Genomic DNA, 144,179 nt, shown 5'->3' with positions numbered 1-144,179 from the left:
ATCCCTTCAAGTTATCCTGTTTTGGCGAACTCAAGCACTTTTTGGGGATTCACGTGACGAGAAACGGTGACCATTACACTCTCGATCAAACAAGTTACATCGAAAAAATGATTCGACGATTCGGATACGATGAAGCCAAGCCGTCGAAAGTGCCGATTGACCCCGGCAAAACCTCAAGCAAAAGGAGGAGTGTGCATTGCCCACAAAAACGTCATTCCGCAGTCTGGTAGGCTGTTTGCTTTACGTTTCGGTCAACACCCGACCAGACATTTGCGTATCCGTCTCACTGCTGGGCAGAAAAGTTTCAAACCCAACAAACCGTGACCGGACCGAAGCCGAGAGAGTCCTTCGATATCTGAAGACTACAAAGAACCATCGTCTGCACCTGGGATCCGGATGCGGCGAGATGGAGTGCTTCGTGGACGCTGATTCAGACGTGACGAAGGAGACAGAAAATCGCATTCCGGATTTCTGCTGAAGTTCGGCGGCGGTCTTGTCGACTGGGGAACACGGAAGCAAACATGTGTCGCTCTTTCCTCGACGGAGGCCGAATTCGTAGCGTTGGCGGACGGATGTCAGCAGCTAATGTGGTTCCGAAAACTACTGAACGACTTACAGCAAGTTTAAGCGGAACCTATCATTGTATGGGAAGATAACCAGTCGTGCATAAAGATCGTCGAATCCCAACGTCTCGGGAGACGTTCCAAACACATACATACAAAGTATGCTTTCACAAAGGATCTACACCAGCAGCAAATCATTGATCTGCGTTACATGCCAACCGAGCGCATGGAGGCCGACATCATGACGAAGCCGCTGGACCGCGAGAAGCTAAACAGACACCGAACGGCCATCGGAGTCAAAGATCCAACCGAGACATCGAACCAGCATCGTTGAGGAGGAGTGTCGGGTTACACAACCGTGTGGTACCGATGCAAATTCGACCCTGACAATTTATCCCATTTCTACACATTTTTTCCTGCGATAATTTTGACTTTCGACACTCGAATCATTAAGACAAGCTTATTCAATCCTCCGTACATCCGAAATATTTTTTCTGTGATATAAAAAAAACATCACGGAAACACGTCGTTAACTGCCCAAAGGGCCTGGCCGGGTAAGGAAGTAAAAAGTGCCCCCAAACCAAATCACTAGCCGTATGGCAAATATTGTAAAGGATATTAAATAAGAAATTTTGGCGGTTTATTTGAACCCCTATGTGGTTTGACGTAGGATCTATAGTGACAAACGTACTTTTTCGTGCATTTCACGCCATCCTCAAAAGATCCGAGATAAAAATTTGAAAAAAATACTGAATGTGCATCTTACTACGATGTATCAAAAAAAATTATCAAAAAAAAATTTCATCAAAAATTTTAGTACTAAAAAAAATAATGAAATCTTGAAAATTTTTTTTTTGGGATTTAGAGATTCAGTACTACTCTAATTCATATTTTAATGTGTTTCTACGGCTTTTCTAGATATGTGTGATTTTTTTCAGATTTTTTTCAGTGTTGCGCGGTATCAAAAAATTTTTTTTTTATGTTTCCAAAGAGTGGTTAGGTAAGGGAGTAAAAAGTGCCCCCAAACCAAATCACTAGCTGTATGGCAAATATTGTAAAGGATGTTAAATAAGAAATTTTGGTGGTTTATTTGAACCCCTATGTGGTTTGACGTAGGATCTATAGTGAAAAACGTACTTTTTCGTTTATTTCACGCCATCCTCAATAGATCTGAGATAAAAATTTGAAAAAAATACTGAATGTACATCCTACCATGGTGTATCAAGAAAAATTATCAAAAAAAATTTCATCAAAAATTTTTGTACTAAAAAAATATTAAAATTTTGAAAATTTTTTTTTTGGATTTAGAGATTCAGTACTACTCTAATTCATATTCAAATGTACTCTTACGGCTTTTCTAGATTTATAAATATCTTCAAACTGTTTTTTTTTTCAAATATCTAATACTAAAAATAAAATGAAAAAAAATACACAGTACAAAAAAATGTTATAGATTTTCTGGCATTTCGAAATTTTGAAAAAAAAAATATAACTTTGAGACCCACTCCTGCTCAAATTTTTATTTAAATGCGTTCGTATGTGTCTTTTTTCTACATGTGGCGTAATTTTTCCTGAATTTTTAAGAGCATTGTGTGACACAAAATAATTTTCTTCATCGTCTGCATTATTATTTTTATTTTTTTGAAATCGATTATTTTATTGTATTCGTGGTTTTCAATTGAAAGATTAAAATAAAAAAACAAATCGAATTTGTGGTCTCAAAGTTATATTTTTTTTCAAAATTTCGAAATGCCAGAAAATCTATAACATTTTTTTGTACTGTGTATTTTTCTTTTTTATTATTTTATTTTTATTATTAGATATTTAAAAAAAAACAGCTTGACGATATTTATCAATCTAGAAAAGCCGTAAGAGCACATTTAAATATGAATTAGAGTAGTATTGAATCTCTAAATCCCAAAAAAAAATTTTCAAATTTTCATAATTTTTTTTTAATACTAAAATTTTTGATGAATTATTTTTTTGATAATTTTTCTTGATACACCGTGGTAAGATGCACATTCAGTATTTTTTTCAAATTTTTATCTCGGATCTATTGAGGATGGCGTGAAATGCACGAAAAAGTACGTTTGTCACTATAGATCCTACGTCAAACCACATAGGGGTTCAAATAAACCGCCAAAATTTCTTATTTAATATCCTTTACAATATTTGCCATACAGCTAGTGATTTGGTTTGGGGGCACTTTTTACTCCCTTACCTAACCACTCTTTGGAAACATAAAAAAAAAATTTTTTGATACCGCGCAACACTGAAAAAAATCTGAAAAAAATCACACATATCTAGAAAAGCCGTAGAAACACATTAAAATATGAATTAGAGTAGTACTGAATCTCTAAATCCCAAAAAAAAAATTTTCAAGATTTCATTATTTTTTTTAGTACTAAAATTTTTGATGAAATTTTTTTTTGATAATTTTTTTTGATACATCGTAGTAAGATGCACATTCAGTATTTTTTTCAAATTTTTATCTCGGATCTTTTGAGGATGGCGTGAAATTAACGAAAAGTACGTTTTTCACTATAGATCCTACGTCAAACCACATAGGGGTTCAAATAAACCACCAAAATTTCTTATTTAATATCCTTTACTATATTTGCCATACAGCTAGTGATTTGGTTTGGGGGCACTTTTTACTCCCTTACCCGGCCAGGCCCTTTGTGCGAAATCATAGTTTACCCCTTGGGTGCATTCACAAACAAACGATTTTGCATGTCCGTTCAAAACGGCAGAAAAAAGATACGGACAGAGGTAGGCCAGCCGCCGCATTATGCATCATGTATCAACTGCTGACCAATGCACAATGGTCCAGGAAGTGCATTTAAGGGGGACCCCTGTCTAGAAGGTCGGAAAATAATGAATTTTCGTGATTTTTTTTCGGATGTTAGGAATAAAGTGAAGTGTTCGGGTATTTTGGTTATTCTTCAAGGTATATTTGAAGATGTATTTTCCATTTTTTGAGTGCACGAATAATGATTATTACGCTATTGACAGCTAGATCCGTAGATGTTGTCTGAAATCAGTACCTTGCTGGTGATATCGGTTCTGAAGCAACGGGGTGTCTTAGAACGAATTCCAATAGATATTCTGAAATTTTAGGACAATATCTAAAGCTTTACCTAGGGGTTTTTGAAAATTCAAAAAAATGCCAAAATGACGGCCATAGATATCAAAAAACGGCTATATTACGCTTAAGATTATTCATTTTTACATGCTGATAAATAAATCAGTCAAATCGGTCGAGTAGATCCTGAGATATCGATACCACCAGTTGAAGAAACATGGTGACCTCATTCTTAAGGCTGTAACTTTTCAACGAAATCAAATATCGAAAAAATCCTTTTAGTAAATATGGTTCGACAATGTTTTAGCCCCAGTTATTTTAAGTAAATTTGTAGAACAAAGTTTTTTTCTATCTCTTTCTAGGTTGCGTTAGGGTCACCATGAAAAAAACGGTTTTTACTCAGTACAGAAATGAAGGATGTAGTATGAGAAATAATAAACATAATAAAACACGTAAGATTCTATAACATGGACTTTTCCATAGTGACTTGTTTTGTTAGATGATACAATAAGTGATAACCGGTTATCTTCATTCAAAATCATGTTTTTTTTTTCAATATAATATACTTGTCATAGTCATGAGTGTCACCCCTCTAAGGGTAACGCCCGGGACGGACCGTCCTACGTCCCCTGGATCCAATCACAGCAAGCAATAGCATGACTAATTTCGTCAAAATTTGCTATTTGAAAATCAAATCCCATATAATTGATAGAACCAGGGGGTACTCAACTTTTTTGTCATAGGGGTCACAATTACGTTTTGTGCATGATGTCGCGGATCGCAAAAAAAACTAATAATAAAGAAGGGTGATGTCCAACATACAACCGCATTGTTCACATAGAACTACAAAATTATTGCCGACGAGAACAAACATTAAAGAAATTCAATAATAAAACTCTGATATAAATATTATATAGTGATACCAAGGGCCGATAAATGAATGCTTTCACTGAGTGAGGAGTTGTCTTTGACATTGTCAAATTAATGCTAAGCATTAACATGTACTGTTGATTGCTCACTGCACTGAAACTGAAATACTGATCTTCTTTAATATCCAATCCAACTAGTTTTTCAGTATCTCTTAGCAAAATTACATCTCCAACGCAGAACGAAACATCTCAAAAGACGCAGAACGGTAACAGGAATCCGAACCGAAACTATTATGTGGTGGCGGCGGAAGCAAAGGTAATAGCATCGAAACAAATTTTCATCATCAGTTTTTCACCGAAGAACACAACTCTCAACCCGGAAACAATAATTAAAATCTCGAAAATTGAATGGACGATTGAGAAAAATCACAAATAAGTCATTAACGATTTATCAGTCATCCAACTAGCGACCGGACGGCAGCAAAGCTTTCCAAATGGTATTTCTCAGGGCGCTGTTTAGTTAACCCTTTCCCGTACAACATCGAGTCTCGCTTGTGGTGAACTTGTATAACATAGGGCGCTAGAACGCTCAGCAGAGTAGTAAAATCACTTGTTGTGTGACGTTTAATTAAATAAAAGGGGTTAAGTTTTTCAAATTGTTTTTTTTTTTTTCAATTCTAGAAGCGAAATAATTGAGAAAGCTTAAAGCCTTCATAATCCAAAACAACATCATTACACCAATAAAAATCCAAACATACTGCTGAATTCACAGAAGCTCCCTTCAGCTTCAAACAAATATACAATCTACTTTGCCCAAATGAAAAGCTCACGTTTTAGAAATTTTAAACTATCACCCCAGTAAAAATACAATTATGATGTGATGCAAAAATACAGAGGCAGTCTCCTCCAGACGGCACGCAAATCGACGCGGCGCCCCCCACCGAACAAAATTGCCCCACACTGTGCGATATTTATCTTTCATTCTTCCTTAGAATCGGGAAAACCCAATTTGTGTGACATTAAAGGGTGTGTCACATCAAATTGCATCACGGAAAAAACGCTGTAGAAATTCGCCCAGTAGACCGATCCTTTTGAAAATTTTAGACAGTAAAATAAAAACTATTAAACAACTTTTGGCATTTTCTTTTTATTCATACTTCGAGCCCAAGCCCGTATGCTCGCACCTTCCTCTTTACCCCGTCCATAAGGTTCTGTACAACGTCAGGTTGTAGTTTTTTTTTGAACAGAAATCCATTTTCTCTTGAAGTCCGCCTCCGATTTGACAACTTTTGGGTTCTTCCGGAGGGCCTGCTTCATAATCGCCCAATATTTCTCTATTGGGCGAAGCTCCGGCGCGTTGGGCGGGTTCATTTCCTATGACACGAAGGTGACCCCGTTGGCTACGTACCACTCCAACACGTCCTTTGAATAGTGGCACGAAGCGAGATCCGGCCAGAAGATGGTCGGGCCCTCGTGCTGCTTCAATAGTGGTAGTAAGCGCTTCTGTAGGCACTCCTTAAGGTAAACCTGCCCGTTTACCGTGCCGGTCATCACGAAGGGGGCGCTCCGCTTTCCGCAAGAGCAGATCGCTTGCCACACCATGTACTTTTTGGCAAACTTGGATAGTTTCTGCTTGCGAATCTCCTCCGGAACGCAGAATTTGTCCTCTGCGGAGAAGAACAACAGGCCCGGCAGCTGACGAAAGTCCGCTTTGACGTAGGTTTCGTCGTCCATTACCAGGCAATGCGGCTTCGTCAGCATTTCGGTGTACAGCTTCCGGTCTCGCGTCTTGCCCACCATGTTTTGCCTTTCGTCGTGGTTAGGAGCCTTCTGAACCTTGTATGTACGCAGGCCCTCCCGCTGCTTGGTCCGCTGGACGAATGAACTTGACAAATTCAGCTTATTGGCGACATCCCGGACCGAACTTCTCGGATCACGTCTAAACTGCTTAACTACGCGCTTGTGATCTTTTTCACTGACGGAGCATCCATTTTTGCCGTTCACCTTCCGGTCGATGGTTAGGTTCTCGAAGTATCGTTTTAGTACTCTGCTGACCGTGGATTGGACGATTCCCAGCATCTTACCGATGTCCCGATGTGACAACTCCGGATTCTCGAAATGAGTGCACAGGATTAATTCACGACGCTCTTTTTCGTTCGACGACATTTTTCCAAATTTACGAAAAATTGACAGTGAAGCATGGCCAACGTGATCTATACACTCTTATCTGATTATAAGCGAAAGCTGAAGATATAATTCCTAAAAATTAAATTTCTACAGCGTTTTTTCCGTGATGCAATTTGATGTGACACGCCCTTTAGCATTAAGAAAAACTGCTGTCTGATAATTGAAGCAAGAAGACTTGACGACCCTGGTGGGCCGCATGTTTAGTATAGCTGGGTTGAACCATCGTAAGGTTCCGAGAAATATTTCAGTTTCAATGAGAGGTTCAGAAGCCTTTAACATGGTGCCTCTGCGTTAATCATTAGTTTTTTGTGTTATTGAGTCTTAGAGCCACTTCGTTTGCTTCTAGCCTTGAAAAAGCTAATCAGAAGCTCAATCAATGAATGGTTCTGGGAACGATCAAGATCATTCGTTTAGTAGGCAGATGCGTAACAATTTAGCATGCAAAATCCCCCAGCAATTTGTTGTGAATTATCATTTACGTCTTAAAACATAGACCCTTTCATCTGCCATGGCGGTGTTTATGAAATGGAATTTCTCTAAGAATAAAGAATGACAACGACAAAAGCTCATAACGGACAGATAAAACTTAATGTCATTAAAATAATAACACGGAAGAGTTTATCATGCTTACACTGGTATTGTTACGATGTCCACAATCTATGAACGCCAGCTCGAGAATGACGAGCCACCGAACTGAGGCGGTTTTTGGGTCGGTTGTTGAGCCAAATTACCGAACGAAACACCAGACGATGATGATCCTAGTTGCTCGAACAAATTATTGGACTGCGTGGAAGGGCTAATCGGTGCCTGGCCAAAACCACTCGGAGTCCCAAATGTTGGTTTACTTCCGAAAGTTGGCGGACTGCCAAAGGATGGCGCACCTCCGAAAGTTGGTGTCCCACCGAAAGTGGGTGCTCCGGCGAATGCAGGAGCTCCTCCAAACGCGGGTTTATCAAATGCAGACGACGTTGGGGAGCCAAATCCTGACTGTGATACGCTGCCACCTGCGGGTTGACTGAATGATCCTCCGACAGGCGCAGGTGAACCAAAACTGCAAGGCAACGAATATGAATTCATATGTTTGCTATTTCTCTAGAAAATATACCTCGTGTTTCCAAATCCAGTTGTATTTGCTGAACCCCCAAATATTGACTGGGCCGACTGTGGCGAACTAGGTTGTCCAAATGCCGGTGCTCCAAATCCTCCCACGCTGGCACTCGTTGTAGCCCCAGCAAATATGTTGCTCGTGTTTCCAAACGATGAGGTACCACCAAATATAGACCCTCCTGCAGCTGCTGGCGGTGTCGAGCCAATTGTTCCAAAAAGTGATCCACCAGTGTTGCTGGCAAATACACTCGAAGCAGCCGTTGTCGGCGTTCCAGATCCAATTCCACCGAAATAACTGGCGCCATTGTTTGCTGACCCTCCACCTCCAAATATCGAACCTGTACTGACTCCTGATGGAGCAGTTGACACCTCAACAGATCCAAAAACATTGGTAGAGGGAGCTGTGTTTGCCATTGCGAAAGGCGAGCTGGCTGACGTCTTACCAAAACTAGAACCTCCAGCATCGCTAGTTACCGATCCAAAAAGACCAGTCCCAGGTGTACTAGCACTGGTAGCTACCGGTGTGGTTGAAAAAACTGTAGTTGTCTGGGTTGTATCAGTGACAAATGAAGGAGTTGCGGTGGCATTACCACCGAAAATAGAGGCCACAGTAGCTTTGGGCACCGAGAAGGAAGTGCTACCGAAAATGTTAGAAGTGGTGGATGTGGCTGAAGTTGAATGTGGACTGCAGATGGTGAATGATCCGAATAGGTTGGCTGTGGAATCTGTGGTCGATGCTACATTAGATGCGGTTGGTACAGTGGTTTGTGTCGAAGATGTTGGAGCAGTTGAACTGACGGTTGCAGCAAACCCAAATGAGATGCTGGATGTCGTAGGTAGAGCCGCTGTTGTGGCTGCAGCTGCAGTAACGGCGGTAGTTGTGGCGGTAGAAGATCCTGTCGATGTTGTTGAGATGCTAAACGTTGGAGTAGTAACTCCGAAAACAACACTTGTTTGAGTTTTTTGAGTATCTGCCTTAATAGACAAATCAGTGGGTTTGGTGTGAGTTTCCGAAGATCCAAATGAAACTCCAATATTTGCAGTGGGTGCAGCAGGTGGCTGGATGGATCCAAACATATTGGATGAAGTTTTAGCTACCGGAGCAGCGGACATAGTGCTAACCATCGTTGCTGGCGAAGACTGTACGGAAGCGTTCGCTGTTGATGTAACCGCCCCAAAGGACAAACTACTAAATAAGCCAACGGGCGGCGCAGACGTCGCGGAACTCGGAATCGTCGTTCCTGTTGTAGTATTTTTACCAAACACTGGCGTAGTGCTGGTCAGATTCGTAGCAGTTGATGAAGCCTGTGCGGGAACAGTGGTAGGTTTTGCTACAGATACAAACATACTTGGAGTTCTTGGTGGCTCAGTTTTATTCCGGTCATCCTTTTGCAGCAAGCTTGTAATTCCAGGAAACGAAGCTTTTACTGCCTCATCATTTTTGCTAGTTGACATTGGAATTTCTTGACTGATAAAATTCTTGGGTTTATCATTATTCTTCGCTTCAGATTGGTTCTCTTTCGCGACATCAGCGATGGAAACAGGTGTTTGGTCGACAGGTGTTGGTGGTTGCGAGGGTCCAAATGATAATGGACCCGTATTGGTTAGTCCAAAACTGAATACAGAAGATTGCTTACTAGTATTATTATTAGAGCCAAAGTTCATAGCAGGCTTGGCAAAGTCAGGAGCCGAACTAAAAATTTCCGGTTTGGTAATATTTTGAACCGATGAACTAGTAAACCCGAATGAAATTGTGGGCTTTGATGGAAGCTCTTGGGGTTCTTTTTCCTTCGGACCCATTGTTAAAGTTGGATTAGCAGGAACTGGTTTAATAGTGGTGTTTCCGAAAATTGTTGTCTCTCTTGAACCTGATTGCTCCTTCGGTTTAAAGGGTTGATCTGATGGCTGTAAATTTTGAATGATTAGATAAATTTGAGTATGATACTTGAGACACTCCACCGATCAACACGAATTTTCAAAGAATTTTTTAACTTTGCCATCTTTATCGGCACTATGAACGGTGCCATTTTACTGTATTAGTTTTTTTAAAATACGATCATGACTAATTTTTGAAAAGGGGTTATGCAAAAATACGCTGTCTTATAGATTTCTAGCTGTCCCGGCAAACGTCGTTCGGCGATATCAATTATTTTTAGTGTTTTTAGTTGCTAAATAAAAAATAACTAATATATTGTGAGTATGTTCGAGTGTTTCAACGACGCATAAAATTAATCGAATAGGAGCGATGAAAGATAGATTCCACATGAATATTGAGCAGATACGTCAAAATGTGACTGTGGGAAAATGGTTTCCATTTTTTGATGAAGATCGAACGGATATGTGGGGATGGGATCTATGATATACAAAAAAATGGAACGCTATAGATGATTAGTTAAACAAAACGCACACATTTTTTTAATTCAATTTATTTTGTTTACACAACTGACATCTTTGATCTCTCGAATGTTAAATGTAGAGTGAGAAAAGTAAGAAATTTTTGTCGTAAAATAGAAAAATTAAATAAAGAAAACGATATTTATTTCGTCAAATTTGTATCCCGTTGGTCAAAAATACGCGCCATATTTATTGATTCAAAAGCGTGTTCAGCTCACCCGGAAATTCATTGTCATATTCACATCACAGAAATGGAACACGCAGCTCAATGTCGGATTGCGGTTGCCACATTTGCACAACTCGATTGGACTTGGGTCCAACGAATTTCGTAATGCAGTAGGCGTGGTGCTTATAATACGTAACGCTAAAAATCCAGGTTTTGGATCTCCTCATCTCACCTTGCGTAACGCAATTCTTATAATACGCAGAAAGTAACGCAACCTCAACCAACCTCCCCTCCCCCCTTTCTCACGTTACGCAATTTGTGCATGCCATATTGCGATCCGTTCGGGTATTTCTGACTCAATGGGATTTCAGAACACTGGTGTGTAGTTGATAAAGTAGATGGATCTGGAATTTACGAGGAAGTCACACTATCCTTATACACTTTTGTGCGTATAAGGTAATTTCACTTTTGACATTCAATTCAATTCGCTTTTGGACAGAATACGTGCAGTGTTGTAATAGAGCTCATTGAAGATTTCTTTTTTTGTTTGAACACACGTGCTGTAATGTCATGAGCAATGCCCTCAAAAATATGTGCATTGGTCCTACACCAGCCCCGTTCTGGGCAGTCATGTTTTTGAAGCCAACATCTCGGGAACAAAACAGCTGAAATGTATGTGGTTTTGACCCCATTTTGAACTCTACTGACAGTTGTATCAGCTAAGATGCAGACACTTTTACCCTTAGAAAAATCCTCGGTCGAAAACTACTAAATACATTTGGTAATGAAAAATTAGTAGAATGTACAAATTTTTTGTACATATTGTCAACAAACCCGCATCCCTACCAGATATTAGTATATTTTACTCGATAACATTAGTAAGCTTGGATATTGTCATATCTGAAAATTGGTGAGAAAAGCGCGTATTAACAATTTTCATTGTTCCTATAAGGCAATACGGAGGTATAATAAGGATATAATTCTGATACGTGCATTTTCGGCGAGAAAATGTAGCCGATATTGGGCTTCCGAATCATTGTTCTGCTTGACATATGTGTTTATTAGTACGGTCGAAAATGACTATAGATTGGTAGTATTTACCAAAAAATTCGTTATATTTACTAATTATTTCTCTCAGTGTATAGTTTTGAACCTTGAGATGTTAGGCGGCTCGCACACCGGAGCAATAAGCAACTGTCAACATGCAATAAGCAATATTATCGCCAATGGATTTTTCCATTTAATCTTTGTTGATCTCGCACACCGACGCAATACGATATTGCTGTCGTCTTTACAGAGCAACACATGTCGCTAGCAACACGGCCTGTCGGTTGAAGAGCAACTTATCGCCCATATTTTGACAAGTTTTGTACATTAAGCCGATTGTTTGCATAATGTCAGGGGTTTTTATTGCTCTGGTATGCGAAGAACAACAAAATATGTTGCCTGTTGCATATTGCGTATTGCAGTTTGCTAGTTGGTTATTGCTCCGGTGTGCGAGCCGCCTTAGGGTGAGACAGGCGATATCGAAATCCTAGCGGTATGATATATAATTTAAGACCTATCATCATGGCTACCAAGTTTTTTGGGTATAATTTCGAAAAAATCGATCGAGAAATCGAGTGGCACGTGATTTATTTACAGCCATTTCATCCAAATCGATATAATGGTTCTCAGATTTTCATGAAAAGTGGTAGATTTGTTTTTTATCGCAAAATATTAGATCCGTTTTTTTTCAATAGGGTGCCCGTTTCTATTTTAGGGTGGTACGAAAAATAAATTTTTTCGCCGTATTTCTAAAAATATATTTTTGCGAAAATTCATGATTTTGAACGGTGTTATTAGCGTGGAAAGAGAAGAGGATCTTTTTCAAGGGAAATTTATTTCTACCGCAAAGGGTTAAAATTCTATGAAAAATTAATTCCTCAACTGCCCAGGATTAATTTTTCTCCAGGTATTGAAGACAATATGGACTTTATTGGGTTAAGATTTAGTTTTTTAGGAAAGTTATTGGGATTTTCAGAAAAATATTGAAAATTTTAACTTCATTTTTAATTTTTTTAAATTATTATTATTTAATTATTTTAATATATGTACAGTAGGGTGGCAGCAAAAATTATCATGTCAAATTTCTAAAACCGACCATGTGCATTTTGTTTATTGGTACAAAAAAAAATGACCTGCGCAAAGTTTCAGCTCAATCGGACATGATTAGGAGGTGCCTCAAAACAATCAAACTTTTGATTTTTCAACCCTCGAAAATCTTCGGTTCTTTAAATTCGATGATTATTTTTTTCCATACATTAAACCACTTGGGCTAAGTCGCAAAAGGTCAATTTTCGGCCAAAAATTTTTCTTGAGATTTTCGAGATAACCAGATCTCGACGTTTTATACATTTTGAAGTCATTTGGCATCGAAAACAAAATCCCAATAACTTTCCTAGAAATCTGAATCTAGACCCAATAAAGTCCATATTGTCTCCAATAACTGGAGAAAAATTGATCCTGGACAAATAAGGAATAAAATTTTCATAGAATTTTAAAATTTGCACGTTTTGCAGGTGGAATTTACAAGCCGCTGGCGAATTTCTTCCAAATTATGAAATTTCATCCCCCCCTTGGGAGATTTTCGAGGGTCAAAAGCGAAAATGTGCGTTTCGATGCACTTCTAAATCAAACTTTTCTATCTTTTTTTAAATTATTATTTATATTTATATTTTTCAAAAAATATTATTAGGGTGGCAGCAAAAATGGTCATGTCAAGTTTCAAAAATCGACCATGTGAATTTTTTTTCAAAATTTCAGCTCAATCGGATATGATTTAGGGGTGCCTGAAAGCTCTCAAAGTTTTAATTATTTGATCCTCGAAAATCTTCCAAGGGGGAAATTTAAAAAATCGATTTTCTTTTCCGATGCCAAATGACTTAAAAATGCGTAAAACGTCGATATCTGGTAATATCTCGAAAAAAAACTTTTGGCCGAAAATCGACTAAATCATGTCCGATTGATGTGAAACTTTGCACAGATCATTTTTTTGGGCCAATGAACAAAATGTACATGGTCGGTTTTTGAAATTTGATGATGGAAATTTTTCTATACATCCATTGTCACTCTAATGTATTTAGTATTAGAGATCTTTCAAAATAAAGTAAAAATACAAATACAGGTCGTACTCGATTATATACTGACTTGATTATATATGATTCGATTATACACTATTTTGGACTCGATTATATACAGTTTGAATTTTTTTACTAGCTGAACCGGCAATATAATTTATTTCTAGAGTATATTTTGGTTGGTAAAAATAACGAACATATTTCAAGAAAGTTTGTATGTTATTGTTCAGATCTGTAAAATTGATCTGAATGATATTTTTTATTGCGAAACATACATATTCGTATGTCTTTTTTTGGAATTTTCCCTTTTTATTTAAAATATCCTTGTTTTATAGATATGCATAGTAATTTTTTTAGAAATTTTCTATTTATCTCAAATGAGGATATCTCCTATCATTCTAATTTAGGTGATCATTCTAATTTAGGCTATCATTCTAATTTAGGTGAAGTGAAGAGAAACTCACAAAATAAATGGACGGCGCAGATCTGATCAACCGTTATCCTGTGATGATGAGTTATACGTACGTGGGAAAAACCTTGTTCTATATATAACATACGGCTTATTAGAAAACGTAATATTTCAACGTTACGAACTATTATCAGTACAATGGACTAAAAATAATGATTTTGAAAATGTTGATTGAATTTTCACCAAGAATTGTTTATAACAATATTACAGCGAAATTAAAAATTCCTATACCTATTATCCGACACTGTGCTCATGCGGATCCCCGGACACAACGGCATCGCAGGGAATGAAGCGGGCGACCGATTTCCCGGAATCGATCACATTGGACCGTTTTCCACTCGGGAGGTGCCACTGGACGACATGAAGTTGTGAATCACCAACTCTTTTCGCACCTTTTAGACCGAAAGGTGCCTAGCAGAGAGAAGGCAGTTTCTCAGAAAAATCAAGGGCTCGACTGTCAGGTTCAACGACGAGAAAAGAATGAGAGAACGACGAATTCTGTCCGAACTGAGGACCGGTCACTACTCGGTCTCACATGGATTCACAGAGGACCTTTCCAACTACTCTGCGACCACTGCCAAGATCACAACTCCGTCGAAACATGATGATCTGTGAAATCTCCATGGAATCAGCGGGAGTATACGAGATGTCTTGAGCGGCTATTCAGCGAGAGTAGCAGCGCTTTTCTGCTACTTAAAAGATACAAATCTATTTTTCAAGATTTAGTGTCTGAACGATGGGTCAGTCAAGAAGATCTTTGTTCCTTCCCCTCCACGATGAAGGGGAATAAGAACGTATAGGTATTTTTAACGGCACGGCTTTCTCTCCACTGGCCTTGAGCCATGGTTCGAAGATATTCTTCCCATCTGGTCCAGCGAGCAAACAGCAATTTTTTTGTTAAATTATGTTTTGAAAATGGTTTTATATGTAACGAATTTCATGCCAACTCGACTGGTCGTTGGTAGCACCATCTCAGATAGCAGTAAAACGTTGTGAGTGTCAACACATGGGTCTTTTAAGCAACTTTGCATATTTGAAATATTCAAAAAAGAATTAGACTACTTTTTGAAAAGCACCAAAACATTTTTTCTCGATTCTTTCAAAAAATTATAACTCAAAAACCATAATACCTACAAAATTGTCATCAAACGATGAAGTGTAGGAAATTTGAATTTTTATAAAAAAATAAAAAAAATTTTTTGAAAAAAAATGGCTGTAACATACTAAAAAATATTGAATTGCTAAAATGGTGCGATTAATCAATGAGCATAATTCAGCAAAAATGTTTAGAATTGCGTTACGATTTAAGAAACATATAAACTGTTACAAAAAAATGGTTTTGGTCTACCAGTTGTTTGACAATATGTGCATTACAAATATAGTTTTTGAGATATTCCATTTTTAAACTTTATTTTTAACTTTTTTTGGATTATTTTTCTTATTTATACTTTTTTAGAACCGCAAAATTACAATCTGTAGATGCGGTGGACCGATAAGGGCGGATACGGAAACCGAATAAAAATGGCAACTTTTAGCTTTTCAAAAATTAGTCGTGATCGTATTTAAAAAAAAAACAATATAAATAAAAAATGTAAAATTTAAATGGTTTTGTGTTGATTGGTGGAATGCCTCTACTATGAAAATTCTTCTTACCTGAGAAATTGGCCCAAAACTATATGCAGCAGGGTTGTTAATGTTTGCATTCGCAGTCATTGTAGCACCGAATGCTGTCGGATTCTTTATATTGGAATTTACTGGTGTTGGCGTAAAATTAAACGACGCAGTGGTTGTCATAGTTTGGGCTGCGACTATAGGCTGTATTGCTGCGGAAACATTGGTATCTGGAATAGGCTTGGGTGCAAATGAAGGAACGGCCGATGCTTTGGGTAATTCGAAGCTTTTGGTAGGCTCTATAGGTGCAGCTTTAACTGGGGTCGCTTCTTTCCGAGGCTTAAATTTTTCTTCCATTGTTTTCGAAACAGCAGGAGCACAAGTGATTGGACTAGCGGCCTCCGTCATCACTTTCTCTTTCTCCAGATGTAATCGTCTCACTTCATTACGACGTTCCCGCACCACTTCGGAGTTGAGCCCTACACGATCTGGTCTGCCGGGTTTGATGATGGTAATTTTTCTATTTCTCAGCATGTTTCGCAGAGAGCTCATTTTGGTTTCATTCATTCGACAAGCATCTTCACGTACCTTGTCAGCGATGGTCATGGATATAATCGAATCGGTCAACGAATCGATAGCCGTCTCATTGGGGGGTTCCTTCATTTTTCCTTTCTCCAAACCACGGATGTTCTCACGCATTCCAAGGTCTCTCTTGATAAGGCCTAGCTTTTCACGATGCCGATTGAGAATTTCCTGTTGTTTTTTGAGCGTTTGGTAAAGAACCTCTAAGCTGGGCACATGCATTCTTCGTTTGGAATTCAAGTCATTAGCTTGTTGTATTGAGGACCATTGAGCGTCAATTTGCTTGTTTATAATCTGCAATTGATTCTCGTTCACAGCGAACATATTTTGGAGGCTGGCGAGTTGGCGTCGACTAGACTGGGACATAGCATGCGTTTCCTGGAACTGATTTGGGCTGGGATGTTTGTAGATAGAATTTTTACTATTTGCCTCAGCTACCATCGCAAATGCTTCGTTGAGACCTAAACGCAAAGCTTGTACATCGGAAATGAGGGATTCCGTGCTTTCGGCCGCCTGCACGCTCAGATCTTGGAGTTCTTTGAGGTTTTTTATAATTTTTGCGGAATCTTCTTTCGAACCAACATCAATACTCAGAGATTTACAGCGATTCTGCAAATCTAAGAGTTCCTTGTGTATTTTGTTGATCTCCTCTGTTATCATTGAGCGGATCACTAAGTTAGTATCATCGGAAGACTCAGGCTTTCTCTGAGCGGGCCTTTGCTGTGTTTGCTGAGAAACGCTCCCCACGGAAGCAGAACGAATCACTTCAGTGGCAGGTGTGGGTGTGTACGTTGAGGGCACTGTCACCAATGGTTTTGATGGCTCCGGTGCCTTCACTGCTTGAGATGAAAATGTTTTTAGCTGTGATTGCGGAGTTTGCGGTGGCGTGGGAACCTGATTTGCGGCACTACTTCCGAATGCAACTGGCTTAGGCGCGTCTATGGCTGCTGCTGGAGGAGCACCTCCGAACGTTATTTGTTTCCCAAAAGATGGAGTTATTGTCGTAGCATTCGTACCAGCAACTGATGTCGCAGTATTTCCCCCAAAAAGATTCATAGGAGACTTATTTTCACTAGGGCTGAAGAACGATTTCGTTTTAGCTATTGCTGGAGTTGAGGTAGCTCCAACGGGAACGGCAAACGAAATTTCAGCGGATGAAGCTGGCGCTGCAACAGGCTTTACACGATTATTGAAGTCGATTTTCTCGAATTTACCCGACATGTCAGATATCGGTTTCGGGGGTGAACACAGGCTTGGCGCATTCGGCGTCAAGTTCAGCACATTGAACGATACCAGTAGACCATATGTGGATAGTAGATGTATCATTGGCATAACAGGAAATGTCTGCTCTCCTATGGTCACTTGGTGGGTACAGCCGGTTTCCAGTACTAATCCTACTGGGAATGATTCTTGTTTATCAGACGTCAATGGAAGCTCCGCCCTTGCTTCGTCTGTTGTGGTCCACTGACACCAGGTGGGCGTCTCACCGGATTCGGTTGTTCCCAGAATACCCACTTCCATACTATTTACCGATGCCATGAGTAAGAGATTCCAGGGCACAATATGCAACAAAAATACTTGACCTCTTCTCGGACCACTTTGGCTGTAGCAAATATCGTCATAATTGATAAAAACCGGATTTCCAGATTTGGGTGCGTTTATTATAAACAGCGCAGGAACACTATCTTCCGCATGAGGCAGAAACACAGCGGCAAATTGGTAGGTGGATAACCATTGCAATGCAATCACGTCGAAATTTCCTTCCAGTACCCCACTTGGGCACATTATTGTTCTCGCTGGTTTCAAATCGGGTTTATATTGAACAAGTTTTCCGTTCGCAAATCCAACCACCAGTTGCTTTCCCTTTGGGCTCCAACAGGCACAAATGGCCTTTTCATTTTTATCCAGAGAATGAAACTCCAATCCTGATTGCTCCTTCAATGTGTAAACCGACAATGCCCCATTTTCGGCACGCAGCGAGAATATATTGTGTATAACCGGATTCCATAGTATCTGAGTGCCTCTCACATTGGCTTCAGGTGAAGTACGAATTTCCTGCAGCTTGACAATCGAAGCTGTGAGAAACGAAGCAACAGCATAGATGTAGATAAATGAAACTCCATTTACACTGACGTCAACAGCTAGAAGCGAATGATCGCTACTAACAGCAAGTTGGAACGGTTCACTTGGTAGTGCGATTGTACGGAGTGGAACAATCTCGTCTATAACACGCTCTTGGGTGATATCTTTGAGCTGTAACACTGAAAGACCGAAACTTTAAATGGGGTTTTTAATGGGGTTTCAGCTACTCTTTTTAAATACCTCTCAGATTACGATCGGTTGCTCCGGCGAAAATCAGACCATGTACACTGGCCGCTGCCAGTAGATTGCAGCCATTTTGCACATTACCGTTCCCCTTGAATATCGGTACTTTGCTCTGGAGTTTGAATTTAAGATTCTACGCAAAAAAAAGAAAATCCGAAAGCATAATCTTGTTTGATTTCAAAGCAAAAACATCGCTCTTACCGTTACATCCAGTCCTTCAGGTGCTGTGGTAGCCATTTGCGTGGAATAATCAGTGATATTTCGTCAAATTCCGTAATATTTCTCAAAGACTCACAACAGTTACACTTTTTGACCGAGAAGTACGACAGAGAATAAAAACAAACGCGGCTGTTCATGTTTATGGGGTAAGCGCCCTTCGTCTGTTCAAACACTGTTGCCAGATAATAACAGTGTCGTCACAAAAAAGCGGCACTACAGCCAACATCCGCTTTATGCCGGATTTACAATCATCCACAATGAGCGCGATTTTTTTCCTTCAATCGCGATTTTTACTCGTCAACCAATCAGAGCAAAGCGCGAAATCACCCATGATGCTTCCTTTACAATGCAGGCTTTTAATCGCATGCGAAATACTCACTCGCGATATTTTTCAATACAGCTCTTTACAATGCTTAGCGATATCGCGCGATAATTTGTCATAATCTGTCTGTCAAACCTGCATCCCTCTAATCATACTGTCATTATTTGTTATGGACAAGATCGTACTAGATTGGTGGAACGAAATCATATCGCTAGAAATGTGAATGGAAGTATAAAACTCCAAATAATTAATAATTGAAAAACTAACGAATTCAATCAAATATTAACAAAAATGTGTACAAATAATTATGATTATGCAGCAATACGCTTGCAATAAGTGATCGATTCAGCTCTCACTTTATTAAGCGTTTCATATGTACAGAGCTGAACATTTCTTTCGATATCGTTCCACCCATCAAGCATATTTTGTTCCACCTGTCTGATGTATATAGTGTCTCCTATCAAAACAACGCGATTTTCGCAGCCAAAGCTTGGAGAGCTCTATCTTTTTTCGCACTGTAGTGCACCCGTGGCCGAGTGGTTAGCGTCTCACATTATCATGCCGGGTGTTCGGGTTCGATTCCCGTTCTGGCCGGGGGATTTTTTCGTCAAAGAAATTTCCTTCGACTTGCACTGTGATCACGCGTATTCTAGAGCTTGCCCCTCGGAATACATTCAAGGCGTGTTATTTGGCTTAGAAAATCTCAACTAAGTATTAATAAATGACGCTAGTTAATGCATACGTTGAGACGGCAAAAGTTCCACAGGGAACGTAAACGCCATTCAAGAAGAAGAAGAAATTTGACAGACAGATTATGACAAATTATCGCGCGATATCGCTAAGCATTGTAAAGAGCTGCATTGAAAAATATCGCGAGTGAGTATTTCGCATGCGATAAAAAGCCTGCATTGTAAAGGAAGCATTACGCGTTTTAATTTGCGCTTTAAATTCTCGCGTAACTTTTGAAAAGGTCCTATGTAACAAATGTAAACAAATCGAGTTAATGGATGCACGCTATTAGTTTTCAATCATTGAATGTATTACAAAAACAATCGTTCACGTATCTATCTTCTTCATCTTTTTGTCGCCGATACAAAAAATATCCAATGTACAGATTCGAATTTTAAGCACCCGACTGTTACTTCGGACGCCACTTTCCGCCGACGGCCGAAACGTCCGAAGTAACAAAGCAGTCAAAACAACTCGCAAGCGTACTCCGGTCGTTTTGGAATTTGTTTCTTACAGGTGTTGTTATCGATTTCAGTGCAATTCAACGAGTAATCAATAATAATCAGTTTTGAGAACGAAATTCTGATATTTGGATGGTTGTTTATTAGTTAGTTTCAATTTTTTATAGTGCAACGTAATATGTCCAATGTGCAAACGCGGGCAGTCAAAACGTCCAATGTAACATTTTTCGCTCCGAGGCTTCAACCTTAATCTCAAATCACGGAACAATAGTTACGATTGGTTTTACGGAGTTATTCTTGACAGCTAGTGGTGAAAACAGTGATAAAAATTGATAGCTTTTAAGACAATTCGCGAAATAATGTTCGGGTCTTCAACTACGTTTTTCTCGAGTTGGCGAAAATGTTACATTGGACCTTTTCAAAAGTTACGCGAGAATTCATCGTTATCTTTAAGAGTACATTTTAAAAAAGCTCTTTGATACTATTTTCCACTAATATCAGAAAATTGGAGAAGGTGGATTTTATTTCTAAAACAACACACTTACACAACGCGATACATTAAAATTAAAAATGTGGTAACAGCTTTTGAATAGATGAGAAATACTCTGAATTTACAATGAAACTACATCCCATGAAAAGATTTCTCTAACTCCGGGGCGCGCAGATTTTTGCAAACGCGCCCTTAGGCCAGGCGCAAATTGAGAAGCGTATAGCGCGAGTAATTTGGCGCGATATAGTGCCTGTTTTTGTGGCTAATGAAAACAGATAGAACGGCGCAAATTGGCGAGGAAACCCGAGATGGCGCAGCGCTCGTGAGAGACGACTCGCGTGACGTTGTGGCTGAACCACAGTTTTTCGTGCTTGTCGTGCCGACTGTGATGGTTGTGGTGGTGAACAATCATATAGCGCCGTGAGTCTGGCACTGTATGGTTGTGCCGGTCGGGTAGTTGTGTTAGTAAACAAATATATCGCGCAACTCTGTGTGAATCAAAAATTGTATGCGAGTGGCACGTAATCCACAGCAAACTGCGACTCAATATGCTACGTTTGTGGTACACATGAGTCATGTTGGTCGTCTTGTGCTAGCTCACAAGCGCTATACGCTCCTCAATTTGCGCTTTGCCTTACAGTAGCCGTTCAGTATTACATTGATATCTCTAGGCCATGTTTGCGAAATCACCTTTTGGGGGAAGTCAAGATGGTTTTCAATCAAATCCGCGTCGTTCACTCGATCGGGGGAATAAATAGAGAGTTGCGTCAGTCGTGAGTATCGTAATCCATATTTGATCCACCGTCGAGCTTACAGAAGAAATAAGCGGACGGGATTTTAAACCCGAGTGAACATCGAGCAGAACACCGCCTCCAATGCTTTTGGTGCTGTTCGAAGTCGACCTGTATTGTCGATAAAATGAGCATTTGTTGTCAAAAATCTGCATCGTCGAAGTATTATCGTTGAGCCAAGTTCCAGAAAGAGCGTAAATATCATAGCACTCGTCACTGAATGCTGATTGGCACTCGGCGAAAGGGCTGTTGAACCCACTAACGTTTTGGTAGTACATCAGGGCTTTCGAGGAGAGAGGTATGATGTTACTATCTCGCGAATTGAAGTCGGAATAGGAATCGAGGATATGTCAGGACAGGAATACTTGCATTGGCGGACAATTTGGAAGACCTCATCTTCAGCACTAAATTCAGGGTTAGTGACGACTTAGATGACAAGAATGGGAAAAAGAGCGACCGATGTTCGAACACAGCTGATGGCACGACTGAACTAGGCGGATGGAAGTCCCAGATATTAATTGTATTTGGCGTCCCGGTTCGGATGAAGGAGAATGTGGTTCTTCTTTTTCTTAGTGCCATACGTTTCTAGAGGAACTTCCCCGTCTCAACGTAGTATTACTTGCGTCATTTTTATTAGTACTTAGTTGAGTTCTCTATAGCAAATTACATGCCTTGAATGCATTCTGAGTGACAAGCTCTAGAATACGCGTGACCATAGTGCAAGACGGGGAAAATTTCTCTGACGAAAAATTCCACCGACCAGAACGGGAATCGAACCCGAACTCCCGGCATGTTGTATATGACGCTAACCACTCGGCCACGGGAGCACCAAAAAGGTGAGTGTAAGAGCCCCCGCAGACTGCAGACTGATTTGTCGGCTGATAGTTTGGTCGGCTTTTTAATCAGTACGGAGAGGTATGCATGTGCGTACATTACACCGATTCAGTTGGGTTGGTTTTTACACCATAAGGCCGACCCGATCAAACTGTTGATTGACAGAAAGTCTGTAGTATGCGGGGGCTCTAATACCCTTCAATAATGATGCGTGCATCCTGGTATCAGTGATATTATTGAAAATGCAAATGACAATGCAGTTCAAGAACATCCAGAGAACATTGAAGCTAAATCTGGGGTGGCATTGCGCATTTCGAAATGAGTAACTCGTTTCGAGAAAATTCTAACTCAAATCGAAATGGTTTTAGTATTATGTATATTTTTCAAGTTCATATTTTCGGTGTACTAGATTTAGAGCAAAATTTGTCTCGTAATCTTTTGGGTTCGTAAACAATGCTAATCAAAGGCATGTCAAAATGGTCGAAACGAACAAAAATCACTCGTTTCGAAATGCGCAATGTCACCCCTGCTTTAATGGTTTTGCTCAAGACGGGTCTATGGTAACAGTACGGAAGAAAGCAGAAGGGGAATTATTTCCTTGAAGCGTGAAAGAGACAGACTGATCACGAGCGAGCTTGGACACAAGCGTATTGTGTATTGTTTGCAAACAAAACACAGTAAACTTCCAAGATGGCTGAAGAGTGGTTTTAGCAAGTTGGCCCACCTTAGGATATACTTCTACGCGCCTTGGTTTTGCTTATGCGGCGTGATAAGTAAATGAGTTTGAAGTTCTCATGTTGATGAAAGCAAGATGTATAGAAGTATTACTAAGGTGAGGCCGTATCTTCAGTAAGTTAGTGAGGGGAGTGGTAAGTAGTGAGGAATGTGAGAGGGGATTATTTACAAAAAAAAGGCGGCAGAGAGACTGCCGAGTGATTGTGTCACAAGTGTGTTAGATTCTGCTTGAGGAACAAATTTTCTTCGAGTCTTATCAATGGTTAATGATGATTTATTTGCAGCATGAAACGACGACCGCAAAGTCTGTGATGGAATTTGGTTGGAGTTTACATTGACCAGGAACAATCGCAGCTGAAATTCTTGCTGGATCGTGTCATTTTTTATTTGCATCAGTCTAAGGTATTTGTTCTCATTCTGGTTCAATCGCCATTTCTCCAGGCGTAAATCGATAGCATATCGACGATGTCGTTTGAAAAGAGTAGTGAGAACTACATAATGTTTTTTTCTTTATTTTCACTGTGGATCATGATGTCGCCTAGGAATGCATGGAGTCCATCCGAACCTGTTATCATCCTTGCCATCTGTTTCTGGAATGCGCCAAGAGCTTAACCGTTACTTCGGTACAGGTAACGATGGGTGTTGATTATCATAAGTTTCTTTGACACATGGACTTCTACTCGCAGGTACACGTCGGTAAGATGAATAATACTGGGGACACGTTTGCCGACTAGTTTGAGGCGAATATCTCCGGGCGTTGGGAGAGTGTGGTTTGCTCCAAGCGCTGCCTCGAGTCCGGTGGAATAATCGGCGCAGATACGCATGTATGCCAATGATAAGGAGCTGCCCGATCGGAGAATTTGATGAGCGTGATAATATCCATACGTTGGAGCAGTTCCGATTCTTCTTCTACTTTTTAAGCGGCACAGAAAGGAACCGCTCGCTTGTATCAAAAAATTGACTGCCCATCGTGTTTTAGGTTCAGACGAACTTTAGTTTTAGTGCAGTGACTCAGATGTTATTAAAAAAAACTTCGAAGCCCCGAGTTAGGAAGTGCTAATCATTACAAAGGAACTTGGAAAGTTTCACCTGATTGCAGTGTGCAGCAAGTGGTTTTAACCAAAGATCGAATGCATTCATCAGTCCATTCCAATTACGTTTAGATATTTGACCGAAATTACGTAGAAATACTCCATTCGAACTGGCTTATGATGTTCAATGTACTGAACTCCCCTACCGAATCAAGAGGTTCTTCATGCACGAATGTTACATCCATTTGTGTGGAATTGAACGTAGGTCAATAATCTTATAATTTTTTTGTGTGATCACCGAAATGTCGAAACAAAAGTCGAGCTTAAGATCCGCTTAGGAGCCGTAGAAGTTGACGGAAACATATCTCGTACGACTCTGTATATGCATCACTGACTGAATCGTCTTCATTTGCGTTTTCTTGTCTTTCTTGTTGACCATCTTGTCGCCTGCGGATGTTGACTGAGGACTGACAATGCTCTGAAATGCATAGCTCCACACTATCAGCACGGAAATGAAGAAGTTTTACCGTCTGTTGTTGTTGGTTTTGATTGACTGTTTCTTGATCTGCCGAACCGCCTAAACCGAAGCTGAACGATTCTTCCACCAACGCCACATCATGCTTGAGGTTTGACAGGCCCTGGCATTCGGTCATCAAACCATAGGTGTTCACATCGGATGTATCGGAGCTTCGATAGGATATGGGTGTCTGTCGTCGTTTTGAGGCTGCAGTTGAACACCAAATGCCTCGCACTCGCACGGTTCACCACCCCGGCACAAGTGACGAAATTATCGGTTTCGTTCTTAATAAGGTGAATGCAATCGTAATGCTTACAGAACAAAGACTTTTGCTGTCCAAATATCAACTTCGGCTTCAACTTGTCCACAACCTGATGGAACGTGAAATTGCGTTGTTCATATGACAAAAGAAAATTCAAAACCGTAACGCTGAGGTTACACAGTGGAGCCGCACCTTTCCCAAGTCATTCAGGGTGCTACCATCCTGCCTGAAGCAAACTTAGTACTTTGAGAACCGTACCGAAAATCATTTACCGACAAAAGTTTGATGTTTGAGAGCTAAGCTCATGCTTCCCGATATTCTTCCTCAACCATCATCATTTGTTCGTTGATATATCCGATGCAGCGAATCAGTGCGATGAATCTTTAACTTCAGAAGGTTTTGCGTACGTGACTTCGATCGGTTCTGACATGAACAGTGGAAAACCGACACAAAACTCGAAGCACAGAATGCCCAAACACGATACTTTGTAACCCGCGACGCTGGTGAAAGCGCGCGAGCCAGTCGCTACCGGGGTTTTGCGCAGATTAGCGGTTGATTTAAGCGCCACTCCCGCGAGGGAGACCAACCACCGTGTTCTTAATTGTTGCCCGACTATTGAGACACCCAAAACCTTAGGGCGGGTTTGTCCTTCAATCTCGAAAACCCGGTTTGTTCCACGACTGTTTCCTGCGCTCTACAAAGACCCGCGACACCACTCGTCCGCGATAAAAAGTAAGCACAGAAGAGCTACAAAATCGGTTCCAGAAACGTCGTTTCTGCCGAAAATCTCATCATCGGCCCTACTCGTTATAACGATCTTCCATCCACCTCGAAACTAGCTTCAGAGGGCGGGGAACGGGGGTTGATGAATGTACTACAAAAGAAAAGGAGTCCCAATCCTGGGCTCGTGACCTAACTTCAAACTAAACACGGTTTGTCGGTAATTAGGCTACCGCTGGCCAGTAAATGAATCAGATTTTTTTTCTAATTCTACATTGAACGTCATTTATTGTTCATAACAAAAAAAAACAGAACGTCAATTCAATTCTAGTGATGCATAGATATTTAAAATAAAAAAGAACAATTCATACTACGTTTTCAATATTCAATCATCCTATCATATAACAAAATTTCGTTCATTCCATTCCTGAGTCTTGAACCTCGACTCATCGAGCTCAGAATACGACGCGTCTTCTCACTGACCTAATCCTCCATTCCTATATGCATTCGTTTTATTCTGATGAACTTATCATCATCACTGTGCTATTTTAGCACGCTTCAAAATGTGTGGCTTTGTGCGTGTGGTATTTTTAGTAGTGTGGCTCTATTGTTCTCTTATGTTTGGATATATCCCTACATGCGCATGTGTTAATGGGTATATATTTAGAACGGTACTCACGACCTTTTACTTGGTGAATTTTCCGCCGGCGGCTTTTCCCCACTCATGGGGTGGTTGACGATGAACGCAGGTGGTGAATGCTGGCGGCGAATCCTGAAGATTTCCACCGCACACGCGATCGTCGTGCGGAGTTCCTCTCAAGCGAGGCGTTTCGCTTATGCAGCTGTATACGCGGCCACCTTTATCGCCGGTGACGACTAGATGATCCCAAATGATGGTGATGCAGGTTATGATGAACCGATGGTGTTAAGGCGTGATCACCACCGCACACGTGTTCTTCGTGCGGTCTCTCTCCCGGGAGCAAGTTCGCGCCAAAGTGTCCTTGCGCGGCCTCGTTTTTGGATATAGGCGGCGATGGAATCCCAAAAGCTGATCGTGGGGTCAGAAGCGGCTTGCCCTAAATGCACACACTACAAAGAACGGAGAAAAAAAACCACACGTATGCCACATTGGTTATTTTATCTAGCCACATGTCGTAAATGCCATTGAAGCTTACCTCTACTTTCTTCGACGGATGCACAGGAGGGCACTAATTATAATATTGTCTCTAACTTGCTAATGCCTAACTAAGAGCTAATAAAAAAAAACCATTAGCACACCAACCACGAGGTAACTATTACCGACTACCTTTCCGTCTACTTTGCGCGATATAGTAAAATATATCCGCTCCTGTCCTCTTCCACGGTCACGATTGGAATGAAAGATTATACTTTTCGGTCCTCAGATCAGCGGGACATTCTTCGAAACCGAAACTACGTAATTATTAGCGAACAATTCCGTAGTTATTCCGAAGTTCTTCTGTGCTAGCTTCTATCTCGCTTTTAAACATTCTCGGGCTATATTGTCTTTAACTCCCGAGCACAGTTGAAGTCGATTCTCTTCCCGGGTTTTGAGACAAAAAAACCCCACCGAGAGATTTGCGGAAAAGTGTTCATAACGAAAATGAACAAGGTGTATTTGATGATTTCGGGTTTCAATTAGCGTCCTGGCTTAATTGAGCCGCCGAGTCACATCTGGCACTCAAAATGGTTAGCCGCCCAAATGTAAAAAAAGAGTGGCACTCGCATTGCCGTCCATCCAAGACGCAAACTTCTGAACAGAAGAACTCAGACTCACACAACTGAGTTGTGTTGAATGTGGATTTCAAATATAAGAACCGAGGGGATCTACAATGTTGTAATATGTGGTACCATGCTACAACTTTTCATACCTCAAGATATGCACATAGCCATGACAGGTTGTTGTTTACTTGTTGGTCGGCGAACCTTTGCAATGTTCAGTTTCGTCCGCAGTCATCAGCAACAAGATCCATGGGACAAATTGCAATGGATGTGCGAACGACGACACCCACTTCCCGCGCACACAGCAGGAAGGAACTCCGAAGAAAAGACATACAAATATTCCATCAAAATCACGAAATATTTCCTCCTATAACCTCATGGCTGATTCACGCAGTCAATATCCTTCCAAAAACCATCTCCGGTAGCAGGTAATCCAGTGGCCGCAAAGCGTTTTCCGTCGACTCCATCCTCCAATTTCACGTTGTCATCATTCGGCTTCAGATCGCTATAAATAATATTGTCAGCGTTGCAATTGAATCTGCTATTTGATAAGTGTATTTTCTTGCCACTCTTTCCTCAAAACGTTCATTGGGTGATTGTTTCCTATATATATATATATATATATATATATATATATATATATATATATATATATATATATATATATATATATATATATATATATATATATATATATATATATATATATATATATATATTCCTATAAGTTCTAGCACAAAATAAAACCTACACTCTCTTCATGAAACCGGATACAAACGAAGAATGTAAAAAAAAGTAAACATTAGAAACAATATCGGAAATTGCCATTATATACTCACTTCAATCACAATTATATTTCGACTTTCTACAAAATCTGCTTCTCTGACCGTCCATGTTTGCTTTCTCCGCGCGAATAAACTCGACAGAACAAAATAAAAATCAACGAGATCGTGCTTGCTTCCATCGAAGAGATGGCTGTGATGCAAATGGCCGCATCGCATTGCGACTTGTTTATAATCAACGTATTGTGTTTTGTTTATAATAAGAGACGAATGAACTCTCAGAGTTTAAAGTCTCTCTAATTCAATACCTTCCTTCCTTCCTTTGTTTATAAACAGAACACCGTAGACTTTCAAGATGGCTGCAGAGCGGTTTTAGCAGATTGGCCCACCTAGTAGTAATACTTCTATAGATCTTGGATGAAAGATTCAAGACATTTGTGAAATATTGGCAGCTTTGTAAATTGGCAACTCAGATAGAAATTGTTTTTTTTCTCAGGGTTTGGAATGCTTTAAGTGCGATTCACATACAACATCCACGTCACGTTCACGTTCCGTCACGTCACGGTGCGTCAATTATTCTTCCATGTAATTCCTGTTGAAGCATTCACATACACCAGCAACGGCAAGTCGAAGTTGCCGTTGCCGGTGTATGTGAATGTTTGCATAAGAACTGCTTGGAAAGATAATTGACGCAACGTGACGGGACGGAACGTGAACGTGATGTGGATGTTGTATGTGAATCGCACTTTATTCGTCTCTGTTTATTTATTTCACCGACTGGCTCTCGAGTCCCGGCTTTCCAAGTGTTTAGCAATGCTTTCAGTTAATTTTTATGGGAAATAGTTAATAATTTATGCTCGAGAGTAATATTCACGTAAGGAAAACTACGTGGGAATTTCGAAATATCGAAGCTATCTTGGTAAGCAATTATACATACATTAATACATTAATGAGTACAATTATATACGCATTGCTTTCCTCACTTAAGAAATTTACAAAAGATTTCTTATAATTTTAAGAGCTACAGCAAATGTTGTGCAAAAATAGGCTTTTTTCGTACAAAGCACATTTTGGTCTTTGTATTAGGAATTGTTACACTAGCAGAGGAGAGTTATATAACGTAAGTAGAAATAAGTCCGATATCTAAATTAAGTCATAGAAGATTCTTTCAGAAATGCTATCGTGTTCTTGGCGTGACGGAGCAATCCGACCAGAACACCGTTCGTCAGGCTTATATAGCGCTGGTAAAAAAATTCCACCCGGACAGTGGCAATCCAGAAGCAAGCGCGGAAAGATTTCACGAACTTGACAACGCTTTCCGAATACTGCAGGAGAAATTTTCCAAATCTCGCCGAGGTATCATTGAGGACATGCAAGATAAGGTCAAGGTGTTTGATATCCGCCACACCGCGCCCCAGCATCGACAGTATCTCACATTCGACGGCGTAGGAATGGGAACACCTGCCCAACGACAGAAGCAGTACCAAACAGTGCGCGCACAGCGAGCCCAGGAAAGAGTTCTGGAGCACAGGATGTCCAAGGCTCAGGCTACCGAGATGGCTCTCATGAAAAAGGGAGATTATTACAAGAAGCATGAAATCAAAACCAAATACGGATACGACCGGGTCGTCGAGGATCTGATACAAGAGGCGATGTCGCGGGGAGATTTTAGTAATTTATCTGGTTTTGGAAAACCGCTACCCGATCATCAGAGCCAAAATCCGTACGTCGATTTCACTACGCATAAGATAAACAAAATTATGCTGGACAATGGTTTCACGCCCGAATGGATCACGCTCCACAAGGAAATAAAAGAGGACAGAGAGGATTTGACGAAAAGTTTAACAACAGAAAGACAATCGTTGGGGGCGGTTCCGTTGAATCCCCAGGATGAGTACAAATGGACCAAAGCATTGGAAGCACATGAAAATGTAGTTGGTAGTATAAATAAAAAAATTGATAAATTCAATCTGATTGTGCCGGTGTTGAACAAACAGATGATGCGTGTCGATTTGAAGAAACTAAGCGGACAGATTTTGGAGATCAAACAGTATGAATATCATGTTCAGCCGGAAAATAGTTTGCTATCGTCCGAAAATCAACCTCAGGACGCTGGCAGAGCGAATATATTCAGCTTCATCGGGTCTCTCTTGAAATGATTTTGCTGTTCGTAAAGTTGTATATATTAGAATATTTTGAATTATTCTTTGGGTTCGATTAAATAAATATGATATATGGTGCTATATTTATTGATCTAAAATAAGGGAAGTTTTTCGGAAAATTTGTACCTTAAAAAACTAGTTTTTACTAGTATGAACATAAATAATTTTATTATTCTTTCTCAGAAAACGATAACATTGTTTAACCCTACATTACACTTCTAATTGAATATTATACACAAAATATCTCCCATGCATAACGATTTTCTATGTGGAACCGAACATCATCACAAAACGAAACTTATTTAAACAATTACGGCTGGAGTAGCGGTTGTCTGCCATTTCCATTTCTAAACATTAACTATTCTTTTAGCGAAAAAGAACCACAGAATTTGGTCTAGTATTCAAAATTTTGTCGCAAAAGTTTGTATCCTCAACATTAAAGCTCTCGCTGTGTAACATAAAAAGCAGAAACTTCAGTCCGTTACTGTATTTAGAAAATGTCTTTACAAAAGTTATTCTATTGTTTCGATGCGCGTTATATATGTTTGTGTATGAATTGCGAATGCAGAAATATTATCAGAAGTCCTCTGCACTCGATTTTTTTAAATGTTTTATGTATATCTGTAACACTAAGTGAAACAAATAGATTGTATTAAAGTACAATTGATATTTACATTACACAAACTGTTTTTACTACCAGCATTTCTAACAATATAGTTGGTGCGAATAGATGAGAACTAAAGCCGAAGTTATAGCAATGCTATTTACAGTCCAAAATACTCTCTTATTTCAATTTGTCCGCGTCCTCAAGCCTAGGCAGCCGGCGTATCGGGAATAATTGATGTGAAGAACGATAGAACCAAAGTTCGCAGGAAAGCGGCTACGTCGTTGAAGTTCACGCGGTTCTCTTCCTGTACGGGGTTTGATTGGTCCTCTTGTTCGTCTGGAATCGCAACGTCTGCAGGTGATGTTCCTTCAGTCATTGACTGAGCGGACTTATCTTGGGATTCTGGGATAGTTTCCGAATTGGAGCTACCGATGGTATTGTCTTTCTCCGATGAATCAATGACTTCGGCAGAATTCACGGTGTCAGCAGCTGAAGGTGCTGGAACCGGGTTTTGTGCCGCTTGAAGATCATTAACTGCTACATCCGCAGCAACCGGCCTGGGAGGAACCATTCGTGCCCGAGGAATGACATTTGGTCTCACTCCGTGAGCATTGTTGATCTGTTGAACGACAATTCTGCGAGCTTGTTCCAGTCGATCGGTGTTATTGTTTCGAAAAAAGCCGAGTTGATATCTGTAAGTTAATGAACGAGAAAATGAGAATGAGTAAATTATTTTTGCAGGTCTATGAAGTCTTGAGAACATAGTAAAGACTTGTTAATCAGCAGTTTTATATTGTCAGATGAAGACTCCGATCGGTATTTTTGTACCGTTTGGAGAGGGGATTTTTAGTGTCATTTGTGTTCCACGGAATGGGAAGATTTATTTTACTGAATTTATTTTCACCGGCTCGGAAACGTAAAGTATACGTAAGCCATGTTTATGAATAGGGAAAAGCCTGTGAGAAAATCAAAGCAAATGTCCTTTCTCAAAATGGCAAAAAACCCTCCTTGGAACTAAGGAACTAAACAGGAGGATTGCGTACATCTGGATATTTTTGAGTTCTGGAAGAAATAGTTGAAGAAAAATGAAAATTTCAATAACGGTAGACTTTTTACTAACAATGAGAGGGAATCCATACAAAAGATGTAATCATTGATCTACTCGTCAAAACACTTATAAGCTGTTGAATTTCAGACAAGAAATACGAAGAAAATCTGAAACTTACGATGAAAAATTGTCGGCAGTGTATATTGCAGCGAATTCCCCAACCAACACCGAACAGGGTAAACTAATAGCGAATTCGTTTTTAAAACTGAGTCAGTGCCAAACTGACTCTGTAATAAAAAAAACGTTTTCAGTTTCACGAATGCGGTGGTTTGTTGGTGTGCGTTATACAGTCTGATTTGTTTATATTTACGACGGCAAATGTACAGTGTCGACGTCTGGTGGTGATATTAGTGCTTGGGAGGTAAATTGTTCTCCATCAGATCAGAAGGGCCAAGTGCAGTGTAAACATATAAAAGTTTGAATGAAAATTTTTACTTAATATTGTTTGATTACCTAACACATGTAGTTCTGACACTCACTTAACCATTTGTCGATGCATTTCCTGTTTGTTCCACAAATAATTACTATTATAATATAAAACCATCATTAGACACAGTTTTCGTTCAATATTCTGCGATATCGGAAAAAAACTTTTATTTAATCACATAAAATAACTATTCGATACGTTAAAGTAAATTTTCATTCATAATTTTGATTTTGAAATTTATTCCACCTGAATATTCATCATTATTTTCACCTCCCAATGAAAGCACACGTAGCTTAATGCCGTCTACTCTACTCTTCAAAATCAGAATCCGAATTGGATTACGATTCCAATAATACAAAAGCAAAGCAGCAGGTTTTCCATTTTCATAGTCTTTATTTTTAGATTTTCCAAAACAATAACGGAACTTGACAGTTCAGTATAGTTGTATTGGTGAACCCGAGTGCCAACCCGTGAAACATCTCAGTGCGAAACTAACAGCTTTCGGGGCGAACTAGTGCGACACTGAGTGCGAAACTGAGTGAATAAAAAAACGTTTTGACAGCAGTTAGTGCGGCACTGGGGTTGAAACTTAACAAAAACGAATTCGCTATAAGGCGGCGGTGACACTGGATGCAGAGAAGTGATCGTACAAATTGTATGCAATAGTGAAAGTAAACAACCACATTGAGTTGTATTGGTGTGGTTACATTGCTTCCCCCTTGCTTCGTTCGAATTCGTCTGTTTCTATCGAACAAAATTGTTTGTTTCTATTCGTACAATCAAATTTTCGTGCGTACTCCTATCCAAAGTAACCTTAGACTAAGCCTTCGGAATGTATAGCAGTTGTTATTGAATAAAATTCACAGCCTGTGGATCCATTGAAGTTAGATCCATCAGTGAAAAAAGATTTGGTTGAAAAGGTTGAATAAATTCTTATTAAACCCTTTTGTTGTGAAGAACAAATCTCGCGTAACTTTTGAAAATGTCCTATGTAACAAATGTAAACAAATCGAGTTAATGGATGCACGCTATTAGTTTTCAATCATTGAATATATTACAAAAACAATCGTTCACGTATCTATCTTCTTCATCTTTTTGTCGCCGATACAAAAAATATCCAATGTACAGATTCGAATTTCAAGCACCCGGCTGTTACTTCGGACGCCATTTTCCTCCGACGGCCGAAACGTCCGAAGTAACAAAGCAGTCAAAACAACTCGCAGTCGTACTTCGGTCGTTTTGGAATTTGTTTCTTACAGGTGTTGTTATCGATTTCAGTGCAATTCAACGAGTGATAACAATAATAATCAGTCTTTAGAACGAAATGCTGATATTTGGATTGTTGTTTATTAGTTAGTTTCAAATTTTTATAGTGCAACGTAATATGTCAAATGTGCAAACGCGGGCAGTCAAAACGTCCAATGTAACATTTTTCGCTCCGAGGCTTCAACCTTAATCTCAAATCACGGAACAATAGTTACGATTGTTTTTACGAAGTTATTCTTCACAGCTAGTGGTGAAAACAGTGATAAAGATTGATAGCTTTTAAGACAATTCGCGAAATAATGTTCGGGTCTTCAACTACGTTTTTCTCGAGTTGGCGAAAATGTTCCATTGGACCTTTTCAAAAGTTACGCGAGAAATGTGCTTTTGAGTATTCAAGCTACAAAAGAATAAACTGCAGTTAATTTGTTGAATTATATTCAACACCGTTAGTGCTATAACTATTTTGCTTCAGGAACTTGACCATATTATGGATGGTTATCAGAGATGCCAAGTTTAAAGACATGTCTTCATTTTGAAGACATTTTGAAGTCATCATGAAATCTGTAAAGACATTTCAGTATGGTAGCGTATGTGAATTTTTGAGACATATTATTTCTATACAATTCTAGCTATTGGCTGAAAATATCGTCAAAAGAAGTGGGACTTTTGTTTCAGTGTCATTCACTCGCTTTTTATCAGTGTCACTTATTCACTTTTATTCTTTTAATCAATGGAGACTTTTGTCTCGTTCTTCTTTTTTTCAAAATTTTTCCAAGCAGAAAATCCACAGGTATGAATACAATAACAAAGCGACTTGTACTTTAAATTCTGGAGAACTTCAAGCGGTCTGAATACACATTCCCCTTTATTTTGCGCGGCGAATGACATGACATGACTTAAGTCACGGTGTTCCCGAATGTCGAATGGCGTGACTACAGTTTATAACTTAACCCTTTGAGGCACACAATTTTAGAAAATAAAAATACCCATGTTGCACGAAAAATTGTATTACATTCAACACTGAAATAAATTCGGGTGTTGTCATATCATCGTATGCCTACGCCAACGTATGCCTTGCCAACGCAATCGAATATATTTCTGACACTTGCTAATGGTGTTGCCAACTGCTTTAAATAAGTAGGTTTATGAACACGAAGCTATTCTATTATTTCGAGGTAGATCAAAAAATGTCCCACCATGCGTTATTACGCATCAAAAAGGTGGAACCACCGTGCCCCAAAGGGATATGGTAGATCTTGAATCGTGTCCTCATATGTTATCGACTCAGGCGTCAAATAGGAGCTGAAAAGTAAAGTCTCAATAAAGTCCTCAATAAAGCGAGAAAATTTGGTATCAGAATTGGAATGATTGTGACATTGTATTTTTATCATTTTGGGACTATACTATACAATAGATTAACCTAGAAATCGAAGGTTTTCCGGTTACGTACAATTTCATTAATTAGTTTTATGGATATGATTTGAGTAATAACCAAAACTTCAAAGCTAAAATAAACAAATTTAGTTATCACAGTTTCGTTTTTGTGGAAGAACTGGAGCGATATTTTCTCAATCAACGGTGTATCAAGCTAATTATCCTTTTTAAATTCATAAAATTTAGTTCGCAGTTGCGGAATGTATTCTTTGTTCGCATTTATTGAAGTAAACTCTCAAGGTAAGGTTAATAAAAAACGCTATATAACAATGCCAATTAGAATAAACATTGAATAAGCAATCAAACTGTGGCGAAACGTAAGTTATGAATGTTAATCTTCTTCGGTATGATTGTGAAGACATTTGAAAAAATCACCTGGCATCCCTGATGGTTACTAAGACCAATGTATGTAGAATAGAAAGTACCCTTAGAAAAATCCTCGGTCGAAAACTACTAAATACATTTGGTAATGCAAAATTAGTAGAATGTACAAATTTTTTGTACATATTGTCAACAAACCCGCATCCCTACCAGAGATTAGTATATTTTACTCGATAACATTAGTAAGCTTGGATATTGTCATATCTGAAAATTGGTGAGAAAAGCGCGTATTAACCATTTTCATTGTTCCCATAAGGCAATACGGAGGTATAATAAGGATATAGTTCTGATACGTGCATTTTCGGCGAGAAAATGTAGCCGATATTGGGCTTCCGAATCATGGTTCTGCTTGACATATGTGTTTATTAGTACGGTCGAAAATGACTATAGATTGGTAGTATTTACCAAAAAATTCGTTATATTTACTAATTATTTCTCTCAGTGTAAGGGATATTTCCTTTGTATACACACGTAGAGCACATGTGTTACACACACAATGAAGTTAGTAATAAAAAATCCGCAATTTGTTCGAAGTTCTCAAGTTTATATTTCTCGATTTTAGAAGTTCTAAAAATCATAAAAAGTGACAAAATCGCAAGTCCGCATGAGCCGACGGTAAACACGATAGTGTACCCCTTTTGCTTCTTCTTTCTTTGTTTTTAAGAGGTTTTAAACTTGGAAGTTCATTCGCCTCTAATACCCCTTTTTTATTGCAAGTAAGGTTTTTTGTGATTTTTGATCGATTTCATACTGAACAGTTTTTGTTTACTTCAGCAAAATGTTGAAGTACCACGTCTCGCGATGCCGGAACAAAATAATTTCAAATGAGACAAACTAATCGTTCTCAGCTATCCCGGCACGTCAACTTTGTTTTACGAGTTAGTGAGGCGTCGAAGATTTATACAAATTTTATACAAATACGGATTTTTTTGGAGCTCTTTCCTCTAAAAAGCTTGGAGGAGGAAGTAGTTTTTCTCTTCCTGTCTCTTTCCGTAATTGTTGGATCAAAGTTAGTATCCGATTCATCATCATCTGATAATTCAGGGAAAGGATTTTCTGGAACCTCGGATAATCTGAGGTGAAGCTGCATATCAGCGAAAGGTCGATTGTTGCAAGTGTTTTCATCATGGTCGACTCCACATTTAGAGCATTTCATTCTATCGCCCCAGCAGGTTTTTGTATGATCCAAGTGTTTGCAATTAGAACATATAATTATTTTGGGAGTAAATAAGCGAATTGGGAGACGAAGTTTATTAATGAGCACATAATTTGGAAGCAGTATGGCCTGAAAGGATATTCTAAAAGAGCTAGATAGAAAATACTTCTTTTCTGTGTTTTTAATTATCAATGAATTCAGGGATCTGATTTAAGGTCTCCGTAAACAAAGTCTCCGAAAACAAAGGAAAAGAAGAAGAAGAACCTTTTATTGAAAAAATATTGAACCAGCAAAAAAAATGGATTTTGTTTTCGTAATTATTGATTGTAGTCGTTTTTTGTTGTTTTCATGGCTTTGGACTAGTCGGTGCTATATTTTTCAATGTTTTGAGGATTTTTTACATAACATATCTCGATATCAGAGATGCTAATTTTTCGTTTTTATTATATGATTTTCCGAATATACAGAAAATCTGTATATTTTTGAGATGATGAAAATATATTTTAACGTTATCTCATAGTTTGATCGTTCGAACAAATGAGTTTGAGATACTGGAGAATACGTGTAAAGTGTGATTCCCGGATAAAATCGGAAAGGAAATAAGACGAACAGAAATAACCGGACAGAAAATAGCGTAAGATGGTCTGTGGTACCGTGTGCGAGTATACGAGTTATGATTTTGCGCGCGAGAACAGAATACATTTCCAAAAATAGCTAAATGTCCAAAATACCTATAATTGTGGAAATTCCTCAGATCGTGGTGCAATTGTTTTGAATTGCAATGAATGATATATTGCAAAACAATTGACCGGACAAACGTAATGCACCAAGCAAACGTATGCCGTCCTTTGACAGACCTCACTGAAGGATCGCATTTTATGTTTCAAACTATCCGGGCAATCAGTGGAATACAGGTTTTCTTGCGAGAGACCGCCGTTTCCAAAGGCGGGTCAGCGATCAACTCGGATCGCGTCATCTCTGCGACTTGAGGCCACCTCGATTGCTTTTCCTCGTTAGATAGCCCTCATTACATTGATCTCATAATAAATTTCGAAAAACGAAAACGAAAAAATTAATGTATAATAAAATTATGTTTTGTTTTGCGAGGCATTTATACTAGTGATGAAACGGATAGTGACATGACACAAATAGAGTGTAAAATGTGAGAAAGAAAGAAATACATAGGGCCTGATCACGAACATCACTGCCTCGTACGCTTTCACGTCACTTACACTTCACTTAATCTTTTTGTGTCTATCATCATTGTCACGGACAGTTGCGTGTAAAAATGAACTCCGTGAAGTGAAAGTGTTCATTCCCGTTTATAAGAGACACGTAGGTTGCATAATGTTGGGTGTTTGAACGTTGTGTCGGTTGCATAATTTCGGACGTTTGAACGTTATGTAGGTAAAATTTATACAGCGTATGAGATAATATTCCATTTAATTAATTGTATATTTTAGAATGACAAGTTTGCGATTATACCTCGATGATTAGTTTTCTGAATCAAATGTTGGCTCAAAGATGAGGAGGAGTACTTGGTTGCTCGGGAATAATGTAGTTGTTGAACTAGAGAAAAAAAAACATGACTATTATGTTTAATAATCGAAATCTCACATACTCTTGTACTTAGCTCTGTCTTACTCGTTTGAATAGTGAGAAATATTTAGAATCATTTTTTATGAACCGTTTCTACAATTTTGATGAATAATAATATCTTCTATATCTCAGAACAAACCCGAATTTATCCACCTCACGATCAGTATAATCTGAGCCATATAGGATTCTGAAGTTTAATCCTCTTATCCTTCCCATCCAATGAGGTTTAATTTAATTATTTAAACAGAAACTGGTCAGCAGCGTTGGTCAGAAGCATAATCCTCATAGAAAACATCTGATGGGTTTCAAGAAATTTGACAAAAGCGGAAAGTGATTCAGATTTTCTTTGAACGGATATCAAAATTATGGAAAAAGAACTAGAGAAGAATTTAAAAACAGTATCTTGTGCATGCTTTGCAATGATAAACTAATTTTTTCCTTGTTTGAAACTTACTATCACTTTTTTAATATTCTTTCATTCAAAGTATGTCTTCAAAACAATACCGTTGAAAATATCTATAAAGTAAAAAGTTATAACTATCATCATGATTCTGGTCTGGTCCGCCAATTGTGAATGTTCGCCATGTTTCAATAAGCCTACGTGAACTACATTTTTAATCCTTAGTTACATACCATAGCGCATTTACCGAATCCAAATAAACAAATTTACGTCCTCTGGACACGTTAGAATTTTGTTCTAAAAATGCCACCAGGCGGGTAAATTGCTGTTTGTTTATCTTTTGTTTCTTAAACAAAACAAGACAAGATTCAAAATGTTAGCAAAAAAGCTAAATAAATACGAAATTAAACTGACTCCATCCCGCGTGACTAGCTTTCACCATCTGAAACACAAGTGACAAATATACCTGTTTTTCTCCGTGACATGACAGTATCGTGGTATTCATAATAACACCGAGTTCATCAAAGTTGTCACGACGGATGAACTCTTCTGGATTCTACACACACGGTGACAGTCGTAATAAGGTTGTATACAACTCACTTCGTTTTCACCGTGAAGTGACGTTCGTGACCAGGCCCATATTAAAAAAAAATTAATATAAAAGAATAAATATCCTATTTAGCTTTGCGCAGTGGTGATATCCTAACCTATGAGGTTTTATCGAGGTGCGATTATTGCTAGGTGAAAAATCATGTTTCATGTTTCATCATCATGTTTTCTACAAGAAATTTGGAACAGTAGATTTTTGTAAGTGTATTGAGGTAATTCTGATACTGGCCGAGTAAGAGTAATCAGTAATCAATTGTTCTCATTGAGATCGAGAACAAACATAGAACTGTCTTCAGGGATGGCTGTCTGAGACACCTTATTTTTGATCACGTGTGAATGATGTTCATTTGTTTTTTTTTTTATAATTTATCTAATGTTAATAACAAATTTTTTTTTTTCAAATATCCGGTATCCGGTCGGTAAGTAAGTCACTATCCGGTATCCGGCCTGATAGCAAATATTGGCCGGATACTGTATAATTACCGGATATCCGTTTAATATCAAATTTATACCCATGACGGTTTTCTCGCGTCACAATATTTCTGGCTTACTTGGGACATTACACTTTTTTGTCCGGTTATTTATGTTATTTATTCCGGTCACGGTATAGTGTGGACTAGAATTGGGCGATCTTGGATCGATCTTTTCCATTCCGATCTCCGATTTTTTTTATCAATTCTTTGTACTCGAAAAAATCGCTTCATTGAGCTTGCTGACAAAGGCAGTCTGATTCCAGTTGCTCATACAATTACTAATCTGAATTATGACATCAGTTCCAGTCGAAAGATTGTTTTTAAAAATTGGTTCTCAAACCAAGATTTCAATCATAAAAATTGAAAATTAATTAAGGCAGTATTCTAGTCTAGAAATTTGAAAAACAAATCAATTTTTTTTCTTTCATATTTCTGTAGTTTAGGCATTCAAGAATATACTCTAGAAAGGACTTATCGAAAATCCCATTATTTACCGAGTTAGAGCCATTTTTGTGATCCGGTATCTAACCTGGTACGGTAACAGGGATGGTAAAAAATCACATTCAACGATCAATGAATAAGTATATCCCTCTAGTCGGATATTTTTAAATCACCCCCAGCAGGCGATGCTCTTTTATTCTTCATATGTACACAGAGAGAATACTTGGAACGGTGAGCTACCAAGATCTCAAAAAAGCAATATGAAAGAGGAATCCCCACTGCTTACACTCTCGAAGCATTACTTCTACTACTCAAGTTTTATCGTGAGTGCAAGCCACAAACGGTTAATCCCATTCCATAGAGTGGATGATGAGTTCTTGATCGGAAAGTGTAACAAGAGACGATCAACTGAAATCTTACGACACTCGTCGAGGGATTTTTAATTCTCTATTGCATTGTCCGCAGTGAGTGGCTGACTCAGTCTCGTGTCGATTTTATTTTTCTGTCGTCTCCCGCCCGATGAACAGCAGACGGGTAATGGATGCAATTGATTAATTTTATTACCAGCAGATTTGGGCGAATCACACCCCGCCCAAAATCGTTTTTTGGATACCAATCTGCATCTTGTTGTGTACATACTGCTTTCTAATCTGATAAAGATTACACTAACGAGTTTGGGACACAAATTATGGCCCTAATTTGAAGTCGCCACCATACGTCGACACCATCGCGAATTACCAATTTACCATTATCTGACATATCGTGATGTCGATGATGAACTTTTTCAGCAGAGGGATAGTGAGATGGGTGGGGCCAGTTCTTGTATTATAATTTGAAAAATTAAAAAATGTTTAAATTTATATAGATTCGATCGATGGTTTATTACTATTTCTTGCTTTTTTCCTTTGCCTACCACACTTGAACAAAGCAGGGAGTAGACTACCTTCTTATTCCACGTACTTTGGGCTGTAACACTCAAATGAACTGAGTGCCTTCAGTTCAGTTCAGTTCATTTGTTCTCCATCTTTTCAACTGTCATATTCGCGTTAACGGTATTGAGCTTTGTTTACCAGTTTAAGGGGCGCCAAAGATAATAATTGACTTTCAGGCAGCATAAGCACGTTTTTAAAATTAAAACTATGAATGAAAGTTGTTTTCTGTGTGTCAATTGAAATCAATTGAAATGATTTTTTCTGTGAGTTTTTCTTCAGCTAAGTTTTGCTGTGAACATATCCTACGACCTTACATGTTTATACTTGGGAGCATTGGAGTCAGTGTTTTGTTTCGTTCTCAAGAAAATTGTATTAGATTCAAGAAGAAAATAAATCATAATCTTGGCCGAGTGGTTAGCGCCACACATTATCACGCCGGAGATTCGGGTTAGATTTCCGCCTTGGCTGGAGTATTTTTCGTCAATTTCGGAGAAAAACATTCGCGTTTTCGTTCGAATCCGTTCCGACGATCTCTTATTTCACTTATGGAATACAGAAAGAAATTCAACAAGAGGAACAAAAAATCAATTTGTATTGAAAAAAAAAAGCAGTGACAAGAATGTGCCCAAATCTATATGCTTTCGATGAGTTTCTATTGACATTGACGATGAGAATTGATTGACATTGTTCACATGAAGCAAATGGTGTGACCTGATGCATTAATACACGAGATCGCAATCAACAAAAATTCAACTGAATTTATCAACTGAAAAAATGGAGAACCCAGTGATTTAGAAAGCAATTTCCTTGCGTATTCGAAAATTGGTTCTTGATGTGCAAAACGGTGAATCGTACCGAGCTGTCCCTAGGAAGTACAGTATCAGCAAGGCGGAGAAACTCTTCTGAAACTACAATAGTTTGGATCGGTGGTGAATTTCTCTGGCAGAGGCAGGAAGCTCAAAACGGATGCGAGATCGGACACGAAGATCATGCGCGAAGTCAAGAAGAACCCAAAGGTAGTTCTCCACGTGATCCAGGAAAACCTTCAGCTATCAGTTTCCTGTAGAACTGACCATCGTCGTCTTGCAGCATAGGGGTTCCAAAAGCAGAGTTGCTCGGATGTCCATTTATCAGCAAGCCAAACGGCTTAAGTTTGCTAAGAAGCATGTTGATAAGCCACTGAAGTTCTGCCAAGAATACTGAGTCTTTCTTCCGGTCTCGTCGAGTCAATCCGCTAAGATGATCTCCACAAAGTCCGGAACTCAACCCATCAATAATTTGTGGGCGATTTTCGATGCGAGGGTAGACAAAACTAGTGTTACCAATAAAAAAAACTGTTTTGAAGCCATAAAGCGCGCCTTGGAGCTGGATCCACAACACCTAAGGAACTAAGCTAAGCGACTGCAGCAAGTTCTCAAGACGAAATGAGGACACATTGATTATTGAAATTTCTGTAATTTATCTTCTCTGGGGCCAAAATGAAGTGGACATTTTTTTGTCATTGTTTTTTTTTCAAAACGAATATTTTTTTCTGTAAGTGAAACACTTTTTTTGATATTCCATAAGTGAAACTAAAAAAAGAACATCAAAAATAAGATATCAAAATAGACTACAGTGTATTTAATTGAATTTGAGCCAAATAATTGAGAAAAAATCAGAAAATGATGGGATAGGCTCTTTACTTTGCCTATTAGTGTAAAGTGAAAAATGTGTTAGTGAAAAGATAGTGAAACAAGCGTCTACTCGAGAACAGGCACGGGCAAAACTGTTGGATTATCCTGAAAGTAATTTTCACGACTGTCCGCAAAGTGCAAATCAAGCGTCGGAGTGGAACACTGGATTTTCAACTACTGCGCGTCAAATAAGTCTTCGGAAAGGCTACAAATGACATCGAGCAGGTAGACAAACAAACCGGAACTTCAAACTACAAGCAGTGGCCAAAATCCGGGGCTTTGACAAAGAATCTGTTCCTTTGACAAGAAAACTAGTGTTTTTGTGATGGATAGGTCCATGAATTCGGAAATATACAAAGGGAGTCTCCAACAAACGGTTTTTACCCTTCATTGAGTACCATAATGATCCAGTTATGTTTCGGCCAGACATAGCCAACTATCATTACAGAAAGGATGATTTATAATGGTACAACGACAAAGTAGTTCAGTTCTTTTACAAAAGAGCTGAATCCACCAAATTATTCCCAGTTCCGTCCAATAGAGAAGTATTACCAGCGACATTGGTCAAACGAAGAATTGGTAGAATTGGCTGAACAAGATCGCCCCTGGAGGAGATATGCGTTAGCTGTTTAGCTGTATCAACAGTATAGTGAGAGAATTCCTTCGAAATTTCGAAGAAAATTTTGTTTTCTCATATTGACGTATTCGGATAAATCGATGTGAAAAGGTAATTGAAGCTGGAAGAAACTACATTCAATAATAAAATGAACAAATATTCAGATAATTTGCGATGTTATCAGCAGGGATCGTCATAGTCATATTCAACGGAGGAGTCAGTCAGGGGACTATCCCGCATAAGTTTTTCACAAATTTAAACTCGGAGACAAAGTGAACTAAAATTTTGTTTAGAATTCCTCCCAAACTGCACACCATTTTGCACGCTATTTACTAATACTAACGCGAGGACCCTTTTAGTATACCTGTTAACTGTCTAAGTTCGCTGGTTTGAATCCTCGGTGGGTAGACAATAAATCGTCCATTAATGGTGTAACTACTTTTTCTCATCAGGAATCAAGTTTTCGTTTCACTGTATATGGGCGTAAGAATAAGATTGTGTACGCGGGTAACAATATTAATGTCAGGGGGAGTAGAAGTGTGTATTGAAGTCAGTTGAATGAAGAGGCAGATTTGTATTCATTAGTTACGTCAATTAGAATAATCATTGACTAGAATAGTTCATCAGTCATACTCTATTCTTCATCTCGAGGTGGGCCAACTTGCTAAAACCAAGGCGCGTAGAAGTATATCCTAAGGTGGGCCAACTTGCTAAAACCATTCTTCAGCCATCTTGGAAGTCTACTGTGTTTTGTTTGTAAACAAAACACAATACGCTTGTGCCGGAGCTCGCTCGTGATCAGTCTATCTCTTTCACGCTTCAAGGAAATAATTCCCCTTCTGCTTTCTTCCGTACTGTTTTCATATACCGCTCCCCTAACCAACTTAGTGACGAAACGGCCTCACCTAGTACCATAGACCCTTCTTGGCTAAAACCACTCTTCAGCCATCTTGGAAGTTTACTGTGTTTTATTTGTAAACAAAACACAATACGCTTGTGCCCAAGCTCGCTCGTGATCAGTCTGTCTCTTTCACGCTTTAAGCAAATAATTCCCCTTCTGTTTTCTTCCTTACTGTTTTCATATACCGCTCCCCTAACCAACTTTGTGACGAAACGGCCTCACCTTAGAATGTACTTCTAGGCGCCTTGTACCTAATAGAACGCGTCCTCGATCCCTCTCTATCCATTACGCGTTACGTTATTTGTGTTCGACGCCTTTTTTTTTTTTTATCTCATTTATTTACTTGTTAGGCTCATTAGTATTTTAGCTGTAACAGAGCCGGGTTTCAATCGTGTACATGTACATATGTTTATGTTTCTATAAATTGTAAATTACACAGAAGTTAGTAGTAGCCATTTAGGCGTTAAGTTTTCTGTTCCTTTACATTATGGTAAATTACACAGTAGTAGCCATTTAGGCGTAAGGGTATTCTTTCTGTTCATCCATTGTTCAGCAGACCGGACAGCGGAGACAGTTGATATTGATCATTGTTGAGTTATTTATAGAACAGCAGCCCGATGTGTCTTGCAGAGCAGAGCAGTTGTATGGATGAATCGATCTTATTTCGACCGTGGATCGATTTCCATCGCTGATGATGGTTGCGTGGACGTAGTTATTCTATAACAACACAAAGATGGTCAATTGAGGGCCCTGAGTTTGAACTCACGATCGATCGCTTGGTAAGCGAACGCGTAACCAAGTGGCTACGAAGACCCCCTGTTCGACGCCTTAATAGTTATAAAAATAAAAAATAAAAAATTTTATTTTTATAACTTACTTTTAAGTTCAAATCTAGAATAAAAAGTTTTTTTAAGTTCAAATCAAGAATAAAAAGAAAATTCAATGGTCCAACAAAACTTGAAGTAATGAATTTCATATTACTTAAACGATCTTGAGCATATAATAAAAAATAAAGCTAAACGTACAAATAATTAGCACAGTAAAGTGTCACCTTAGTTAGAGTACTTACAGATAGAGCAACACTCCTACTAAAACTACCGTTAAGAATCTTGCCGGAGACGAGTAAAGATATACCACGGTCATCAGGATTCCCACTCGGCACAAGGTGAAGAAAATGTCCAACCAGTCACGGTTTTCTTGCTCCTCGACCACAATATTAGGAAACCTTCTAGCCGGGGCTGCTGCTGCCGCGGGAGCTGCGGCAGCGCCCGCCTCCGCAACTGCCGCGGGTTGAGCTTGAGGTGTTCCAACAGCGGTAGAAGTGGCAGTGCCCGAAGGTACATTTGATGAAGCAGCTGCTGATGGCGAAGTTTCCGCGCTCACTCCAATCGCAGAAGATGATGGCATTGGAGAGCTTGCACTGTTTGGTATCGTGGTTTGACTAGATGATCCTTGATTGACAGGTGTTGGCACTGGTCCGGTTGAGATCGCCCCATTCGACGCTATTGAAGCTGGAATGCTACCGGCTGATGGCATTGGCGAGAGGTATGGGTAGTATGCTAGGTTCGACAAAGTTTGTGCGAATATTGGATTCGGAGGTCCGTTAACTGCTGATAGATTTGGCGGAGGGTTGTGAATTGGTGAAGCTATCATTGCGCGATCTGCTGGGGCACTTGGAATCAACGTTGGTGGATTGGTCTGTCCATTAGATATCCTACAATATCAAAGTTATGAGAATGATTCAAACCAGTAAGAAGGCACAAACTTACACATTGATGTATTGGTTCAGATATTGCATATAAGTTTGCTGCATCCAGTTTTGCATTGCGAGATGCTGTCCCATGATGAAGTCAGCCGAAACAGGTGAGATTGGGCTTGGGATATTTGACACGCCAGCGTTACTGTTCCCTGCTGTATTGGTTACGTTTCGTTGTCGCACACCATCTGTTCCGAATGATGCACTCGTTCCCGTCTCTGCTGTCCGTGCAGTTTCGGTGGCTGTTGACGGTGTGTTTTCATTTGCATTGTTAGCCTTCGGAGTCATACTTTCCAAACTATTGTTTGTGTTGCTGGATGTACCGGAACTATATTCTCTCTGCTGGCGGGTATTTTTCGGTGTAAACACTAGATGTACGGTGTGAGTTTGCTGACCTTCATAGTGGCGGAGAATGTCTTGTAATACAATGCTATCATTCAACAGCTGGCCAGAGTAAATAAGTTTCTGTTCGTCGGTACTCTGTAAAAAACGAAAAAACAAATTGTAGAATTTGCAAATGAACCAGAACTGTACAAGCTGAACTAATAACAGACAACGCTTTTTATTATTAGAAGTAGCTGCACTACGGACTGAATGAAATTAACCAAATTGATTTGGTCGGCTCAGAATAAATTGACTGTATCGAGTATAATGACTATCGACATACTCTACAAATACCAGACGAACACGTAGCTTTTACACTACAAAATATTGTTATCAGTTATCAACCGAGACAGCAAATCACTAAGCTGATAGTGGAGTAATTTTAAAGCTTTCAAAAATAATTCCACTCTAAAGGTCGAATGAAAGAACAATTTTCAGCAGCTTTTGTTGACACCGGAAAGAAAGTTTTCCATTCCGTAGCTGGTTCCGTCTCGTTTTGAATAATACCCGAACGCAACGCACAATATGATCGTATGTCTATGGAACGTTTTTCTAGCAATTTCACAAGTAAGAATTTCCGAATCTCTTTCGAACCGTATGCGCGCCTCCTCGGCTCGTACTGACGTGTTCTCTATTCAACACAACACGATGGCCATTTGAGTAGCCCCGGCAGTACAGCGATATGGCAGTGTAGGTTACAAGCACAGTGAAAAAAAGCGATGTCAAATGGGAAAACAGAAATAACAATGTTTCGTCATTGCTTTCAAGATTATCGATTCCAAATATTCTATGCACTATGCGATATTAAATACTCGTATGTGTAATTCAGCAATTGGTGCTGAAAGAAGGAGGATTATCAATCGATATCATAATTTTGCATCAGTTGTGTTGTTTCTGATCGTAATTTCTTTGGGTGGTCGGGGAAGAAATTCACTTCAATGTGTAGATACGTACGAACAAAACGAAATAAAACAAAATAGCACTAAGGTACTAGTGTTTGAGCACGAAGCACGAAAACATCTGCATCGTTCAATTTTGCATCGGGCATTAGCTGTGTGGTTTCCTTGTTGAGCAACTGGTCTCCATTAGATTTTTTTTTCTCATTGCGGAGAGCAGCTGTACCACGAATGGGATTCACCGGGTCATACACACTTTGATTATTACAGTTTGTTATTTTAACATTTATCGCAACACAGGCATGATATATAATAAACACATACGTTTATGGAGAAATACATATTTGTTTTGGAATAAACGTAAACATCGACAGGAATGTGGTTTGTTTCGAAGGGAGCCAACTGATAACTTTCTGGATGATGAATTAAACAGAACTTACATAAGCAGTTGTGAATTTTGTCGATTTTGGTGTAACTTTATTTTCTCAACCACATTGCTTGTGTCATATCGTGTTACAGAGCGAACTGTTGGCTGGCTGTTATAAGTACAGTGCAGTAAAAATCGTCAATTTGGTTGATAGGAACATTCAAGTTTATTAGGGTTTTTTTGGATAAAATTAAGAAAAACACCTGAAAAACCACTAACTTTTAAGTTTTTCAATTCTTAAATGTTACGTAAATCCACCAATTTGATGGTTACTGTATCCTGTATAAAATTTTGTAATCTTTCAAATGGAATCAACAGAATTGTCCTACGTAGCGTGTTCTTTTAATTAGAGCCCGTTTAAGGCAAACAGAGCCTGGAACATTTCACGTGATATAATGGAAACGTGGATATATTAGAAACAGATTTTTTTCTGAAAAAACAGACGAAATCCGGAAGAAACTGATTTTGAAACCATTCAACAAATAGTTGCCGGTTCATCAAGGTAACAGAAGAATCTCGGTAAAACATTGGAAGTAACAAATCCTTGAAACATCGAGGATTATTCGATCTTTTAATTATTATAAATGGCAATTTAAGAGTATCAGAGAAAACGGAACACGATATAAGAGTTATTTGGTTCTGCCAGTATTGAATCCTGCAACACATTTATTTCGAATGAGTTAATCTAATGTTTTAATGTTTTGAAAAGTAAACTAGATTCGTCGCATTTATATACCAGTTTGAAACTATCTATTACCCGATAATCGGCCGCCACAAATGATTACGCCACATACAATATTTTAAGCTTACGAATTTTTTTTCAAAATTAAGACACTACTCAACTGAAATAACGCATGTGCTCCAAAATTACGTTCAAATTTTTAGCTTGCAAGTGATTGTTTAGTTTCCTAAACTTAAATAAATTGTAATCTTTTATGTCCAATTTTCTTCTATGGTCGCGTAAGTCTTGGCCTGGAAGTGTCCACTTCCCATTTAGTCGGACACCGTTAACTAGTCAAAGCAAACACTTATTTTAACATACCACCGATTCGATTCACGTCCCGGAGCACTTTTCGTCTTGCCTATTTGTCGTTCCAAAGGAATAAATAAAAACTTCATTTAGTAAAAGCTGTCATAAAATATATCAACGGCTACATCCCAATAGAATTTCAACAATTGAGAGAATAGAATACTGATTCACGGATGAATCTCGAGAAACGGCACAAGTCGTACATCTCATTCTGGACAATCAAAAAGAAAATTACTCAGAATCATCCATAGTTGTTGATTTTGTGCTTATGAAAGTAGTACGAGGGGCTATAAAAAATGCGCAATATTAACTACGAATTCCACAGTAAAAAACATTTCGGAAGCTACGTGAATACGGCTGATACTTGAAAATAATTTTTTTTGCCTAATTCTATGTTTTTTTTGATCAATAATTCAACGGTGAATTGAAATTTGCATATTATTTCTTATGCTTCGAAAAACGTGATATAAACGAGACGTGAAAAAACGTCCAGTGATATAATAGAGACTGTGTTGACTTGATTATAGACAGGATGCGATTATATACTGTGAGCAGTGTTGGAAAAAAAATTATAGGTGGTTGTGTCCAAGATACGACCGCATTGTTGACGTAGAACTACGCTGTTATTCAATATAAGTCGCTTGTTTAAACCTTCGGATATTATTCTATAATGCTGTGAAATTTGAGAAACAACTACTTAGTAGAATAATCTCTGAAATGATTTTTTCATTGTAGAATCAGTTGACGATAATTGATTGATGATTCATTCTTGCCCTCGCAAAACAACCGTATGTCGCAATTTATTTCATGTCAATGCATTGAAAATTTACCTCGAAGGCTATTCCGGTGGCCTTTTTCGAAATTGACATAGACTCGCCTACAGTCGATTATATACATGTTGCACCAGCACCATTATTCCATATCTCATAACTACATCAATATATCTTTGGCACCGCATGTAAACAACAACAATGACAACACTTGCAAGTATCAAATATCATGCTACATGTTATTTAGTATTGCCTCAAAGGAATCGCACCTCTAGATATCGTTCGTACAAACTAAGTGTAAACCAAGCGCCAAACAAGCGTTCACCATAGCATGCATACAGAGCCATACATTGGTGGCTTGAAACTACTAGCAATATAAACATTTCTCATCATTTTGCGCTATTCTCAAAAGAAACGCTTCTGTTAATATTACTGGCCTCGAAAAGAGTTGCTTTCTCATGCTCGAGATAAGCGCAGCTGTCTCCCTTAGTGGAGGAAGTTTTGCTACTGGCAAGCAAAACCTAATCACATACAAAATTCCAGGACATTTACTTTCTTGATGACTAAACAAGAGAAATAAACTCTTTTTGTTAATAACAACCTCGAAAACAGTAGCAATGCTTCATTATGATCAATATTAGCGCAAATGTAATCCTAGTTGAAAGCAGTTTTGCGACTGGCACGCGAACCCAAATAACTTATAACATTCCAGTAAGATATTCAAGATGCTTAGTATTCCAAAATAATTTTTTGGTGCACAACCTTAACGTCTGCTTCGCTATAACGTCAGTTTAATGCATTGATGCATTCTCAAAGGCACAAACGAAGCCCTTATGAAGACGGAAAATAAACAATGTTAACTGCTTGGAAAAAGACCGAATTATGCCACACAGCTTGTACTCTGCTGTAACACCCATCGATGCGAATTCGCTGATGAGTTTGTCAAGAGCGACCGCCTTCACCACCAGCGGGGGGAGCTCGATTTTGGTTGCTGCCTGGGCGTTTACATTTTCGACCGACGCGCCGAAACGCCTACTTCGCTGTTGTTCGGTGCGGTGTCACATTCGCGAAGGCTCGGTTCAGTGCGAGCGCTTTTCACTGCACCAACACCGCGTGCATCATTAGATGACGCTTACCTCGAAATTTTATTGCCCCTGGCAATGCGTTCGTTTTTTGCAGGGCTCGAGCCTGCCTTCCTCTTCTTCTTGCTCATCGCACACTACGCGAAGCGTCCAATTTATGACGCGGAAAGAAGAACACACGATACGAATAACGCGAAAAACGAACAGAAAAATCAAACGACGATTTCCAAGTTGGATTACCACTGGTGGGGTCCAATCTTAGATCGAAGCGCAGCGAAAGCAAAGTGAACTGGATTACTCAACAGTCCGATGCCGAATGAAAGTTTGCCTCAGCGAGATCCACTGTTTATACTCTAGGCAAGTATTCCCCTTCATTCTTCCTCTTTTCCTTTGTTCACGGAGACTGTAAATCCTACGATTCCCCCTCCGTTGGTCGTCGATGAGTTGCTCGTTATTGATAGTTCTGTTGGGGAAAGCACTCAAATGGACAGAACAAATGTATGGGAAAATAGAAACACTTAAAGTTTTCATGAATTTTAACCATTTACTAACAAGGGGATTCTAATGTACGGCATATTAAATAAATCTTACGGAATTTCTGATTCGTTTAGTATGTAAATCGCCAAAATCCGTCCGCGGCAAAAATAGTTATTAACGTTAACTTTATTTCATAAAATCGTGACCTGTTATCTGATTTGACACCCTTAATGAAAGACGTAGTTCTACGTCAAAATCATCTTCGCTAAGATCAAATGCATAGATTTTCGGGCTAGGTTGCATAGAAAACCTATATATTCCAAACGCAAATTAAAATGCCAGATCCAGGCAACCAGTGAGTATGAGCAAATGAACTTTTGTTCTTCAATATGTTTTGATGTTTATTTTTTCCACCCAGTGTCATTTTCATCTTGATTATCGGAAACGTCAGAACTGAATATCATTTCAGCAAAATGAATATCAGCTGTTGTTAACTTCTAACCTGAGGCTGCTGTGTGCGGTTGGGTTTTGCAGCTGCCGGATGCCGTATTCGGAAATACCTTATGAAATTTCCGATGTCGCAAATGACTTGACGGTAGCTAAAACCACTCGTTGTATCCATTCTGCATATGCCGTTGCTACCGTCTCGCCAAATAAATTTTTTTTTGAACTTAAATTCACTGCCAGAACGAATATCGTTTCGGATGTGATGAATATCAATTTGTTGCTTTTGATATCCAAAGTGTAAATAACAGCGAAGTTATGAACCCCACTCAATATCGCATTCATTCATTATAGCAAATTTGTTCATGCAACAGCGATATGAACAAAATGAACTCGTTTGTTATTGTCATCGATATAATGAGAGCAGCGTGTTTCAAGTTGAAAAAAAGTCATTTGCACTGGAACAAAATCATATTCGTTACTCGTGAATATTTGTTGATATTCTAAGACACTGACTGTGAGAACAAAACGAAGACTGTACATAATACAAATGGGTAATCTTTATAAAAAGATCGATCTTGTCGAATCGATTTTCCAAACGGCGTAGGGATCGATCCACTGATTAAATCGGAACCAAAGAATCGATCTTTGAAAAATCAAAAGTTTTTCCCGACTTATGTGCTTATTCTATATGAGTATCGTTTTTCTTTAACACGTTGAGTCCCGCGTCGGACCCTAGGGGTTGACGTTGATCGTTTTGGTAGTGAAGCGCTGACTTGAACTGACATTTACAAAATAGGAACATAAAAATATATACGGTGTTTTTTCGGATGTTTTACGAAATGTGACTATAGTAATCGTTCGCTAACTGGTCCTGGTTTAACTGGTCTGCTTTTTAACTTGCCGAACGTTAACTGGTCCTTGGACCAGTTAAAAACCAGAATTTCGTAAACAATCGACGCCATATTCAAATGGAAGATTTGCTGTGAGGTGCATTCGAATGTAATTTGAAATGTTATGAAAATTGACGCATGACAAAAACATTGATTAAATTACAGAAAAATAATTTCCTCAAATTATAGTTTATACCTGTTGTCGCACTCAATGCAAAACTTCCATTGGAATCCTTTTGTTTATCCAATTTCTGATCAACGCGAACCAAACAATTCATTGAAGTTCCCCTCGATTTTATTTGACGTTTAACGTCACGTCGTTGACGTCGAATTTCTGACTGTTTTCTATCTATACGATTAGTATCTTTCGGAGCTGGGACCGACACTGATAAAAAATTGATGTATACTGAAAACAAATCTATAAAAAAATATTTTAAGATCGAAAAAAGTTGAAAGCAAAAAAATCAATTCGCTCGATTTTCTCGAATACCAAAGATCGATCCAAAAAATCTGAAAACGGAATGGAAAAGATCGACCTTCTAAGAATCGATCCGAGATCACCTAATCCTAGTATATAATCGAGTCCGCCCTGTATCGTGATATTTCTAATCGAATAGTCAGATGTTCATGCAAATTTTAGCTTTACTAATTTCCTAATATTGTACTCATTACTAGGAAGCGAGCTGTCCATGTAATGACTATCAGACGATAATCAATCTTATGAAGACTATCCCGAAACTGACTGAAAGAAGGCCAGTTGGTCACAAGAAGTTCCTTTGATTATTTCGTAATTTTCTTGACGACGATATTATTAAACTTATCGTTAGGCAAACTAACATTTACGGGAATCAACAACATAATCGACGCTGGAAATACGTTTCGGAAGTAGAAAATTCAAAATTGAAAATGCTATTCAAAATAAACACAAATTTCTGCATAACTTGAGAACTAATCAAGCGAATGGGACAAAATTTGGCATGTGGCAATTTTAGAGGACAACAAATATTTCTATGACGGTTCGACACTCCTCCCCCTCTCTAAGGAGTGAGCTGCTTAACTCGAGAACTAATCAAGCAAATGGAATCGGTCCCAGACGTATGTCTTACAGATTCCTTTGCGGTCCTTAATGTGTTAATAGAGCAAATGGAACCAAAATTGAAATGTGAGGTTTTAAGAGTACAAGAAATGTAATGTAAATCCTCTGGAAGGAGAAGGAGAGTCCTATAAAAATATTACACATATTTCAATCAACCATATTAACAACATGACAATTGAAAATTTTCGAAAAAATCTGAGGGAAAATAGGAAAATTCGGAAAATTGATTTCCCATATCTTCTACCATTACATCATGATAAGCGTTTTTAGTCCATTTGATGTTTGCGCTAAAGAAATTAATCTCTATTCGAAAGTGGAGATGGATTTTCAGGTGAAAAAAGCACTCCTATATCTTCTAACTATATAAATAAAAATGAACCGCCAAATGTGTTGGCAATGGTTGTATTCCATGTAACAAAGGAACATGTTATTTGGAAGTAATTGAAGAATCTTGAACGAGAATTATATCGGAAAATAAATAATTTTATACTATGAGTTTTGGTAGAAGTACTAGGAAATTTCCAGTAAAAGGAAATTTTGAAGGGTCGATTAGAAGATCAATCAATGAAAAGTTCTGTGATTGGATTCATGAACGATCAGTTAGTAAGAAAACGTGAATGTTTAAAAGTATTGATAAATAAACGGATCGGCAACGAGGCAGTAATTGTCGAACCAATATTTAATCCTACATTTTGATTGACATGAATACAGTCACTTGTAAAGATTATTTAAAAAATAGTTTTAGACTGTCGGTTATAAATATTAGTTCAAACATTTCCAGCGAAGTACAAATTGAACAAAATCACTAACCACGCAACGGTCAAAACTTAAAGCTAGTAAAAATTTAATCTCCAGCCGGTGTAAGAGAAAACATTGATCATTTACCGTATGCGTGATAATGTTTGCACCATCGTACAAATAAGGATCCCCTGTTTCACCTGTTAGGTCACGGGCAGTTCGTCCGAGGTCAGCTCGGGTTCCGAGGGTTACCGCTGCCATCAAAAGGAAGATTCGGGCGAATCCAGTGCGTTCAATGAGGAAAATGGCGAATGAACTAGGATCTTAATAAAAAGATCGATTTTGTCGAATCGATTCTCCAACGGCACAGGGATCGATCCACTGATTAAAAATCGATACCAAAGAATCGATCTTTGAAAAATCGAAAGATTTTTTTCCAATTTATCTGCTTATTCTATAGGAGTGTAGTGTTTTATTTAGACATGGAATACAAATTTCATCTTTCTATTCAAACATCAAAAGCATTTTGTTTTGTTCCTCAGCATGGGCATTCATTTTGTGACGTCATGAAGTTGTTTTATTAAGCATTACTGTAAATTCCGCAACTGATTACTGTCCATAACTCAGCTGACAACGATTCCATAAAAGCATGCCATACGTTTGTCATTTAGACGAAGCCGATTATAGATTTTTGGTGCCAGTTTTTAAGAATAAGCTTTCGCCTGGAATTGATGTCAACATCTAGTTCAGTGATCCTTTGAGCCACTAGTGACAGTAAATCCCCTACAGAATTAAATAACTTATAGATGTAGAACCCTAGGTTGATCACTTGAAATGTAGTATAATATTATAATGTAAACTAAATTAAGAAATAAAAAGAATTTAAGTGAAAAAAAACAGAATTAAATCTTAGAAGAAGCGATTCAAATGTTGACATTATGTTTAAAAAATTTGTTAGATGGTCATTGGTGAGATTAAAATCGATGTATACTGAAAAACAAATCTGCAAAAAGTTTATTCAAGATCGAAGAAATTGAAAATCGAAAGAATCGATTGGGGCCGCCAAAAGAAATTCAAATGAAAGAAATTCAAATGATTACCAATCGCACCCGGGAGCTATGAGTTGAGCGATGTAAGAAAATCTTAAACCTCCTCAAGCGAAATAATTCCGTTTACCTGGAGAGAAATGGATCTAGCCTACATTATTAGGACCTGTGTTCCGGAAGCGTGTGGAGGCCGTAATTGAAACAAGAGTAAACTCGACCGGTGATTAACATAGTTTAAGACTCTCAGAAACATCTCCCTTTTGAAAAAAAAAAATACAAACCGAATTTATTGAGATTTTTTTTTAGATTTTGACATTGCTCAATGGCGCAACAATATTACGCATACGGTATGAAAATCTAAATTTAAAAAAAGCTTTTAAAAGTCTAGTCTTAAAATTTGAAAAATCGTTTTTTAATACTTATGAAGTTTGGATCCTTGGAGAGTTCTCGGAAGGATTTCCCAAAATTATCATTACGCCCATACCTCGCTTTACGGCCTAGATTCGTTCCACAAAATTTGGCCGCAAAACGAAAAGCCGTATAAGGAATCAATTATTCTAATACAAATTCATACATATTCGATCGGATCGGTCCCAAATTTAATTAATATGTAACATGGTTTATCATTTAAAATGCATTTTTTTTTATTTCTTTCAAATCAAAAATACAGACTACGAAAACCAACAATAATCCATAAACGAGAATTAACAACTTTATGTTACATAAAATATGTGTATGTATATAGCAATTCCATGCCAAACGGATATAGTGGTTCTGTACGAGGTATGTCTATTAAATAACGAGACTGGTTACGAAAAAGGGTTATATTTTAAAAATTACGGTACAACGATATGCTCCCCTTCAATATACTCCCCTTGGCTCCTCACACACCTTTCTATACGTTTTTCCATTGTTCGAAGCAGTGCTAAAACTCTTCTTTTGTGAAGGCGTTCAAAAGCCGCGTCGCTTTTTCCTTCGCCTCTTCTACGGACTTAAATCGGCTACCTTTCAGCGCGGATATGATCTTGGGGAATAGAAAAAAAGTCGCATGGGGTTAGATCTGACGAGTATGGGGCATGTTCGAGCACTGGAATGCCCTTATCGGCTAAAAATTGCTTCACCGACAGCGCCTAATGGGCAGGTGCGTTGTTGTTCGCATAACCATATAAACCACATTCCATTCAAACCATTAAAAATTCGGCATGGTCAAGTACTAAAATCGCGAAATCACTGAAAGCTAAATCGACCGTATATGATATTCTCAAACGTTTTTGTGAAAGTACAACTGTTGTTCGGATGAATCAGAGGACGCGGCGTAGTGGAAGTCCTGTTTGGTAGCTTATTGACCTGAAAAGATCGAAAACCTTCTCGCAGGAGAATCCATCTGAAGGTGCTTTGGCTGGCATTGATTTATGGCCGATATCGTAATCCGACAGCCCTACGTTTGTTCGTTCCCAGCAAGTTCCCAGAGTTCCCAGTTCCCCTTGAAGGTGCGACTTCTGATCCTCAATTCCACTAAGACGCTTGCTATAGTCCTGCTAATCGATAGTATTCCACTCACTGAAATGTTAGGCAACGCTACACACGGCCGATTTAGCCAATTACGACTTTTCGATTTTCGGATTTTCGAAGTGGGCGTCCAAAATTAATTGCCGGTTCGCTGCTACCATCAAGTATAACTTCTTTGGAACAAAATAAATCATGACGAGGCATCCGATGAGGTTGTCCAGAGGACTGTGCAGAAGTTGACAACACGTATCAAGCCAAAACTAGAATTTCTATTCGAGAGGATTAAGAATCGAGAAGCCCATTGTAGTTTAAAGATAAAATAAAGTTTAATAAATACAAAACATTTTCTTCTAATAACGATTCTAATTCGGACAGTTTCTAAAATATATCCGATTGAAAGCGTACCTCTCGTACCGGGTCTAAATTGGCAGGGATTTACACAGCAATAATAGAGCGCTTTCAATCGAGTGAGGTTTTAAAAGAAATGCCAGCAGAAATTCAACTTTCTCCAGATAATAATTGAATGGCCTTATGACGATGAAGTGAGACAACGAATATTGCTGATTTTCTGGTACAGTAGATTTGAGTTCCGTTCTGCCTCGATATTGCTATTTAGAAACTAGTGATGTTAGCTACGCCTGAGTGTCGATATACGAAGGAAATGGAATCATTTTCAATATTGAAGGAAACATCGTTTAATTTATTAATGGATCATTGTTCCCACGAGTTACATATACAGATGTACGGAGAGAAATGAAATGTTATGAAACATAAAAAAAATATAATGAGAACGAAAAATTCTACCACCTCATGTCTGAGTTGCTAATAGTGATAAATGTTTTGAATTAAAAACGAAATCGATATGGCACCATAATAAACAATTCAATTTTCTTTATGCTAATTGATTCGACCGAGTGTTTGAGCTTCGTAGGCTCTTCTACAAAACATTGGTGACAGCTCTATACCTATCCTCGAATAGAGGAAAGTAAAATAATGTTATTCGTAGGCTTGGTATTTTCCATATTGTCAGCATTCAATACTTACAGGTTTACCGGGATGAACTTCCGTGAGATGTCCTTTCAGCCGTCGAATAGTCCACGAGGGTGCGCACTTGATCGTTTGATCCTCGAACTGCTGGTTCGAGGCTTTCACAATCAGTGTTATATCCATGATGCAATCACTATTACTAGCAGCACCAGTTATCAGTGCAAGCCCTGGACCCCAGGATTAGTCACTCTTAGGATACTGGCAGATCCCTTCTAATAATAAGTTCGTATGCGTAATTGGCCTTAAAAATTACCGTTTCGTTGGCCTCTGGGCCTTCACAAAACAGGGAGGTGAAAACCTTTCACTGGCGATACTCTCTCTGTCACTTGATGAGCCCGTTCGAAGGGTTGAGGAAAATCAACAGGAATCGAGACCTTTCACTTTGATTCGTTGCAAAAAGCAGTTTCTCTTCTCACTGTAATTTTAGACTTTCATTTGAAACTAGTTTAATCGTTTGTACGATACGATGAATCTCAGAAACAGAACAATTTAAAGGTCATATTCGCAGTCCTAATTTCCCATTAAATTCTACACACTTCACTGTTTTGCGACCGAATGAAGATTTTCACCTGATTCGAAGCGAACAAGGCAAAACATTGCTGTGTTTGTGCAGTGTGGGCACTCCTGATTGGTTGAAGTAAAATGTGGGGCAATCATAAATGGAGTAATAATAAATTATAAAACAATATTATAAGAAATTTCCTGCAAATATCGGAATAAATCTGGTTTTGAAATAGGTGAATACTCGTGAATTGTGTTCATCTATCGATCCTTTACAATGCTTCAAAATATTAATGATCTTGTTTGCTTCAAACTTTAAATTTCACAAAAAAAAACTTTTTAGGGATATATCACTCACCAAACTTCTTCTTGAAATTTTTGTGGTTAAACGAATCTAAAAATCGAAAAGTCATCCATATCTAAAACCAAAAGACATAAAACAAGGTGTAACGTTTTTCCCGGATGCTGCATATTATTGCATATTGTCAAAAGATGATAGCAGTTTATTGAGCGAATGTAGTCTTGTTTGAAAATGTTTGTAGAAATATGAAATACTTTGTAGAGTATTAAACAGAGTTGCCTGCTTGTCACATTTCATTGATACGTTTTTTTTTATTTAAAATGTACATGAGTACATTCAATAAAATCTAATGAGAAATGGAAAACCATGGGATTCTGTTTCTTTCATAATTTTTGATAAAGTATCATGTTTTGTGGCGAAGCAATCTTGATTGAAAATAGTGTCTACCACAGGTTTTATGAAGGGGGTTTTCGTATACAAATCGGTTCTGTGTCCGCTTATTAGCGAACGATCCTGAGCTTGAAACTCTGGGCACCAAATTGTACATAATCGACAACTACGTCCATCAATCATCAAATGATTGTTTATGGGTCCTGTAGGTTATATGCGAAGCGTTTGACAAAGCTTGGCATACAAAGCATTGCCTTAGTTATTACAGAGTTGCAGTGTTCTATGAATGTAGATTTAGATTCCAGAATAACGGCCATACATGATTTTTCTGCTAAAGGATAGAATGGTCAAAATTGGGTCTTCTTGGCTGTTTGAGTTCCGATTTTCCTAATTTCAACTTGCGTTGCTCCTTTTTCTTGGACACCATTTTGATAAATACAGAGCAAACGTCAAAATAAAAGTAGAGGAATCATTTTACACGCTTTTTTAAGTACACTCAGAAGACGTCAAATGAATACGTTGACTAAATTTTGATCGTTCCACCCTTCAAATGTTATGTATTATATGGTGTTCATTTTTGAAGTTGTTGACGCCTTACTGACTCGAAATTTGTATGTTTGAGTTGGAAGAGGAAGTGGTTTTCAGAGATATAACATACGGATGAATTAAGAGCATCCAATTTCTTGATAAAAAAAAATTATAGATGTTTTCAACTCGATGCCCAAACATAGGGCCTGATTCTCGAATACACTTCACGGTGGAAACAAAATAAACGGCACGCCATTGAACTACGTTTTAGGAGTTAGTGAAGTGTCGAAGATAATAATGAGTTTTCAGGCAGAATGAGCACTTTTCAAATAAAAAATCATTAATGAAAATTAACTTCTTCGTATCAAACTGGTATTCAATGTGAGTGGAAAACTTTGTTTTCTTCATGTGATATAATAATCTCATACAAAAATTTCATCTGAAGATAATTTGATGTTATAATGATAAATTTAGTGGGAAACTAATCTCGTATCCAGATGTCGACACCGTACCGTTGTCATCGCGAATACGTTTCATTCCGTTTCCACCGTGAAGTGTATTCGTAGTGTATTCGAGAATCAGGCCCATACTGAACGTGCAAAAACACATGAAGAATTTTAGAAACACTGTATTATACACGTTGAAGCAGTATTCCTTCAACAGTTGAATGATTTTTATAAAATTTTACGACGATGATTTTACGTGATAGCCTAAAGTTTTTTTTCTAGGTTATTATTTTCAATGAATGTTGTACCTAATATGTTTTTTTTTTTTGTGGATTATATTGTGGAGACATTTTGATCTTTGCGTGCACGGCATAACATAAAAAAGGAGAATTTGTAAAGAGCCTGTCTAGGATAGTTTTTAAAGCGAATTTTCTCGACTTCTCAGGAAGGGAATATTCACTGTAGATCAAAATTTAGGTAGGCAATAAGACTTGTGAGCCAGGGCCTCGTCGGGAAAGTATCGGCTCTATGACGGACAAGACATCATTGGTTAGCAATATACGATAGTCGTTTGAAAATTCCGTGCAAAGTCAGAAGTATCTACTGGCGCGTATCGAGATTATGTTTGGCTAAGGTGGCCGTACACTGTTTGTCCGGAGGTATGTAAAAAAAAAATATTTGACACTTTTTGACCGATAAAGTTAGGTTTGAAATTTGTTTGTCACTCAATTAACAACAGTACAAACAATGTCAAATATCAAACTTGTGTTTGGCATACATTTGAATCAAGGAAGTGATTCTTTTTTTTTATTCCGACAATGCATCAGCTCACGCCTAAGTAGTTGTGTTCACAAAATTGATGTAAATATGGTCTTAACTCGTTTCACATCCTCCAACATTTTTCAGACTTGGCTCTCTCGAACTGTTTCCTCAATTACCTTATTTTTCTCTATTTGAAGAAATGGTTGGCGGGAAAAGAGATTTTATTCGAACTAGGAGGTGACTAAAGAATAATTTAACGAATTGCTATTTTTATACTTGGGTAAATTCTATTATTTGAAAGGCAGAAACATACTAGAGCAGCGTTGAACAACGTGTATAAGAATGATCATACACTGTTCGACAAAACCAAATATTTGACACTTTTTGACAAATAAAATTTGATCAACGTGTACTAATCAAATAACACAACAAGCATATATTTAGTTATTGAACGCCTTATTTTACTTATATTACTTCTTCCATGTTCGATATTTGACATTGGTCGCAACTGTTGAAAATTGGAAAGTGACAAATAAAACAGTGTTTGTACCAAATTCAAATCAAACTTTATCTGTCAAAAAGTATCAGATATTTGACTTCCGGACAAACAGTGTACGCCCACCTTAACCCTACAAGAAGACTATGTTAAAAAATGAAAAAAGGTTCACCCCAAATAATTGAGTAGTTTTTAATATTGCACGGACTTACGACCCTCGTGAATAGCAATATATCTGACATTAACATTAATCATTATGGCATTAATCTGTGCTGAATATATCTGAATGTAGCATTTGATATTTTAATTCAGCTCTAAGAATGTAAAATAAAACACGTGGTAAGATGTGGTTTTGCAAAATCCATTAATCTCATAAAATTAATATTTTTTTAAATTTTTAGGCTTCTCTCAAATCTCGAAATTTAAATTTTTAGGCTTCTCTCAAATCAGTGTGTGAATAACAGATGCTGAAATCTGTTTTTATTATTGAAAATAAACACGACTGTATAAAAACAAACAATTTTCTAAATCTAAATACGATCATTGAAAAATTGAGAAAAATCCCTACAAATATCAGAGTTTTTTGTAATCGCTTTAGTTTGCTGCCAATGAAAAAATTAAAACAAGACAACACCTGATTTTTTACGGTTTCCGGCTGTTAAGAATTACAGATGTATTTACAGTTCCGTTTCGAAATTCACAAGAACAAGTTTTTCCTATGATTGGTTGACAATATATGAACATGAGTTCTTATTTATTCAGTGCAAAAAAAAGGGTTGAAACACTATGTTTATATCAGATTGTGTTTCGTGAAGGGAGAACGCCATTAGCAAACAGCAAACAGGATTTACAGAACGTTGTCACGTCAAAATATCAGTAGCGCGTATTGAATATGAATTTTATTGTAGGTATTGCAGCAGACTACATCTTTTCACGGTTTTCATCGGTTCACGTTTCTCGTTCCTCACATGAACGTTCCAAATTTGTTCAGCCTCCTCTGCTGCTGTTGCTTTTGCCAACATTCTATGCAAATCGGAATTATATTCATACACCTGGTCTATCTCAAAGAATATGAAAAGATGAATAATTAAGACGGTTTGACCAAAACTATGTAGTTCTTCAAATATGCAATTTTCAAAGCTTGGTTTTGAGATATGTATCAAAGATTTCTGAACTTGTATGAACTTTATTTTAAATTAATTTCAAAAACCTTATACTTTTTCCTATGATTCGATTTGGAATTTTGTTTTGCGGGGCGTAATCCCATGGAAATCGGGCTTTTCTAAAGTTCCTGTATCTGAGGGCCTGATTCTCGAATACACTTCACGGTGGAAACGAAATAAACGGCACGCCATTGAACTACGTTTACGAGTTAGTGAGGTGTCGAAGATAATGATGAGTTTTCAGGCAGAATGAGCACTTTTCAAATAAAAAATCATTAATGAAAATTTACTTCTTCGTATCAAACTGGTGTTTAATGTGAGTGGAAAACTTCATGTTTTCTTCATGTGGTATAATAATCTCATACAAAAATTTCATCTGAAGATAATTTGATTTTATAATGATAAATTTAGTGGGAAACTAATCCCGCATCCAGATGTCGACACCGTACTGTTGTCATCGCGAATGCGTTTCATACCGTTTCCACCGTGAAGTGTATTCGTAGTGTATTCGAGAATCAGGCCCTGAATGTTTCTGTGTATGACGAAACATCATATTTGACATCACGGCAATCATACGCACGCCTGCATGGATTGTTACTGGAATGATCAACTTTGTAGGAACTTCAACAATAATTGAATAAAAGTACTTCCAAGATAACCCTTCAAATTATCTATCAAAAAGATTCTCCGTAGAGTTCCCATCTATGCGAGAATTTTTGGTTTTTTATTACTTGTAACAGAGAAATTGGAAGACTTCAAACGTTAGTGATTCTTACCTAACAAGAGCATTGAAGTCATCTCTTGTTTTACAAAGAAGCACTATGAACGCGTTTTATGTTCCGAAGAGCGATTGATCTTGATCGCAATGGCTCTATTCGAAACAATGATGCAGTGATCAGAAGGAATCAATGATTTTTATAGCATGATAGCAAAATTCGCAATATACACAGAACATGGATCCTCAAGTTATGGGACGTTCATTAAAGATACGAGAGCCAGTCGATCCGTCAACCCCTAAGCCATCAGCGTAAAACATTTTACTCGAATTGATATCATTCAAATATAAGAGGTGAATGGAATCTTAGGTATTTTTGTATGGCATTATCCCTCTATAACATACTTTCCAGTCTGCTCAATTTTCGAAACTTTTCCATTCATTCGAACCTTGCTTGCAACCAAGGAAGGATACATGGAACCAGCCCTCGAAACAAACAGTCAAAACATGTGCGCCCGTAGGTCAGTGGCACGCTTTGATAAGCGACCACGCAGCTCGGGAACTGGCTCTCAACATCACACACGAGGGGATTCTTATCTCAGTCGGAGGAGAGCAGATTGCAAAAAAAAACGTTCAAGTCGACTCTCTTGTCCAGAAGCTGATAGCTGAAACAAGACTTCATTGGTAACACTACAGGTCTTGGGCTGTAGCGCACACGTATTTCAGTTAGTTGTATTGTAACACTGGAACCGTTAACATGTTTCGAATCCTTAAATGCCGAGAAAAGCTTCCGCCACTGATATTTTCCCGGGCCAAGCATGTAAGTGTGAGTGTCTATGATTGAAGTCCTAAGGAAATCACATACTAAAAATGCCACGCTGGCATTAATACTAAGTGGTAATTGATATGAGTTCTTCACAGACCGGAAAAGTGATAGCGATCCGCCGCGAGGATCAATCAGTATGGGAACGGCGAGCCTCCTTTAGCCCGGCTATAGTGAAAAAACTGATTAAGCTGGGTGTCAAGGTGATAGTTCAACCATCCAATCGTCGTGCATACCCAATGCAGGTAAGTGTCACGTGGTTGATTGCTATTCGTGGGGGACCTTTCTGATAAGCGCTTAGAAATATATATGTTGATATATGTTATCAATATTCGTGGAAAGGCTGATTATTGTAATATGCGAGCTTTCACTATCAACAAACTAAATTGTTGATGTTGAAATTGATGTTGATACTCTTACGTCCAATTGATTTAATCTGGCTTTACAAACGTGTTTAACCTGTTGAAGTACATGAGTGCTCAAAACACCATGATGATGCAGCACACAATGAGACAGTAAATATGTGATAAGGAGGACTCAGAGGCATATGAATTTTGAGTATTTTTTGTGTTTCGAATTGAGCCTGGGCTTTTATGAGCAATTGAAGAATTCATTGATTTTATAAAGCGAGAGTTGGTGTATGACATCTTTGAGAATGTGTTCCAAAGTTATACATCAACTCAGCTAATGTTATTGATAGGAGCTAAAGTTTTTGTTGAACACTAAATTTTTCCACTTAGAAACTTGATAAACATATTTTCATTTTTAAACATAACTAAACGGAATTACTGTTCCTCATGAACCAATAGAAGTCAATGCTCCCACGATTTGTGATTAGCACTGATGTTGCTAACTGCTCGGACACGAGATAACAAGTTTCATATCTTAGAACAATTTAACCATACAACCAAAACCAGATAAAATGATTGTACTTAAATAAATCTAGTTTTGTTACAAATTTTAGTGATAACAGCCATGGCGCTTGTCAACAACTGATGGACAATCGTTTTTGGTAATTAATACGCACATAAATCATCTGACGTTGTACAAATATCAGCACTTGATAAACAAACATTGATAACGAAATGAGAGAAAAGTTTAAACAATGTTTGTTGATAAGCTTGATCGCGCCTCCATGTGGTGAGTACGTCATAGTTATTTTAGGCCAGTCAGAAGAAAACAAGAGGACTTAAGTTTACTCCACGTAATTGTTGTCAAAACATTTGAATTAGTAATACTGTTGCTGTAGACTCTTCTATGGGAAAATCTTTTTGTCAAAGCTGTAGTCTTATTCTCAACGTTTTGTACATCGTCAGTTTCTACATTGAATATGCATTATGAAAAATGTATTACATTTATAGAAATTTTTTTTTCTATCTCTAGAGTTACCTGAGCGCTGGTGCTACAGTTCAGGAGGACATTAGCGAGGCATCGATCATTTTTGGTGTTAAGCAAGTTCCGGTTGATGCTCTGATTCCTCAGAAAACTTATTGCTTCTTCTCACATACCATCAAAGCACAAGAGTCCAATATGCCATTGTTAGATGCTTGTTTGGAGAAAAACATTCGCTTGGTAGATTATGAGAAGTTGATGGATCGCAACGGACTACGACTAGTTGCTTTCGGAAAATATGCAGGAGTAGCCGGCATGGTCAACATATTACACGGTCTAGGCTTACGACTGTTAGCTCTCGGACATCACACTCCTTTTATGGTGAATGAACCTCAATATGACTGAATAGAAAATAAGAAGTATATGTTCTGTTTCAGCATGTTGGTCCAGCACACAACTACCGCAATTCATCCATGGCTCGACAAGCTGTTCGGGATTGTGGTTATGAGATTGCCCTTGGCATGATGCCAAAGTCAATTGGACCGCTGACATTTATTTTCACCGGGTCCGGAAATGTTTCTCAAGGTGCACAAGAGGTTTTTCAAGAGTTACCAATTGAATTCGTTCCACCAGAGAGTTTACGAAAGGTCGCCGAGCATGGAAGTCAGAACAAACTTTACGGCTGTGAAGTAAGCCGCGCTGATCATCTCGAAAGAAGCGAAGGCGGAGGATTCGACCCAGTAGAGTATGATCAATACCCTGAGCGTTACATTTCAACATTCAACAAAAAGATAGCGCCCTATGCTTCGGTTATAGTGAATGGCATCTATTGGGCTGTAGGATCACCGAAGTTGATGACCATCCCAGATGCTAAAAATCTCCTGAGACCAGCCAATACACCATGGCTACCAACAAGTCGAGGTGCCCCAGCTCTTCCCCATCGTATGCTCGCTATCTGTGATATATCCGCAGATCCTGGTGGTTCCATTGAGTTCATGAACGAATGCACAACGATCGACACACCATTCTGTTTATATGACGCTGATCGAAACAAGGATCAGAAAAGCTTCAGCGGTCCCGGAGTATTAGTATGCTCGATAGACAACATGCCCACACAGCTGCCCCGAGAAGCTACCGATTTCTTCGGAGATCTTCTTTATCCGTATGCATTGGATATTCTTCAAAGCGATGCGTCCAGACCTCTTGAAGAACATAACTTCTGCCAACCGGTAGAAGGCGCCATTATCTGCAGCAACGGCAAACTGACACCAGCCTATGAGTATATCAATGAGCTCAGAGAAGCTAATTATCGATCTCGACACAAAACAGAAGGTAGCTGCACGTATAAGAAACGAGTACTTGTTTTGGGGGCAGGATTTGTTTCGGCTCCCCTCGTTGAATATCTACATCGTGAGTCTAACGTCAGTATTAAGGTAGGATCTCAAATCAAAGAAGAAGCAGATCGGTTGGCTCATCGTTACCAAGGAATAGAGTCCGTTTACATTAATGTTGAAGACGAAAGTGCAAATTTACAACATTTGTGTGAAGAAAGTGATGTTGTTGTGTCTCTGCTACCGTACTCCTTGCACGGATTAATTGCCAAGCATTGCGTTGCTGGTAAAACACATTTAGTTACGGCTAGTTACTTGAACGATGACATCAAGGCATTGCACGAGAGCGCCAAAGATGCAGGAGTAACTCTGATGAACGAGGTCGGATTAGATCCTGGTATCGATCACCTGCTTGCATTAGAGTGCATTCAGGAGGTTCAAGAAAAGGGTGGTGTTATTGAATCCTTCGTTAGCTTCTGCGGTGGATTGCCTGCCCCTGAACATTCCGATAACCCCCTGCGGTACAAGTTCTCCTGGTCTCCACGAGGAGTGCTACTTAACACACTATCTGCTGCTAAATACTTGAGCAAAGGACAGATCGTTGAGATCTCGGGTGGTGGAGATTTGATGACTGCGCTTAGAGATTTGGAATTCTTGCCGGGATTTGCATTGGAAGGCTTTCCAAATAGAGATTCTACAAAGTATCAAGACTTATACGGGCTTTCGAACGTCCATACCCTGTTGAGAGGAACCATTAGATACAAGGGATTTTCGGAGTGTATTAAGCCAATGCAACTTCTTGGACTAATCGATCCCAACCCACATCCCATGTTGCACCAGAAAGGGCCTGAGATCACATGGCGACAGATGATCATAAATCTTCTTGGTTTGACCGATACCGATATGTTTTATGAGAATTTGAAGACTAAGCTGGCAGAACGTGTTGGCAATACCGATGTCATTGAAGAACTGGGTTTACTAGAAGATGCCCCAGTGGTTAAAATGGGAACTCCGCTAGACACACTCAGCCACTATCTATCTCAAAAATTAGCATTTAGTGAGTGTTTAAATTCTTTCCAGTTGAATGATTTATATTGGAACTAATTTTAGGTGAACATGAGCGTGACTTGGTTGTTCTGCGACACGACGTCGGAATTCGCTGGAAAGATGGACGACGAGAGCATCGTGGTATCAACCTAGTTGCATATGGACAACCCGCCATCAATGGAGGACACTCAGCGATGGCAGTAACTGTAGGATTCCCTGCGGCTATTGCAACAAAAATGATTCTAGATGGTAAAATATCAATGTGTTAACACCGCCATCGTATCCCTATCTTGTGTTTGTTTAACGTTTTAGGCGAAATCCAGCAACGAGGAGTTGTTCTTCCTTTCACTTCCGACATCTACAGACCTATGCTGGCGCGACTAGAAAACGAAGGACTTGCTGCCATTACGACATCAAAGATTCTATAGATAGTTTTACGGAAGAAAATTTAATATTTACTGAAAATTGATTCTTCTTTCGCGATATTTGAGGATTGGTGTCAAAGAATGATCATAACCAAACTTTTCGAAACCAGATTGGTTAAAATCCAGATGATTGAAACATGTAAACCATTTTGTCGTGAATGTATTTATTTTTTTAACCATCTTGTTTTCATTTCTTCAGTCATATTCATAAATTCATCTATTACCCTAATTTGTGTTAATCTCTATCCGATATCCCAAATTTTCGTCAATCATTGATCTTAAACTAAAGAGTGATTTTTTAAGTGTTTAGTTTTTAATTAACTGAAGATGAACACTATAAAACCAAAGACCTTGCGTTAAATCTTCCACGTTCCACTACATAACCTACTAACGGGTGTTCAATAAAAAATGAGAATGATTTCAATACCTTTCTGTAAAAAAACTAAAGAGCATAAATTTCTCACCATGAGAATTGTTCTAGGGGCTCCCTAAAAACGGGTTGTTTTTTCTTTCCGCTCGGGTGCTGTCAGTTCAATCAAAGATGGCGTCGAAACAACAAGCAAGTTTTTCGAAACGCGTGAAAGTCAAGGAAAAAAGTTTACAGTAGACCACGAAAATGTGCCGATGAGCACTATTTACCGAATCCTGGCATCCCGCATCGTCGAGCGGAAGACCGGTAGTGGCCGTCCAGCGAAGATAATAACGAAAAACAATAAGAAATCTCTGAAAAAGCTGTTCGACAAGCCGGGCGGACTTGCCATCCACCAGAAGGTGTACCAGGAGGAGTGCCTGGAGAAGATTCTGGTTTCGTTCTTAGAGGAGCATCATTCTGAAGGGAAATCCGTCTTCCGGTCGGGCAAGGCGTCTTCCCGTTACCCCAAGAAGACGTTGGTTTACCTCCAGGAAAAACAGATACCGTACGTACCCAAGGAACGGAACCCGACCAACTTGGTCCAGTGCCGTCCGATCGATAATTTTTTCGGCTCCTTCAGTGCCCTGGTGTATAAGAATAATTGGCGGGCCACGGACACCAAGCACGACCACGACCACGAGGATTCGGAATTGCATCCGGAAGATTAATGTCTGTACCGTCCAACGCCTCTTTGCCAACATTCACGGACTTTTTTTTGAAGAACAACCGTTATGTTTTCAGTAAAAAATACTGAATTGCTTGAATTTTTATTTTTATTTTTTTACTATATCACTGAAGCAATTCTCATTTTCTATTGAGCACCCGTTAATATAATGCTAGTTGCTGCTAGCGATGGCATATTGACAAATCGTGATCTTCGGCAACACTGGCGACTACAGGATCAATAGTTTTATCTGTGCGCATTTAAAGCACACGAGTTGGTGGCTCAACATCCAATAACGTGGCGTTGGTGCAAATTTTGACCACTATTTCTTGAGTATCCTGCTCAGTAGGGCGATTATGACCATAATGTTGTCGAAGTGCGCGAAACATAATTTATCAGAGCATTGATTTTGATGATAAAATTCAATGATTTGGGAGAAAATAGGAAGCCTTCCATAATGAAATGGTCACATGGACACATGGTACAAATCACGTATGATCCGCAAAATACCACAATGCTTAGTACGTAAAATGGCCGATGATCTCAATGTCTCGAAATCGACAAAGCACAATGTGCTCAAACATGATCTCGCATGCCAAGCTTTTAAGAAACGTAAAGTTCATAGAGTTTCTTGTCTCGCAACAGCCTCAACATGACGAAAACGAAAGATTGCGGGCCTACGGTAAGAGGTATATCCAAGATAGTGACAGAAACAATCCACGATTTCAAACCGGGATAATTTGGGGTAGTATTTGCAAACATGACAAACATTCTTACTTTTTTTAATTAAGAAAAGCATTAAAATTAATGCTTTATACAATATAACGGATGCTTTGCAGAATTTCGTCAAGCCAAGCATAGAAAGATTATCATTACGTGCAGAACGGAACGCCTTCTCTACTGAGAATCTGTTTCAGAACTGGTATCGGTAAAATTTAGCCGACTTCTTGGCCTCCTATTTCACCAGATCTAAATCCATTGGATTACAGCATGGTCATACATGCTGTCGAAGATAAACGAGCAAAAGGTTTTCACTTGAGCCCTGCTCAATACCGTGATCCTCCGAATTTGGGGCGAAATGTCAACGGAAGTCGTGCCTGCAACGGGTTTGAGAAACGTTTGAGGCTGAAAAGTTAAAAATTCCGAAACAAATGCTGTAAATGATCCACATTATATTGAACAATTCCACTCAAACCTGTCGGGAACCCGCAGATTTTGATGCGATCAAAAAAAAAATTCAAAACTTTCTACATATGATGGCAACTTCCCAATATCATAAAGTCCATTATCGTATGACCATATTTAATAGCGTCTGAGTTTTCGTAAGAGCGTAGACAGAATCATCAATCTTCGTAGGCACATTGGTTGCGCGTTCGCTTACTAAGCGATCGATCGTGGGTTCAAAGCTCAGGGCCCTCAATTCACCATCATTGTGTTGTTATAGAATAACTACGGCTATTTTGAATTTTCAATTAATTTTTGACAACTGCTTTTCTTACACGTGTTTTGGTTCATCTTTGATTGTGGCCCATTGCAAAAATGGATCAAAGAATCTGTATCAAATTTTATGTGAAAAACAAAATGAAGTGTGCGAACACATTCCGAATGTTCATTATGACATCTGGTGGACCTATCTTGGAGCGAAACAACGTTTATCGCAGTTCGAAAAAATGTTCTCGGAGGGTCGAAAACGTAAACGACGCAAAGTGTACCGGAAGCCCGAGCACGTCAACAACTGAAATCTAATATGAGTAATCCGTGGGTATACAAAAATCGTGATACTTTTAGAACAGCTCTTGTAGATAGAGTGATCCAGTCTATCCCATTCCATTAAGCATTTCCATAGTCATAGTCGATTTTTCTTCAGCACTATGAACGAATTTCTCTAGAGATAGGCAATAGGCAAAAATCGAAGATGAACCAAAACACGTGTAAGTACAATGAGTACCAACATAATGCCACAAAAAAATCAAGAATCGAATATGCGTAACCCGCGTAAATTCGAAAGTCGCGATACTTCTTGAACAGACCTCGTAAACAAATAGGATAAAAAAACATATTAAGGTAGTAGCTCGGTGTGACAGGCTCAAAAATCAATTTTTTTCTTACATTTTTCGGAAGGAAAACATCTTAAAAATATACTATGCATATACTGTCCTATGCACCAGGCATAGCTGATTAATGTAAGTATATTTTTTTTGTAAGAAATCTGTTGTCAAAACGCGTTTTTCTCAAAACTATGTTTTCGAAATTTTGAGGAAGCACTGACTCAAAACTATTCAACCAGGCATAGCTTCCGTTTGATATTTTAGAATAGGGTAGATAGGAGCAATATGACCAGGTGGGGCGGAATGGGCCACCGTTCGTTTGGGCTTTTCATTGAGCCAATAACACCTATTTGCCAACAATTGTGTTAGAAATACTCTTATTAAGTATCTCCGTGAAAACCTTATTCAATTTCAATTGTTGTATAAAGATATTGAAAGAAATATCACACTGACCGTCTATCACGAAAAACATATAAAAAAGCAGTTAACAAAATAAGCTCTCTACGCTCCATGCTGAAATTTATGACTTTGCTCTTTATATAAATTCGTACTGACATTTTCACTGATTTATTGCGCTGTTTTGCCGTTCCATGTAAAAGATCGGTTAATTTTTATTGAGTGTAAATGTACGGAGCGGAATGGGCAAACCTGCTTGGACATTATGACCAGGTATTTTTTCAACATAACCTGTAAAAACAGCTGTCAAAATTTGTAAACATAGTTGGAAATAGTTAGATGTGGAATCATGGTCCGGAATTATATCAGAACATCCGATTGTAAAAAGTGGTCACAGACTAGCTTGAACGCGGCCACCGAAGCAGCGAAAAGAAGTACGATAGTGTGACAAGCATCCTTTGTGTATTGTGTCTGGTTTTCGAAAGTGTCACTAACAAATCTCACTTCAGACACAAGAAGCAACTACTAAATAAAACACAAAATACAACACTCCACCAGAAAATTCAACGTCGATAAAACATCAGTGATTCCAGTAACTATCTTTTTTTCCATAGGAGCAGCAAGTAAACTAAAAATTTTTATCATTATTCAACAGGTGCAGACCAAAAATTCCAATATCCTAGCAATGCGGAGAAAAGGCCAGATGAGCGCTGGATGCTGATCAAGGAATAACCATTATGGGATATTCCAAACGACACCTTATGTTGCTACTGTGGGACATAATTCATACGTTATTCCCCTACGAAAACATGCTTAAATGATTCAATCAATAAAAGTGGTCATATTGCCCCGCATGGTGGCCCATATTGCCTCGTAGTGTTTTCGATCGACGGAAATTGAACACATTTTTAAAAGTGTAAATTTTCCAAATTAAACCTTTCTAAAACGTATTCATACAATCTACATCGATCAATAAGGTTTCAAATCGTAAGGTTTTAATATGTAGCATAATTTATAGATGTTCTTACATGATTTAGAACGTTACGTTCTTAGGGGGACCATATTGCCCCTATCTACCCTATATTTTTATTGAAACCCCCTTTTCAAATCTACAAATTTTGACATATGGTGTGCGGTGTCGGATTCCTTCAATTGGATTTTTTTAAATTTAAATACTTTGTGAAATCGAATCTATTTAAGAAAAGTAATACTGAAAATAGAATCTATATGTGATTCTACATGAAAAACTATATATAACATTTTTTTCGTAGGATTAACCGTTCATGTTCGTTCCGCAATCATTATTTTCAATATTTTAAATTGGTCATATCTTGAGAATGGTCAGTCCTAGGTAAAACGTTATGTATAGATTTTCATGTAGCATCGCATGTAGATTCCATTTAACATATCACTTTTTTTTAAATGTTTACGAGTTCACAAAGTATTGAGATTTCATAAATTTTCAAAAATTCATATTAATTAAAAGGTTTTTCTAATAAAAATACATTTTAAAATATCGAAGGAAGGATCTTCTGTGATATAAAAGTTTCTAACATCAAATTAAATTTTTTACTAGACTAACGTTTCATGCCACCCAGGAACCTTCTATCTTCTGTTTCGAAGTTTGAAGCCTTCATAATAATGAATCGATTAATCAATTGGATAACGATGAAGATATTCGAATAACGACGAAGATAATTTTTCTCAAAGGCTGATAATTTTTTATTGAGCTTGAGATAAAGTTTTTGTTTCAACTTTAATTGGCCTTTTTTAAGGCTAGAGGCAAAGTTTAAAGCCTCTCTAATCTTACAATATTTCTGGGTACGGATAGAACGAGTGAGTGTGAATGAGTTTTCCACAGGTATTGTAGGATATTGCTACAGTTGTATAATGGAAGCTTCCATAATTAGTGGATGATGCACACTTCATAAAAAGAGGACACCTTGGACGGACAAGGAGACCTCTAAAAATGGTTCAATACTTTATGAGAAATTAGGGGTGGAGAAACATGGTGTTTTATAATTCATATCTGACAGTTTCGTTTCACTCTTGACTCGTGAACTGATCGCACAGTAATGCTCACCGTACTCGAAAACTCTTATATATTGGGTTGGGGAAAATTGTCAATATATAGCAACACTTAAACATATCTTCTGTTGTACTTATCGCATCGGGTCATACTATACGGCTATTTAAACACGACAATCTGTGCTATAAGTGTCGGTTTGACAGTGTTGTGATTGTCCTTTTCAGTCTCAAGTTATAGCGCGTCAAAGATGGAGTCCACCAAGCAAGAAATTCGCCTTTTTCACTACCTGCAAGGTGAAACTGCAACGAAGGCGGCCGAAAAAAATCGTGTAGAATGTGGACCCGATATTGTAACGATTCGCACAGCACAACGTTGATTTGATCGATTTCGTTTTGGTGTAGTGGCTGTCGAAGATACACCCCGTACTGGTAGGCCAATCGTCGTGGAAACCGATAAAATCGTTGAAATAATCCAAGTAGACCGGCATGTGAGCACTCGCTCGATTGGCCAGGAACTTGGTATAGACCATAAAACGGTTTGAAACCATTTGCAGCAGATTGGATTCCAAAAAAAGCTGGATGTATGGGTGCCACACGAGTTGACGCAAAAAAAATTTTTTAGACCGAATCAACGTCTGTGATGCACTGCTGAAACGGAACGAACTCGACCCATTTTTGAAGAAGATGATGACTGGTGATGAAAAGTGGATCACGTACGACAACCTGAAGCGAAAAAAGTCGTGGTCGAAGCGCGGTGAGCCGGCCCAAACCATCGCCAAGCCCGGATTGACGGCCAGGAAGGTTTTGCTGTGTGTTTGGTGGGATTGGAAGGAAATCATCCACTATGAGCTGCTCAACTATGGCCAGACCCTCAACTCTGTTCTCTACCGTGAGCAGCTTGACCGTTTGAAGCAGGCGATTGACCAGGAGCGACCAGAAATCAATAGGAATGGTGTTGTTTTCCACCAGGACAACGCTCGGCCTCACACATCTTTGATGACCCGCCAGAAGCTACGGGAGCTCGGATGGGATGTCCTATTGAACACACCGTATAGTCTGGACCTGGCTCCAAGTGATTATCATCTCTTCCGGTCCATGCAAAACGCTCTTGGTGATACTTACTTGGCCTTAAAAGAGGCTTGCGAAAACTGGCTGTCTGAGTTTTTTGCAAATAAGGAGGGGGGTTTTTAAAAGGGGAGGATAATGAAGTTGCCTTCTAAATGGCAACAAGTTTGCGAACAAAACGGCGCATGTTTGACTTAAATTGGATATTTTTAAGTATGTTAAATAAAGCGTCAAATTTGGATCAGAAATACGACATTTCTTTTTCCCCAACCCTATATTAGATGTACAAGTATGACTTTAACTTTTTTTTTGATAACAAAGCCTTTCATTGCATAACACTTACTGCTACTTTATTCAAAGTATGCTTCATCGAGAGCCACAAATTTCCATCTTCCATCTCCACAGATTTCACGCTGGTAGAAGCCTGGTTAAAGTGATTCAGTAATCAAGCCAATTTTTAAATTCTACGTTAGCATCGTGATAGAGTGCGGTACTAATTTCCGCCATAAGCGCTAAATTTCGTCGCAAGCACTGATTACCGTCATATGCTCTGAGGGAGTATGAAAAAGGAATGTGAGCTGAGAGAGATGTGAGATTGCTCAGGTATTTTTAATTAATTGGAAAACCCGCGTAAAAACCGCATTAATTGGAAGATCCGCGTAAAAAACCGCGTAAAAAAACCTCGTAAAAAAGCCGCGTAAAAAAATTGGGTGTATTCGCTTGAAAAAGAGAACGTCTCGAGTTGCTAGTTCGCGTGAGCGAAAAACACCTCGGATGCGAACTGTTAATCCGAAAATTTATTCTTGGTTTATGTTTCACTTCCTAGCATACAGCATATTCAATGGTCAAACACTACATTTGAGCCAAATGGTTGAATAACATGAGTCATATTACAATTTTTACTATCCACATCTGTTCATTCTACTCTCATTGACTGTATTGACAATATTCCGAACGATACTAAAGGACAGAAAACGTTCGATATTTCAACATTAAAATTATCCTTCCGACCTTATGTAAGGTGACCATATCATAGCTCTCTCGTTCTCTTCCAGCTCACAGCCGAGGAACTCACCCACATATACGCCCGAGATGAACCCAATCATACTATGGCTGATTCCACATATACTTTCAGCGGTTTTGTTATCATTCGCTTATCGCAGATGGCACTCAACATGCGAAGCGGAAGCGACAAATAACTTTGCTGTTCATCATATTTCGTGTAAACATGCCGGTGCGCAGCTCGTTCAATAGTCTAAAGGTGGCCGTACACTGTTTCCCCGGGGGTCAAATATTTGATATTTTTTGACAGATAAGGTTTGATTTGATATTTGTACAAACACTATTTTGTTTGCCACTCTTCAATTTTCAACAGTAGTAAACAATATCAAACACTGAACATGGAAAAAATCAACTGAAATAATCAAGGTAACCTAACCATGTACCGACAGGTTTGAAGAACAGACTGAAAAAATATTTTAGGCATCCAATAATTGAATATTTGGTTGTCGTGTTTTGTGTAGAAAATATTTGATCAGTACACGTTGACCAAATTTTATCTGTCAAAAAGAGTCAAATATTTGGCTTCGGTCAAACAGTATATGAGCACCCTACTGCTTCCAGAAATACAGCTGTATTGCGGTACAGTGTGTGTTTTCCTACCGAGAACTTGTAGAGCAGTCTCAGTTTGTATTTCAGTGCTCAAATAATCCTGCGACCGTGCGGATCGTACGAGGTCGAATTTGACCGCATCAGTGCATTCTGCTATTCCTTTGTGCGGAGTAAGAACCATAACGTTAGAGTCGGCTGAATAAGAATTTGTAAATAGATTTTTCGCGAAACTTCGCTGTTAACCTGACCGAAATTGAAACAAACATTTCCCTCGCTGCTTTCTTAGAAATGCTTTTCTCAGTTAATATGATTATGAAATATTATTTGTGTAAATAAACAGTATGCTAATCAATTGACAAAACACCATATAGCCGATTGTGAACTAGGCGTGAAGTGTGATATATTTTCGCGTCAAAACAACTTTTGCGTTTCAGCTTCCATTCGACTAAATAATTGACCGGCTTTAGTTCATAATTGGATTGATATTAGCGACAGCAAACGCTTTGAAAACAGTGACTAACAGTGGTATTGAATCCTTATGCTGAATTTATAGATAATTCTATTACCAATAGAGGAAATACCAAGAATAATATTCTCTAATGAAAAGAATTTGTTTATCAAGTGACCAAGAAACGAAATCAATCGGGGACAAGCAGTCTGTTCTTACTTTAAGTTATTCCTAGAAATGAAGTTGTAGATCATGCATTGATCGTTGAAGAGACGTTTGATGTAATATCACTTTTTATGTTGTTTTCCCTGATTTCCTTTAATTTCGTTGATCGCTGTTCGCATCACTGTATCCGGGAGAGCGCATTTTTCAAACAGATGATTACAACACGCGTTAAAACAGTTTAGAGATAGCACGATAGATCCGCTGATCTTCGTTAGAACCTGAACAAGTGAAGTGTATTATTTGCTTATAATGATACTCTCATTATTTACATTTTCCAGTACAATTTGTGGCCGCAGTAATTAGTGTATCTGTGCTGACTGCAAATTGCAATAAAAGTGAATACTCAAATGAGAAACAACGAGGCTTGTTGGTGAGCTACATCCCGCATACTACTTTGAATGACAGCGTAGATATGAGGTAATGTGTACCTTCCTTATCAATGGACCATATGACAGCGGGAACATTTCAACTGCGAAATTACTAGTGAAAAGTGTGCGGACTATCTGTAGCAGAATGTGATTATGGCTCAGTAAATTTCACTGATTTGTGAAGAGTAGAGTGTGGCAGGTCGGCCTGTCTTATGTATATGTGCTCGAAGAACCTCTAGAGTGTGATTGTGTACCCGTACGCACGAACAACGAAAGCACCGAGAACGCGTAGTGATCACGGAATCGTCTTTAGCTGGCAGCTACAATCGAACCAACATGATTGGAATAAAATATCTGAATGAGGCCCATTTGAAGGGTTTCGAAAAGTATAAGGTATGTGTTATTGTGGTATTCACAGTATGTACTTATTTCGCAATTCGTATATAGTATATAAACGTCGATACATCTCAGTGATTACTTAAATATCAGTAGGATATCAGGATAGCTTGTCGTTTCCAGCAATACGGGTCTATAATACCAGATGCAGCCATTTGGACACTAAATAGGTCTGGGGATTGATGTATCTGAAGCGATAGTGACAGAGGTTGTTTATGAGTTTCTGAAACTCTAAAATCTCTCAATAATTTCATTGGTATCCATATGCTACTAGTACTCTAATCGAAAATAAATGCTTCACTTATATGAAGGACGCAACATTCGCAACGTGTGTTGAATAGAGATTCCAAACCATTCACAAACGTATTGTGTTTGGTTTACAAACACAAACAAACTTTCAGGGAATATACTACAACATTATGACTAAGTTTATGCTCCATTGCTTTATTGGATCTCCTCCTCGAATGCCTGCCCCTTGCCCGTGGCTCCAGTCATAATCTTTTAATAAGAGATGCACCAGCCTACGGCTGAAAGTCTCTATAATGAAGAATAAAAAAAAAAATAATGTTTTAAGCAATGGTAGTGTCGTTCTTTTGATACTTCAGCCCATTGTTTCTTCAAAGTCAGGTCATTCTCCGACAGCTTATTTGTTTTACGAAATTTTACGAATATGAAAGTTTAAGCTTTGAAATTTGGTATATCACGAATTTCGATTTTTCGATTTTTCACGAAGTTATAGCATTTTAAAAATCACCTAAAAGTTTCGACTTCGCACAAAAGTTCGAGCGGGTTATCTCATTGATAATCATTTTATTTGTCGCATAGACTTTTTTATGTCCTTTGGCGTTGATACTGGGCTCGTACACATAAGTTATTTATTTCATTTTGCTTATGTAGCTCATAGTATTCACTCCAAGTCAATATTACCAGATGTACATGTACAAATGTCTTGCTATGATGATAATGATGTTGAATTAAAGAGGCTTTAAACTTTTCAGTTCATTCGCCTCTAATATCTTGCTATGAATATTCGATATGATTGTTGAAGTATAGCATGGCCGGGTTTCCCTTCGATTTTCTGCGCTTTGTGTTATCGTAGTGGATTCACTATTCGTCCCCGTCAAAATTCAGAGATCAGACGATCAGATATATTTTTATTCAATTACTAGCTGACCCGAAGAACTTCGTCCCGCTTAAAATCGATTTTTATATTTGAAAACTTTCAAACATCCACGTTTTCTTGCTAAGTGAACGTTAGTGAGTCCAATCACTGAACTCTTCATTGATTGATTACTCTTTGACCCTTTACAATTTCCTTTTACTATAAATTGTCTAGTACTTCTACAAAAATTCGTCCTTATAATATAAAATTATTTTCAGACACAATTCGCGTTCAAGATTCTTTAAGCTTTTCGAAATAACATGTTTCTCCGTTGCATGGAATACATGTTTGATACAGAGAATATTACAGAATAAAGACAGCTCAAATCGGACCATTCCTTCCTCGGGTTTAGGGCACATCAACACATTTGGCCTTCCATTTTTGTTTATATAGATACAAGATATAGGAATGCGTTATTCCGTCTGAAAATCCTTTTCCACTTTCGAACAAAAATCAATTTCGTTAGCACCAACATCAAATGGACTAACGACGCTTAGCTAATTGTAGAACATATGGGAATTCAATTTTCCGAATTTTTCGATTTTTCTCTCCGCTATATTGATCTGCGGGAAGAGACGAATGCAACGAAATATAGATGACTCAAATTGAACCATTCCCCTCGGGTTTTGCGCTTACCAACACATTTGGCCTTCCATTTTTATTTCTTGATATAAGATATGGAAATGCGTTATTTCGTCTGGAAATCCATTTCCACTTACGAACAAAGATCAATTTCGATAGCGCAAATATCGAACTAACAAAGCTTATTATGATGTAATTTTCGAACATGTGGGAATTCAATTTTCCGACCTTCCTTCAGGATTTTTCGAAAAATTTCCGATTTTTCTCTCCACTATATTGATCTACGAGAAGAGACGAATACAACAAAATACAGGAGGCTAAAATCGGACCATCCCTTTTTCGGGTTTTCCGCTTACCAACAGATTTTGCCTTACATTTTTATTTATATAGATAGATAGATATAAGATATGGAAATGCGTTAGTTCGCCTGAAAATCCATTTCCACTTACTAACAAGGATCAATTTCGATAGCGCAAACATCGAATGGACTAGCAACGCTTATTATAATGTAATTTTCGAACATGTGGGAATTCAATTTTCCGAATTTTCCGACCTACCTTCAGGATTTTCCGAAAATTTTCCGATTTTTCTCTCCACTATATTGATCTACGAGAAGAGACGAATACAACAAAATACAGGAGGCTATAATCGGACCATCCCTTCTTCGGCTTACCCACAGATTTTGCCTTACATTTTTATTTATATAGATAGACAGATATAAGATATAGAAATGCGTTATTTCGCCTGAAAATCCATTTCCACTTACGAACAAAGATCAATTTCGATAGCGCAAATATCGAATGGACTAACAACGCTTATTATGATGTAATTTTCGAACATGTGTGAATTCAATTTTACGAATTTTCCGACTTTTCTTCGGGATTTTCCGAAAATTTTCCGATTTTTCTCTCCACTATATTGATCTACGTTAAGAGACGAATACATCAAAATAAAGAAGGCTAAAATCGGACCATCCATCCATGTTTTCACCGCAACATACAAGTACACACGCGAATTGCAAGGCGCTACGTCAGTAATCACTTCTCACTACTCGTAGCATCGATTTACGCTAGATTAAAATAAAATGAGAGTCAGGACTCTTTGTAACATCCGGTTCATCACGCTAGTCTATCTTGAATGTAATGTAAACTCTTTGATTGTATGAATAAGTCGCTGACCCCATCGGCAGTGCCATTTGAGCAAATGCTGCTGCGTTGTACTCACATAGCCGGGTACCGGCTGATTATTCATAAAGTTCGATGGAGGTCTGTGATTATTCCAACTACGGGAGTAAAAGTCACCGTGGTTGTAAATAAGCTCAACTCAATTCCATGAAAATTGATACGGTAGAATGAGAAAATATGCTTCCTATATTAGTAACCTAGATACAATTTTGGGTCATGAGCATTGGTCGATCTGAGTTGGTTTGTTATCGCATATTTTATAAATAAAACTTTTGTTTTTCTTTTCAGTACAACTGTGTTGATACTAGCGTACTCAGCGTTTATGTGATGCATCCTTTCTGGAATTGGCTGGTGCAATATTTTCCCCGGTGGATAGCTCCCAATGTGCTTACTTTCAGCGGATTCCTGCTGACAGTTGTAAACTTTTTCCTAATAGCATATTACGATTACGGATTCACGGCAGCATCAAAGAGTCCTAACCCCATACCCGATTGGGTGTGGATAATAGCAGCTATTAATTTGTTCGTAGCATACACGTTAGGTATGGACAACGCTCCAGATTGATTTACATTTCCATAGTAAACGTTTAGTGAACTTTTGCAGATGGGATTGATGGGAAACAAGCGCGGCGAACGGGAACCAGTGGCCCTCTGGGTGAGTTGTTTGATCACGGGCTTGATTCGTACTCAACACTGCTTATACCTGCGTACATGTTTAGTTTATTTGGTATGAATGATCTGCCTCCAATTAGGATGCATTTCGTGATGCTGAACGCATACCTAAACTTCCATCTATCTCACGTAGAAAAATACATAACAGGTGTAATGTTCCTGCCCTGGGGATATGACTTCGTTATGACGGTATGTGCATTGAAGCTGTACTGTTACTTACTATACTGTTAACCATGGAGGTGTGTCTTTGTAGGGGGTCTCCCTCACGCTAGCTGCTACCGGCATATTGGGACCAGGAATCTGGCAACAGACTATCTTCGGGGTGAAACCTTGTCTGATTTTCGAAATAACATTGTACGTTTCAGGAATGGTGACAAGTCATCCAATCATCGCGTACAACATATACAAGTATGTATTTTAGGGATGTCATCAGATCATGTATTTTTATCCATCCATTATGTACATTCACTCTTAAATTAATCTTAAACTTAAATTTTTAAATTCTTAAAGTCTTAAAATAATTAATTTTACAGGGTGTCCTCATAAAAATGATGTTTATGCCATACGACAAAAAAAATATATTCATTTGACTGTTTATTTTTATGTCGGTTAATAGCAATGAAATTTTTTATTGACTGATATTGTCTCCCAAACGAGTTTATAGCTTGGTCATTCTGATAATCAGGGTCTTGAAGAAAGACTCTCCTCTCAGTAGCTTCGCCTCGACTAGGGCTACTTCGGCATTCACCGTCAACATAATTTGAGTTGACTTGGAAATGAATTGACGAGAGTTGAGAGCGAGTATGACTGATGAACTATTAAAGTCAATGATTATTCTAATTGACGTGACTAATGAATACAAATCTGCCTCTTCATTCAACTGACTTCAATACACACTTCTACTCCCCCTGACATTAATATAGTTACCCGCGTACACAATCTTATTCTTACGCCCATATACAGTGAAACGAAAACTTGACTCCTGATGCGAATAAGTAGTTACACCATTAATGGACGATTTATTGTCTACCCACCGAGGAATCAAACAGGCGAACTTAGACAGTAATCAGGTATACTAAAAGGGTCCTCGCGTTAGTATTAGTAAATAGCGTGCAAAATGGGGTGCAGTTTGGGATGAATTCTAAACAAAATTTTAGTTCACTTTTTCTCCGAGTTCAAATTTGTGAAAAACTTATGCGGGATAGTCCCCTGACTGACTCCTCCGTTGAATATGACAATGACGATCCCTGCTGATAACATCGCAAATTATCTGAATATTTGTTCATTTTATTATTGAATGTAGTTTCTTCCAGCTTCAATTACCTTTTCACATCGATTTATCCGAATACGTCAATATGAGAAAAAAAATATTTCTTCGAAATTTCGAAGGAATTCTCTCACTATACTGTTGATACAGCTAATCAGCTAACGCATACCTCCTCCAGGGGCGATCTTGTTCAGCCAATTCTACCAATTCTTCGTTTGACCAATGTCGCTGGTAATACTTCTCTATTGGACGGAACTGGGAATAATTTGGTGGATTCAGCTCTTTTGTAAAAGAACTGAACTACTTTGTCGTTGTACCATTATAAATCATCCTTTCTGTAATGATAGTTGGCTATGTCTGGCCGAAACATAACTGGATCATTGTGGTACTCAATGAAGGGTAAAAACCGTTTGTTGGAGACTCCCTTTGTATATTTCCGAATTCATGGACCTATCCATCACAAAAACACTAGTTTTCTTGTCAATGGAACAGATTCTTTGTCAAAGCCCCGGATTTTTGTAGTTTGAAGTTCCGGTCTGTTTGTCTACCTGCTCGATGTCATTTGTAGCCTTTCCGAAGACTTATTTGACGCGCAGTACAGTGGTGAGCATTCAGTTTTTTCGTCAAATCTGAATTAAGATGCTGGGATCAGCCTTGACTTTCCGAATAAACTTCGACCGTAGTTGACAATCCAGTGTTCCACTCCGACGCTTGATTTGCACTTTGCGGACAGTCGTGAGAATTACTTACAGGATAATCCAGCAGTTTTGCCCGTGCCCGTTCTCGAGTAGACGCTTGTTTCACTATCTTTTCACTAACACATTTTTCACTTTACACTAATAGGCAAAATAAAGAGCCTACCTCATCATTTTCTGATTGTTTCTCTCACTTATTTGGCTCAAATTCAAGTAAATACACTGTAGTCTATTTTGATATCTTATTTTTGATGTTCTTTTTTTAGTTTCACTTATGGAATACCGAAAAAAAGTATTTTACTTACAGAAAAAAAATATTTGTTTTGAAAAAAACAATGACAAAAAATGTCCACTTCATTTTGGCTCCAGAGAAGATAAATTACAGAAATTTCAATAATCAATGTGTCCTCATTTGGTCTTGAGAACTTGCTGCAGTCGCTTAGCTTAGTTCCTTAGGTGTTGTGATCCAGCTCCAAGGCGCGCTTTATGGCTTCAAAATATTTTTTTTTATTGGTAACACTAGTTCTGTCTACCCTCGCATCGAAAATCGCCCACAAATTATTGATGGGTTGAGTTCCGGACTTTGTGGAGATCATCTTAGCGGATTGACTCGACGAGACCGGAAGAAAGACTCAGTATTCTTGGCAGAACTTCAGTGGCTTATCAGCATGCTTCTTACCAAACTTAAGCCGTTTGGCTTACTGATAAATGGACTTCCGAGCAACTCTGCCTTTGGAACCCCTATGCTGCAAGACGACGATGGTCAGTTCTACCGGAAACTGATAGCTGAAGGTTTTCCTGGATCTCGTTGAGAATTACCTTCGGGTTCTTCTTGACTTCGCGCATGATCTTCGTGTCCGATCTCGCATCCGATTTGAGCTTCCTGCATCTGCCAGAGCAATTCACCACCGATCCAAACTATTGTAGTTTCAGAAGAGTTTCTCCGCCTTGCTGATGCTGTACTTCCTAGCGACAGCTCGGTGCGATTCACCGTTTTGCACATCAAGAACCAATTTTCGAATACGCAAGAGAATTGCTTTCTAAATCACTGGGTTCTTCATTTTTTCAGTTGATTGATTCAGTTGAATTTTTGTTGATTGCGATCTCGTGTATTAATACACCAGGTCACACCATTTGCTTCATGTGAACAATGTCAATCAATTCCGATAGAAACTCATCGAAAGCATATAGATTTGGGCACATTTTTGTCACTGTTTTTTTTTTTCAATACAAATTGATTTTTTGTTCCTCCAGGTAAATTTTTTTCTGTATTCCATAAGTGAAACAAGTGAAAAAATAAGCGAAGAGAATGTAATAAATGAGAAATCAAACAAGGATACAGTGTAACTTTAATTTGAAAAAAATAAATGAAAATTAACAAAATGACATTTTATTTTGCCTATCATTGAAGTGCATCTGATTAAATCAACATTCTTACGTTCAAAAAAAGTCTCGTCCGAACGGATTCGAACGAAAACGCGAATGTTTTCCTCCGGAAATGACGAGAAATACTCCAGTCAGGACGGAAATCGAACCCGAATCTCCGGCGTGATGATGTGTGGCGCTAACCACTCGGCCAAGATTATGATTTATTTTCTTCTTGAATCTATTGCAATTTACTTGCGAACGGAACAAAGCACTGACTCCAATGCTCCCAAGTATAGACATGTTAGGTCGTAGGGTATGTTCACAGCAAAACTTAGCTGAAGAAAAACTCACAGAAAAAATCATTTCAAAAAAAATTTTAATATCAGGGATGACTCATCATGAGGATTAAGTTCATTTCAAATTTCTTTCGTCGTTGCATATCTAAATGCTCAAGTTTTAGCGATTCCATTTGAGGGTCGATTTCTTTTGCGTTTTTGAACCGGCTCAAATTTCAGACGCATACTTTATGACCAAAAAGGGCAATTTGCATCATCGGTTTTTCACTCCGACTATAGCCTTACTTGTGAGAAGGGCATAAAGAAAAATTGCTTGAAAATTAAAAAAAACTACAACTCAGAAACGGTTGGTTCGATTCAGTCGGTGTCTTCCGCAATATTGTAATAACCTACAACATTGCGGAAGGCACCAAATTGTGCTATATGTAGAGAATATGCACTGTTAAAAAATATCTTATTTTTGTTTTATTTCGAAAATAACACATAAAACTCAATTTTCTCAAAAAAGAAGATTTTGATTTTTTATGTATATCAAATATTGCAGCGGAAAACTAATGAAGTTTATTACACAATGCGCGAATTTTTTTTTTTAGAGAGAGTGATTTGTGAAAATTTCTGACACATAATTTGCAGTCAAAAAGGTATGCGGAATTTCTTTTCTAAATGCTTAACATTTGGGTGTTTTCCAATGTTTTTCGAGTCTTTTTAATCTAGAAGTAAATTTTCCTTAAAGAGTAGATAACTTCGACTACTTGAATTATTGAGGTGATTTGGTGCTGTGCCATTATGAAAATGGAACAGGTCGAACTCGATTATATATGATTCGATAATATATAATTTTAGACTCAATTACAGGTCGAATTCGATTATATACAGGCTCGGTTATATGTAATTCGATTATATACAATTTTGGACTCGATTATATACAGTTTGGAATATTTTTTTTTATATTTCAAATATGTCTTATTTCAAGAATAAATGTAACCTTTCAACGTTGAGGTGAAATTTTAGTAGCTATTACATGTACAGTGGGGTAAAAATAGTAATTTTTGAAGATTTTGCTTGAATTTTTCACCAGGAATTGTCTATATCGATATTGCAACAAAATTGAGAAAGATAGAAGCTGGGTGCCAAAGAACAAATTGTAGAGCGCTTAGAGAGCTTCTTTCAAGTTTTTTACTTCCGATTTTTTTTTAAAATCCACGAATTTAGATGTTCTACTACTATATCCTGTACTGAATTTTCTCATCTTTCAAATGTAGCGTACGTTTTAATGTAGAGCAAGTTTGAGGCAACAGAGTCCGAAATAGAAAAAAAGATCTATAACTCTGTCATTTTTGAAATTCGGCCATATGCGTAGAAGGATTTTTTTCATCAAATATGATCATCTATCACCTCCTGAGAGAATGTGGAGATTTATTTTTTTTTCATGTGAGGAAGGGATTTTCTGACTTTAAGAGGATGAATCAAAAATGAAATTCCTCTTTTATTTCAAAAAACCAAAAATACATGCAAAAAAAAGCGATAAAAAAATATTGACTAGATTATATACAGGATTCGATTTTATACAGTGAAAAGAAACCAAAAACTGTATATAATCGAGTTCGCCTGTATATACAGTTTGAAAATAAAATAGTTTTTTAAATTTCAAAAATAACTTATTTCAAGAAAAAATGGAATATTTTAACGTTAAGGTGAAACTGGTTGAAAGGTGGAGTAAAAATCGTGATTTTAAAATATTTTTTTTTGCATTCTCATCTGGAATTGTTTATAACGATATTGCAGTGAAATTAAGAAAGATAGAATCTGAGAGTCAAAGAACAAATTGTAGAGCGATCTGAGAGCTTCAATTTGATTGATAGAAATAATCAAGTTTGAGTTTGAGACTTTTTGGGTTAAAATTGATAATAACAACACCTTCAAAACCACTATCTTTTATATTTTTCACTTCCTGAGAGATTCTGGATAATTTTTTTTTATGTAAGAAAGGTGTTGTCTGACTTTAAGGGGGTCAATCAAAAATGAAATTCTTTCATATTCGAAAAACGAAGGATAAATGTATGAAAAACAAATAAAAAAAATATTTTTTGACTCGATTACATACGGGTTTCGATTATACACTGAAGTCGTTTTTTACGTGGTTTTTTACTCGGATTTCGGAATTTATGCGGTTTTTTAATCGAATTTCGGAATTTACGCGTTTTTTTTCTCGCGGCACATATCAACCGCCAAAAAATGTATTGTGTTAATTAATGTTACTTTCCACGAAATAAGTTTGTATTGTGTCACTGATTAGTACTTGGGAAATAAAAGGAGGAACAGATATCATGATTGTAGAATACAAAAAAAAATCAGTTGATCAACTGTTAGAATATGGGTTACATTTGAAACTAATAATTCACTGTTTGTTAGATTTTTAACACGGATTTTAAAATTTACGCATTTTTTTACGCGGATCTTGGAGTCTATGCGGTTTTTTTGTACGCAAATTTCGGGATTTACGCGGTATTTTTTACGCGCCACGTATTCCTTGCGTAAAAAGCAATTCCAGTGTACAGTGAAAATAAAACCAAGAATATATAATCGAGTCCGCCCTAGGTTGTGTAAATAATATACATTATAACAAATTATAAGAATTTTCTCAGCAAATAACCTTTCAATATTAGAATTGTATTGGATGTTGCAGCGGATCAATATGAAAAAATAATGGACAAAAATATTATAAGCTTATAAAATAATAAAATCACAAATAAAAATCAACCAATTTGTGAATTATATTTCAATTGATTTAAGATAACGAAATATGTTCAGATCGAAAAAATAACTTGATGAGAAGAGTCCTGTACTCATCAAATTTTGAGCCAAATAAAAAAAATATTTATGAAAAAAATCGTCATTTGCGGTGGAACAACTCGTTTTACCTTCGATACTCTTTTTAAAGGCATTTCCACACACATTGGCGAGTATCATAATTTGCCTTTCCTCTAGAGACATCTTTTTCATAATGGCACAGCACCAAATCAGACCAGAACAACACAGCTCGTTAGTTCATCGTACTTAAAGTAACGGAGCTGTTGCTCTTCAGTCCACAACTACACATACTCTGCAAATTCGTATATATTTAAGCGTACTCCGACAGCTTTTTGGTGTTTAATTGGCCTCATATCGTTCTGACGTGTGGTAAAATGATAAACCAGGTATAGGAGAAGTGTGTAATACGCACCCCCTAAGCGAGAATGGATTTATCTTGACCGTGCTCTTAAAAATTGAGGTAAAAACTACGTCAGTACGTAGATTAGTTAACCCTCAGTCATCTGTAATCGTTCTGTATTTTTGATACTGAATAACAAAAGTGCTACGAATTGTATTTTGTAAGGCGTCCAAGTTTTATATTTTCCAATCATACGGTGTTAAATAGTCCAGTAGAAGTATAATATGCTCATAAGCTGTTTCTGTCAGAGACTATAAAGCTTAGAGAAACAGCTTGTATGAATGAGAGATTCCATCAATAGTGATCCCCGATAATCGTTCGATTAATCGATTAATCGAATACTTCCTACAGAAATCGATTATTAATCGAACGAATACTGCACAACCAATAATCGAAGCGAACGAATAATTTACATCGATTAATCGTTTCAAACCCAAAGCAAAAAAACCGTACGGTAGCTGCAGTTTTATCCTGAAAATCAATCATTATCTTTAATGCTCCCCAATTGAGCCAATTTGTTTACGAGTTTAGGAGAGCGTAAAAGATAATAATTGATTTTCAGGCGGAATGAACACTTTTTTGATTCCAGGCTGCTTTCTAACAAATGAGAAATATTAGTATAACTAATTATTTCTCTCAGTGTGACGATTAATCGATTAATCGTATCGAATAACAAACTGTGCTCCCTTGGCCGAGTGGTTAGCGTCATAACTAACATGCCGGGAGTTCGGGTTCGATTCCCGTTCTGGTCGGGGGAATTTTTCGTCAAAGAAATTTCCTCCGACTTGCACTGTGATCACGCGTATTCTAGAGCTTGCCACTAAAAATGCATTCAAGGCGTGTTATTTGGCATAGAAATCTCAACTAAGTACTAATAAAAATGACGCAAGTAATACTACGTTGAGACGGCGAAGTTCCTCTAGGAACGTTAGTGCCATTGAAGAAGAAGAACAAACTGCTGGACGGCGCCAGTGGTTGTGTGGTTAGCGTAACAGCCTCACAATCCGATCGGCCTGGGTTCAATCCCAGCTGGCGTCGTTGGGATTTTCTGAGGCGAAAAATCTCTGGTTACGTCTTCCTTCGGAGGGGAAGTAAAAGAAGTTGGCCCGGCTTATGAGTTGTTGAGTCTGATAGGTAGGGACAGGTGGAGTCGCCTCCCTGATGTCGGTGATTGGCACTGAAGTGACGGAAATAGGCCGACGAAAAATAAGCGAAGATAAAATAAAACAAACTGCTGAAAAGTATTCGATTAGTGGATGAACGATTAATTAAAAAAATCGGGGATCACTATCCATCAATCTATTCACTTCATACCCACCAGCGAAGAGAAGAAACCGTTTCTCCGCAGAGGTTGTTCTCCCACTATTCGGGCATTAATTCTCCAGTCCGCGCTCTTTTTTTCCTACATTCTCTGAGCACATAATATAGACGCCAGATGTGAAGAAATGTTTTCGTTTTGAAGACATTTAATTTTGTGGAAACATACTAAGATCATTTCAAAATATGTGAAAACGATTTTTGTGTGATCGAACATGATTTAGAAATATCGTGATGGTTTGCTCATTTTTTTTATCCAAAAAATATATTTTTATTAAGGTTCATATGGCGTCAGCCTAACGGGGCCGGGAGTTCAATATTTTGACAATGTTTGCTTACAACTATGTTAGTAATAAGTTACCGATTACTCGCGGTTGGCTCGAGGTTAGTATTACAAGTGTTCTCATAATTGGGATGTTGCAGTCTTCAGTGCTCTGTACGTGTGCCCGACATGGGATACTTCCTATTGTGATGCAGCTGACCGTTAATTAGCAACGCCCCCTTAGTCTGCACCCCATATCTAGCATGGTGCGTCTTTCTCGACTCGAGGAATCCAGGATAGAATGATCACTAGCCGGCGCAATCATCAGCTCGTGTAGAGTTGTCATGAGCGGTACAACCTTTGGCTCTTGTTGAATCATCAGTGGACTGCACAACCTTCGGCCCGTGTATCTGTAAAGAGTTTGTGTATGTATTGCCGCGACTAAGTAAATGTTTATAGATCGGATAGGAGGGATATGAAACAGGGACACAACGAAGGAAACATCATTAAACGTTGACATCGGCGTTTCTGAGGAACAGATATAGATGGAGCAGAAGATCAGGATCACGGATACCTAAGATATCCCGGACGGGGATCTCCGATTGTCTGCCTTGTGCCCTCAATGCTCTGGAGAGCTGAGAGCGGGCAGCATGGAACCGGATACACGACCAAACAACATGCTCGATGTCGTGGTAGCCATCGCCACAATCACAAAGATTGTTTGCTGCGAGCCCAATGCGATAAAGATGCGCGTTTAGGTTGTAGTGATTGGACATAAGCCGAGATATCACGCGAATGAAATCACGACCTACATTCAATCCCTTGAACCATGCACTCGTCGAGACCTCAGGGATAATCGTGTGTAACCAACGACCGAACACATCTTCACTCCACATGCGCTGCCAACTTACGAGCGTGTGCTGACGAGGAATGTGGAAAAATTCACTATAAGCAATTTGCCTTTCAAAAAGTGTACCTTCTGAAGCGCCCACCTTAGCTAGCGAGTCCGCTTTCTCATTCCCCGGAATCGAGCAATGAGAGGGAACCCATGCTAAGGTAATATTGAATAATTTTTCGACCAAAACACTCAATAGATGTCTTATTCTTGTTAGGAAATAAGATGAGCGTGTATCAACTTTCATTGAGCGGATTGCCTCTATTGAGCTGAGACTGTCTGAAAAAATAAAATAATGGTCGATGGGCAATGCTTCAATGATCCCTAGTGTGTAGTATATCGCACCCAGTTCAGCGACCATACACGGAACAAGGATCTTTGAATTTGAAAGAGGCACTGGAATTTTCATTGAAGATGCCGAAGCCAGTGGACCCGTTCATGTATGAACCGTCAGTAAAGAACATTTTATCAGATCTAACTTTCCCATATTCTGCCGAAAATGTCGGCGGAATAGAATCGGAGCGTAGGTGATCTGGGATTCCATGGATTTTTTGTCGCATGGACAGATCAAAAATGACAGAGAAATTGCAAAAGTATGGGAAGCAAACTTGGTTGGCGATGCCTGGTGAAGGGTGCACGTCGTGGGTAAGGTATTCATGGTATAGAGACATAAAACTTGACTGAGGAGTCAGTTGGAGTAGATTTTCGAAGTTATCGATCACCAATGGATTCATGATATTGCAACGGATGAGAAATCTGTAGGATAATTGTGTGAACCGAAGAGTAAGTGGGGTTACTCCTGCTAAGACTTCGAGACTCATCGTATGTGTCGAATGCAAACACCCCATGGCTATACGCAAGCAACGATATTGTATTCTCTCCAGCTTGAGAATATGAATCCTGGCAGCTGATCGGAAGCAAAAACTGCCATATTCTAACACTGATAATATCGTTGTTTTGTACAACTGAATGAGGTCTCCTGGATGGGCACCCCACCATGTTCCGGTAATTGTTTGGACAAAATTGATTCTTTGCTGGCATTTCTGTTTCAGATACGCAATGTGTCTTCCCCAGGTACATTTAGAATCAAAATATACACCCAGGTATTTGAAAAACTTAGAGTGCATGATCGTTTTGCCGGATAGGTGAAGCTGGAATTGGGCAGGTTCGTGCTTCCTAGAAAAAACGACCATTTCAGTTTTCTCCGTAGAGAATTCGATACCCAGCTTAAGGGCCCACGTGAACAGATAGTTCAGGGTATGTTGCAACGACTTTTGCAGAACGACGGGATTAGTACCCGTGATGGAAATGACTCCATCGTCTGCAAGTTGTCTCAGCGTGCAATCTCTAGTTAGACAATCATCCATATCATTGACGTAAAAACTGTACAAGAGGGGGCTTAGGCAGGAGCCTTGCGGTAGGCCCATAAAAGTGTAACGAGAAGATTTCGAGCTGCCATTTTTGCTCATTTTTGTGCATTATGATTACATTTGAAGACATTTATTCGTGTCATGCAGAGATATTTGAAAAAATCATCTGGCATCCCTCAAATACAAGCTATTTCTCTCGTGAGAATATTATCCGGCCGAAAGCGAGCAGATTGCCCCGATCGAGGGTGTGCCGTACTGCCCGATGCGGAAAATATCAAATTGAGAAGGAAGTGAATCCTTTCTTACCATTTTCTTCATCTGAGATATCCACTGGGAACTCGACTCAATAAATATGACTCACAGTTATCGTCTCTGAATCGGTTTCAAGCAACAAAAACCTTATAGAAATGATGTAGAAAATTACATCGGAAATCGCTTCCAAAGACAATTATTTTTCTTATTTTTCTAAAGCATGTTACAAATATAAAACTTGCATGGTAGGATTCTATCATTGACTAGCACGATTTCCTATAATTCTTACTGGTTGCATTTCTATTCTTGCTGGTTTACGAGAAAATCAGGCGGATCGATTTTTTCCTCTAACTGATTGAAATCAGCTGACATTGGATTCATCAACCACCACAAAAGTCATGAGCATAGTGTCGCTACCCTGCTCGTGTTTCTGCACTGGTTTCCTGCTTATCGTTCAGCTTCGGAGTTCTGACTACCTCAAACGACTCATAACCAGCTGGGGCCTTCACTTTTTAAACGCAAAATCGATAACATATTAACCTTTTTGGTCACATTTCGCAGAAAACGGTTTGGGTTTCGCTCCAAAATCCTGAGTACTACATTCTGCTTCGGATCGAAGTTGCCTTTACGATTACCGCCAGATCCTTGTTCCCGCTCAATGTATCGTTTCAGAACGCAATATGCAGTCGAACGAGTAATTCCAAGTGACTTCGCTGTATCATGAAATCACTTGGAATTCTGCCTTTTCTCAATTCTGAAACATGTTAGGATATATTGTAACTGTGGGTTTCGGCGCTCTGTGGGCCGCACGAAACTCCCTTTCAAAATTGCTCAGGGCCGGCATACGCTCAATTATTTGCGAAAGATTTCGATTGAACAATTCAAGATACACTCGAAAATAAAAACATCTTTAACATTCATCTTTTTATAATATTTTTAAGGTCCTATCGTGATAAAACAGGAAAAATGCGCCCATTCTCGGAGGCATTTCGGCCAATGGTACCTCTACTGTCCCTATTCATTATAACCTCAATTTGGGCTTTGTTTTCTCGTAACAGTATTGTGAGCATAGAACCTCGAATTTTCATCATTCTCAGTGGAACAATATTCTCAAATATCAACGTAAGTACGTAAGATATAATGACCATAATGACCATCTAACCAATCCTATTTACTACATGTTTATTGTACAGTGTCGACTTATCGTCGCCCAAATGAGTGACACACGAGCCGATGTGTGGAATACATTTTTCAACCTGTTGGCAGCTGGGACGATTGTTTGTGTGTTTCCGTATCCACTGTTGGGTCTCCCGGAACTGTGGGTAGAATATGAGCGTAGTATATTACAAGCATTAACCTTTGTAGTGACGATCGCTCATCTACATTACGGCCAAGGCGTTGTTCGAGAAATGTGTAACCACTTCCGGATCAAATGCTTCAAAGTAAGAGAATCGTATAAAAAAAAATTGGATACTCTTAGAAACGGTCGTCATTTTAATAGTAACCTCGATATTAGCAGTCAAATCGACCGGGTGAAACGATTATAGACAGTTTAATAGCCACGCTAACATTGAACATATGTGTTGTATTTTGTCTTCCATGACCGATTCTCTCAATAAACGTTATCGCTTGACCTTGTCCTACATGATCATTTTCCTCAACACCAACACTAACCTGGATGATCTCTATGCATGATACAGGGACGTTTGACCTAAGTGAAGGCGTTTTGCTAAGCTCATTACTATAATTAGATTCGTTAAAATAACCCAGACTGTTTTTTTCACTCACGCAATCATCGAAAATACTTCGTTTCGTCGACTACACATCATCACCTCACAGATCTCAGCGTACGGCAAATCACCAATACTATTAGACTACTAAACTCAAACTATGCAACAACATAAACATAGGTTGTGAACATGTATATGTTTGTATCAGCGTAATGCATGCGAGGGCGAGCCATTATTGACACGGGAAGAGTTCATCATGCATCCAGCCGTATTGTGAGTGCAGGTGCAGACAAACACCAGGGCGACGTGCGAAAGTTTAATATTTATTAATTTTGTACACAGATAAAGGAAGCTTCCCCCGCTTTGAATGGTCATAACAGCGATGGAATGATGGAGATTGATCTGAGCCGGCCGGCAGAAGTGTAGAGAAACACGTTGAGATTACTTAAATATGTAAATAAAACTAGAACAAATATAAGCTCTTCAACAGGCGTTCCTCTGTATTTGAAAGAAATTGTCCTATAAGTATGGTATAATCATAATTTTAGACACGTTTTATAATCATCCAGTGCAGATTGGTAGTCTTCTGAAAGCCAACAGATTCGAACAGTTTACACGATTTGTGATTATCACTCAACACGTAAGCGTAGGAGTCATCACCTAGATTAGCGAGACGACGTGCGAATTCCGAACAGACTGCCCGACCAAACCCGTTCCGAAGATGAGAAGCATTAGTTTGTAAATTCGAAACTGCTCCCGATTGATCTCTGCGAATCCGTGTACAAAATAATCCGTATTATGCTTTGTTTCCTGTATTTTGCATGCTTACCGTAAGCACCAAGAGAGTAGATTTCCACATTTATCAAAAAGCCCAATGCTTTCATTGAATGAAACCAGTCGTTTTAGAAGATTATATCCAGACGTCTCACTAATGTAACCTTTCAATGACCACTGCTTATAAATATTATCAAGATATTTATCGGAAACTCTGTTAAACTTTGTTCCCGATGGAATTTCTACAATCAGTTTGGAGGCTTCCTCTCTACGCATGTAATAAAAATTTGTAGTCGAATCTTCCGTCACGTGCAGCTCTTTTGCAAATATGACCTTATCTAATGCTGTGCGATGCTTCTCTAAGAAATCCATACTGATTTCGTGAAATGATTTCCAATTCACCAGTGAAAGCGCTTCTGTCAATGATGTATAGTCTGATGCAATGTCGAACGAGTAGAAATAGAGCTCGAATTCATCCTGAAAAGTGATTTATGATAAAATGCACATATCGACATTTACATACTCACGAATAGAAGAAATGTACCATTTTCTCTCCATGTTCCATCGATCGAGAATATTTTTACATTCACTTGCGCCTCAGAGTGCAATTGCTTCCAACGTAAATAGTTACTAATTATGCCAAAAGCAAATACATGTTCAGGCCAATTTCGACGATATAACGTGCGCAGTTCAGGCCAATCACTGAAGGGAATCTCCACAAGTGATCCCCCCATTATAACTGATTTTCATTTCACGATAATCTGTCACTGCTCTTCGATCAGCCGGGCATCAAAGGGCATTGAGAGCTGATTGTCGAGTAAATAACAACAGTGCTTTGATAGTGGAGAGGAAGCTGTTACGCAGACAATTGTATGCGACGCGTCTGGATAATCGTCATCAACCAATAGCGCCGATTGGTGCCTCAATCTCTGGGTTTTCTGGAATTATGAACAAGTCATGAGATGCATGGAATGTGGTTAACGAAATTATGCCACAAAATAATCATGTTATCGCCTTATTTCGGCTTGAAGTTGTTCTAGTAAAATTGAGAGTTGTTACATAAGATGATAAACAAATAAAAGAAGTAGGCGAAATAATATCAATAAGCTGTGTATTCTGTATATTCTGTAAGTATATTTCGATATAGGGGAAGTAAAGACGGATTGATTTTTAGCTCATGTTTTGTCATCCCGATTTATTACATTAAATGAGACATAACATAACAGAAAATGTCATGACTCTCAAATACTGGTAAGCATTTATATAATATACAGGGAATATAAGATTAATACGAGTGAGTGAAACAAGAGACAAATAAGCTTTCCGCATACTTTGCCAGATACACGGCACAGGCCGATATAGATATTGCTCTCCTTCATGTGCTCCTTTTTTACTCCTAGAAAGCAATATTATCACAAATCATTAGCAAAGAGGATAGCGTGGTCGTGTAAAACAGCCTTGCGTTCTAGCCGGCCTTGGTTCGATCCCCGTTGTCGTCGTTTAAATTTTTTTTGGGTGCAATCCCAAAAAAGATGAAAAAAGAAAAAAGAATGAGATGTCTGCTTCCATACCTACAAACATTTTAAAGCGTTGGGGGACATTTGACATTATTTGCCTATTTGACGCTTCAAGGCACGAAATGGCATGATTTCTGTCGAATATGAAATATTTTCTGACAACGCTAGTTTGGGTGTATACTCACGCATAGGTCTGTGAGACCGAGAAATAAATATTTGTTCATTTCTCAAAATTTACCAACACTACGTCTTTGCGATTCTCTCTAGCTTCGTTATTTGTCGTTCGATGTCGTTTAGCGTATCGCATGCGTTGGTTAGAAAGGGACTTTTGTCACTTTTTTAACGCTTTCGGTCTGAGACTCCGACGCAAGTATAGGAGTAACTTTTTTGAACTTTTTCCCTATTTTGGAATATTGTTCAATGAAATGTATAAATTTATGTTAGTGACGTGGAATATTTATTGAACATAGTTATTCGCTAAATACAATGGTCACACATATACACACTTGTGAAAGAATTGCACTTTGAAGAATTGTAAACTGTACTGTGAACTGTAAAATATAAGCTAATCGGTGATTTATGGTAATGTTTTAGAGTAACAGTTTCGGGGATATTTTTTCATACTATATGGGTTGTACAATATCGACAAGAAAAGAAGTTGCAGGAAGTCCCTAGAAACCAGTCTTCCGAAAAACACTTACACATTTCCACGCGATGTGAAAATTCCATGTTTTTGTTTGAACACGAACATGATTTACGCTAGTGTTGAATGTCTATCCCAAATACGAACAATGATACACAAACATAAACATGTGTAAGCAAACACGATGTTTATAATTCAAGAACATCATGTCCAAACATACCACTAGTTGTCGCAGTATTCATTGCTTTCGCTTCGTTTCTTTTCATGCACGGGAAAAAATAATTCCTCCTAAAACATTTCTTTGTAGAGTATTTTTTCACAGAAACAAACTAGAAATTTAGTTCGTATTGCAAAAGTTACATGAACTCAGAGGATATGAATTCTGCACATTTTGCAAGTCTGATCAAATAATCCATTGCTATTTCCCGTGGAAAGAAAACATCCGAATAGAAAGAAGCTTTCTATGAAATTTATTTCCACCGTGCATGTTTCCATTTGAAGTCTGGCGAACCGAGTGCACAGTGGGGCGACGTCATACAATACGTCATATATTACTCTGATGCAGTTTGTATGTCGTATAAGCGTATAATTTAAATTGATTCAGTGCTGTAGTAAATCGTGTTGCATGCTGAAGAAAATCATGAAACAGTAAATCATATTAGATCCTAATAAAGAACATATTACATCATATTGAAATGTCAATGAAATGCTGATGCACTCGAAAGTTTGAACCGCTGTTGAATTAAATTTCAGATAGCCGCGCGAGAGGTGGATGATAATCCAGACGACCGGAGTTCGAACCTACATCGAAGCAGTTTTCACCAAACATCAATCTGTGCCATTTTAAACATTCATATTCCACTCCCAACACAAGACAATCAAACAATTATTATTTCTACAAACATAAATACTCATATATAAAAATGGCGATTCGTGAGGTTATAATATACATTTCACGAAAATATTTTGCGCCATTGGTTTTTTTTCTATGTCTGTAATAAACCGTATATGAGTATGGCAAAAGTCGTATTTGGTGCTTTGACAATTCATGAATATATTCATATTAGATCGCAATTCAATTTCAACATAATCGCTATTATATCCGGTCAAAGTTGCATATTCATCCAAACAAATTCGGTAAGCATTTGCCATGTATGTATATGGCCTCCACTTTTGCATGCATATGCCAGTTAGGCGCATTATATGCCAACCAAATTTTAGGGCATATGATGTTATACATACGCTTGTTATACGATTTAATGTTTGCTGGGTAACTTTCACGAAAGTTGAAGCCAGAAGGCCTATTCTATATGGCGAGACAAACAATTCGTCTAGTCTCGGCTCCAGTCACTGTCGAGTTGAGCAAAATATCCTATTCCAGTACACGAGTTCCATTGATATGTTTTACTTGGAAGACTGGACAGACTTCTGTCACTTTTTATCGATATGATCAGGGATGTCAGATGTGCAGATATGTTTTCATTTTGAGGACCAAAAAACAAACATAGAAAAAAAAATTCTTAAATTGTTCAATCGAGACACTTTTCTCATTGCTAAAATCCTGAAATCATAAGAGAGAGGAATAAGTTTCATATATCTTCCTGTTTCATAGGTATTTTTTCTTCCGACGTATGGTTTCATCACCTAGACGTTTCGTTATTGTGGAATTATTGGGGCCAATGTTTATTCTCCTTGTCAACGATTTGTAAAAAAAGTTTTAAATCTATATGCATGTATTTTCCTTAATGACTATGCAATAAAGTAATACAGGGAAACTTGTTACGGTTTTAATGAAAAAAAAACCGAAACAAGAAAGAACCATATATTCGTTAATAAGATTGGAATCCAGATAGCGGAAATGCAAATGCAAATAGCGGAAAGGAAAAGGAGAGAGAGAGAGAGAGAGAGAGAGAGAGAAGGAAACAGGAGGAAGAAGGATTTTGAGCTGTGAAGGGAGGCGAGAACGACTCGACCTTTTCTTAGCTCACGGACCGTCGAAGGAATCGTTTGGTGACTCAGATAAATTAGAAGTTCAAGTTTCTTTGAAAAGTGAACCAAAAGTGCGAGAGAAAATAGGGGCTGGAAGGTCGCAGCTCCCGGGAATCGTACGCGTCGAGTGACATCCACCCTCCTCGCAGTGAAATTCCGACGGTGGAGGTACCTCGAACTGAGTGTCGGTGGTCAACGAGCCCCCAAAGTCATCGTTGCTCCACACGCTTTCGAGTAAGTCGATCGGAAGCTTTTGAGGAAACAGTACGGCGGGGACCGTACTGGAACCGATGAGATCGACTCCCGTCTGCGGGCACCTTGCGTGAGTAAACCCAGAAAGACTACAACCCACCTCTCTCTCCTCCAATGCGCCATCTTACCTGTTCACCTGCTGTTCGGCCGCATCGTTACTAACACCCTAACCTGAAAAGAAATAAAAAGAATATATATCTATTTATTTAAACTTACCTTCGGTTCTTATTACACAACGAATCCTTCCACAGTGGTTCTACTTTCGTGCCGTATCGAATCGTGAGTCCGCTTTGTTTCCTGGTAAAGAGCCGACCCTGAGGTTAAGTCTACCTCTGAGCTAGCGAAGACTTACAATTGGCGATCCACGTTAAAAAAAAATATCCTGAATCATTCTGATTCAGAATATTTATTCTACCAGCTCGGGGAGACTCACGATTGGCTTAAGCGTCATCGCGTAAAGTTTTACTTCAGTTTTCGGGAAAATCAAACAATTAATTCGTATAAATATCGAATTTGGCGCCCAAACCCTTTCAAATATAATAAAATACATCCTTTTCATCAGTTCAACTTTCTAAGAATAAGTTTCATTTGCATGCTTACTGTTTATTGAATAAATTTTTGTAAATTTCAGCAGGGATTGATCAAGAAAAAGTGTTAAAAATAATATAATACGCAAATAGTGTGAAGAGGAATATTTAGAGACAGTGAAGATGTGTGATTTAGAAAAGCGGTTTTTTGATATTCGTGTGAATCATCTCAACGAAGATGAGCTTGATTTTGAGTTGGAAATTAGGGAAATAGTAGTGTTGGACGACCAATCTATGACTAGAAAGAGACGTTTATTGAGAGAAAGGCTAAAGCAGGAGAAAGAAGAAAGCACAGTGATTCCAAAAAGTTTGAAACGCGATCCAGAAGAAGAGTATAAAACGTGTGAGATAAAATTTTATGAGTTTTCCGAGTTAGCGAAGCAAACAACGAAAGATTTTCCTCCTACATTATTGCACTTGGGTAACCGGATGAAGCTACTGAAAAATTACGTCGAACATCACGAAAATTTTCAATTGAATAAAATGATGGATGAAATATCTCAATATTTGAACAAATTTTTCTATGAAAAACGTATCCTAGTAACTCAGCCGTCTCTGAGTAGTAATGTGCCAGTTTCTTTGTCGATGAGTTCCACACCGCAAGCGGGTGTACACGAGCAAACGTCACAATACTTACCAAATACCGTTCATCGTTCAGGGAATAGCTTTCTTTCATCAAATGAAACAGATCTCATTGGTTCCTTAAACAGATTAGGTTTGCTGGACGCAAATGAAGTAGATGCAAGCCGTGTGAAAGAAACGTTATTATCGCTTGAAAATGAGTTATATATATTGAGAAAATTCCGAGAAACCAACAATCAGACTATCACATCTTTTACAAACAATGCTGCGAAAACGAACATGACAATTTCTTCGACATACACAGGAACTATTCCGAGATTTTCGACCTCCGCTTCACTGGCAACTCCATTTCGTGAATCGGGAGTGACGACTAGCGTATCTACAATCTACACTTCAAGTTGCATTCCCAGTACTTACCAAACAATTTCTAAAATAGTTCCATTATCAAACCAATACCCCACTCAGCAAATTATCTCTTCACTGAATAATCATCAGTATGCCCAGCCCACGCATACATTTCCACTAGGAAATAACTGGAATCAGTTTCCGGTATTTTCAACAGCTCAGTCCAGTGGTTGGCTGCCGCATGGTAATATGCCACACACGAATTTTCTTCCGCTCTCTACCACAGTATTCGCAAATCCATCCAATAGTATGGCTTCCTCTTATGAACACAATCAATGTAATCTCCCACAACATCCAACTGCGATGCCTGCACGAGGACACTATAATTACAAATCATTACCAGTTTCTAAGTGGAAACTGGAAAAGTACGCGGGAAATGATCAAGGTCTTAAACTGAATGAATTCCTGGTACTTGTCTCTCAATTGGCATTAGCCGAACACGTATCTGATCCCGAATTATTCGATTCCGCTTTTCACCTATTTACAGGACCAGCTCTTAATTGGTACATGTCGATGAGGGCATCTGGTCGGTTAATGAGTTGGTCACATTTAGTCGCTGAGCTCCGCAAAAATTTTGCCCATCCCGAATTAGATTCACTAGTACGAACCCGCATATATCAACGAAGACAACAACGGAATGAATCATTCCAGGAATTTTACTACGACGTGGAAAGCATGTTCCGTTCGATGATAGTTTCTATGAGTGATGCCGAAAAGCTTGACGTCCTCAAGAGAAATATGCGAATAGACTATAAGAAAGCACTTCTTTGGAAGCCTATACATAGTCTTCCAGAACTTTTGGATGCCGGCCATATTATCGATGCATCCAATTTTTCACTATACTCGAAGTTATTTGGTGCAGAAAAAACAACAAACGCAGTAGATGAAATTACCCCGACGAATCACGAACATCCAAATCCTTTTACGAAAGTTCCCCAAAAAGTTCCGATAGCGAGAACAAATAACACGAAATCAAAAGAAAGCAGCTTCACGAATAATGAAACCCAGAAAAAAGGTACAAAGTTTAATTCATTCGATAATAATTTCAGAATGGAAAACCCTAGAGAGGTTCCATCGAAACCAACTCGAACGCTAGCAATGTTGATTGATTCTCACTGTCCTCCGCGAAGCTATGAGTGTCTTTACTGCCGAGAAACGAACCACGCCCTATAACAGTGCCGCAACTATAGAGGCCTTCTATGCATGGTTTGTGGTTTTAAAGGATTTGATACGCAAAATTGTCCTTATTGCCAAAAAAACGCATTACAGGCGATCGAAAATCGCCGATCGTCCAACTGAATGGCGTAAAATCGATCCTTGCAAACGCAACCGATGTTCGTTTCTGGGAACCAGTGACGAATGATATGTACCATTTTGTTTCTCCTGATATTTTGAAAATTTCAATTTCTGAAGTAAATGATAATCGTCCCTACGCCGATATTATGATCTACGGGCTCGAGGCGAAGGGATTGTTAGATTCCGGAAGCCAACTTACACTGATTAGCGAAAATATATTTCAAAAACTCCGCTCACCTAAACTAAAATCTTTAAGACGTCCGGTTCTACTTCGTTCAGCTAATGGAACGAAATTGGATATTCTCGGTCAATTAGACATCCCATTCAGTTTTAATGGACGCGTCAAAATTGTGCGCACTCTGGTAGTCGAACATTTGTCGGTCAACTGTATCTTAGGCATGGATTTTTGGCAGAAATATAATATCAAGCCTACCGTGCAAAGTTGTTCAACGGTTGAATCCGAATCGAAAAACTCCAGTGAAAATGAAATAAAATTGTCCTGTAAAGAAATAGAAAATTTAGAACACATCAAGCAGTTGTTTAAGGTTGCTGACAAAAATAATTATATTTATTTATATAATTTTATAATATAAATTATTATTTATAATTTAATATTACTCCCTTGTTAGAACACCGTATCGAAATTGCCGATGAATGGAAAGGAAAACCATCCGTTAAACAATACCCGTACACTTTGTCTCCGAAAATACAACAAAAAGTAGGGACAGAATTAGATAGATTATTGAAAGGGGGAATAATTGAGAGAGCCCACTCCGATTGGTCTTCCAACGTGGTTCCCGTGATAAAACCCTCAGGAAAGGTTCGCCTTTGCCTAGATGCACGGAAAATTAATGAACGAACGGTTCGCGATGCGTACCCATTACCGCATCCGGGTCGCATATTGGGACAACTTCCTAAAGCGAACTATCTCAGCACTATAGATTTGAGCGAGGCTTTCCTTCAAATCCCGTTAGAGAAAAACTCCAGGCGCTATACGGCATTCAGCATCCAAGGACGTGGAATGTTCCATTTTACACGCCTTCCGTTTGGACTAGTCAACAGTCCGGCCACCCTCTCTCGTTTGATGGACAGGGTTCTTGGACACGGTGAACTAGAACCCCATGTTTTCGTGTATTTGGACGACATGGTGGTTGTTTCCGAAACATTTGATCAACACATAAATTTACTCAAGGAGGTGGCTAGGCGTCTTTGTAAGGCCAACCTCTCCATCAACCTGGATAAATCCAAATTCTGCGTGAAAGAGCTTTCCTTCTTAGGTTACCTACTATCCACAAAAGGGCTCCGAGCAAACCCGGAGAAGATTCGTGCAATTGTCGAATACGAGCGGCCAACGACGATTACCAAGTTGCGCCGATTTTTAGGCATGGCGAACTATTATCGCCGATTCATATGCGACTTCAGTGGCATCACATCTCCATTGACAGAACTGTTAAAAACTAAATCTAAGGTTTTAAAATGGAATCAGTTAGCCGAAGAAGCTTTCATTAATATAAAAGAAAGGCTAATTTCAGCACCTATTTTGATGAGTCCTGATTTCACGAAAGAGTTTTTCTCGCACAAGCTGACCACACCGCAGAAAAATTATCACGCTTGCGAGAAAGAGGCATTGGCAGTTCTCCTGTCCATCGAAGCATTCCGCGGATACGTGGAAGGATCTCATTTCTTCGTGATAACAGATTCCTCAGCACTAACTCATATTTTAACAGCCAAATGGAAAACAGCTTCCAGGTGCAGCCGTTGGTGTTTAGCCCTTCAGCAGCATGATCTGACCCTCGTGCACAGAAAGGGAAAAGAGAACGTCGTTCCGGATGCGTTATCCCGGAGTGCGGCCACAGTCTCTTCTGATTTTTCTGCTCCTGAATATCACGAACTCTTGCATAAGGTCCTTGAGAATCCTGACGATTATGTTGATTTTCAAATACGCGATGGGAATTTGTACAAATATATTCCAGAGCGGAATGGACCTCATGATAACCGCTTCGACTGGAAATTAGTTCCTTCCCCGGGAGAACGTCTAGAAATTATGAAAGAATGTCATGACAATTCTATGCATTTAGGGATCGACAAAACCTTATCGAGAATTCGTCAACGATACTTCTGGCATCATCTGGTTGCGGATATACGTGAATATATTCAAAAATGCACCATCTGCAAGGAAACTAAAGCGCCAAATATAGCTATGGCTCCTCCCTTAGGTGAACAGCGAATGACGGATCATCCATGGCAAATTATAGCTCTAGACTTCATAGGCCCCCTGCCGCGGAGCAAGAAGCAAAACCAATATATCCTTTCGGTCGTAGACTTGTTTAGCAAGTGGGTAATGTTATGTCCTTTCCGGCGAATCGATAGTGTGTCGCTTTCGGCTACGCTCCGAGGTCAGTGGTTTTTCCGCAATTCAACGCCCGAGGTTGTGATTACCGATAACGCTTCGTGCTTCTTATCCAAAGAATTCAAAGCTCTACTTGACAAGTATCAGATCCGACATTGGCTTAACTCCAAATACCACTCGCAGGCAAATCCTGTCGAGCGGGTGAATAGGACAGTCAATGCAGCCATCCGTACTTACGTCAAGGAGGACCAGAGACTTTGGGACGTTCGCCTGTCTGAAATTGAAGCGGTTTTGAATACTTCAATTCATTCTGCGACAAAGTTGACTCCTTATTTTGTTACTCACGGTTATGAGCTACTTGCTACCGGTAGAGATCATAGCTGGCTGGGAGATAATGAACTTGCCTCTGAAGATCGATTGTCCCATCAAGAACAGATGTTCGGGAAAATTCGTGAGGTGGTTCAGAAGAACCTCAAAATTGCTCACGAAGAAGGGAGAAAACGATACGCTCTACGGCATCGGAACTTCAGTAAAAGTTTCGATGTTGGACAGCTCGTGTATCGCCGCAACATGGCCTTATCTAGCGCCGCGGACCAATACAATGCTAAATATGGTCCACAATTTCTTCCAGCACGAATTGTGCACAAGAAGGGTGCCTCGTCATATGAGCTTGTGGACCTCAATGGGAAAAAATTGGGAATATGGCCTGCTGCCTTACTGAAGCCGGGATAACAACCAAAGGTTGTATGAACGGGTTCTCTTTCACAATTGTCCGAATCTAAACCGCAACGAAAAGATGTAAGATAGTAGCCAAGTAGTCATTGGAGTTGTACCTTACCATTCTCCACTTAGAATAATGATAGTCATAATTCTATTTTCCCAGTGTTTACTGGAAATGTAACGAAATTCACACCCAGCTTGCCAGAATAATCTCCAAAGAAATTTCCATGCCTGTGCGCATGCACAATAGAAATAGTTACGCTTGATTTATTGACGTTTCGTCAATCGAATGTCGATTGTTCTTCAAGGTTGTCACAATAGAGATGGAAGGTCAATGCCATCTCGCATCCCCCTAGATGTTTAAGTCCTAGGCTGGACCATAAACTCCGTTCATTTTCTAGTAAAATTGAGATCAGAGCATAAGTTTTGAAGAAGAATATTAGCATTCACTCTTGGATTCGCGAAATAATTGATGAAGTGAAGAAAGGGGCTCTAAACAGTCGAGAGAGTTCAGAAGGTCTCGATTGATTTTGTGAAGAGATCAATTATCCACATAAAGTTTTGGATCTGTAGGATTAGATAGTTAGAATAGGATATAATAGAATGGATGATATAAGGTAGATCTGGGTAGAACAAGTATGAGAGACGCTTGAATGAAAATAGAAGGAATGCTCTAGGTCCAAAGGTTTTTGAAGAATGCGTGCATAGAAGTAGGAATAAAAATTAGGATGAAACTATTCGAAGTTGATAAATTCCAGAAAATATAGAACTGATGAACAGTGTTGAATTGATTCGGAATTAAGATGTTGATGAAAATTGTAAAGTTGTAAGCAAACGTTATTATGCGTATATTTAATATAATTAAAAAAAAACGAAATGTTTATTACTATTTTGTTATTTTTTTTTCTCCCAAGAGAGGGATAATTGTTACGGTTTTAATGAAAAAAAAACCGAAACAAGAAAGAACCATATATTCGTTAATAAGATTGGAATCCAGAAGTATGATAAAAAACCCACTAATACTCATCCCATTCACAAAGAATACTTACCTGTGAGGCAACGCCTGCTGTCAAAAAAACACCTGAAATCAACTGTGAAAATAAACAATAACTACAACGAGACCGGTTGGAAGATTTCCGGTACCAAATGCAAATAGCGGAAAGGAAAAGGAGAGAGAGAGAGAGAGAGAGAGAGAGAGAGAAGGAAACAGGAGGAAGAAGGATTTTAAGCTGTGAAGGGAGGCGAGAACGACTCGACCTTTTCTTAGCTCACGGACCGTCGAAGGAATCGTTTGGTGATTCAGATAAATTAGAAGTTCAAGTTTCTTTGAAAAGTGAACCAAAAGTGCGAGAGAAAATAGGGGCTGGAAGGTCGCAGCTCCCGGGAATCGTACGCGTCGAGTGACATCCACCCTCCTCGCAGTGAAATTCCGACGGTGGAGGTACCTCGAACTGAGTGCCGGTGGTCAGCGAGCCCCCAAAGTCATCGTTGCTCCACACGCTTTCGGGTAAGTCGATCGGAAGCTTTTGAGGAAACAGTACGGCGGGGACCGTACTGGAACCGATGAGATCGACTCCCGTCTGCGGGCACCTTGCGTGAGTAAACCCAGAAAGACTACAACCCACCTCTCTCTCCTCCAATGCGCCATCTTACCTGTTCACCTGCTGTTCGGCCGCATCGTTACTAACACCCTAACCTGAAAAGAAATAAAAAGAATATATATCTATTTATTTAAACTTACCTTCGGTTCTTATTACACAACGAATCCTTCCATAGTGGTTCTACTTTCGTGCCGTATCGAATCGTGAGTCCGCTTTGTTTCCTGGTAAAGAGCCGACCCTGAGGTTAAGTCTACCTCTGAGCTAGCGAAGACTTACAAACTTCGATATAACGTACCCTCGTTATAACGTACCCTCGATATAACGTCACTCGATATAACGTACATTTTACCTCGATATAACGTACACCTTCGCAAAGTTTAAGGAAAAAAATTTTCAATATTTTTTTTCTGATAGAACAATGAATTATCTGTATTGTGATGCTAAAACAAGTTTTGTACCTTCAATCAATCACGAAATACAGCTGGTTTGGTGATTCCAGATTCTAAATGAATCAAGCTTTAATCAACAGTACGAAGGGAAACATCATGAGAAAGGCTGGCTTCGTCTTCTGATTGAAGTTATTAATTAACTTGACTAAAACAGCAACTCAATAAAGTATTATAGACTACGTTTGTGAGTACTTTATTATGCTTCGATATAACGTACAATTCGATACAACGTACAATTTTGAAAGTGAAATGTACGTTATATCGAAGTTTACCTGTATAGTTTTTTTTTCACATGCATAGCAATAAACTTCGAAACATCTTGGTACGATGATTGACACGCATCACATAAATATATGAATCAGTAGAAAAACATTGTTTTATCGAAAATTGCTCAGAAAATTGAAAGTTATGAATTATTCTTGATTGTATATTTGATATATTTGAAACAATCACCTCGCATCCCTGGTTATGAAGTTCAATGATTACATTTGATTGTATTGTTTGGAAAATGCCCATTTGAAAATCTTTAAAAAAATTCAATTGCTGAATAAAATTTGATGGTTGAAAATAGTTGAAAATATACATTGCTTACGCATCTCTAGTTAAGCCGTGAAACAATTTCTGAAGATGAGAGTGGAACAAAGGTATACCGATGCTTCAGATCAACAAGGTGACCAAACACATCAAAACGAACTAGACGGTTCGTCTTCTCGTCTTGTCTTCTAGACTAGAGCCCAATGTTATATTATTGGAGAAAACTGAACGAATCATGAAAGTCTAGACTAGACAAAGAATAGTCTAGAGGTCTGGATACTCCGCAAAAGTTTGAAAGATTCCGGATAAATATGGATAGTTGGCAACGCTGGTTTACACTACAAGAAAAAGAGTTGATCAAGATAGCGACAGCAAATTTTTCAAACTTCCTCCGTTTTTTGATAAAAAATGCTGTTTGCGTATGAACCAGTATAAGTTTAACCGCATTTGCAGAATCATCCATCCTTTGTCGACCGAATGGTGCAAAATGACTGTTCATTGGTCTGTGACACGACCTCGATCTCCGTGAGAAATTTACAATCCATTATCGGGAAACATTGCTGAAACTTTCACAAATTATGGTACAAAATGGCTCTTCATTCACTCAAACGATTTTAGTGGATGTCGAAAGCATAGTCATTTCCAGTGAATGGGATAAACCACACACAGCGGCTTTGGAACTGTACTGTAGCCGCCCGCTGTGTTTTGTTTCTCTCATTCACATCCTATTATCGAGCTCCCGCTGCGGCTTGTCATTGTGAAAAACCGCGTTGGGGGAAGCGCCTTTTTGCACAAAGGGGCATTGTAACAATTGGCCTCTTCTGAAATCGTGTCTCCGTTGTGATCGACTCGAATATGAAATAAGAGTTCAAAAGCTAGGTGACTTCCAGAATGAAGCAAGTGACTTTGTTATCTCACGTCCCTCGGGGTACAGGATGGGGGAAATATTCATTTTGATATGAGATATGAGATTATTATCATATCATATGATATGATATGATATGAGAGAGAAAAACACACCTGCTTTATAACAATTGTTTCAGATTTATTCACTAATCCACGACTGGTATAACTGGCAAAGCATATCTGCAATAGGTCGCTGTAATGATTTTCCATTTATCTACCATAGATTTCTACCAGGTAATCAAATCCAACTCCGACACGGCTTCCTTGCAGTAATATTGATACATTCCTATGACCAATCCCTCCACTAACGAGCGAAGCGCGACCAGTTCTGTTGAATGATCGGTCATACGCTCGTATCGCTGTTATGTTCAACACTGCATTGTGAGACACAATGGTGCTCACGTTTCGATTGACAATTCCTGCTGCCGCGTATCCTTGAGACTTGAGGATTCGATCACCGGATTGAATGTTTCCAAGAATCAAGTCGGATGCGTGTATCACACCGAATAGGGTTACCGCAACTAAGATGCTAACAAGCACAACCTTCAACATTTTGCGAGTGATTTGCACGACTGATTGGACTCAGTTCCGAGTGATATCTACTGTTGCCGTTGGTCGGTTCTTTAATTTATAAGAGCTGATTTTTATTTATCTAGAGGTTAAAATGGTGTTAAACAAAATCAGTAGTCTGATAAGCAACACTTCGAGCACCGCCAGATCTTGTTCCAAGAAATTGATTAGCTTTCGATTCTTAATGTGATTGAAAATGATAACACAAACAGCTGCAGTTATTACTTGGCAATTTCATGATTTGGTATCGGTATGACTCATTAAGCTAGGATTATAACTTCCCCTTCTAATTATCACTCCAATGGAACGGTACTGCCGGATACGTCCGTAGCCAGTAAGCAAAATCGGTGTGTCGGAATCCGATTTTTTCGAACATTCGCTTCGAAGGAATATTGCCATTTCCAACGAGGGCAAAACAGTCCTCATTCATCTCGGCCAGCTTCTTAGCCATTGCCATGGTTACGATCGTTCCGTAGCCTTTCTTGAAATGTTTTTCGTCTACCTGTAGTACACCAAGCGGACCTGCTTGTAATCTGAAACAAGAAGTACACATGTGGGTTAATACAAAACGTAGCGATTATGTTTTTTAACGTAACTCTTAAATATATAGTTTTACCATAATAATGTGTTTGGAAAAGTTGTTGAAAATTATAAGAAAATTCATAAAATTCCATGAACATAGTGGTGTAACACGACAAAAATATTAAAAGACAATAAAATAGAAATATTTTTTTTAAATATCTCGAGAACGACTGCAGTTAAAAGAAGATTGATCAAGAGCTTTTTTGTTTTAAATTACATCAGAATTCATAATTTGTGGCTAAAAATGATTGTTAACATACAAAGATTCGGAGAAATTCATCAAAAATAGTTTTACCATCTTGGATCAAAGATTTCTCTTACTAAAATTGATTACACTTGAGTCAAAAAATTCCCAAATGCTGTGGAAAACTCATATTTCCTCCAACCCAAACGGAATACAAACTTTCGTTCGAATCAAAAATACAGGTTTTTGAAATCGGCATTTTTAGTTCGATTTTATTTGGAATTGCACAATAGTGCTCATCAACGGACACGAAAGATAAACTTCATGCAGCGAACATTCTCGTGCGTTCAAATCGTAGCAAAATGGATTGCTCCATCATTTCTGCTTGCCCTTGTGAATTTTTTGTATCTCACTGGAACAAGATTGCGGTCTGACACCCATTCAGAGTGATTGCACTCATTAAATTTGCCGATACATGGAAAGAAAATTCATGCTCTTAACCAATAAAAACCAATTTGAACACGCCGAAAATATACGTAAACAAGAATCGAAGTAAATGAAGCAGTCGTGCAGCGAACACGGTAACACCTTTTAAATTACCTGAAACACCATGCAACAAGTTCGCCGTGGGTGTTATACAATCCCACGTTGGGGTTCCAAGCAGCTAGCCTTTTCAGTAAGAACAACGATCCTGCGTGTCTATTCGGCCATACTGCGTCAGCTTTGACAGCATCCTCAGGCGTTAAAGAGCTCAGCCGAAGACCTTCGGGTAGGTTAACTGTCAGCTTTGCTGATTCTTCTTTGGGCATGTAATACAGATAAGTGCAACTGTCGTACTCCTTCCGCAGTCCTTTCGCATCGACAACATTCACCACTGCATTGCGATGTCTCGCGAGGAAAGAACTCACTTTGAACCCTTGGCTCCAATCAAGCAAGTGCAATGCCCGTTCCAATACATCACTGCCGACAGCGAGCGTGTAAAGAAACAACTGATAACGATCCTACAATTGAAAAACACGGATCTCATAATCATCCATCATTGGTCTATATTTCAGCACTTACCACTATCACATAGGTTCCGTCCTTACGCCAGCTGTTGTTCAGACTGTAGAACTTGAGATTCTTAATTTCAGGATCCTTCTGATACCACTGAATAAAGTTATTCACCGTGTGATAAGCTACTAGGTGCGTTGGCCAATTGTCCGTAAACAAATCGCGTAATACAGGCCAATCTTGTGGTGATATCACAGTCAATGAATCTGCGGTGCTCATTGTGGCGTGTAAAGCAGACAACTGATTGGCTTATGGCAGAGAGTTTGCAGGCGAAGCTGCGATGAGTGCGTCATCGTAAAAGAAACGGATAAAAATGCTCACTACTATAGTCATACAACCATCCCACGGCCAGAGAGTAGTTCAAACAGAGCGAACGCATGGGATCAGTTGCTATAATACTGCATCACGTGGTTTGAGCGGATTGATAGTAGTTTTCTCTCCAAGCTAGTGTCAGTCTTTGCTGTTATCGATAATGTCTCAAATTTCAATATTCTTTAAAGCTGATACTTGTTTCTCTAATTAGTTTCTGGATATCGCTGCGTATTTTTACCCTGCCGTATACAGAAAACCAAATCTTTTTTATCAATAAAAACATCAATGAAAATGTTTACTATAACAAGATATTTGAATACTAATGAATCGGAAAAAATGTAGACGGTTTCAGCATGTGAATCGTGACTCACACATCATTGGATATGAACACTGTAAATCAATCCTGGGAAATGATGCGAATTGAACTGATTGCAAGCGCTCGGATTAAAGCACTTGCTTTTACAAACCTGATTAACAATAATGATGACCGCCTTGACGAACTGCAACTCATGTACACTCGTCTGAGAAAAAAAAATCACATAGATTGATGCGCTTCCAGAATAAAGTATCGTTTATTATAGACTGTCTTCATTTAATAGACTTGTAGACGATTCCACACCAACAAGTATCCTCAGCTAAAACGTCATAAAAGAGTTAAGTTATTACTTAATTTGACTATTAGAAGTAAGTGCTATGCGTGATTTGCATGGCTTGTCACAATAACCCGCAAATGGATAATAACTAAAACACGTGCCCTTCAGATGATAGACCTATTAGATGAGACGAGATGGAGTGGCCAAAAAAAATGTATACTTTCAGGTTCACATCCGCCGCACTGTAGGGCGGTCGATAATTCAAAAGAGATAGGAATGAAGGATTCTTTATTGTACTATGAACTTTCGTCAGTTTCAGCCAAACAGGCAGAAGAGAAACATCGTTTTGCCGGTGTAAAAAGAAATAACCAAACGGGCTCTGTTTATGATTTATTATGCAAATTGGTTCGAGCTACCAAGCCAAACACATTAAACAGCTACGAAAGGGTCGAAACAGTTGCAAAGTTCAAAATATCAATATCAAAAGAAACGTAACGTTTTGGGATGTCAGCCATGCGTGCGATTTTTCATGGATTGACAGCGGCACACTATTTTTATGCAAAATTCTACGATCTCTACGTAATCGGCGAATATCCGAAAGAAATCAAAGAGTTGTTCGGAGGAATTTCCAGTAATGAAAAATATCAGTTACCCTTGAAAGGAAGGCTAGTTTTCCTGACGTATTGGAATTTGGTGAGTAGTTCGCAATAACTTCGATTAACAGCGTGATAAACAAAGAATATTATCTTACCTTACTTCGTAACCAAGCAAAAGGTGTGAGACTCAATAGTGACATGTGAGGAATTGCTATTAAATAATGAAACCGACGATGCTACGGATGATGTATGCATGCTACAACAGACCTTTTAGAATGCACCTCCACAATTTCCGTCACTTCTGCGAAATTTTGTTTCATCGAAAATATGTGTAGCTTTTAGTGAAAGTTCATAAGTGACATATACAAAACATGCTTGAAGAACTGATGTTTATGAATTGAGGCATAGACTTACACCATTGCAATCTAGCTGATAATCACAATGAAGGAGCTGGACGAGAAGTCATTGAAGATGCTACGTCCCGGGTCAACAAGTCATATGTTCTGTTCAATATTAGGGGGCAACTCATTCTGCACTGTTTGTTAAAAGGCATGTTACAGCAACACAATGTTAAATCATCCGTCTTATTCGCTGTATTATGCGTCTCGCATCTTCTGTCTGATAAAGTGAAATCTACATTAAATTAAACGAAACTTGAGTACCCTGAAACTGTGATACATAACAAATTTGCATTAAGGCAGGAACAGAGGGTATATTCATACGAAATTAAAATGAAATAAAAGTCTCTGTATTTAATAGTCATACTCAGCATGCATTCGGCAAACGCGATGCTTTATGGTGTTTATGACAAAGGCAAAAATTGATTGTAAGATTTTGAAATTTTTAGGATTAAAAGTTTATAAATGTAATTGTATTAAAAAAAAATTGTATTAAAAACTTTCGCACATATTTGCTCTCAACTTACTGAGTACTTTGAAATGCAGCGATCGATTCAACAATTTTTGATTAACGTGCCACCTTTTTCACACGACTGAGAAAAACGCGACTCGTTTAACTTTGCAAGTGATGGGTGTAAATATAGGTGCAAATGCAGAAACATTTGACTTCTGTTATTTGTTCCCAATATGAATAAAGTACTGTTTGTCATAAAACTGCAATGCGGTTCGTATCAAATATCTACATAAAATTATGGCAAATTATTTTGGATCACGTTACACCCATGCCAGTAGACGTATATGTACTAACATTGTCTCTCAGCTCTTTGCTTCCATGTGCACGAGACCTTGACCCACATAGTCAAGGTCTCGTGCACATGGAATTTCTTCATTTTTTCATTGTTTCTTACGTAGCTTTAGACGAATACATAAACACAAAAAGATCGAATGGTATTCATGAGCATAGAATGGGAAAACGAAACGATAGGCAATATCGGAATTTTCTACAATTATCTAACATAAACTCAGTCAATCCTAATAAAGATGTTTAATATACACAAAACTTACCTGACAATAAGATGTGATAAAAATAAAAACTTTATCATACATGAAATCAAAGATTTTATGTAGTCTAAATATACTACATAAAATATTTGATTTCATGCATAATAATGTATTTATTCATATCCGCGAAATTGTTATGGAAAACTACAAACTCCTTGACCAAATTAACTGTCATCAACGTAATAAGTCTTCGAGGAACGTTTGTCCATATTGATATATTGAAGCCGCATCGACAACAAAAAGAGTGGCCAGGGCTTTTCAAGCGGAACCCCGTCGCACAACCGGAAGAGGTCCGCTAAGAAGTAACTGGAGAAGCAATCTGCACTAGTCTATTTTGAGAGAATCCGAATGCGATTTCTCCGATGAAAAGAAAGTCTATCTGAATGGTATTTCATCAAACTGGAGGTAGGGGAAATGGGAGTAAGAGAAGGGAGAGTTGAGAATAACTTCAATTGTAAACATGAATGCAGTTTCTTTCTCATGTTTTCGAAGTAATCGGCCAAATGTTTTTTATGTTTTTACTGAAATCAAAGTAGACCAAAAAGTAGAACATTTTTTCTATGCGGGTAATATGAACAAATAGTAGGGGTGATATGGACAGGTTTGCAACATACGAAGCCTAGAAGTTTATCGCTCGTGGAAGGAATAATTTTATTCAACCAAGGTCTGAACTCATCACGAATGTCCGTTAAATGATGAAAAAATCAAATTAATTCATCTAGAAGTGATATTGCTATTAAGTAGTATGAACGGACAGACCCTCAACTATTTTGGTTTGGTTCCAGACAGCTTCTAGACAGTCCACCATTGGAGATTTGATTTCTGTTTATAGATGCAGGGCATTCCTTAGCAATAGAATAAACAGACATCAGACGACATTGTTCCTAATTCCGTTAATTAGTGTTCCAAATTCAAATAATCAAATTGCTATGACAATGAATCGTTTTAAATAGTAGATTTGACAATGTTTTATATTATATATTATATATAATATAATATATAATATCAAAGATACACAAATTTCTACATAACTCGAGAACTAATCAAGCTAATTGAGCCAAATTTGGGATGTGAGGGTTTTTGGGTACGAGAAATGTTTCTACGATGGTATGACACTCCTCCCTACTCTCGAATGGAGAGGAGGTCCCATAAAAATGATACACATATTTCAACCAAACATGACTATTGAAAATTGAAATTCGGAAAGTTCAATTCGCATATGTTCTACAATTTCATAGTGACAAGCGATGTTAGTCCATTTGATGTTTGCGCTAACGAAATTGTTTGCGCTAACGAAGTGGAAATGGATTTTAATGTGATAAAACACACTCCGATATCTTCTTCTATCTATATAAATAAAAAAGGATCGCCAAATGTGTTGATAAGAGCAAAACTCGAGAAAGGAATTGTCCGATTTAGGGCTGTCTTTATTCTATCATATTTTCTGTATCAAACATTTATTCCAAATAACCTAATAACCTAATAACCTAATAACATGTTTCTCATGTTATTTGCAAGTGCTTGAAAAATCTTGAAGGAGAATGGTGTCTGAAAATAATCTGATATTATAATGACGGGTTTTGGTAGAAGTACCAGGAATTTTATAGTTAAAGATAATTTTAAAGGGTAGATTAGAAGATCAATCAATGAACAGTTCTGCAATTGAACTCATGTCTACTTTATAAATATGATTATTCGAACAAAATTTAACGTAGCTAGGTAGACGAGGGGAATAAAGGGTGTGTCACATCAAATTGCATCACGGAAAAAACGCTGTAGAAATTCACCCAGTAGACCGATCCTTTTGAAAATTTTAGACAGTAAAATAAAAACTATTAAACAACTTTTGGCATTTTATTTTTATTCATACTTCGAGCCCAAACCCGTATGCTCGCACCTTCCTCTTTACCCCGTCCATAAGGTTCTGTACAACGTCAGGTTGTAGTTTTTTTTGAACAGAAATCCATTTTATCTTGAAGTCCGCCTCCGATTTGACAACTTTTGGGTTCTTCCGGAAGGCCTGCTTCATAATCGCCCAATATTTCTCTATTGGGCGAAGCTCCGGCGCGTTGGGCGGGTTCATTTCCTTTGGCACGAAGGTGACCCCGTTGGCTTCGTACCACTCCAACACGTCCTTTGAATAGTGGCACGAAGCGAGATCCGGCCAGAAGATGGTCGGGCCCTCGTGCTGCTTCAATAGTGGTAGTAAGCGCTTCTGTAGGCACTCCTTAAGGTAAACCTGCCCGTGCCGGTCATCACGAAGGGGGCGCTCCGCTTTCCGCAAGAGCAGATCGCTTGCCACACCATGTACTTTTTGGCAAACTTGGATAGTTTCTGCTTGCGAATCTCCTCCGGAACGCTGAATTTGTCCTCTGCGGAGAAGAACAACAGGCCCGGCAGCTGACGAAAGTCCGCTTTGACGTAGGTTTCGTCGTCCATTACCAGGCAATCCATTACCAGCATTTCGGTGTACAGCTTCCGGGCTCGCGTCTTCCCCACCATGTTTTGCCTTTCGTCGCGGTTAGGAGCCTTCTGAACCTTGTATGTACGCAGGCCCTCCCGCTGCTTGGTCCGCTGGACGAATGAACTTGTGACACACCCTTTATGGCTTGTTCCATACAACTAGTTCCGATTAACCGAAGGTGATTTATATATTTATAAATTCCAAATTTAAATGAATACATTGGTTTAATATTTAAACATACCTTCTTTTTCTTATTATTAAATGGCCCTAACGTTCCTAGAGGACCGTCTCAACGTAGTTTTACTTGCATCATTTTTATTAATACTTAGTTAAGATTTCTATGCCAAATAACACTCCTTGGATGCATTCTGAGTGGCATGCTCTAGAATACGCGTGACCACAATGCAAGTCGGAGAAAATTCCTTTGACGAAACATTAACCCTGACCCGTTCTGGTCGGGGGAATTCGTGGATCCTTTGCGACAACCTCGAGCGAAAACAATCGAGGCCAAGAAACCAAGTGATAATTCATCTGTTTCTGCCTACACCCAAACTAGCGTTGCTAGAAAGCATTTCATTTTCGGCAGAAACAATGTCTTTTCATGCCTTGTAGCGTCAAATGAGCAAATAATGTCATCTGTCCCCCAACGCTCTAAAATGTTTGTATGTATGGAAGCAGACATCTCTTTCTTTTTCGTCTATTTTGGGATTGCACCCAAAAAAAAAAGTCCAAACGATGTCAACGGGGATCGAACCAAGGCCGGCGCAAGGCTTTCATGTATGGTTTTGAAGATAATCACCCATATTCCAGAACCCGTTCGGATTTGATACATACAAATGGTGTATTAGATTTTTTAATTTTTTTTTACCAAATGTTTCAAAATTGCATGAAACGTCGGGTTCTTTTGTCATTTCGAAAATATGGACATGGATACTAAATAAAAATTTAAGTTTATGTAGTCGATGGATTTTGGAGGTCTTCTAATAAACCTTAAAAATTATCGAACAAAAAGACTTGACTAAAATCACCTAGAACGGCTTGTAATTTTTCTCATTTTTTCATGTCTAAAATAGCTTCCGGCATTCGAAATGACAGATTCGGATTAAGTTTTAAAATCTGCTCTGATGATTCGTCCATGCTTTTGCAAACGTGATTAGTGGGCATCTGCTAAAAAAAAGAAGAACGAAATAATCAAACTGTTTTCAAAACAAATATGCGTAAGAGTATTCCTTCTGTTCTCTCATTGTCCAGCAGACCGGACAGCGGAGACTGTTGATATGATCATTGTTGTGTTCTTTATAGCACAACTGGCCGATGTTTTTTTCCTTGTTGCAAGCAGACCTTCCCAAATAGCAGAGGTTGCATGATGATTGTTGCGTGGTTGTAGTTATTCTATAATAACACAAACATGGTCAATTGAAGGCATGAGTTTTGAACTCACGATCGATCACTTAATAAGCGAACGCGCAACCAATGTGGCTACGAAAACCCCCAGCAGTTGCAGTTACACCTAAGTTTTTCGTTTATTCGATTGTCGATTAATTGTGGGGTCATTTTTAAATATTCGATTCATTCGAATAATTGTCTTTCAGTATTCGATTAATCGAGCGAATATTTATTTCTTGTAATTAAAAAGAACAGACATTAATAATAAAAAAATATGATGTCATAATTTCAAAAGTTACATTAAATATAATTTTGAAATAAACATGGTGCAGAATAATGGTTTTTGAATGAAATGGTACTTCAGTATATTGATAAATTTACCATTTCATGATTTTTTGAGGACGATTGAAAAAAGAGCACACCATGAAAATAATGCACAATATTTTTATTGCACCAACATAATTTTATTTCTGTTCAAAATTACCTGTTCTTCGCCCACCTTCTTCAAGTCCGCATTTTACTCCTGCAGATCCTGAATTCTTCTTGCCAGTTTCCTCCACCACCAGGGAATCATTTTTATGCTTCAACCGTAAATGGCATATTAGGCGTCGTGCACAAATTACGTAACGCGATAAGGGGGGCGAGGGGGGTCGAGGTTGCGTTACTTTCTGTGTATTAGAGATAGGAAATTGCGTTACGTAGGGGGGGAGGGGGTCCAAAATACGGATTTTTAGCGTTACGTAATTTGTGCACGACGCCTTAGATGAATTTCGACGAAGCACCTTGACGGTTAAACAAGTTTTGCACTATATTTTTTGAAAGAATGGTTCCCTTTTTTATTAATCGCGATTACTTTGATAATTATTCGATGTATTCATATTTTGATTTTTCATTATTCGATACAAAATTACTTGATTAAAATTACAGATATTCGATTATTTGAATTAATCGAACGATTAACCGACGTCTCTAGTTACACCATGGAAAAAGTTTGGAGAGCAAAAGCTCTAACACAGTTCAGTTCTGTGGAGACGCACGGTGGAACTTTTTTTTTGAAACGGAAAATATTTGTACATTTACCCCATCGCGTTGTTCGAATTGGCACTCATAAACTCCGCTCTTTCAAGCTTATTTTCCACGATTCCCTCACTCACTGCACGACCGAACGCGCGTGTGCTCTTCATTGCTACTAGCTGGTTGCGAGCACCGAGATTTTCGCCTCTTTCTCCTGTGGGAGCTGTTTTGCTATCGTTGTGAAGTTCGTGACACGGAAATATGGAATAACCACTCTGTAAACTCTCATTGTCTCTTCGTGAGCGGAAGAAAGAAGTTGTGAAGTCCTTGTTATTTTAGAATAAGTGAGAGGTTACTCAATTTGTCAGTCATCGACTGGAGCTATTCTGCGGCGTATCCCTGTTTTTTTCTATGCCGCTGATACCGCTGACAAATATCAATATTTATTGCATCGCTGTGAATTAGTGACTGATCATACTAGTTCCATTGAACCCATAACATTCTTCGTGGTGGTTTGTGTAGTGAAGTCCAATCTGAAGACGGAGCATATGGTTTATAAGGCAACTAGATCGTTATGATGAGCGTTTGCGTATGAGTTCATGTACATTTCCCTAGAGTATACAACCTTAATATCCTTTCCCTCCTCGATTGGTTGTCAGGGAGCAGTTAGAAAGTGAAAATTTGCACCGAACAGTAGTTTATTTTGTGCTTCCGCAACAATGTCTAGTGTTCAGCTATACAAATCGCGTACCTTCGTACTGGTGACCGGAATAAATCGCCACAGTAAACAACTGCAACAGAAACAACCGCTTAGAAAAAGTGTAGTAGGCTAGAAATATTTGGCGCGGGAAAAACATCATGTGCCTCACATTTCTATTATAAATTTATTCTCTTGTTCTCGTTTTTCGAAATTTATTCTGAGGACAATGTAATGGGGACGAAGTCCCCATTTGGCGAGGATAAGGAATCGAGGCGGCCCATGCCGCCAAGATGACGCAATCCGAGTCCACCGCCGACCCGCCGTCGGAAGCGGCGGTGTCTCGCACGCAAACCTGGGATCCACTGATTGCCCGGTTAGTTTGAAACATAGGATACGATCCTTTAGCAATGTCCGACCGAGCTCTAGCGAGCGTCGGACGGTATACGTCTGCCCGGGGCGTTACGTTTGCCTGGGGCGATACGTTTGCCCGGTTAATTCTTGTTTTGAAATACAATACCGCGCCACAATATTTATAGCCTACTACACATTTTATAAGCGGTGGTTTCTGTTGCAGTCGTTTTCTGTGGCGATTTATTCCGGGAACCCTTCGTACTAATATGGCATCTGATTGCAGTCAGCCAATATTACTATGCAATCTACTTCGATAGATATTTCGTCAAAATTCCAGAGGATCTAAACATCCCCAAGATGATGCATCCGAGCGCATACGGTGGACGTTCCAAATTTCTGACTTACTGGTGTCTGGTAAGTATCACCATTTATACTAATGGATGATATAAAAAACATGCGTTTGGTGAATTTCCTCGTTGTTGCCAGCTGTCTGATATTATTCCTGATTTATACATTTACCTCTTACGGAAGAAACACATTATAAATCGATGCGCATTCAACAATTTTTTCTTTGAAGGCCACAAAGAATATTTTCGTTTCATAATAATTAACATAAACAGAACCAAATTTATAATGATAGCTCTTTCTTCCAATGCAGAGCAGTAGAATGTGAAATCATTGTGATATTTCTTTGCCCACAAAGAATACTTACACGCTGTTTGATTTAGTCTACGAAACTCGTGCGGTTCGAATTTATTCCGTCTGATTGAAGACAATTTTTTAATGACGTGATGTTAAAAACAGTTGATTTTAAAAATACCACTACAGGCGGCAAAGATGTGAATTCACTGAATTATAAATAAATATGAGTTTTATTAAAGAATATTACAATTGCAATGCAATTTATACCGAAATTTATTTTGACAATACAACATTCATTGCCGTTCATCATGATCAAACAGAATCATATCTACATGATTTCATAATTCGCCCGACGATGTAATAATCGTTTCATGTTCCGAACCAGACCGAACAGCTACACCCTTATGCCCATAACAACAGGATTATAGAGCCACGTCAATATTTGATATCCATTTTCAAAGGCTTCCCTGGTTCGACCTTTGTTGCACTGTGGCGTGCGTAAATTGAAGCACGTTTCCTTGAAGTGGAATAATCCTGCCGTTAGGGGTAGAGCATGGAAGAGTGTATATTCATGGCATTGACCCAATTCAGGACTGTTGTTGTCGCTGCACCTATTATTTGTCTCAATTAAACATTCAAGCTCGTCTACTGTAAACTGAAGTTTATGTCTTTTTATGTTGGAGAATAATTTTTATTTTCGAATGAAATAAAAACAAACTATCATCATTTGTTATCACTTCGTAACCCGTCAAGAATCTGTAATTTGTTCTAATAATCTGAACAAAAACTGTAGGGTTTGTACATTTTCAACATAGTCTAAATGGTAAACCGTCCTACACAAATAGTTAAATGTATTTGAGGTTGGTATGGTTGAGTTTCTGAATGTTTCGATATACGATTCAACAACACGCCAGGCTTTTTTTTGAACTTGGATCGTCACACCTATTCCGTGTTAATTCACGTATAGGCACCAGGCATCCTACCGCCGAAATGAAATTAAAGTAATTTCCCCCTACTGTTGCGCAATGTCAAAATATATGCATGGTATAAAAATATGTATATATTCTCAACAGGATACAGTAAAACTCCGATTATCCGCAAGCGATTATCCGCGACAGCGAGTTCCATAGTAAATCTAAAGGCCTTCCCGGAATTTGTCAGTGAGTGGTAGGCTCATGTTCTTTTTTTGGTCAAGGCTTTCACATTATCTGACCACTAGTGTATACGACCTTAAAGATGGATAGTTTAATGATAACATAGATTTAATTGTTTTTTTTTTTCGTGTATGCACCTCATTTTCAGTCCTTTATTGCATTATCCGCGATTTTCGTTATACGTGATAACCTTGCCAGACTTTTCCGCGGATAATCGAGGTTCTACTGTACTATATGTCAAGCTAAATGGTACGATGAAAAAAACACATTCGTGTTTTGTTTGTAAATGGCAATTTCCTTCTTCTTCTCGGATGGCACTAACGTTTCCAGTGGAACTTTTGCCTTCTCCACGTAGGTATTACTTGCGTCATTTTTATTAGTAGTACTTGGTAGAGATTGCTATGCCTAATAACACGCCTTTTAATGTATTCAAGAGTGACATGCTCTAGAATACGCGTGAACTCAGTGCAAGTCGGAAGAAATTTCTTTGACGAAAAATCCCCTGGCCAGAACAGGAATCGAGCCTGAACACCTGGCACGATAATGTGTGACGCTAACCACTCGGCCACGGGAGCAAAAATGGTAATTTTAAGTGGTTGTTTTTTATTGTGGAACAAAATGCATTAATTTTTCTAAAAAAAAATGGCTGCTCATTACACCGCATGCAACAACCTTTGTCACAATCTTCTTTCGTCTTACGACGTATCCGTCGTAACGTATTATGACTTCTTTCGTCTTTCGACGTATCTATAAATGATCAAAACTGAGCGTCACCACCAAGGAAAATAAGAAGGTTTTTTTTCTCAAAGAGCACGAATGTTGATAAAAAATCGATGATTTGTAAACGTTTTTTTTTTTTGTACTAAATTTATTTTCAAATGGCTCAGCAACATTATGTAACAATGAGCCGTGTTTAAGAATAGGGAAAAGCATCTGTGAGTAGAACAATGCCAATGTTCTTTCTCAAAAAGGCATAAAAACCCTATTATCATTTCGAAAAAAGTTACAATATAGATAAAGACAAAATTCACAATAAGATAATATTATAGACTTCTTATTTAAGCTTCTTGTTGCAGAGATGACCAACTCCTTGGAACTAGTTATATCCTTGGATTTGTAAACGTTGCTCGGGTGCAATTTTTTCCATAATTAACACTAAATCTACCACGAGGGGTCAATGACCCATTTTAATACACTACTTTTCTTAAAACATACTTCGAATGTATTTTTCAGTGTTTACTCCTCTCGTGTTATTTTTTTCACTGAGAAATATATGTAATCTGCCCTAACTACCCCAACGGGTCAGTTGACCCATTCATATGATATCAGAATGATTTGTATGTGTGGTTCTGATACAAAAACATTGTGTTACACATTTTTGCTATTGTTTCATATATTTAGTTGCATTTGTGAGTGAATGATTAGAATTAATTGTTGACTATCCAAGAGAGCTAACAGTAACCATTCCAAGCTACAATGCTATTTTGCGTTTTAAAAATTGTAATTTCATTATTTTCTTAATAATTGTTATCCCAAAATGTCGAAATATACAGGAGAAATATGGTATGCCGCGTTTCTCATCAAAACTATATAAATCGAGTAATTGGTCACTAACCATCCATAAGGGGTCACTTGACCCGTTGTGGTAGGAATAGGTATACATGAAACATCGGTAGGTTTAGTGTTAATAACAGTACCAACTGAGTTTTTTTAATTATACACACATCCCGATTCACACGTCAGCTGTCATAAGCAAGTGTTTTGATGAACCTTTGCAAAAATCACTCTTTAATAGGGAGTGTTCCCAAAGCGTGCAAGTTAGGCTTCGTGCACAAATTACGTAATTGCGTGGATTCGAGGTCGCGTTACTTGCTATTTAACACAATGTATTAAAAAAGGGACTTATTTTGAATTGCGAAGAAAAAAAATCCTAAAAATCCTACGTAATTAAAATAATTCGATGCCCTTATCAGTTGATTTGCAGCAACCATGGTCAAATATGCACCGTTTTGTTGTATAATTTGTTGCCATTTTAAAGGTAGCTTCATAATGCCTCTCCCATAGAAGTTGGATTCAAAAAGAAGCTCGACGTTTGGGTGCCTCACTAATTAAAACCAAAATATGTCCATCTGCTACGCCATGGAATCGGCACCAAACGGAATGAAATCAGCTCATTTATTAAACGAATGGTGAGTGAGAATGAGAAATCTGTGACACAGGACAATGTGCAAAAACGATCGTGACTAAAGCGTAGTGAAGCAACACAAACCATGACCAAAGCAAGACTAACGGCCAGGAAGGTTTTACTGTGTATTTGGTAAGATTTGGAAGAAATAATTTTTTATGAGTTGCTTCCGTATGGCCAAACAGTGAATTCAGATCTCTACTGTCAACAACTGGACCGTTTGAAGTTAGTGATTAGTCAGAAACGGCAAGAATTGGCCAACAGAAGAAGTGCTGTGTTCCATCAGGACAACGCAAGACCACACACGTCTGTGGTGACTGGACCAAATGACCCAAATCAAACAATCCGTAGCATCTTATATAATGTTTTCGAATTCACAAAAAAAATAATGGAATTCTTTTTCTTCAAATTAATATATTCCTCACACCAAGTTCTTGAAGAAGATGATGATTAACGAGAAGGAAATTTCCAAGTCGCAGAGCTTGCGATGAACAGTGAAATATACAATACAATACGAAAGCATGCCGGACGTTACCGCCTTAATCAAGAAGTATCACGTGAAAAAGAATGTGGTCGTCTTTCCGGACCTCGCCTTGGTCATGCTAACTACTGGAGGAGATGGACGGCTAAAGATAAATGTTATACCGGAGACCGCCAATCCAACGTCACCAGCAGTGATTGATAGAAAATTTATTGACGAATCTCAACCGTAGAATGTTTTCCAATAATTTCGTGGCCGAAACAGAGAAGCGCTGATCGTCAAGGCCACGAAAGAGCTGAAGAACATGTCGACAGTCATCTTTCTATCGCCCATAGCTAAAGTAAAGGCCGTATTGCTGTCCACCTTAATAAACGTAGGATTTTAGGAAAATTTGGTTAGTTGAATTTTGTTTCGTAATATTTTTGATCGTCATCCGAAATTAATTAATTTAAAATTCAAAATCCACCAATCGGAGTCCTAGTGCATAAGAGATCCTTAGTTTGGATGACATGAAAAGCTATATAGATACAAAATCGTCTTACTCTGTATAAGTGTGTATACTGCCCTCACAGTACCAAGCTTGAAATAATACTATGAAACGTAGTATGTTATGAAAAAGTTGCAAATTGATATGTGAATCTTCCAATTGCGTTCAATATATTAGGTATATGAAGTATGACTTTACGCATCCATAATATTTGACGAATATCGTACTCCAGGTCATGTGGGTAGATCCAAAAGAGTTGTCAAACAGAATCCAATTGAAATGTCAAAAAAAGATCCAATAATCAGGAGGGGAAAAAGTGTTCCTTTCCCTATGGTAATCCACTACATAGAGAAAGTATTGTTATTCAAGGCAAAACTAATTGAATTAATAAAAATGAACAAACTAATTTTTTTCATCAATTAATGCTAGCGTTTCAAATCATAAGGCCGAGGACATAGTGAACGCGATGCGACGCTGGCGCGGGCCCGTTTACAGGAAAGTTGTTTTGTTCACGAATGTGGAAATCCCAGACCAGACCTGTCATAGTAAACGCGATGCGATTCGGATTTCAATGCGGTGAAACTGTTCGTGGAGTGTTTTACTGCGTGTGAACGCCAGCTGTCAAGTGTTTGCCAAATGATTTTCATAAATATTTTCATACTCAAACTTATCGAATGAAAATAAAAATTAAGTTATAAAATATATATTTACGTTCTGCTCGATAGATCATAGATCATAGATAGATCATATAACTATTCAAATTTACATAACATGTGACATGTGACAGCATGGGGAAAAAGGCGCAAGATTCTTTTTCAAGCAAAATGTACTTTTGAAATAAATCTGATTGACTCCGTATGACATAGCTCGTACTGTTGGCATTATGTAGAATTCGTCAACACATGCATTTGAGAGCCGTGTACCTCAGCTTCAGAACGTAGTATAGTTCATTTGAATGAGTATTTTATTGCATTATATTTTAAGCTAGTACAACTGATAGCCGTCGTTTGCTTGTTGAAGGATACAACGAACATACTCTATCGGGAAGCAACTGTTAGAAGTGGTTTCAACGATTCAGAAGCAATTCTTATCTGTATAGTAAAGAACATGTAAGGCCACCGAAAAAAAGTCAAGACACACAATTGGAAGCACGTACCATCTAAAACTATAACTGGTGAGTGACACCGACTATAATTAATACGTTTTAATAAAACTCTGATAGAAAAACGACCGGATATGAGAGAAAAGACACGATCGTTTTACAATATAACAACGCTAGACCCCATATTCATGGATCTGCCTAAAATTATGTAGAAAAAGCGTTCTGCATCATCTGTTATAATCCGCCTGTATTGCTTCCTCGGATTTCTGTTTGTTCCGGTCCATGCTGAAGTCTTTTCTGGAGAGCGGTTCCAATCTTATAAAGAAATAAAAAAAACTGCTTGATATCGGGATCGCTTCAGACAACAAGACTTCTTCCAGTGTGCAATGTGCAATTCTTGTATTGCCCGGAAGATGAGTCAGAGTTGTGACTTTCGATGAAGCAATTTTTGAATAAAGTAGCAGTAATTTTTGTGTTTGCCCTTTATAATTCAAAAGAATCATTCCTAACTGCATACCAAATATTAGGTTGGGTAAAGACTGCCTATGATTGCATAGGAGACGTCATCGACAACACCATTAATCGAATTTGTAAAGGCAATCTGCAATGTTGGTAATTTTAGCAACATGATTTACCGATATCACGATCGATCGTATAAAGATGGTGGAGTGACTTACTCCAACGGTATGAGTAAATGCTGATCTGATTGTTTCATTATCTACTTGAAGGTTCAAATGCAAAAATTTAGGTAATTATGACATTAAAAAGCACAATTGCAGCGTTTCAATTCTTCAAAAATTTCTTATATTCATCTATTAGAAAACTCTTAGTAATAAGACACTATCGTGACATACCTGTTTGGACTCTACAAAGAATGTGATTCAAATGTAGATTTAGCTTATAGCACATAATACTGACAATTGTTGATATTCGAACGATGTATGAAAACTGTATGGAACTACGTCTGTTATGCGGACAAACAGTGATTTTTTGGAAACGATTTTTTTCAAAATTTCTCAAATGTTTTCGAACAAAAAATGTTTGTTTGCATGTTGAGCAAACATAAAGGGTGTGTCACATCAAATTGCATCACGGAAAAAACGCTGTAGAAATTTAATTTTTAGGAATTATATCTTCAGCTTTCGCTTATAATCAGATAAGAGTGTATAGATCACGTTGGCCATGCTTCACTGTCAATTTTTCGTAAATTTGGAAAAATGTCGTCGAACGAAAAAGAGCGTCGTGAATTAATCTTGCGCACTCATTTCGAGAATCCGGAGTTGTCACATCGGGACATCGGTAAGATGCTGGGAATCGTCCAATCCACGGTCAGCAGAGTACTAAAATGATACTTCGAGAACCTAATCATCGACCGGAAGGTGAAGAACGGCAAAAATGGATGCTCCGTCAGTGAAAAAGATCACAAGCGCGTAGTTAAGCAGTTTAGACGTGATCCGAGAAGTTCGGTCCGGGATGTCGCCAATAAGCTGAATTTGTCAAGTTCATTCGTCCAGCGGACCAAGCAGCGGGAGGGCCTGCGTATATACAAGGTTCAGAAGGCTCCTAACCGCGACGAAAGGCAAAACATGGTGGGGAAGACGCGAGCCCGGAAGCTGTACACCGAAATGCTGACGAAGCCGCATTGCCTGGTAATGGACGACGAAACCTACGTCAAAACGGACTTTCGTCAGCTGCCGGGCCTGTTGTTCTTCTCCGCAGAGGACAAATTCAGCGTTTCGGAGGAGATTCGCAAGCAGAAACTATCCAAGTTTGCCAAAAAGTACATGGTGTGGCAAGCGATCTGCTCTTGCGGAAAGCGGAGCGCCCCCTTCGTGATGACCGGCACGGTAAACGGGCAGGTTTACCTTAATGAGTGCCTACAGAAGCGCTTACTACCACTATTGAAGCAGCACGAGGACCCGACCATCTTCTGGCCGGATCTCGCTTCGTGCCACTATTCAAAGGACGTGTTGGAGTGGTACGAAGCCAACGAGGTCACCTTCGTGCCAAAGGAAATGAACCCGCCCAACGCGCCGGAGCTTCGCCCAATAGAGAAATATTGGGCGATTATGAAGCAGGCCCTCCGGAAGAACCCAAAAGTTGTCAAATCGGAGGCGGACTTCGAGAGAAAATGGATTTCTGTTCAAAAAAAAACTACAACCTGACGTTGTACAGAACCTTATGGACGGGGTAAAGAGGAAGGTGCGAGCATACGGGCTTGGGCTCGATGTATGAATAAAAATAAAATGCCAAAAGCTGTTCAATAGTTTTTATTTTACTGTCTAAAATTTTCAAAAGGATCGGTCTACTGGGCGAATTTCTACAGCGTTTTTTCCGTGATGCAATTTGATGTGACACACCCTTCACTACATTGTGTAGAATGCAAAACAGTGAAAAGGTCGATTTTGTTCATTTTGTCGTTTACGTCTCTTGTATAAACATGGGCAGAAAAGTAATCCATTATTTTTGGGTGAAATTCAAAACTATTTTTTATATGCTTCGGATTGTCCGATTTGGGTCAAATATGTATCGTTTTGTTGGAAAATTTGTTGCCATTCTAAAGATAGCTTCATTGTGTCTCTATCATAGAAATATAGAGAGAAAATTATATTGGTTCTTATTGGTGAAAAATTCAAGCAATTTACAGTCTTCTTTTGATCCCCATTTCTTATCACACCGGAAATTTTGCAATGCAAGAAAAAGGTGGTAATTGCTTGGTAACAGGTCCGGAACATATGGTGGATGCATGAAAACATCCCAATCAAGCTCTCGGAATTGTGTAGTCTTGCGTTGTCCTGATGGGACAAAACACCTCCTCTGTTGGCCAATTCTGGACCTTTCTGGTCAATCGCTAGCTTCAAACCGCTTTGTTGACAGTAGAGATCTAAATTTTACTTTAGTGCACTAAAAAAAATTATTAAAAAGTTATTTGAAAAAAAAAGTTTTTTTTTTTAATAAATTAAATTGCACGTATTTTACTGTTGCAGTATCGGCGCCATAAACACCATTCACAATTTCAGCGGCCTGGCTTGCATTTTCGCCTTTTTAAAAGAAAAAGTGTAAAATGTGCCGAATTTTCTCTTTGTTGACCTCCATCAACAACACCCAGGTGCACCTCCATCATTAACACCCTGTAACTTACAACTGAATGGAACAAACAAATTGGCGATCTAACGCAAAACGTAAACGATCGGTGAGACATCTGGATTTTGTTTTTGAACTAAGATAACCTAAAACACAAAAACAAATCACGTATTGGCGGTCTAACGTACCCATCTACACTTAGGCGGCGCTGCGGTGGAAGTGATGATGGTTTTAAATTTTGCAATGTGAGTTTATGGAAGGTTTGTAGTTCTTTCCATAAATCACAATGTTATAGTAATAAAAGATTATATAACATGTTATTTTCCTGCCTCTTTCAGTAGTGAAAACTGTATAAATGTTGGCAATGGTTGAATCAAAAAAGGAAATTCGAGAGCACAATCATAAATAAGTTGAAATATTCATGGTTCCTGCATGTGAGAACTACCTTGGAAAGTCCGGAAGTCAAATATACGTGATCTGTTTTTGAGTTTTAGGTTAAGGCCCATTTATACGTTGCTAGTAGCTGACTTGACAATGAGCAGCTACTGACCCGGTGGACTCGCTTGACAATTGGTTGACTCGCCTTGTCCGTTCACACAGTGTGAGCTGCTGGCGAGAAACTAGATACTACGGCACGGGTTTACCAGGGATGCCAGGCGACTTTTCAAATGTCCATCAAATAGTCAGAAACAGCAATCAGGTCCGAATTTGTCAAATGATTGGTCCAAAATCGACTTCTTTATTGGCAGTTTTCATCTTAGGTTTTCAGTTGAATGTATCATCACACAATTTTATAGCAAAACAAACGCTGATCGTGTTTAAAAATACATACTTTGTGCTGAATTTCTTTGAACTGAAGGTACTATCCGAAAAAGCAGAAAGAGAAAAGGATTCGGGCCAGGAATTAGATGCAAAGAAAAGGAGCAACAAATACAATATTGAAGGAACTCTACGATGAGGATCCCCGAGATTACAGAGCAGTGTTGGTAATAACACCTGAACAAGTGAAAAAACTGTTGGATTTAATTGCTCCACGAATACAACGCCAAGATACAGTCATGAGGGATGCTGTACCTGCAAGAGTTAAATTAGAAATGACATTGATGTGCCTTTGTTTTGGAATATCGTTGGGATTGTTGTCGATATTTTTTAGAATCTCGAAAACATCCATAGCTCAGATAATTCCGAAAGGATGTGATGTTATAAATGGTAGTCTAAAAGATTTTTTTTTTTAATTTTATTTATTTTGTGAAATGAAAATGATAGTCGATTTGCAGGTGCAATAGATACGCTTCAAAAATTTTAATAATGAATGAAAATGTACTTTTTTAAATCGAATATGTATTCTGTTTCTTAGAACAATACTTTTTTTTGTAAGTTGTGATCTGATAATGATTCTATATTAGAGATTCTCAAGAAAACTATCTCAAAAAGAAAGCGTGCCCCGCCAGCGTGCAAAACGAAATAACAATTATTTCGTTTAGAAACTATGAGGGTTTTATTTGTTTTTCCAATAATTTTCAAGTCTATAAATATCTTCACATATTTTCAAATATCTTAAAAATAGAGACATTTCATTACATTTGGCATCACTGATTCGAACGCTAAATTCTGTTTTTGACGTTGTGAAGCATGCAAGTGCGAGTAAATTCAAAAAACTTTGAAGTAGCTCGCACGCCGGATCACACATGACAATAACTGGCATGATGTGTTCACACGGTGTGAGTAGCTGCACTGCAGTAACTGACTAGACCGACTCGTATGCTTACTCGCACCGTCTGAACCCGGCTTTACATTATCATCATTTTCTTAGTTCGAAAACAAAATCCAGATGTCTCACCGATCGTTTACGTTTTGCGTTAGATCGCCAATATTTCACTTCCGGTATTTCGAAGGTAATTCTCACATGAAGGAAACAGGCAACTTGTTATATATGAAATTGCGCAGAATTAAATTTATTACAAACTAATTGCAATCAAATAATTCTTTATGACTATAACATTGTGATTTATGGAAAGAACTACAAGCATAAACTCACATTGCAAAATTTCAAACCATCATCACTTTCACCGCAGCGCCGCCTAGGTGTAGATTTGTACGTTAGAACGCCAATAACAGCAAAAGAATTTTTTTAGTGTGAAATGGCACCTTTACAACGACAAACCTGAAATTGTATGATCGATATCAAGATGTGTGGACTAAAGGTGTGACCGTGTCGCCAATAAGTGCGCGAGGGGAAACGGTATAAGTATACAGAGGACTGTGGTAAGTGATTTGACTGCAAATAGAGACATCTAAATTTTTCATTTATTCGATTGTCGATTAATCGTTAGTGGGGTCATTTTTAAATATTCGATTCCTTCGAATATTTGTCTTTCAGTATTCGATTAATCGAGCGAATATTTATTTCTTGTAATCAAAAAGAAGAGACATTTATAATAAAAAAAGATGTTTTTGAATGAAATGGTATTTCAGTATATTGGTAAATTTATTATTAGCAACCCACTCGCGGCCAGGGTTGCTAATAATATTTTTCAAAAAACTGGAAAAAACTGGCTCTTAAAGAAACTGGAATAAAACTGGACCATAAAACCGTTTTATTTTAAAAATATCGGTTTTAAAATGATTTTTTTATTCATTCCAATTATTGAGAAATATAATTTCCTTCGAAGCGTTGTGTAGTATTTATATGTAGTTCATAAATCGGCGAAATTAACAATTGATTAATCATATTATACGAGTAGATGACGTAGATGACAAAATGACGTTTCCCGCTACTCGAACATTACTGTGAAACAATATTTGAGGATCTTTTCTTCTAGAATCTCTAGAAAATGCGGTTTTTGGGTAAAACTTTCAAAATATCGTATTGATTGCTTCATGTCCATCATGTCCTTCATGTCATGTCATGTCCAGATTAATTGAGGTGCATGGGGTCACGGAATTCAACTTCAATCTTCTGTTCTTTTTCTTCTAACACGAATATTGATTTCTGTAGTGTTCCCTTTGCCCAAACTCGTTGCTATCTTTTTCTTACTCACGAACAACGTAGAGTAAGAGAAATCAATCTTCGTTTTGTCATTTTTGCGTGTTAGGTTACAGCTCCCATTCGTTAACATTTGAAAGCGGTTTTATTAGGTCCCATAATATTGTTCCAACACTAAAAAATCCCATTCAACAACAAAACTACACTACTTTATATGCTTTTCCTCTTTATCCAAAATATGCATCAATTAGAAGAGTTTGTATGACCATGAGAAACTAATATCAAATTGATGTAAACGGAAACAAGATTACTTGGGTTTTATGTTCATATCAATTAAAGTGAATGGAGCACATTGGCTCTATGATCTTCTGAACTTTAGAATGATTTGGAAGACCTAAAAAATTTGATGATTATATAAACTCAAAGGCAGCATAGCACACGGACTCTATGAACCTATTTGGGTGAAATTTTTCGCTATGAACATTGCCAGTCATGATTGGAATTGTAGTTCAATTGTTCTGAACTTCAGAATGTTTTGGAGGACCTAGACTATCTGATATTCATATAAATTCAAAGGCAGCGTAGCACGCACTATGCGCTAACCATATTGAATTCGGAAGTGTAATGCTTGTTTAAGAATGAGCGATTTTTTCAGGTGCGAAATTGGGTCTTGCGAAATGTTTTCGCTAAAGTCATTCACATTGAATTACGAAATCATGCGAATCTGTCAAACTATCGTGCTTACGACGAAAACAAATTATACGAGATTGGTGAAACAAATTCATATTAGTCACAAATGTGAATTTAAGTATATCTCAAACTCGATACAATTCAATGTTAGGATATTAAGTAGTGTATAAATAAAAACTCGAAAAAAAAATTAATTATCCTGCAACAGCATTGCTTACATCGTTCCTTCGATGTGAAGCTGAGCAAATTTTTTGAATCTTCCCAGCAAACATTAAATCGCATAACAAGCGTATATATAACATCATACGCCCTAAAATTTGGTTGGCATATAAAGCGCCTAACTGGCATATGCATGCAAAAGTGGAGGCCATATACATACATGGCAAATGCTTACGGAATATGCAACTTTGACCGGATATAATAGCGATTATGTTGAAATTGAATTGCGATCTAATATGAATATATTCATGAATTGTCAAAGCACCAAATACAACTTTTGCCATACTCATATACGATTTATTACAGACATAAAAAAAACAAATGGCGCAAAATATTTTCGTGAAATGTTTATTATAGCCTCACGAATTGCCATTTTTATATATGAGTATTCATGTTTGTAAAAATAATAATAGTTTGATTGACTTGTGTTGGGAGTGGAATATGAATGTTTAAAATGGCACAGATTGATGTTTGGTGAAAACTGCTCCGATGTGGGTTCGAACTCCGGACGTCTGGATTATCATCCAGCAGCTATCTCGCGCGTCTATCTGTTGCTATCTGAATTTAATTCAACAGCGGTTAAAAGTGCATCAGCATTTCATTGACATTTCAATATGGTGTATTATGTTCTTTATTAGGATCTAATATGATTTACTGTTTCATGATTTTCTTCAGCATGCAACACGATTTACTGAATCGATTTAAATTATACGCTTATACGACACACAACCTGCATCAGCGTAATATACGCATATGATGCGGATTAAATATATTTTACGATATTGTACATCATAAAATTGATATTTATTATACCGAATTGCGACTTAATTTGATAATAGTTTTTAAAATCGAGTTTTTACATTTAATGCGATTTCAAATATACATGATACATACTTTGATTGATATTATATGCGATTATGATTTATTCGGATTGCTTGTAAGACTTGGCACGTGCAAAATTATACGATTTAATGTTTGCTGGGTTGTTGCACCTATCTTGATTGTCTTGATTTATTGATTGGCTACTGTCAAAGCAACGCGAATTCTATTTTTTTCGTAGCAAAAGCTTGGTACGTTCTAACTTTTTTCGCTCTTTCACAAGTGATCCCGCGCTTCATTCTGATTGGTTGGCGAAAAAAAGTTCGCAAACATTTGAGTAAATTTGTCTTCATTGGTTGGAAGCTTAAGCGAGAGTAAAATAACACTGAGTTGAAAAAAAAGTCAATCAAAAGGAAATACACATTGGATTTATCGAACGATGAATGTCAAAAAACAAAATTGGTCAAGGGATAAGAAGGGTGAGTAAGGGATATTATTTATACATTGTGAGTTACCTTAAATACCTTAAATGAGTAAAACTGTAGCACACATATAAAAAACTGGATATTTTGAAAAAAACTGGAAAATTTTTGGATTTAACGGTTTGACTGGATCGAGAGAAAAAATTGGAAGAATCCAGATTAAACTGGAACATTGGCAACGCTACTCGTGGCACAGAATAAAGGGGAAAGAATAGAATTGGATAGCAAAGCATTTCACTCAAGGGTATTACTAAAACGTCAAATCCCTCATATGCCAGTGTTCACATTTGGTGCGGTTCACATTTTGGTTCTGTCAATTACTGTTGTTTACAACTCGGTCCGGTTATATAGTCGAATAGTGGCTTACTCCATGTTAAATGTGAACACCTCCATGTGAAACCGAAATATGAAAATCGCTCATGCAGTTAGAAATAAAGCAGCGCATTTTTCTTTATTTTTACTGTCTCCGTGATTTCAACGATTTCAATCCTCGCAAATGATATGTTGGTAAACAAATGACGCCGTATTGATTTTGATTTTGGGTAGCCTATATTCAATTGATGTCTAAACCCTGATTTCACTTCGATCGTTAACCTGCAACAGCCTTAATACAGCTCTGCACTATATGCTGTCAAACAGGTTACAGCATAATATGAAGACGTCATCGATTTTTTGTTGCTGTATCATATATTCCACTGCTCGGTATCTAGTTGATAGAGTTGATACGCTTTTTGCTCCGGTCTGTTTACCATATCTTATCGGGAAGTTTTCCTTCCCTGAGAAAAAAAGGCAACGAAAAAACTGCTAACTAATGGTAGCCTCATTCTACAATTAATCTGTTGGATCAGTTTGCCACTATCAACGCCAAAGGTCGAATTGGAATTCAACTGTTCTCGGCAGTAGTGTTGTAAACAGTGCAGTGAACGGTTCGTCCTGTAGAAATCTCTACAGAATGGCAAAATCGAAAACTAATGACGGGTACAACCGGGGAATCTATTCCGCACTCCGAAAATTGATGCATTTCATTGCGGCCGTACAGTTCTCCTATTCTGTGTACTACAATCACATATACGTGCATTTTCCACCGGAATTGAGAGTCCCCGGAAGTGAATTTGGTGGGAAGCTGAAATATCTCACCGTTTGGGATGCGGTAAGTTATAACAGAAATTCGAAAGAATCTTTCATCATCCCAGAGGCCTGCCGCAATGCCACGCCTGCTAATTGGCGGATGGAGGTCGATTTTTACCCAACGGAACATCAGCGTAACATTAGGTTACCAATATTTTCCGCTCACAGTAGCGTGTAAATTGCTGAACTTGCTATGAGTGCGTAATAATGTTTATTATATGGCATTTTTTACTTATCGTAAATGTTAGTATAAAAAAGTAAATTGGAGAAAATTGACGTACCGTTGTTGTTTCGTTGAGAGAGAATCGGCCCTAATGAGTTGCATAATCACGAGCGCCGAAGAAAACACAAACAAACCCCTTCAATGCCGATGAATAGATTTGATATATTTCCTTCGATACCATATGATGCTATATTTAGTGAAATTCTTCGAAGGCTTAATAAAAAATATTTTCTCATTTATTCCTTACAGATTCTCCAAGCTATATATTTCACCATTTGCTTGATAAACGATTTTGTTGGCACTAACGAAGTTGCACCGCGCAGAATTCCCGCTATTAGGAAACTCAAGGATTACATGTTAGCTGCTTTTGCCTTCCCGGTAGCGTTGAACGTAGGTGTTACCTTCTGGACACTGATGGCAATTGACCGTGAACTGGTCTTCCCGAAAGCTTTGGATGCTGTCTTTCCAGGGTAAGAATAATTCTGCGATGTGATAAGTAAAATTTTTATGAATGGTTCGATTCCCAAACTTTCAGATGGTTAAATCACGTGATGCACACGAACATTGTGATTTTCATGGTCCTAGAAATCTGCACCAGTTTTCGACAGTTCCCCTCTCGTAAAGCAGGGCTCACCGGCCTAGGTGTATTTATGGCAAGCTATCTGGTGTGGTTGCACATTATCCGGCACTTTGGAGGAATCTGGGTGTACCCTGTTTTGGACGTGTTGAATCTGCCACAACGTGTCGTGTTTTTCGCTGTTAGCCTGATTTTTTCCGTTGGGCTGTATCTTTTCGGAGAATTCTTCAATAATCTAATTTGGACCAAAGAGCTCAAACAACTCAAAACTGTTGGTGCTAGTAAGAGATCAGAATAAACATTGTCTTATACTTATCTCGGGTATACTTATTGCATTGGTGCATGAAACCAGACAGAAAACAGCGTACATAGGCATCCATGTCTGCTTTCGTTCTAGTTTAGTGTATTTGTTTTTCCAACTGACACTTTGCAAAACCAAAATAACCGATATACACTAAGCGGGTGTCCATTATTGACTCAGTGCTAGAAATTTAACTCATCATATGAATGAATTCAATCCCAGCATCTGTGATTTGTACTGACCAATAAAAGCATGAGAAAGTATTACGCATTGTACACAACAATCGTGAAATGACGAAATTCTCATTCTTTGTTTAGAAAATGGTAATTTGTAATTAACGTCGGATTAGTTCCTCGATGAACATGATATTCCCCGGCGATGCCGATGCTTTATAAATAAGCACTAGAGTTGACGTTAACGTGCTACTACGAGATGATCCATCACGTGTTTGCGGCGAAAACGTTTTAGGATTACATTTACTATCTGTTTCAGCATGTTCTTGTTCCAATGTGTAACTAAATCTATAGCAAAACTATTATATTATAACAAATAGAACGATAAATGACCAAGATTTAGTGGTATAATGCGTATTTTTAGAGTCGGATTATCGATGCACATTCATCAATCAGCATGGGTTGAATAAAATAAACTATTAATGCTTTGGGAAGTACGAGACTCCATCGAAACGCCAGATTCATCCCATATTTTCCACAAACGATTTTTTTCATATACACAATTGCCAGATTAGAATGAGTAAAATTTAGATGTGCATTTTAATCTAGAGATGTGATACAAATAATATTCACAGAAACCAAGTAGAAAACCAGTTTATTCGCGGTAACAGTTTTAGATGTTAATTTTATTTGTGTAGCTACAAAAAAACGATGAACTTGGATTCAGGTTGGATGGCTCGAAAACGTTCGACGTATACAATAGTTTTTTACTAGAATCGTAAGCCATACAATTTGAGTTATTGAAATTGCACTCCACCATCCAGTCTAAATAAAATGTAGTTGGTTTTTTTTCGGTGTAAAGGAGTCAATACGAACACTATATTTCGAAAATATTAAAAATTTCAGACCCTGGTGTACACTGTCGAATTCAAATACAAAGAAGTGTAAAAGTGTGTTTTTTTTTATTCAGAAATTCCATTCTCAACAGCCAACGCAGTGCGGAAGTCAAGCCATGAGCGCTCATTTTTATACCAAAATTGTGAATCGAAATTATCTTTTAGAATAACATTTGTACATAATGCACTTTGATTCCATAAACGATTGTTGAAATTCGTCAATAACACTTGATAATACTGGCGATATTTTTCGTTGTGGGTGAGTTATGTGCTGTATGCATAATTAATTACAACGGAACCAAGTACTCAAGCATCCGTCTACAACCATCCCTTATGTTCTCTTGCTCAATTTTAGTCCACCAGAAAGATGATCAGTTTTACACGTAACGATTCTCGTCTCGGCATAACGTCGAATCGCCCGAGAGAAGACGATCCCTGAGTGATCCGGAATCCACATGATAATGGTATCAGAATACAAAAAAAAATGCTTTAGGTGTCTCGATCTGTCCTATTCCAGTCGATTGGTGCAAAGATGGGACGACTCGTTGTGCAAGTTGCTACGATGGATGCAGCTTCCACTTCTGCCGATATTTTACACACGTCCAGAAGGCACTAACAGGTAAGGAAACACCGATCCCGACTCTACCTAGCATGAGTAAACCATCCGAATAACGAAGATTGTTATCGGGCTACCTGATCTTCAGCAGATCCTCAACGGTTTTCTGGATAACTGGATCGAGCCAGCCTTGCAGTGTTTTTAACTGTTCTGCCAGTTTTTATTTTAGTTTGGTTCCAGTCCCTAGCTCCAACCTGGATTCCATCTCATTCTTTGATTTAAAGAGGCTTTAAACATTTCGGTTTATTCGCCTCTAAACACTCTGGACACTAGAGGGAGCTCCTCACAAATAGTTTCGTAGAGGAGGCGGTTTGCCTCAACAAAGCGGAAACCCTTCGGATTTTGACCTACTGTTCTGTTAACGAAGCCAACCGATCGGTGGCAGACTGCTTCCTTGCAGACTTTTGTTCTCAAGTCTAAAAGGTCTTTTCGATGGTAGAATTCTCTCTTGCTCTGCTCTCATGTAACAATTCTGCTCCGGGATCGGATAGAATTAAGTTCAACTTGCTGAAAAACCTCCCTGATGTGGCGAAACATCGCTTGTTGAATTTATTCAATCGGTTTCTGGAGAATAATATTGTTCCAGATGATTGGAGACAAGTACGAGTTATAGCTATTCAAAAACCCGCGTCCGACTTCAATTCGTACCGCCCAATAGCAATGCTGTCTTGTATACGGAAATTGTTGGAGAAAATGATCTTGTTTCGCCTTGATCGATGGGTTGAAACGAATGGCCTACTCTCAGATACACAATATGGGTTCCGCAGGGGCAAGGGGACGAATGATTGTCTTGCGTTGCTTTCTTCAGAAATTCAAATGGCTTACGCCGAAAAAAAACAAATGGCTTCAGTATTCTTGGACATAAAGGGGGCCTTCGATTCTGTTTCAATAGAGGTTTTGTCGGACAAATTACACTCTCGGGGTCTGCCGCCTCTATTGAATAATATGTTATATAACTTGCTTTGTGAGAAACATTTGAACTTTTCTCACGGAGATTCGGCAGTAAGTCGGGTCTCTTACATGGGCCTCCCCCAGGGCTCATGTTTAAGCCCCCTTTTGTACAACTTCTATGTAAGCGACATCGACAATTGCCTTACACAAAATTGCAGCCTAAGACAACTTGCAGATGATGGAGTGGTGTCTGTCGTAGGACCAAACGAATCCGACCTGCAAGGACCCTTACAAGATACTTTGAACAATTTTTCAACCTGGGCCATTGGGCTAGGGATCGAATTCTCCACGGAGAAAACAGAGATGGTGGTTTTTTCTAGGAAGCATAGACCAGCAAAACCAAAGCTTCAACTTTTGGGTAAACCGATCACTCATGCTATGTCATTCAAGTATCTTGGGGTCTGGTTCGACTCCAAATGTACTTGGGGGACCCATATTAGGTATCTGAGTAAAAAATGCCAACAAAGAATAAACTTTCTCCGTACAATTACCGGCACCTGGTGGGGAGCCCACCCAGAAGATCTTATAATGTTGTATCGAACAACTATTCTCTCAGTGATGGAGTATGGCAGTTTCTGTTTTCAATCAGCTGCCAAAACACACCTCATTAAACTCGAGCGAATTCAGTATCTTTGTCTCCGTATCGCGTTGGGATGTATGCCCTCAACGCATACCATGAGTCTCGAGGTTTTGACAGGCCTACTCCCACTAAAAGATCGCTTCAATTTATTATCTCTTCGGTTCTTCATCCGGTGTTCAACGAATTTTTTAGCACCTCACACAGTCTTCAGAATCCTTACTCAGTGTATATTGCTGAATTGGCAGCAATTCATTGAGCGCTGGACAGCGTCGCCTCACGACCTGTTGAACACTATTACATTGTAACGGATAGTCTTAGCTCTGTCGAAGCTATCCGTTCAGTGAGGCCGGAAAAGCACTCGCCGTACTTCCTTGAGAGAATACGAGAAATTTTGAGTGCTTTATCCAGACGCTGTTATGTCATTACCTTTATATGGGTCCCTTCACATTGCTCCATTCCGGGTAATGAGAGGGCTGACTCATTAGCAAAGGTAGGTGCAATTGAAGGCGAAATTTGTGCGAGGCGTTCAATTTCTTGGAGAACGTCAGCGTCAAATCGCCTTCAATGAATTTTATTCTTTAGTTCGTAAAAATACCATCGTTAACTGGCAACGCAAATGGAACGAAGATGAATTGGGCCGGTGGCTCCACTCAATTATCCCTAAGGTTAGCCTCAATCCGTGGTTCAAAAGTCTGGACTTGAGTCGGGACTTTATTCGCACCTTCTCCCGACTCATGTCCAATCACTGTTCGTTAGATGCACTACTCTTCCGTTTCAATCTTGCCAGCAGCAATCTCTGCGTTTGTGGCCAAGGTTATCACGACATCGAGCACATTGTTTGGTCGTGCAAGGTGTATCTGGTCGCCAGATCGAATTTAAAAAACTCCCTTCGGGCCCGAGGAAGACAGCCCAATGTGCCGGTGAGAGATGTGTTGGCTCGGTTAGACCTTGATTACATGTCCCATATATATGTTTTCCTTAAAGCTTTAGATCTTCGTGTGTGATTGCCCCTACATCCTTATACCCTCCTTTCCTTCCTTTGCGGGTAATTCGTCCCCTTGCTATAAATAGTAGAATAAGTTGAAATGTAAATACACTTTTTTTTTTATTTAAATCGTTTATTTTTACAGGCTCAGTTACATGGGTTTAAAGGAGCCGAACTCCTTACTGTATTGTTACTAGTATATAAACATTTTTCCTTAATTCTAATGTTAATAATATAGGAAACCGATTACTCGCGGTCGACTCGAGTTTAGAAGGGTGACATATTTTCTTCAGGAAAAGGAGGGGATATGAGGAGATGTAAATACACTATAGATATACGAATAGATTTATAAATTGAGTGTTCATCAACATTGTTACAATTTCCTTATATCCCATCCTTCTCCTAAAAATATGTCACCCTCCTAAACTCGAGTACACCGCGAGTAATCGGTTTTCCACTTTCCAATTTAAGAACTTAAGTAACTGAGCCTGTAAAAATAAACGAATTAAAAAAAAAAAAAGTCTAAAAGGTTCGTTCACGTGCTTTCCATCCAGACGTTTAGGAAGATTGATGTGACTTCTGCAGTCCTTCTGAACCATGTCACAATGTAGACTAAAATACAGCTTCTTGTCGATGGTGACTCCGAGTTTTTGGAGCTTTCAGCCTTATTTCAGCGCTTATTTCGTGATTATTGTTCCAGGTGTGAGAAATACTCGCTTTTTCGTGGGACTCCGTTTTGCTCGGTGAATGCCCTGGTTCCCAATTATGACACTGAAAAAAATATGTACATCTATTTCAAGACTGCTGGTATCGAAGCAGGTTGTTGGTATAAGTAACCCTAGTGAAGATCGGGTAACCAATCCACCATCGGGCGGCTTACGGACTCAGCTCAGCTAATTAGGCCGGAGTATCAAGTGCAATTAAGCGCAAAAGCATGAATAAGAATCCAAAGCTAAAAAAAATATGATCAGGGCAATAACACTTAAGAAATACTTTTATGCGACCTGCACGATCCTTTGTATGGCTCGTGTTACTTATAGATAGTGCAGCGCAGGTACACAAGATAGAGAACGGAGGAAACGGTATCATAATAGAACCACGTGTTTATTCCTCTCCTTCAATTTCTGTTTGTATAGCTTCAAAGAAGGAACGGCAAATAAAATAGAATGCTAAGCGATAGTGCGCTAAGCGAAGAAATAGATGTAAATATTTTATTGCTGGCAATTAGCCAGATGTTTCCCACTTAAACCTTTTTCGTGGGAAGCAGGCTTTGTTTAGGTCTCGCCCCTTATCGGGTATGGAATGAGCGCGAATTTCAGAGAAGAAATAGGACAAAGAACAACATATTTATTTAGGATCCTACGCGGGTGGCGTAGAGATAAGAACAAAAAATATAGATAGGGATTCCTTTGCTGGCCCCTTTTAGTGACAACGGATCGGAACAAATGGGATGAATTTCATGTAGCGATTAGGCAGGCAGATAACCGATGCGGTTTCGGTTATGTGAGTAGGAAAAGGACATTTTTTCTCTCCTTATAGATTTAGGCATGAGTGAGAATTTCTGTATAAATAGTCAGGATTCTTGCCCAGGAAATCAGTTCAAATCCTTCAATCAAACAGATCAATTCGGAAAGCAATTGTTAAAGATCAAGTTCAATCCTATGTTCGGAAAGCAGTTATTCTTAATCCAAAATCCTCGATCAGCGTTGGCAACCAGGCGCCACGTACGGAATAAGATAAAACCACAAGAAATCCCAAATCTGAAAAATAGCTTCGCTTCGGCGGACCTTTCTGGAGCCGTCGGATTACGAAGTCTCGGATCTTCAAGACTTGCAAAATCCAGTGAAAAAGTTCCCTCGGATAACATTGGTGGCTCCAGAGAGGAGGAGTCGTTTGAACCAATTTGAATAGCTCCAAAGGAGCAAAAAGTCTACAAAGACTGCCAAACTAGGGCATTTCGTTTCCTTACATCATACACGCAGTCATGATCCAATGAGTACCTCGGTGAAACGATGAACAATAACAACACTTTCGGGGAAAAAGCACCGCCTGGAAGAGAAAGCTTGTGAGGAGATGGAGCTATATTGGATTGAAAATCGCAGAAGTTCTCCAAGAAATTAAACGCCTCGCACAAAAGCTTTGTGCCACGGGCCGAAATGTGCAGGATCGAAGAAGAAGGTATCTTGACGAACGAACGCGAGGTGATCGAAAGATGGAAACAAGGCAGCGTTAAAGAGGACTATACCGGGGGATGAAGTTAAGGAGGCCATTAATATGCGGTGGGGCATAACTTCTACAGTGTATGTACCGATTGATAAAGGGTGTGTCACATCAAATTGCATCACGGAAAAAACGCTGTAGAAATTCGCCCAGTAGACCGATCCTTTTGAAAATTTCAGACAGTAAAATAAAAACTATTAAACAACTTTTGGCATTTTCTTTTTATTCATACTTCGATCCCAAGCCCGTATGCTCGCACCTTCTTCCTTACCCCGTCCATAAGGTTCTGTACAACGTCAGGTTGTAATTTTTTTTGAACAGAAAACCATTTTCTCTTGAAGTCCGCCTCCGATTTGACAACTTTTGGGTTCTTCCGGAGGGCCTGCTTCATAATCGCCCAATATTTCTCTATTGGGCGAAGCTCCGGCGCGTTGGGCGGGTTCATTTCCTTTGGCACGAAGGTGACCCCGTTGGCTTCGTACCACTCCAACACGTCCTTTGAATAGTGGCACGAAGCGAGATCCGGCTGGTCGGGCCGTCGTGCTGCTTCAATAGTGGTAGTAAGCGCTTCTGTAGGCACTCCTTAAGGTAAACCAGCCCGTTTACCGTGCCGGTCATCACGAAGGGGGCGCTCCGCTTTCCGCAAGAGCAGATCGCTTGCCACACCATGTACTTTTTGACAAACTTGGATAGTTTCTGCTTGCGAATCTCCTCCGGAACGCTGAATTTGTCCTCTGCGGAGAAGAACAACAGGCCCGGCAGCTGACGAAAGTCCGCTTTGACGTAGGTTTCGTCGTCCATTACCAGGCAATGCGGCTTCGTCAGCATTTCGGTGTACAGCTTCCGGGCTCGCGTCTTCCCCACCATGTTTTACCTTTCGTCGCGGTTAGGAGCCTTCTGAACCTTGTATGTACGCAGGCCCTCCCGCTGCTTGGTCCGCTGGACGAATGAACATGACAAATTCAGCTTATTGGCGACATCCCGGACCGAACTTCTCGGATCACGTCTAAACTGCTTAACTACGCGCTTGTGATCTTTTTCACTGACGGAGCATCCATTTTTGCCGTTCTTCACCTTCCGGTCGATGGTTAGGTTCTCGAAGTATCGTTTTAGTACTCTGCTGACCGTGGATTGGACGATTCCCAGCATCTTACCGATGTCCCGATGTGACAACTCCGGATTCTCGAAATGAGTGTACAGGATTAATTCACGACGCTCTTTTTCGTTCGACGACATTTTTCCAAATTTACGAAAA

The 144,179-nt window shown here is 38.5% G+C and overlaps 8 protein-coding genes, 2 long non-coding RNA genes and 1 other non-coding gene across 34 annotated transcripts; 6 read left to right on the top strand and 5 right to left on the bottom strand.

The window, feature by feature from the left end:
* Positions 1-7,270: 7,270 nt before the first annotated feature.
* Positions 7,271-18,851, bottom strand: LOC129775548 (nuclear pore complex protein Nup214). The gene is made up of 5 exons (XM_055780403.1): positions 18,679-18,851; positions 18,475-18,610; positions 15,613-18,413; positions 7,810-9,716; positions 7,271-7,755 (listed from the first exon to the last, which is right to left on the bottom strand). The coding sequence occupies exons 1-5, from the start codon at positions 18,712-18,714 to the stop codon at positions 7,362-7,364; spliced, it is 5,274 nt and encodes a 1,757-aa protein (XP_055636378.1). The 5' UTR covers positions 18,715-18,851; the 3' UTR covers positions 7,271-7,361.
* A 4,508-nt stretch (positions 18,852-23,359) lies between these two features.
* Positions 23,360-24,471, top strand: LOC129779592 (uncharacterized). The gene is made up of 3 exons (XR_008743713.1): positions 23,360-23,460; positions 23,601-23,687; positions 23,745-24,471. It is a non-coding gene; the product is annotated as an uncharacterized LOC129779592 (long non-coding RNA).
* A 4,238-nt stretch (positions 24,472-28,709) lies between these two features.
* LOC129775967 (dnaJ homolog subfamily C member 28) lies at positions 28,710-30,351 on the top strand. 3 transcript variants are annotated; one of them, XM_055781270.1, is made up of 3 exons: positions 28,710-29,029; positions 29,112-29,230; positions 29,283-30,351. In XM_055781270.1, the coding sequence occupies exons 2-3, from the start codon at positions 29,141-29,143 to the stop codon at positions 30,267-30,269; spliced, it is 1,077 nt and encodes a 358-aa protein (XP_055637245.1). In that variant the 5' UTR covers positions 28,710-29,029; positions 29,112-29,140; the 3' UTR covers positions 30,270-30,351. The 3 variants fall into 3 exon arrangements, with proteins under 3 accessions (XP_055637245.1, XP_055637244.1, XP_055637243.1); XM_055781269.1 differs by having other exon boundaries at positions 28,711-29,029; positions 29,130-29,230; XM_055781268.1 differs by having other exon boundaries at positions 28,711-29,029; positions 29,099-29,230.
* A 60-nt stretch (positions 30,352-30,411) lies between these two features.
* LOC129775966 (homocysteine-responsive endoplasmic reticulum-resident ubiquitin-like domain member 2 protein) lies at positions 30,412-58,480 on the bottom strand. Of its 4 annotated transcripts, none has more exons than XM_055781264.1 (4): positions 57,888-58,480; positions 46,065-46,531; positions 45,365-46,009; positions 30,412-31,571 (listed from the first exon to the last, which is right to left on the bottom strand). In XM_055781264.1, exons 1-4 carry the CDS (start codon positions 58,011-58,013, stop codon positions 31,085-31,087), a joined length of 1,725 nt encoding a protein of 574 aa, XP_055637239.1. In that variant the 5' UTR covers positions 58,014-58,480; the 3' UTR covers positions 30,412-31,084. The 4 variants fall into 4 exon arrangements, with proteins under 4 accessions (XP_055637239.1, XP_055637242.1, XP_055637241.1 ...); XM_055781267.1 differs by lacking the exon at positions 57,888-58,480 and adding an exon at positions 46,958-47,078; XM_055781266.1 differs by lacking the exon at positions 57,888-58,480 and adding an exon at positions 46,943-47,059.
* Positions 39,331-39,474, top strand: LOC129780756 (U4 spliceosomal RNA). The gene has a single exon (XR_008744019.1). It is a non-coding gene; the product is annotated as a U4 spliceosomal RNA (small nuclear RNA).
* A 5,412-nt stretch (positions 58,481-63,892) lies between the features above and the next one.
* Positions 63,893-68,379, top strand: LOC129776204 (alpha-aminoadipic semialdehyde synthase, mitochondrial). Of its 3 annotated transcripts, none has more exons than XM_055781706.1 (6): positions 63,893-64,012; positions 64,114-64,260; positions 65,399-65,728; positions 65,785-67,735; positions 67,789-67,974; positions 68,038-68,379. In XM_055781706.1, exons 1-6 carry the CDS (start codon positions 63,950-63,952, stop codon positions 68,151-68,153), a joined length of 2,793 nt encoding a protein of 930 aa, XP_055637681.1. In that variant the 5' UTR covers positions 63,893-63,949; the 3' UTR covers positions 68,154-68,379. The 3 variants fall into 3 exon arrangements, with proteins under 3 accessions (XP_055637681.1, XP_055637680.1, XP_055637682.1); XM_055781705.1 differs by having other exon boundaries at positions 63,893-64,018; XM_055781707.1 differs by lacking the exon at positions 63,893-64,012 and adding an exon at positions 64,980-65,155 and having other exon boundaries at positions 64,127-64,260.
* An 8,058-nt stretch (positions 68,380-76,437) lies between these two features.
* LOC129776567 (ethanolaminephosphotransferase 1) lies at positions 76,438-94,560 on the top strand. 6 transcript variants are annotated; one of them, XR_008743122.1, is made up of 9 exons: positions 76,489-76,558; positions 77,326-77,808; positions 81,028-81,280; positions 81,343-81,599; positions 81,664-81,818; positions 93,285-93,465; positions 93,537-93,785; positions 94,183-94,346; positions 94,416-94,560. XR_008743122.1 is itself a non-coding variant. In XM_055782287.1 (8 exons), exons 2-8 carry the CDS (start codon positions 77,752-77,754, stop codon positions 94,497-94,499), a joined length of 1,236 nt encoding a protein of 411 aa, XP_055638262.1. In that variant the 5' UTR covers positions 76,486-76,558; positions 77,326-77,751; the 3' UTR covers positions 94,500-94,560. The 6 variants fall into 6 exon arrangements, 4 of the variants coding, with proteins under 4 accessions (XP_055638260.1, XP_055638261.1, XP_055638262.1 ...); XR_008743121.1 differs by having other exon boundaries at positions 94,183-94,356; XM_055782287.1 differs by lacking the exon at positions 94,183-94,346 and having other exon boundaries at positions 76,486-76,558.
* Positions 94,547-95,611, bottom strand: LOC129776569 (uncharacterized). Of its 2 annotated transcripts, none has more exons than XM_055782288.1 (3): positions 95,375-95,611; positions 94,903-95,324; positions 94,547-94,840 (listed from the first exon to the last, which is right to left on the bottom strand). In XM_055782288.1, exons 1-3 carry the CDS (start codon positions 95,579-95,581, stop codon positions 94,618-94,620), a joined length of 852 nt encoding a protein of 283 aa, XP_055638263.1. In that variant the 5' UTR covers positions 95,582-95,611; the 3' UTR covers positions 94,547-94,617. The 2 variants fall into 2 exon arrangements, with proteins under 2 accessions (XP_055638263.1, XP_055638264.1); XM_055782289.1 differs by having other exon boundaries at positions 95,392-95,560.
* Positions 95,612-102,744: 7,133 nt separating this feature from the next.
* LOC129778719 (uncharacterized) lies at positions 102,745-105,436 on the bottom strand. Of its 2 annotated transcripts, XR_008743486.1 has the most exons (5): positions 105,307-105,436; positions 104,814-105,246; positions 104,210-104,742; positions 103,654-104,153; positions 102,745-103,581 (listed from the first exon to the last, which is right to left on the bottom strand). It is a non-coding gene; the product is annotated as an uncharacterized LOC129778719 (long non-coding RNA). The 2 variants fall into 2 exon arrangements; XR_008743485.1 differs by having other exon boundaries at positions 102,745-104,153.
* Positions 105,437-109,297: 3,861 nt separating this feature from the next.
* On the bottom strand, positions 109,298-111,979 carry LOC129776892 (uncharacterized). 2 transcript variants are annotated; one of them, XM_055782816.1, is made up of 4 exons: positions 111,847-111,979; positions 111,077-111,618; positions 110,615-111,015; positions 109,298-109,781 (listed from the first exon to the last, which is right to left on the bottom strand). In XM_055782816.1, the coding sequence occupies exons 2-4, from the start codon at positions 111,284-111,286 to the stop codon at positions 109,535-109,537; spliced, it is 858 nt and encodes a 285-aa protein (XP_055638791.1). In that variant the 5' UTR covers positions 111,287-111,618; positions 111,847-111,979; the 3' UTR covers positions 109,298-109,534. The 2 variants fall into 2 exon arrangements, with proteins under 2 accessions (XP_055638791.1, XP_055638792.1); XM_055782817.1 differs by lacking the exon at positions 111,847-111,979 and having other exon boundaries at positions 111,077-111,626.
* Positions 111,980-112,295: 316 nt separating this feature from the next.
* On the top strand, positions 112,296-137,626 carry LOC129776893 (androgen-induced gene 1 protein-like). 9 transcript variants are annotated; one of them, XM_055782819.1, is made up of 4 exons: positions 119,096-119,652; positions 120,207-120,357; positions 135,875-136,095; positions 136,161-137,626. In XM_055782819.1, the coding sequence occupies exons 1-4, from the start codon at positions 119,612-119,614 to the stop codon at positions 136,498-136,500; spliced, it is 753 nt and encodes a 250-aa protein (XP_055638794.1). In that variant the 5' UTR covers positions 119,096-119,611; the 3' UTR covers positions 136,501-137,626. The 9 variants fall into 9 exon arrangements, with proteins under 9 accessions (XP_055638795.1, XP_055638794.1, XP_055638796.1 ...); XM_055782821.1 differs by having other exon boundaries at positions 119,098-119,493; positions 120,227-120,357; XM_055782826.1 differs by having other exon boundaries at positions 119,103-119,452; positions 120,261-120,357.
* The last annotated feature ends 6,553 nt before the right edge of the window (positions 137,627-144,179 follow it).

Source organism: Toxorhynchites rutilus, chromosome 3, assembly GCF_029784135.1.
Source record: "Toxorhynchites rutilus septentrionalis strain SRP chromosome 3, ASM2978413v1, whole genome shotgun sequence".
Classification (NCBI taxonomy): domain Eukaryota; kingdom Metazoa; phylum Arthropoda; class Insecta; order Diptera; family Culicidae; genus Toxorhynchites; species Toxorhynchites rutilus.
Note: the sequence above shows the minus strand (reverse complement) of the source record. Positions and strands in the feature narration are given on the sequence as shown.

Coding starts and splice junctions, on each gene's coding strand:
- LOC129775548 (XM_055780403.1), bottom strand. CDS start 18,714: ATGGCTACCACAGCACCTGAAGGACTGGATGTAACG. Junction 18,611..18,678: donor CTGAAGGACTGGATGTAACG/GTAAGAGCGATG, acceptor TTTTTTGCGTAG/AATCTTAAATTCAAACTCCA. Junction 9,717..15,612: donor GTTTTGGGCCAATTTCTCAG/GTAAGAAGAATT, acceptor CAAAATTTACAG/CCATCAGATCAACCCTTTAA.
- LOC129775967 (XM_055781270.1), top strand. CDS start 29,141: ATGTTGTGCAAAAATAGGCTTTTTTCGTACAAAGCACATTTTGGTCTT. Junction 29,231..29,282: donor GCAGAGGAGAGTTATATAAC/GTAAGTAGAAAT, acceptor AGATTCTTTCAG/AAATGCTATCGTGTTCTTGG.
- LOC129775966 (XM_055781264.1), bottom strand. CDS start 58,013: ATGGATATAACACTGATTGTGAAAGCCTCGAACCAGCAGTTCGAGGAT. Junction 46,532..57,887: donor AAGTTCATCCCGGTAAACCT/GTAAGTATTGAA, acceptor CGTTTTTTACAG/AGTACCGACGAACAGAAACT. Junction 31,572..45,364: donor GTAGGAGTGTTGCTCTATCT/GTAAGTACTCTA, acceptor ATTAACTTACAG/ATATCAACTCGGCTTTTTTC.
- LOC129776204 (XM_055781705.1), top strand. CDS start 63,950: ATGTTTCGAATCCTTAAATGCCGAGAAAAGCTTCCGCCACTGATATTT. Junction 64,019..64,113: donor CCCGGGCCAAGCATGTAAGT/GTGAGTGTCTAT, acceptor AGTTCTTCACAG/ACCGGAAAAGTGATAGCGAT. Junction 67,736..67,788: donor ATCTCAAAAATTAGCATTTA/GTGAGTGTTTAA, acceptor AACTAATTTTAG/GTGAACATGAGCGTGACTTG.
- LOC129776567 (XM_055782285.1), top strand. CDS start 77,752: ATGATTGGAATAAAATATCTGAATGAGGCCCATTTGAAGGGTTTCGAA. Junction 81,819..93,284: donor ATCGCGTACAACATATACAA/GTATGTATTTTA, acceptor AATATTTTTAAG/GTCCTATCGTGATAAAACAG. Junction 93,466..93,536: donor CAATATTCTCAAATATCAAC/GTAAGTACGTAA, acceptor TTTATTGTACAG/TGTCGACTTATCGTCGCCCA.
- LOC129776569 (XM_055782288.1), bottom strand. CDS start 95,581: ATGGGGGGATCACTTGTGGAGATTCCCTTCAGTGATTGGCCTGAACTG. Junction 95,325..95,374: donor ATGGTACATTTCTTCTATTC/GTGAGTATGTAA, acceptor ATCACTTTTCAG/GATGAATTCGAGCTCTATTT. Junction 94,841..94,902: donor CTACTCTCTTGGTGCTTACG/GTAAGCATGCAA, acceptor ACGGATTCGCAG/AGATCAATCGGGAGCAGTTT.
- LOC129776892 (XM_055782816.1), bottom strand. CDS start 111,286: ATGAGCACCGCAGATTCATTGACTGTGATATCACCACAAGATTGGCCT. Junction 111,016..111,076: donor ACGGAACCTATGTGATAGTG/GTAAGTGCTGAA, acceptor TTTCAATTGTAG/GATCGTTATCAGTTGTTTCT. Junction 109,782..110,614: donor CTTGTTGCATGGTGTTTCAG/GTAATTTAAAAG, acceptor TTCTTGTTTCAG/ATTACAAGCAGGTCCGCTTG.
- LOC129776893 (XM_055782818.1), top strand. CDS start 135,227: ATGGCAAAATCGAAAACTAATGACGGGTACAACCGGGGAATCTATTCC. Junction 135,425..135,874: donor ATCTCACCGTTTGGGATGCG/GTAAGTTATAAC, acceptor TATTCCTTACAG/ATTCTCCAAGCTATATATTT. Junction 136,096..136,160: donor TTGGATGCTGTCTTTCCAGG/GTAAGAATAATT, acceptor CCAAACTTTCAG/ATGGTTAAATCACGTGATGC.